At 33.5% G+C, this 121656-nt stretch overlaps 1 protein-coding gene across 7 annotated transcripts; it reads right to left on the reverse strand.

Moving 5' to 3' along the window:
* Positions 1 to 25092: 25092 nt before the first annotated feature.
* On the reverse strand, positions 25093 to 112143 carry LOC123564890 (pro-neuregulin-1, membrane-bound isoform-like). 7 transcript variants are annotated; one of them, XM_053537531.1, is made up of 11 exons: positions 112054 to 112143; positions 50458 to 50641; positions 48377 to 48495; positions 47813 to 47993; positions 46549 to 46667; positions 42929 to 42943; positions 40113 to 40212; positions 37992 to 38059; positions 33418 to 33520; positions 31048 to 31201; positions 25093 to 29638 (listed from the first exon to the last, which is right to left on the reverse strand). In XM_053537531.1, the coding sequence occupies exons 2-11, from the start codon at positions 50607 to 50609 to the stop codon at positions 28559 to 28561; spliced, it is 2091 nt and encodes a 696-aa protein (XP_053393506.1). In that variant the 5' UTR covers positions 50610 to 50641; positions 112054 to 112143; the 3' UTR covers positions 25093 to 28558. The 7 variants fall into 7 exon arrangements, with proteins under 7 accessions (XP_053393506.1, XP_045214734.2, XP_045214736.2 ...); XM_045358799.2 differs by lacking the exon at positions 112054 to 112143 and adding an exon at positions 81347 to 82137; XM_045358801.2 differs by lacking the exons at positions 37992 to 38059; positions 112054 to 112143 and adding exons at positions 36906 to 36961; positions 81347 to 82135.
* Between the last annotated feature and the right edge of the window lie 9513 nt (positions 112144 to 121656).

Below are 121656 nucleotides of genomic sequence, written 5' to 3' on the forward strand. Positions count from 1 at the left end.
CTTTAAGAAGATGAAATTTGTGGAACACCACTCTCAAACCCCAACCCCACCCTCCCCAGCATTGGCTTATGAAAGAAACTTTTTATTATACAGTTATAGGCCTACTGAATGACAAAGGGACAGAATCAGTTATTTTAACGGCCAACATCTGCCATACATATGAATCAAACATACTTCGGATATAATGAGAACTGTTTGCTCAAAGTAGTTAATACAACAGATATATTTATGATTTAAAATGTACTTGTAGATCTATTTATAGAAGAAAAACATGATGATTTGACAATATTTTCTGCGGAACGGACCAACGTCATTCTGTCCGAACTTTTGACTAAAATATATGACACATAGTTCGGATTTGCTCAGAACAATTTAACTCTCAGATGCAATTATAATTCAAAACTTATAACTTATTTACTGTATAGGAAAGAACATGACTGACTTTGACAATATTTCTCGTGAAACGGCAAAACGTATGCATTTTGTGGAACAGACCAGCATCATTTTCTTTGAACGCTGCGTAAATTGAAAGAATGTTCAAGTCAAAATGTTAGAAAGGACAGTTCCTGTCTCGCAAAAAAGAGTTTAAAGAGGAAAAAGGTCTGAGATACCAGTATTTCAAAACGTTGAACGCACGTCACATACATCTACGCACAAAGTATTACGTCACAATTATTACGTCATAGCATCAAACGTCGAAGCGGCGCCCACACAAAACATGCAAGCACAATAACCCTGATAACGTAGTGATCTGCTCCTGTATTAAATCATTGTCTTTCGTTTAGATGCGCCCATTCACATCTTAACTCCAAACAATGATTTATATAAACGACTAAACACAGTTTGGGATATACTATTTCTTAATTGGCCAATAATTTCTATCCCATAAATTTGCATAAAACAACATATGGCATCATCTTGAGCATGATTCCAACCATTTGCTATACTAGAAGAAGTATACAAAAGCAAACAAATTATAAACAAAACGAAAGAAAAATATTTGAAATTTCTCAAGTAAGAAAACCTGAATTCTTTCACGTATCCAAATGTTTCGACAGTTGATAAAGCTCACATTGCCACTTGTTCTCATGCAATATTTGAGTTTGAATTCTATACATTTTGCAGAATAGATTCAAAGTCCATGCGTTTAAATAATTAAGCAGTTACACTTCTAAATTTCTATAATGAACTTGTCCATCTTTCAATTTGGACAGTACCATAGTCTGTTGAAAGGGGTGCTTACCAAAAAGATACTGACTGAATGGCGAACAGTACAGATAGTATAGATCTACACTGGCCGCAAAGTCACGATCAATTGTGTCCAGCATGGTAAGGGTTAAGCAGTTACACTTTAGCAGAAACAATAAGTTATATAAAATATACGAATAATAGAGTCATACTCACAAGTTTATAAACAGAATAATTTATGAAATGGACTTAGTATTAATATAGTGATAATACACGTTTGTTTTGTGTATTAACGTCTGCCGCGGGAATGTTTGTGACCGAGAGCGAAGGTCGAGGTCACAAACATATCCCAAGGGCTTCTGATGACGTTAATACACAAAACAAACGTGTATTGTCGCTATTCTTGCATAAAAAAACATGACACGATGACTAGATTTATTGTTTTCATATGTGATGATTTAACGATTCCGGTACATTTTTTATTTACCATTCTGTTGTTCTTGGAAACGGTTAACGTGTTTTAAATATCCACAACCGGGACCCACATATCAACAACACTACCAAAAACATGATTTGAAGGTTTTTGAGCATTTTCTTTTATTTCTCGTTATTACAAACATGACATTACCCATAATTTTGCATATTACTTAAAAATTTGATAAACAGGAACACAATTTTAAATTCGAATTATTTTGAGTACGAACATATTTAGAGTACGAATGAGTACGAAGGTAGTGACGAGCTTTCAAGGTTTATTATATGAATTATGCGAAACATCAGAAAACATACCGACTGCATTAATATGATTCCTAAAAACGAACAGTCGCACAAGTTACACGCGATACTTATTCATTCACGGTTATTTACAACAACTGAACCGACGCTTTGTAAAGGGAGTAAACTCTAAAAGAAGCGAGGGGGCAGTACGTTTGAGGTTGGAAACTGATACAACGGATTACATTGTATCTTTAATGCTACAAGAAGAGGTAAGTATGGAAGAAACAAGATGCAGATGCCAAATATCAGTCTGCGCAGAAATACATATATTCGTCCCTGGCAAGCATTTAAAAAATTAAAAAACATGTATTAACAGCACGTGAATTGCCTTGTTTGCACACGATTGTTCTCCCGTTAATATATGGGCGGATCCAGGGAAAAAAATAGTTTTTATGAAAGAATGCTTAATTCTATAAGAGTATTTCAAAACATTAAATATGTTGGGTGATGGGTATGGAGGCAGCATGTTGAATCAGATTACCAAGTATCAGAGGTGCCAGGGTAAATTTGAAACGGAGCACCATGCTCGTTGAAGAACATCACAATAGCATTCTTAAAAAACACACAAAAATACGTCTGTTTCTCAAAATATGGGTTATATTCATTTGATGTTTAATTTCAGTGTAAGATCTAAAATGCAGCGGCATTGTTTCATTTGTTCAAACGCTGATGCCCGTTTCCGACAAAAACTGCACACAGGTTGAACTTAAGTTACGGAGTATATCCAGAACAACCGTCAGGGATGTTTTGTTGCCGTTGCTGGTACTCGCTATCGCTCTACAGTGAATAAAAACAGACAGTATTTGTCCCGACTATACAAACTTAATGAACAAAATATTATACATCAAAGATGTTTGAAATTACGATGTATATTGTATGCGTGTTTTTCTGTTGGTAATTGAATGATACTTTAAGACAACACAAAGACAAATATATTCCCCTTTATTCAATGATAATACTAAAATGAAAAGACTGTATGAAAGCAAATGTTGAGGCAAGAGTCTACTTTGTGAATGTGCTTGTAAACATATAACTGATTGCAAGTGCACTATTTAAAGCATTTCTGTCTGTTTTACAAAATAAGAATTTGCTTCTTATATTTAGTGCATTTTAAAGTACCCTCGGTATAAACAGGAAAAGGATCACAAAAAGTTGAAAACGGCTGATAACAAAATAAAGCTACATAGAAAAATAAAAGTGTTTTCATTTAAAATATGACAGTAAATTAAAACGCATATTCGTTGATTAATGCGGCCCATTATCCAGAAACTAGACTGCGGACCAAAGTGTTGGAATTCCGTCCCGGAATTCTGTCCCGAAATTATGTCCTCTTACAATAACTTAAGCACGGCCATTAGAAGCTGGAGCAAAGATGATGATTTTTACTGTCTCTGCAAAACATGTATTTTCTAAAACACGACAATTTGACGAACTGAGCAGATCAAATACTTAGATGGTTAAGAAGTTTTCTTTCCCGTGGTTGCAATACATTTCATACACATTTACTGTTACTAGAAAAGTAGAAAGATAGGGTATTGCTTTAATTCGTTGCAAGCTCGAAATATTTTTTCACGATGTGAATACCAGATGCAATAACTGAATTTGATTATTTTGTGTTCCCAAGTGAAATATATTTTCATATTACATGTTAAACAAACACATTTTCGTGACAGCGGGTACGTTCATTAAATAGGTCCGTATCTTTTCGAGCTATTTACATTTAATTATTACTATCGATGTTTTAATAATATTATTATCATCCTAAAATAAAAACATACTCAAAGATCCAATAGAAAATGTCTCTTTGCAACAACGCAGTCATTTCTATTCAAAAGCCCTGTGACAGGGTATGTATAATTGTTCGATTTACTCCCATGCACAATGTTCGATTTACTGACATGCACAAAATATATAGACAACGGTGAAACATATCACTCAGTGGGGCACCGCTTCTGAGCACTCAGCAGCAAAAACATAACTGAGATGTTCAAACCGATTTATGGTACACCAATCCTTATTATTAATCCCGAAAATGTTCTAAAATTACAGAACAGTGTAAAATTTAACTTATTCCCGCAAGGTGATTTATTAACATCGTTAAGTGCAGTGATAACGGTTAAACATATTAAATGCTTTCTAGAAACAGGATCATACAGAATTAAATAAAAAAAATACCTATGTGATTTATTACCTGTGGTTTTCGAAGAAATATGTGGGTGATCAACAAAGCTTTCAAGATTTCAAGATTTCAAGATTTTATTTTACAATAAATGCATAAGTCCCACTATAGCGGGAAACATCAGCAGTATGATATCATATATTTATATACATAATACATAATGGAAAACGGCTATATATTACATTTACAGACAATCTATAAAGTGCATATAAATTCGTACAAACGTATTTCAAACTTGAAACATATAAATGTATCATCTTAAGTATGTACAACATTTTACAGTAACAAAAACATGTTTACAATTTCACACTGGTCTAAGTAAAAAGGTTATCAAAGTTCTAAAGAAGAAAAAAAAGTCTTATTTGAAGTGTTGCATAATCTTGTCACAGAAAATACTTAGTTTTTCAAGTTTCTTCATATTATTAGATGTTAACAAATTAATAAATTTAAACATACTTGGTCTATACCTACAGTAATTATCTATATACTTTTTCCTTTCGGTTTCAAATGTTGGACAAACAAAAATATAATGAAATTCATCTCCTATATCTCTACAATAAATACATTTTCGGTCATGTGCCGGTATATTTTGCCATCGCCCCAGTTCAATCGGAAGCCGATGATTTCTTGTTAAAAATAGACACAACTTTTTAGATGAATAAAGAGGTAGTTTATCTATGTATTGACTTCTTGAGAAGTTACTCTTAATATATTTGTAGACATTTGAATCTGACGTATTGCTGATTTCGGATCTCCAGTTTTGTATATACATATCTTTTAGCTTTTGGTACGCTGCTTTTATAAGCCATTTACTACTGTTGAAACTTTGTATATACCAGATTCCAGAAAAACCAGTCTCAAATAGATATTGCTTTACATTTTCTATCCATAGTGACTTCACTATATTTTTAGATTGTAATTCCCTTAAAACAATATATACTTTTGATGAAAGTTTTGTTGTGTCCTCATTATTTATATTATCAATAAGTCTGGCCCAGTAAGCTATAACTCTACTTTTAATATCAATTTTGAGTGGTAAAACACCTGTTTCTCCATATACCATGTATGACGGAGTAGACTTTTTCATGTTAAAGATATATTTATAAAATTTAAGCTGGACTTTCTCTAAAACATCAACATTTCCAAATCCCCAAATTTCACTTCCGTACAATAAAATTGGTTTAATTGTCTTTTCAAATAGTTCAATTTGTAGATCAAATGGTAGAGCCAACGACTTGATCTTTCTTAGTAATGCAAACATTGCTTTATTTGCTTGTTCGGCAATATTTATTTTTGATTTATAAAATGAACCACTCTTATTAAAATATATACCTAGATATTTGTATTCATTTACAATTTCCAAAACATTTTCTCCAATTGAGAATGATCTGTTACATTTTGAACGGCCTTTACTGAAAACAATGACTTTAGTTTTGTTTACATTTATGCTTAACTTCCAATAATCGCAGTATTCTTTGAATTTGTTTAAGGCTTTTTGAAGATCCTCTTCACTTTCACCGAAAATTACTGTGTCATCAGCGTAGAGTAGAATAAAAAGTTTTAAATAAACATGTGCTCCTTCAGAAGCATAAGGTATGTCTGCTGAATGTAATTATAATTGATAATAAATTTATTACAGTGTGACAAACTCGAAGTATTAACTGGAAAAGAAATGGAAGGAAGATGAAAACACATATATAAAACTTAAAACTAGAGTAGACACAAGAAGTCAAATGGAAGACATGCCAATGTCCATTTTGAATGGAAAAATAGTAAAAACAACTAATTCTCAAACATATTATCTGTAAGTAACTACGTTTCAACGCCTTCTTAAGAAATATAGCAATACTTTTTTGATGCCTAAAGATAATTTTTTTTGTCTCTGTCGTATAATCGAGTTCAGTGCCTTAAATTAAATCATACAAAAGTACATACTGATGCGTTCCAATACTTTTTCTCTCTCTCTCTCTTCCCCCCCCCCTCTCTCTCTCTCTCTCTCTCTCTCTCTCAAAAAGTCGCTGCAACCTTTCTTATAAATTGAAATGTAAATATATTAATTGATTTTATTTCAAAATAAACCTTTGGATGAAACAATAAGTGTCTAACATGGCAATTTGCGATATTCACGTATTAAATGAGCCGCGCCATGAAAAAACCAACATAGTGGCTTTGCGACCAGCATGGATCTGGTCAGGATCCATGTTGTTCGCTAATGGTTTCTCTAATTGCAATAGGGTTTGAAAGCGAACAGCATGGATTCTGACCAGACTGGTCGCAAAACCACTATGTTGGTTTTCTCATGGCGCGGCTCAAATATTTAGCGTATATCCCTCAACTTTTGTTTATTTCATCACAAAATAAATATACTGTTACACAGTAAGACCGATTTTCATTATTACCGTTTATATACATCTTTGCGAAATTGTCATTTCGTATGTCAGAAATAAACTACTACAGATTTCATTGAGCATCCAAACCAATTTCATTTTAATGGCAAGTCCATAGGAATATGCAGTGCCACAGCACTTATGAGCTTTGGTATTTGCTCAATCATTGACAGAGCATGCAAGCATAAGGTAAGACATATTGGGATATATTGCTCTGTTTTAGAAATACTTATAATGGTTAAAAATATCAAGTGAGTTTTCTTTGAATCGTGCCCTAGGCTTAATTAATATTATCATGGGAGTTACGGTGATAAGTAAGGCAAACCAAAACCAACATTCTGTTAAGAAATAGTGTCTCTAATTTCCAACTGATACAAGATCAATACAATGCTATAACACTATTTGACGTTTAACGTACTCACGATGGACAAAGAATTGAAATGATTTAATGACTGAACAAACTGAATTGTTGATCTGGTTTCAAAATTTCCTAGTTTAAATAAATTGAAATGCTGGTTTATCATTAAATAGTTTTATTACTTAAAAAAGAACCTTTACTACGTTAAATAAAATGTCGGATATACTTTTCAAATCCATTTCTCAGCATTGTAACCTAATAAGACATGCCAAAACTGAGAAAGTCTTAATTTGTCATACATCTCCCATCGGTATAACTTTAATTAAGTATTAGCTTCGTACGATATTATAAAACGGAGTGAACAAATAAAATATGATATCAAAGTAACATTTTCAGACCAAGTAGTAGGAAAACAACTTCAGAGCTCTCAAATGATTCACACTTTATGAGTGGGTAGCCGATTTCAAATATGAGCTGAGTGTACCTAAAACAAACAAACAAACAAACAAACAAACAAACAAAAAATACTCGAACGCGTAGAACTACCTTAAACTCTCACGTATTTAAGATTTTTCCGAAAGTTTTGCTTCTCAAACTTTAGGCATTTTACATCATTTAAGAACAATTCATGATCAGCGTGAATTTATGAAACATTTAAACAGTTTTCAGTTTTAGTTCAAACTTACTTCAAACAGTGTTGAAAATGTTGTCCAGTAGTTGACATACATTTTGGAACAGCAACATAGCAGGAAAAACATCAGCATTAAGTAATTAATATAATTTATTCAAGGTTTGAAAATTTAATTAACGGTTTCAATACTAAATGTGTAACAGAGAGAATACTACCTTGTGGAATATCCCGTTCTCTACCAACAAATATATACGTATAGCGAAAACAATATGCACTGAATTCTTTACATTCTAAAGTATCATGTTCATCATTTTCATATAGAATATTATCTGTGTGTCATAACATGCTCTTACCAGTTCTTTGATGCACTGCATGTTTTAGAAGGAGGTATGATAAAACATACCATGCACTTCTTGAGCTTGAGGTACATATCCTCATGAATGCATTTTTTTCTACTGGTAGAATTTTCTAGAAAGGTCATTCACGCTACTTTAATCATGATTCCTTTAATTACTGGTGTACCTATTGCCATGCTCGATGACTGAGTACTCAAAAGCAGACAAAGAGTCAATTGGAAAAGTTAATAACTTAAGTGCATTCAATTCATCACCCGTTTAAGAGAATGTTCTTTCACGTGTGTTATTTATCAGAGTATTAAACTTTGGCTCTTGTGGTTTGTCCCGGATGCGCTGCTGTGCAGCTATGGGTGTTATTATGCGGAATAAACCAGTATTATGTGACCAGCTAGCTTAGATTACGCTGAAATCTTTTATTTGAAGAAAAATTAAAAAAAAAATCACTGGTTATCCCTGGAATAAGCAGCGTTAATTTCCGATCGTTATTGCTAAATGTATTTGTATTTTCAATACAATACAATACAATGCAATGCAATGCAATGCAATGAAATACAATACAATACAATACAATACAATACAATACAATGCAATACAATGCAATACAATACAATGCAATGCAATGCAATGCAATGCAATGCACAATACAATACAATACAATACAATACAATGTTATTAAAGTATTGCGCCACTCAATATGTTTTCACACAATATATTTAGAAACATATTCATAGAAACCTTCAGTTTGTAAAAGAAATATGAAAAATTATATGTCTAAAACACAAGAACAATTAAGATATAAAATAGTTCCTTTTAGAGGGCAATGCAATATAACTAAAGTCCTACATTTCAGAAACAAAAGCAAATGCTTCTTGGGACTGTTATTTTTACACAATGCGATAAATGGTTTTATATGACCTGGAAACTACAACATCAACAAACAGCACGAAACATATTGTTTCCAAGCCAGGTACCTTATAGGATAAACGATCTACATCCATTGTAATTGAATTTTAAATATTCTAAGAGTCACTGTGAGACACTATAACCACATTCAAATTTCCAGCTGGAGTTATTATAACGTAACACTGATCTACTCTCTTAGTGTTGTATCTGATCTTAACCAGATACAAAAAATAATGTTACAACCAAATATTGATTTCTATTCAAATTTTAGTACATGTTGACCTTGATCAAAACATCGTCAAAAGCAATTTAGATTGTCCCCGTTAAAATTACCTATATAACAAGTTTGGTCTCTATTCACGCAACATATGTTTCTAACAAATTATAGTTAAAATTAACTATAACAAGTTTGTGCTTTCGAGAAATCTACCCTTACCTATTATCTTTCTATGCACGCAACATATGTACTAAGTTTGGTCTATTCATTTAATTTCTATCAAATGTTATTTAGTAAAATCATTTATCTAATGAATATAATTTGACATAGACGTTAACTCAAACAGTCTAAAAAGCAAATTAGTTCGTCTAATGTATTATGTTTGATAGCAATAACTCATATCTAAATGTAAATGAAAACCAATTTTACGCTTAGCTAAGCAATTACAATGCAGATTTTACTGAAACTTGGTCTTCGCGAAGACAACGTATATATACCACGTTCAGTCGCATGCAGCAACTCAATCGAAGTTAGTGAATTACTAAAATCATGCACTGCTCCTCAAAGCAAGCTTGGAAGAAACAAACAATATGAGCTTGTCATATTACAATATTATAAAAAACTGTTCAGATATAATTTGATTGTGCAATAAGCAACTACAATGCAGATTTTATTGAAACTTGGTCTTCGCGAAGACAACGTATATATACCACGTTCAGTCGCATGCAGCAATTCAATCGAAGTTAGTGAATTACTAAAATCAATAAAAGCTTGGAAGAAACAAACAATGTAAGCTTGTCATATTACAACATTACAAAAACCTCAGTTCAGATATAATTTGATTGTGCAATAAGCTATCATTGTGCAATTTCGACTCATCGAAGTCATGTTACAAAGAGTCAATTGCATTAAGCTATGTATGGGAGACTTTACTTATAGCAGGTGAAACAGATAGCATAATGTAATACACGAGCGTACAAGAAACAATGTGACTGAAACCAAGAGCCTAATGGAGATTGTCCAAGTTTACTTTTCATACTTGAGCAGTAGTTATATTACAACGATATCATATAAACCATACTGAGCATGGTCATCACTTATCATTACATATTAATTATAACAACCCTTATTTAGGGAACCTGACATTTATTTTGATCTCTTTAGAATCATTTATATTAGATGTTGCTTGAATGTACGAATTGATATGAAAATGTGTACACCCCTTTTGATTCATTGTTAAATAATTATAAATTGCACGATAAATCTGTATTTTCTGGCATCACTCATCTACAAAAATGCACACCTCAAAAGAGAAATATTATTAACAGGTAAAATTGCATTAAAAAAAAACAACATATGGCTCACCTTTATCACGATTCTGCTGATATATAGCATGCCTGTTTCTAACTTGGATGAAATACCCGGAAGCAGACAAAGGGTAAACAAACAGTTAATCACAATTTCTCAATCACAAAATCAACTTCTTGCATTCTTTCACGTATTTTGATGATTTCGTATTTGACCAAAACGCACTTTTTACCGGTATTTATTAAAGTGCTAACAAAAGCTTTAACATTTATGACATTGACCAAATATTATAGTCGAAACAGTCGAATGAACTAGACAAGAATGGGGTCATTGCTATAAAGGGAAGTGAGAGGTTATTGTTATTGAAGCATTTACATAACGTGCATGATTTTAACCAAACTTAAATACACAAGAAAACGTCTATCTTTTGTTTAAAAAGGCGTAATTAAGTGTAATTACAGTGAGCTCAAAGATACATCTGAAAGCTTACATTGTTAATAAAATAAATTCCCAAAAGGTGATTTATCATCATTATTTATTACAGTCAGCACCGTGCACTGTTAATAAATATTATAATAAACTAAATGTTTTTTCACGAGCCGGATGCGTGATACATGTAAGTACAAATGCTTCTGAGTTGTTTTCCAAGAAATTGCGTGGGTGATCAACAATGAAAAAAGTGTAAATGGGATTTCAAAAGTATGATTTCTTTCAGCTTTATATGACTGCGGTTATTTCTTACAGTTTGAAGTACTCTCAATATTAACTGGAAAAGAGCAGGCTGATCTTGGTCTGCACTGGTCGTAAAGGCAGAATCACTTGCCGCCACATAATGCTACAGTTCCAGTTTTACTGACAATATTGTAACTTTAGTTGTTTGGTTTGCATGAAGCAACACAGACCTTAAAGTTACAATGCCTTGCTAGTTCCAATAATGCCTTCGTGCACATGGTACAAATGACATCTTTTGAGCTTTTTTCGATGGTAAGTGCAATCTGACTTAAGTACTTGATCTTCTAAACGAAGATCTGAGAACGACCCATTCACATTCGTCTTCTGTATATTTTGGGTTTCCAGTATTGCTATTTTTATTTTAACCAATCAGACGACTTGTTCGAATGTCAAAGAGTAAGAAAAATGTGCATTCATTCCAGGGTTCGAACCCTGGACCCCTCACTTACAAAGCAAGTGGCCTACCGACTGAGCTAACCGGCTATCTGACATATTACGACATAAGAATTATAAATATCAAAAGTCAAGGCTACAGGTAGATTTGCAAAATGTTGTAAGTTAAGCTCTGATTGGCAAGCGAAAGGGTCGTCAGAAAGAGGCTATGAATAGGTCGTTCTCAGATCCTATGCGTAGCGTAATAGGAGATGTACTTTAGTCAGATTGATGGTAAGTGTTACGTGAATGCGGCAGTCAGCTCTAGAATTTGCAGGGAATTTTCTGTAGCGAGTTGGAAATTGTTAAATTGAACTTTTTTTCCGACATCATACTTCGCAACTGGCAAAACCCAAGATTTAGCTAGACGTTTGGCCATATTGTTGAAATAGGACACATCAAGTCATGTCAAAATTGAATTGCAGTTGGTTTTGCCAAGTGTATGGTTACAAATGTTTTTAAAGGTGTGTGGTCAACAGCTGTCCGAGAAGCTTTTTATTCTATTTATCGCCAACTTTATGACTTGTTACTATTACATGATGTTAGGTTTATTAACATAACAATATTTTAGTCATATTTTAGCTCGACTGTTCGAAGAGTAGGTAGAGCCAGCCATTGGACTACCCATGATTGGAACTTCACACACTTACTCACTGTGAAGAACTGACTTACACTGCACAGGTTCCATAACTCTGTTTTCGTTTCTTTTTTTTTTACAAAATTATGCACCTTTTCGACTTATATTTATTAAATTGACAGAGCTGTTTAATAGTTAAGCGTTGTTATCCTCCGACAGCTTTTGTTTTTAAATGCATGCTGCATGAAGAGACATTACAAATCTAGATGACAAAGGTCAGTTTTCTTATTTATCAAGATACCATTGCACAAATAATTGTAATGCATCATATGTCTGTAACTTTGTAAATACGTGTTGAGTTCTTTACATGCTAAATGTATTTTATCTTTTTTTCATATATGATCTCATATTATTTCAGAGAACTATGAAGCGAACAAACAAGAAGGCGTAATAAATCAATTGTATCTCCCAGTGTTACTCATTTGCAGAGGTGCACTTCCTCACGCACATCATGCATTGTATTAATAACAGATAATTTCCACCGTTTCAATCTTCTTTTCATTAAAACAATTAACATCACTTTGAGCATCATTGCGATAATTAACAGCGTACCTGTTGCCAAGTTGGATGACTGAAAGGCCCGCAAGCAGACAAAGTGTAAACAGATAAAGTTAATAACTATAGTAAATTCAATTTCTCATCCTTGAAAAACAACATACTTCCACGTATGTTTAGTTTTGACTTCTGGTGAAAGTCCAGATTTATGCACTTTTTGAAAAATTCCCACCTACGTCAACAGTTAATTTTAATTCTGACTAAAGAAAGTGAAAATTAGGGGTTTTTTTTTTTATTCGACTCAAAGCATGCCATTTCAGGAGAGTAAGGCACGGGTTTTCCCCGGGAAAGGCAAGGCTAATTGCCAGTTTCCGTTTTTAGATGTATTTGAGCCGCGCCATGAGAAAACCAACATAGTGGCTTTACGACCAGCATGGATCCAGACCAGCCTGCGCATGCGCGCAGTCTGGTCAGGATCCATGTTGTTCGCTTTCAAAGCCTACTGCAATAAGAGAAACCGTTAGCGAACAGCATGGATCCTGACCAGACTGCACGGATGCGCAGGCTGGTCTGGATCTATCCTGGTGTTGGTTTTCTATAGGCGCGGCTCATTTTATTTATTGTGAAGTAAGCATAGGGATTATTTATACTTCCCGTAAATGATATGTTATAATGTACGTTATGTGTCGACAAAGTTATGTTAAAGTAGCAATGTTAACTTGGCAGGGGCGCGGGTTTTAGTAATTTTGAAGTACGTCCCGGATACTTAGAGATTTCCATTTGTTGTCAGATAGAAAGTAGCATAATTTGTGCTTTACTCTTTGATATGGCAATAATATAAATATAGTTGATATTTTCACTGTTTCAGACCGCAAACTGTAGTGGTGGTGTATGACTTAGGTTTCCACGACACATTCTGTTAATGCTATTACTTTAATGCTATTACTTTATGATGTAAATGCCCAATATATCTGTCATGTTATTTCAGCAAAATATTGCAATGAAAGTAAGGAAAATAGCTCTTCAAAGCATAATTTGAATCCGCAATATACGACCATCTTTTTTTCACGCCCTTTCCCTTTTTAGTGTCTATATACATGTAAAGTTTACAGAGACATATTCTAGTTTATTTAGAATTAAATCAGCGAGTTTGTTTTTGCAAAACAACTTTTGCACAAGTTTGTCTCTTTACTGACAAAGTTCAGTACACTTACTCCAGGACATTTGTATATGGTTAGCTGTTTTGTCTTTTTCAAACATGGATCTTTTACCTAATAACTGCTGTATTAAACTTTTTAAATTAAAGCTAGATTCTAGAGATTGTCGCTGTGATTTGGTGACAAGAGAACGTTTCTGGTTATCAGTAAGCAAATACGCTATCCACCTGGAACATTTCTTACCTAAGATTAAGTGGCGTGTTAGCAGGCTATGGGCAGCTACTTTTGTTATGTCAACCGTCGATATTGCACTGTGTGTTATATCTTCAAACTAACGACAAGATATCAGAGAAATGAAGACTTAATAATTTTAGGTTTTAGTCACCTCAAAACTGCTTATTAAATCAACTTTTGCAACTGAGAAAAAAAAACAGACTCAGTTTACTAGAATCCGTTCATGATAGGTATTAGAATATTCCCATTATTCACATATCACTGGCTTAACAAGAACTCTTTTATCAGACTCTATCATCCCAAAGTAAATGATGGCAACACCGACCTCGTGTACACAGGAACTAATTTAGTGCGTTTGCGACCAGCATGCATCCGCGCAGTCTGGTCAGGATCCATGCTGTTCGCTAACAGTTTCTCTAATTCCAATAGGCGTTAAAAGCGAACATTCTGGATCCATGCTGGTCGCATATGCACTATGTTAGTTTTCTCATGGCGCGGCTCAATTATCGGTTTCACCGTGTCTGTTTATGAGAGGTGAAGTAATGTCCAACACCCGTTACTCCCACAGCTTAAGCGGAACTCTATCGTCAGATACAAATGCAACACTGAATGGACTTCATAATACCAACTAACCAGAAATGATAAAGCTGCAAGGTTTCAAATAAACATCAGAAAGAATGTAGCAGAAAATTAGTTTATTGATAATAAGTCACAATTTAAAAATTCTAACATATTTTGAAAATGTAAAATTTATACATCAACCGCCACAATGATGTAGAACCAAAACATATGCACACGTACGACTAGTTTGTTTTCAATAAATACCTTTACATAAATACATGTATCATTCATATTTAAACACAAAGTCATGCAAATAGTTTTTCATACATTCAGGAACAGTTTCACTGAAAACAATCGCAATGCAACTTGTTAAAATTTCTGTCAATTTTACAAAACTTAACATCATTAGCTAGACGGAAAAAGAACTCAATGCATTTTATTGCAAGCATTTGCTTATGCTAGCAGAGAGTACATTTCAAAGTTATCTTAATATGATGTGGTTGAATACAAACTAATTACGGTTAGACGATTTTGAAGTGTCAATTTCAGTCATTCAAAACTATTATTCATCAATTAATATTGTGGATACAGTTAAGTTTCCAATATTTTCTATCAAAGCGCCGTGAAACCAACGTTTTCCATGCGTTACCCAAGTTACAAGTTTTGACAGGTGAATAAAATTGATAAAGTTGAAAATTTAATTAGAATGCAAATATATATAAAAACTGTTTACACACAATATTCACACACATATGCATAGAAACCTTTGTAAAAGAAATATGAAAGGTAATAAGACTTAAACACAGGAACAATTATAAGACAACAAAGATATTTAGAGGACAATGCAATATAACTAAACTCATACATTTCAGAAATCAAAACAAATGCTTTGAAACTGTCATCTAACACAATGGGATAAATGGTTTTATATGACCTGCAAAATACATCAACAAACAGCACAAAACATATTGTTTCCAAGCCAGTTACCGCCTAAGATAAACGATCCACATCCATAATAATTGAATTTTAAGTAATCTAAGAGTCACTGGGAGACACCCTAACCATATTCAAATTTGCCAGCTAGAGTTATTAAACTGTAACACTAATCTACTCTTTTAGTGCCAAATCTGATCTTAACCAGATACAAAAAACCCAAGTAGCAACCAAATATCGGTTTCTATTCAAATTTTGGTACATGTTTAAGTAATGTTGACCTTGATCAAAGTAGCCTCAAAAGCAACTTACATTTTCTCCATTAAAATTACCTATAACAATTTGTGCTTCCGAGAAATCTACCCTTACCTATTATCTTTCTAAGCACGCAACATATGTACTAAGTTTGGTCTACTCATTTAATTTCTATCAAATGTTATTTAGTAATATCATTTATCTCATGAATATAATTTGACATAGACGTTAACTCAAACAGACTAAAAAGCAAATCAGTTCGTCTGATGTATTATGTTTGACAGCAATAGCTCACCCTTATCTAAATGTAAATGAAAACCAATTTTACGCTTAGCTAAGCAACTACAATGCAGATTTTATTGAAACTTGGTCTTCGCGAAGACAACGTATATATACCACGTTCAGCCGCAGTACAGCAATTCAATTGGTTTTAGTGAATTACTAAAATCATGCACTGCTCCTCAAACAAAGCTTGGAAGAAACAACGTGAGCTTGTCATATTACAACATTATAAAAACCTCAGTTATAATTTGATTGTGCAATAAGCTATCAGTGTGCAATTTCGACTCATACATAGCTTAATGCAATTGACTCTTTGTAACATGACTTCGATGTGGGAGACTTTACATGTAGCAGGTGAAACAGATATCATAATGTAATACACGAGCGTACAAGAAACAATGTGACTGAAACCAAGAGCGTAATGGAGATTGTCCAAGTTTACTTTTCATACATGAGCAGTAGTATAATACATTACAACGATATCATATAAACCATACTGAGCATGGTCATCACTTATCATTACATATTAATTATAACAACCCTTATTTAGGGAACTTGACATTTATTTAGATCTCTTTAGAATCATTTATATTAGATGTTGCTTGAACGTACGAATTGATATGAAAATGTGTACACCCCTTTTGATTCATTGTTAAATAATTATAAATTGCATGATAATTCTGTATTTTCTGGCATCACTCATCTACAAAAATGCACACCTCAAAAGAGAAATATTAGTAACAGATAAAGTTGCATTAAAAAAACAACATATGGCTCACCTTTATCACGATTCTGCTGATATATTGCATGCCTGTTTCTAACTTGGATGAAATACCCGGAAGCAGACAAAGGGTAAACAAACAGTTAATCACAATTTCTCAATCACAAAATCAACTTCTTGCATTCTTTCACGTATTTTGATGATTTCGTATTTGACCAAAACGCACTTTTTACCGGTATTTAATAAAGTGCTAACAAAAGCTTTAACATTTATGACATTGACCAAATATTGTAGTCGAAACAGTCGAATGAACTAGACAAGAATTGGGTCATTGCTATAAAGGGAAGTGAGAGGTTATTGTTATTGAATCATTTACATAACGTGCATGCTTTTACCAAACTTTAATACACAAGAAAACGTCTATCGTTTGTTTAAAAAGGCGTAATTAAGTGTAATTACAATGAACTCAAAGATACATCTGAAAGCTTATATTGTTAATAAAATTAATTCCGAAAAGGTAATTTAATTATCATCATTATTTATTACAGTCATCACCGTGCACTGTTAATAAATATTATAATAAACTAAATTTTTTTTTCACGAACCGGATGCGTGATAAGTACAAATGCTTCTGAAAAGGTTTGAGTTGTTTTCCAAGACATTGCGTGGGTGATCAACAATGAAAAAAGTGTAAGTGGGATTTCAAAAGAATGATTTCTTTCAGCTTTATATGACTGCTGTTATTTCTTACAGTTTGAAGTACTCTCAATATTAATTGGAAAAGAGTAGGAAGAAGATAAAAAATACAGTTTTTAACCTTTAGGCTGCTAAATTTCTAAACTTGACTGTTCCATCATTCAATTTGGGCAGTACCATTTATCATACGAAGGGCTGTTCACTGAAAATGTCCTGACTGAATAGCGAACAGTGCAGACCATGATCGGGCTGCACGGATGTGCAGGCTGATCTTGGTCTGCACTGGTCGTAAAGGCAGAATCACTTGCCGCCACATAATGCTACATTTCCAGTTTTACTGACAATATTGTAACTTTAGTTGTTTGTTTTTCATGAAGCAACACAGACCTTAAAGTAACAGTGCCTTGCTAGTTCCAATAATGCCTTCGTGGACATGGTACAAATGACATCTTTTTGAGCTTTTTTCAATGGTAAGTGTTATGTGAATGCGGCAGTCAGCTCTAGAAATTGCAGGGAATTTTCTGTAGCGAGTTGGAAATTGTTAAATTGAACTTTTTTTTCGACATCATACTTCGCAACTGGCAAAACCCAAAATTTAAGTAGACGTTTGGCCATATTGTTGTAATAGGACCCATCTAGCCACAGCAGAATTGAAATGCATTTGGTTTTGCCAAGTGTATGGTTACAAATGTTTTTAAAGGTGTGTGGTCAACAGCTGTCCGAAAAGCTTTTTATTCTATTTATCGCCAACTTTATGACTTGTTACTATTACATGATGTTAGGTTTATTAACATAACAATATTTTAGTCATATTTTAGCTCGACTGTTCGAAGAGTAGGTAGAGCCAGTCATCGGACTACCCATGATTGGAACTTCACACACCTACTCACTGTGAAGAACTGACTTACATTGCACAGGTTCCATATCTCTGTTTTCGTTTCTTTTTTCTACAAAATTATGCACCTTTTACGACTTATATTTATTAAATTGACAGAGCTGTTTAATAGTTAAGCGTTGTTATCCTCCGACAGCTTTTGTTTTTAAATGCATGCTGCATGAAGAGACATTACAAATCTAGATGACAAAGGTCAGTTTTCTTATTTATCAAGATACCATTGCACAAATAATTGTAATGCATCATATGTCTGTAACTTTGTAAATACGTGTTGAGTTCTTTACATGCTAAATGTATTTTATCTTATTTTCATATATGATCTCATATTATTTCAGAGAACTATGAAGCGAACAGACAAGAAGGCGTAATTAAACAATTGTATCTCCCAGTATTACTCATTTGCAAAGGTGCACTTCCTCACGCACATCATACATTGTATTAATAACAGATAATTTCCACTGTTTCAATCTTCTTTTCATTAAAACAATTAACATCACTTTGAGCATCATTGCGTTAATTAACGGCGTACCTGTTGCCAAGTTGGATGACTGAAAGGCCCGCAGGCAGACAAAGTGTAAACAGATAAAGTTAATAACTAGAGTAAATTCAATTTCTCATCCATGAAAAACAACATACTTCCACGTATGTTTAGTTTTTGACTTCTGGTGAAGGTCCAAGTTATGTTCAAGTCCAGATTAGTGTACTTTTCGAAAAATTCCCACCTACGTCTACAGTTAATTTTAATTCTGACTAATAAAAAGTGAAAATTAGTTGGTTTTTTTTATTCGACTCAAAGCATGACATTTCAGGTGAGTAAGGCACGGGTTTTTCCCCGGGAAAGGCAAGGCTAATTGCCAGTTTCTGTTGTTAGATGACATTTCCGGTGAGTAAGGCACGGGGTTTTCCCCGGGATAGGCAAGGCTTAAATGACAGTTTCTGTTGTTTGATGTATTTGATTTATTGTGATGTAAGTCTAGCTATTAATTATACTTCCCGTAAGTGATATGTTACAATGTATATTATGTGTCGACAAAGTAAGTGTATGTTAAAGTAGCAATGTTAAGTTGGCAGGGGAGCTGGTTTTCGTAATTTTGAAGTACGTCCCGGATACCTAGAGATTTCCATTTGTAATCAGATAGAAAGTAGCAAAACTTGTGCTTTACACTTTAATATGGCAGTAATATGTACTCCAAAATGACACTATTAGTTTAAACCCGTAGAATTAATAGACATTTAAACCTATCCCAATCCACTCTTGAAATCAAATTATTTTTGCATTTTCCCTTATTTTCAACACATGACGAGACTCGTTTGCGTACTTAATTATGATCGGATCAAGTTTTTATATGAATCAATCCTCTCTTGCACAAAGTGTCTGCCCTACATTGAGTGTTATGAGAATGAAAAGCAGGTCAAAGATATTTACTGTCATTTTACTTCAGAAAACACACTGTCTCGTTCAGATCTGTACACATTGATTTAAGTTAAGACTTAACTTTCAATAATTAAAGCACTAACATTTTTACACTTTTAACAAAAGATGAAAGGTAAGGATAGATTTCCCGGAAGCACAGAGCACCCCAAACACAGCCATAAAGCCATGCATCGCACGGAAAACAAAAAACTAACGGGAAAATATAGTTGATATTTCCACTGTTCGAGACCGCAAATTGTAGACTTAGGTTTCCACGACAAATTCTGTTAATGCTATTACTTTATGATGTAAATGCTCAATAGATCTGTCATGTTATTTCAGCAAAATATTGCAATGAAAGTAAGGAAAATAGCTCTTCAAAGCATAATTTGAATCCGCAATATACGGCCATCATTTTTTCACACCCTTTCCCTTTTTAGTGTCTATATATCTGTAAATCATACAGAAATATTGAAAATGAATACCATTCTGTTGTCGATTGTTTTAATAAAAATAAAAATATGATGACAATTTCTTCTTAAATATTTTTTTAAAGATCGTATGAAAACTTGTAGAACAATGTAATTTTAAATAGGATGGCGAATACAAGTTTTTGCATGCTTGCACAAATGATTGCAAAATACTATCTTTGCAATGATCTGCACATATATCACTAAATTGTTTCAGGTGAAATTGTAGGTGTGCCAATTGGTTCAAAACTATTACTGTTATTACTAGATCTTTATTGTCTAAAACTTGCATTAATAATTATTAATTCCGGCTTTCTGTTAGTGCATATGAACGTAACGAGTGAAACTACGAGAGCAAATCGCGAAGCAATGATGGTAAAACCTTTGCGCTTCGCGTTTGCATAGGAATCATACGGTGGCCCTTACAGAATATGTAAGTACTACATAAAATGCTGTGAGATATATTAATTATCACATGTTCCGCCGACTTTATTCAAAATATCGCGTGGGTGAGAGTGATGACACTTAAACATGTTTTTTTCTGACATTTCTTCTTGTATTTATTGCATGTTAATGTGCTATGTTTGAAAATGTTTTGAGTAGCAAAACAAAATATCCTTCAAATATAAGATGTGGTGAGTACAAATATCACATGGGTAATGGTGCATAGATGGTTTAAGGACACTTACACATGACTTTTCTATAAAAGTGGCTCGTTCGCCTATAAGAGATGCTTGTTCGCAAATCCATCTAAAATGTACGTACCGTGAATGTTACCGATGTTACAAACTTATTGACATAGGATTTTTGCAAGATATCCTAATAAATAATGGAAAAAAAAAAAAAAAAAAAAAAAACTAGCTTGTGCAGAATTGAGTAAGCCGTTGCAATGAAATAATGGAGAAAATCAACATACTTCTTTATGTAATATGTAATGCTTATTTTCACTTGCATTATTATTTTTCAGCATCATGTATACATTCTAACTTGGTGGAAAAGAATATGTTGAAAAGAATCACCTCAACAGTTGACGAGTTGGATTAAATATATGAAACGTGTACTTGTATTTATTGCATGTTAATGTGCTCTACTGAAAACGTTTAGTGCAGCAAAAAGAAGCGAAGAAAAACAGAAGGACTTTTTAAATGTATGATGTGGTAAGTACAAAGAATGTGTGGGTGATGGACTGTTGCAGTGTAGTAAAACATATTTTTGCTGGTCTACTTGCATTACTTGCATGTTAAAATGTATTGTGTAATAAAACAAACAAAGAAATAAAGAATGATTCTTCAAATATAAGATGCGGTGAGCGCATTAACTTTGTAAATATGTTGCCAGTTATGGTAAACATGCATGTATTTGTGTGTGTAAATTGAAGCCTGCATGTAGATATACCTGATTTTAAATGGAAATATTTTTAGTTAGAATAATTATATTTTTCAATGACAGTTTACGTGAAAAAAATCTTTTTATTACATATGACGTTCTCATGACGGGTGTATTTAATGGATATGTTTTTAAGAATAACAGTTTACCGTTTTATTTGGCAAATCAGCAAATCAATGCCTTTGGTCAATTAACATAAACACAAATTGAATATGGCCAAGACATACATACACATACATAATATAGGCATATTTATATATATATTCAATATAACATGGAGTAGATGTCACAGGGTGAGAAAAATGTGCAGCCAGACCTGGACTCGAACCCGGGGCCTCGGAATACCGTTCCGATGCTCTACCGACTGAGCTACCCGGCCGCCTACACACTTTCTCCCTGTGTTAATATTCAAGTTCTATACCGTGACATATTTCCCCACCATTTTGAAATTCGTCCTCGAATTTCAGTGGGTACTTTATATATAAGCAATTACAGGCGTCGGAGACTAACCAGTGTAATGCCGTCACGGTCCCTCGTTGGGCGCCAAATGTCACAGGGTGAGAAAAATGTGCAGCCAGACCGGGACTCGAACCCGGGGCCTCGGAATACCGTTCCGATGCTCTACCGACTGAGCTACCCGGCCGCCTACACACTTTCTCCCCGTTTTAATATATTTCAAGTTCTATTACCGTGACATATTTCCCCACCATTTTGAAATTCGTCCTCGAATTTCAGCGGGTACTTTATATATAAGCAATTACAGGCGTCGGAGACTAACCAGTGTAATGTCGTCACGGTCCCATGTTGGGCGCCAATTGTCACAGGGTGAGAAAAATGTGCAGCCAGACCGGGACTCGAACCCGGGGCCTCGGAATACCGTTCCGATGCTCTACCGACTGAGCTACCCGGCCGCCTACACACTTTCTCCCTGTTTTAATATTCAAGTTCTATACCGTGACATATTTCCCCACCATTTTGAAATTCGTCCTCGAATTTCAGTGGGTACTTTATATATAAGCAATTACAGGCGTCGGAGACTAACCAGTGTAATGCCGTCACGGTCCCTCGTTGGGCGCCAAATGTCACAGGGTGAGAAAAATGTGCAGCCAGACCGGGACTCGAACCCGGGGCCTCGGAATACCGTTCCGATGCTCTACCGACTGAGCTACCCGGCCGCCTACACACTTTCTCCCCGTTTTAATATATTTCAAGTTCTATTACCGTGACATAGAGACTATCAGTAGAGACTATCGTGATAGTCTCCACGATACTTGCGATTAAAAAAGACATGATAAATCATTTTTGTCTACAAATTCAAAATGCCTAGTAAGCAAATACTGAACTGTACAAGTCTTTCATAACTGCAATTGATATATTTTGCTTTCTGTGCAGACCTAATGTACATTTAATCACAGCAAATAGCCATTTCCTTTTAAAAGACCTTGATGAATTGAGATATTGTATATTCTGTCGATATTCTGATTGATATTTAGGTCAACAAATATTGCCTAAAATATGTTTGGGCTTGTAAAAAGTAAAATAAAGAGTTGTATTTTTAACTTTTTGACAAGTTTTACTAATATTAGCGCTTCACTCGGAGGGAAGATTTATTCACATTGTTTTGTCTGGCAAGATGAATTTAGGGCAAGTATGATGTTGGCTAGACAATTATATTTTAAATTCCCTACTTGATTCGACAAAGGTTACTAATCGCCAAAAAGGTGGTGTTCCTATTTAATACCTTTTTTTGTAAACAACGTTTTATGTGTTACACATTTGTATCTCCACAATGTTCCTCCTTTTACATTGTTTAATTTGAAAATGTATATAGGTAATGGGTATTTCCAGCACAGTGGTTATTACTTCTTTAGACTCCTCTGTCAACTTGCAGTGGACCTACTTTGCATATGTTAGTTGCTATTACTGCTTTCGTTGTGCCCGATGTTTCTAGAGATTCAGATCTCTTTTATTATCATTTTACTGTTATAAAACTCACCTGGTCCCGAAACTTGACGTTTGTCCATTTTTGTTACTTTGTAATTACAACAACGAGTTGGTTTTTGCAAAACAACATTTGCCTAAAATTTTGATACAAGTTCGTCTTTATGTTGACAAAGTTCAGAACAGGAAACGCTACATCTAGTCCATGTCATTTGCATATGGTTTAACAATTTCCGCATTGATCTTTTAACTAATAACTGTTCTATCTTACATATGTCTTCTTCTGAATGACACTGTGATTTCGTGACAAGAGAAAATAAACCAATGCAGTATTCACCTTGAACATTTCTTACATACGTTTATGTGAAATTTTAAAAGGCTGCTTCATACCGTTATGTCAGCCGTCGATATTGTACTGTATCTTGAAACTGACAAGATATAAGCGAAATGAAGACTTCATAATTTTTGTAAGCGTTTTTGGGGAAAATGAAAAAAAAAAGACATAAAGAGTCAAGCGACGGTACTTCTCTCACGATTTTCCTTTGGCATTAATTTTGGATTTAAAATGTTTGACACATTGTTTAATTGAAGAATCGGACTTCAGTCATAACCCTATACAACGCTACCATATTTAGGGCATGTTCTGATCATCTTTTAAAATATAAACAGTGTATAACTAGCTACAGGTTATATGGTGATCGGATAAGTATAGTTTTTGTTATCAACAGACACATAAAATATGCAGTTACACATCGGTTTCTTCGCAAGAAATGAAGGTGAAGTAAATGTATCAGGCGTATTGTCTGTAACTAAATCATCACGCAGAATAAGTGCCTCTTCCACGTCACCTCGATACTGTTGATTTAAATCCAATCTTTAAGTAGTTCTTAATGCAATCAATAAAATATAAACAGACTTGGTTTACTAGAATCCGTTCATTAGAGGTAATATAATACGCAATACTGCTTCCGCCTCCCAGCACCGGCTTAACCAGAACACTGCTCCCGCCTCCCAGCACCGGCTTAACCAGAACACTGCTCCCGCCTCCCAGCACCGGCTTAACCAGAACACTGCTCCCGCCTCCCAGCACCGGCTTAACCAGAACACTGCTCCCGCCTCCCAGCACCGGCTTAACCAGAACACTGCTCCCGCCTCCCAGCACCGGCTTAACCAGAACTCTTTTATCAAATAACATTAAAAGGACTCTATGTTTCCAAGATGACTAAAATGATGGTAACACCGACTTCGTGTACACAGGTACAGGGCAACATTTTAGACCGCCGCAAAGTCCTTAAACACGGCTGTTGTGAAGGTTGACAAAATGTTTGTAAAAAGATCTTTTACAAAAGCATAGAATGCAACAAAGCAAAACAACAGCTGAATAATTATCGGTTTCACCGAGTCTGTTTATGAGAGGTTATGTAATGTCCAACACCCTTTACTCCAACAGCTTAGCGGACCTCTATTATTAGATACAAATGCCAATCATAATACCAAATGACCAGCAATGATGAAGCTGCAAGGTTTCATATAAACAGGAAAAAGAATGTAGCAGAAAATTAGTTTATTGATAATAAGTCACAATTTAAAAATTCTAACATATTTTGAAAATGTATAATTTATACATCAACCGCCACAATGATGTAGAACCAAAACATATGCACACTTACGACTAGTTTGTTTTCAATAAATACCTTTACATAAATACATGTATCATTCATATTTAAACACAAAGTCATGCAAATAATTTTTCATACATACATCAACAGTTTCACTGAAAACAATCGCAATGCAACTTGTTAAAAATTTATGTCAATTTTACAAAACTTAACATCATTTGCTAGACGGAAAACTATTCAATGCGTTTTGTTGCAAGCATTTGCATATGCTAGCAAAGAGTATATTTCAAAGTTAAATCTAACATGTATTGAAACTTTCAAATGTAGATACGGTTTCATAATAGATATCAAACAAAAATTAAGTATCTAGGTTCATTGAAATATTTACACGACTACATTTTTTTTAATAAGTTTGTATTTGATTCCAACTGGGCTGTCAAGGATAGACAAAACTATTGTTTTTAATTAGCATATGCCCTGCATTTTAGATAATTTACGAACCATATCACTGAAGTTAAAACAAAATAAAAAATAATATAATATATTGTTTCTTTCTCATAAAAAATATGTACTGTGGCTTAACAGAATTACTATGATTGAATACAGTTATTCTTCATATGATGCGGTTGAATACGAACTAATAACACATTAAAGAATGGTTAAAACAGGTAAAAGTTATTGAAGTGTCAATATCAGTTATTCAAAACTATTATCCATTAATTAATATCGTAGAAACTGTTCATTATCCAATTATGTCCATTAAAGCCCAGTGAAACCAATGTTTTCAATGTGTTACCCACTGGGCGGTACAAGTTTTCACAGATGAAGAAACTGATAAAGTTGGAAATTTACTAAGAAATGCAAATGTATATAACAAACAGTTTAAATGTATTCAGACATAACATACGGTACGCTTACAGTCAGCAGTAGTAGTGTCCCTTTGTCAGTAACATAACAAGTCTGTACAAAATTGCATAATAATTCGGCATAAATAAAACAGCTTTATATATACACATAGTAACGTTATAAAATCTTAATGATAAATATACATATCAAATGCTATATATACAGAATATACATTCTAATTGGCAGTGCTGTTTTACATATATTAAACGATATATTAACGAAAGTTGCATACAATGTACATATAAAGCGTTCACAATATACAAATATATTACATCTAAAAACATACAACATTGTTAAATATTACACTATTTGATTATTTTTTTATCAATATATTAAAATGAAAAGATTTAATGGAATCATTAAATTTAAGGCGGCGCATGACCTCAAACAGAAATCTAACTCTACCATACCGCTTTTATCAACAAAACGTAAACAGTTCAATGTTCTCTCACGTTTTCATATTCACGTTTTACAACTTCACCATAAACTGTTTCTATTACATCCTGTTCTGAAATTTGAATGTGTTTCTTTTCTTGTATGCAATTCAGGGTTTCCAGGATACTTAATAATTCTCAATTAGCTGTGTCAAAGTTTCCTTCTTATATTAAAGGCAAATATTTTCCTTATTTCTTTTGGCAAGACATCAAATTGTTTTTTTTAACCATTATGTTCAAATAAAGATTGTAGATGAATTGTTTACTTGACGAACAATTTTAGTTATATACGATCTTTGTCAATACGGATATTATATACACAAAAACATATTTTATGCGATTCCATTGTATTTACTTGCAGTTCAGATGTATGTTTTTATGTTTTACAAATATGAATACATCTAACATTATATTTGTGTGTTTCATGACTACGTACAGACAAAAGATTCTAGCTAACATGGATTTCAACCTAAATATCTGACATTCAAACAAGGTTTTTTTCTGCTTACATGCCTTCACGCTCCTATAATTATGCAACATGCGCGTCCTCTATCCCTCTTTACATTTTAATTGTCCGATTTAAACATATCACCGCAGCACCTTAAACATATGGAATGTATGAAACAGTGATAGTGAGCAGTATAAATGCTTATATTTAAGGTAGTGTTACACCGTTACACAAATGAACATTCAAATAGATGTCAGCCCGCACTGTCTAAAACACATCCGCCACAAATACGAAATGAAAATTGGAAGATTAACTTGTTACAAGAAAATGTACAAAGTGATTTTTTATAACTTATGACCGAAAGTATGTGTGTTAAATCTTAAACGTTTTTAATACTCTGAAACAATTATTGATGGAAACGTTATGCAAAGACTAAAAAAAAAAGAATTTTAAATATTCAAATACTGATAAATAATCAGTAACTATAATATATTCTTATTCCTTTATTCGTCTCAGAAAGGGCCGTCTTACCAATAATGAATGGCTTGAGTTACGAATTTGCATTTCTTTTCTTACTAAACTATTCTGTACCATCTTCTTCCATTTCACCATTCATCACTCTTGATATATGCCAATGCCATGATTTATCCTTTATTTAAAAAGGCTATTAATTGCTAATCAATAAACATTTTTGATCATATCACAAATTCGAAATTGCAACCACTGCAATTGGTATTTCTTTTGTTAACGAAAAAGTGTCTTTACAGTATTAACTGTGTAAATAAGTTATGTGTAAATTATAAAAATGAGCAGCCCCTTCTAAACCTTACAAATTATAGCATTTAACATAAATTACATAAATATTTAAGCAAATACAATATTTTGAAACGATATTTACAATACCAAAGACTGATCAACAGCCAACATAAATAGAAAATGTGTATTTACACGGAATGATTCAATATGGATAGAACACAATTCAAAAATATCAGCCTTTGAAAATCCCTGAAAACATTAAATTTTTATTAAACAATTCTCATCGTTCGTCGTATAATGTTTAAAAAAGGAGTTTGTTAGTTATTTAGCCTAATGCAGACTAATACTGTATCTTCTTTTGCAACTACTTTGTTGTAGAATGCATTACGTTTGTCGTCAATATTTGATTACTTTGTCTTGATTTATTAACGTCGTGATCATAGAAACAAAAAGTCAAAACTACTAATGGCTCGTATGGGTTTAATCAGGGGCAATATTCATCAGAAAAGGAAACAATAAGACAACGTATAATGTTTAAAGGGATGCAATCACTTTTCAGGGAACATTTCGCCTGATATTCTTGTAATGTGTGTGTATGTATGAATGCATAACAGATGAACTCAGACAATCTAACGAAAGCAATCTCTTTTTCAAGTTTCGAAATGCGAACGTTTACCGTAAAAGCACTTACTGTGCCACAGTTTTCACCCCTTCAGGAATTATTCAATCCATTTTGTTCAGTATAAATATATCCGAAATTGCTCCACTCCTCTCTCCATCTCGTGTCAATAGGCAACATGTGATACCATTAGGCATCTGACGATTTCAATCTTTTCTTGTCATTTCTTATTTAAATTGCTATAGAAAATTTGTCTTTTATGTTTGTTCTAAGTTTATTGTTTCTTCTGTCATCTTCCCTTGTATCTGGCGGGTATCTATGGCCTTTGTTCGCAAACGGTTTATGTACTTTATCTTGCATTATGTTAAAATACGCTGGTGACAATCTAGACGAATGTTCTGGCGAACCTCTCTCGTTCCAAGTCTTTGGTGGGGTAGGGGAAATGTCGGAAAATTCTTGCGAATTAGCCCAGGCTGTTCCCGGCGAATCACAACCTTCTGTTGTGCTTGAACTGCTATCACTGTCCTCATTGGCACTAGAAGTGGATTTAGATCGTTTACCTGGCGTATCAGTTTCGCCATTTGTTGATACAGCAGTATTATTCTCGGGCGAGTGTATCGGTAAAGTCATATTTGTTTCTTTGGAATTAGATTTGGGTATATTCTCTTGTTTCCTAACAGATTCAAACGCAGGTTTAGGTACATTGCCTTGCTTTCTAGGTCCAAACGCTTGAAGTGCTGTTGCTTTTAGCTTACACTTTTTAAAAAGTTCAGTGTTTTCTTCTTCCGTTCTCTTTGGCTTGCACTTCTTGAACAATTCAGAATTATCTTCCTCCTCACTTATATGTAAAGGAGTCAATGGCGTTCCATCAACGGGTATTTCATCATCACTGTCCGTATCCAGATTTAACGCAGGCGGCCTAGTGGATTTTGGACTTGGAATATTAGGATTATGATTAGCACCGACTGGTCTCTCTGACACTTTCTGTATTGGATTATGTCTTGGACTAAGATCATTCATCCTATCAGGGGCACCATCAACATTCAGATGCTTCCCAATACTGCCACTTTTGTTATCAAGATCGTTTCTATCATCTCTATTACCAGGATTGCTTTTTCTAATTTCGTTTCCATCATTTTGATCATTATTCTGACTTTTTCTTCTTCTAGGATCGTCTTCAAGAGAGACGGCAGTTTTCCTGGATCTTGAATTTCTATCACCGCCATCATTTCTAGTGTATCCTTCCAATGGATTAATGTAGAGATTTGTCTTATCAGAAGTAAGGAAACATGTCTCCATCGTTTGAGTCTCCTGAAATAAAAGTGTATAATAAAGTGCTTTGTCGACGAAAATACAGATTCCAATTTTAAATTTGTTTTGTAATGTTATTTTGAATCTAATTAGCATTGCAAAGTATGCATTTACATGATAGAATGCAATATATCTTCTCCCTCTTTCGACTTTCTCCAAAAGGTTTGATAAATAAGGTCTTCATCATAACGGCGACGGTCAATGACGACAGAAACTCTTAATGTCAATTTCCATTCATTATAACAATAGTCAATAGTTCAATAATTCATACTGGTGATATTACATTAGGTAGAATTAAATAGAAGTGTTTATTTGTACAGATTGAGAAAGATTGATCAGCAGCCTATTGTGCAGCACCGGAAGCTGCAGCTTTTTGCCTTACTATGTATATTGACTATTTGAAGCTGATATAGTATATTTTTTCCAGAAGGTTTCTCTAGAGCTTCGTGTTTTAGAACAAACCATGTATAATGGCATTAAAATGTGATAGACTTCCAGATGTTATCTGTCATATTTTGATCAAATTTGCATCTCATTCTGACAAGCAGACGACTGAAACACGTCTATACATTTATAACAGATGCTGAGAATAAACTTTACACAAAATTTTAATGAACAACTGAAATTTGTATTTCATTTTCCGAAATCTTTGAAAGTTAACTGATGCTACAATACTCTGTTGTAAGGATTTTAAAACTCCTGATAGCTCATAGAACAAAGCATACGACTGGGTGAGCAAATTATAAATTAACTGAGAAGAGTAATTTTTTAAAATGAAAGTATAATGTTATACGTATGTCTCAGATAACAAACGTTTATTTTGATACTAGAATGTACTACATGCATATACAATTTTTTCATCAGGTTTTTAAGCTTATCATGTATATTACGTATACTAGCCCTCTACGTAACTGTTAATTTCTCTCTTGGTCCATCAAAACGAGGTAAAAGTATTATATATACTTAATGGGAACCCCATAAAACTGGTGTTTACCAAATGTATAAAAACAAAAATCATTTTCCTTGTGACAAGGCAGATAATAAAAAAAGAGCATTTTAAACTGAAGTTTAGAGTATATAAGAACTAGTCACTTTCGTTTCCACTAGTCTAAAATGAAAACATTTAAAACTAACTTTTACCTTATGTATAAAAATGGAGATCATTTTCCTTGTGACTAGGCAGTTGATAGAAAAAAGACCCATTTAAAACTGACTTCTACCTAATGTGTAAAAACACTATTATTTCTGTGACTAGGCTGATAATGGGAAACAGTTAACTACATTTACCTTTATAAACATCATTCATTTTTTGTACTAGCATTAATGGAAAAAGTATAACTACATCACATTAAGATAAGAATCATTCATTCTGTGACTAGGCATATAAAGGGAAAACATGTTTAACTTACATTTACCTTATGCATAAGAACACCATTCATTTTCTTCGTGAGTCCATCTATATCATCACAGCCGATTAGTGGTCTATAAACCTGTGGAATGTTATCTTCTATATTGCCATTTGCCCTCTGACGCCGCCGGCGATGGAATTCGTCCCGACGTCGTCTGAAATACAGAAAACGTTCTCCTTTTTCATACTTTAAGCAATGAAAAGGAAGCAATATTTACATTCTTACTAATTAATAAGCGGTTAACAGTTTCTCTAATTGCAATAGGCTTTGAAAGCGAACAGCATGGATCCTGACCAGACTGCGCGGATGCGCAGGCTGGTCTGGATCCATGCTGGTCGCAAACCCACTATGTTGGTTTTGTCATGGCACGGCTCATTTGTGTTTGAGCTGCAATAAGCTTCGTTTGAACATTAATCACTCTAGGAGCTGCTATATTATCTGTTAAATGTGGACTGTTTTAATTATGCGCGAAATTTGGCCTTTTAAAGCAAAGTATTAGAAAACACACTAAAATATTACGTCACCATTAGGCGTTTCAAAGCGGTTTAATAGTCTCCCTGAATGCACATCAAATCTGTTGTCATCTTTGACAGAAGAAAAGGAAAAAAATACGCATAAAATATGCTGTCTGGGCAGCAGTGTTCTATGTCAGATATGGGTATTTAGTATTCTCCCCATTTGTTAAAAGACTTTCGTGCCAATTAACTGAATCATTTATGCGTTTCTGTGCTTGCCTGTCACCTTGTTATGCAAAAAAAGTGTCAAGTTGCACTCAGACTTACTTCCAGCACGGGTAAACTGTCGATATCAATTAGAAGGACATTGATATATCATGACAAGAACGCTTCATTTCCGTCTATGTTTTATTCATAACCTATTTCTTGCATAAGATATGAGCCGTGCCATGGGAAAACCAACATAGTGGCTTTGCGACCAGCATGGATCCTGACCAGCCTGCGCATTCGCTAACGGTTTCTCTAATTACAAAAGGCTTTGAAAGCAAACAGCATGGATCCTGACCAGACTGCGCGGATGCGCAGGCTGGTCTGGATCCATGCTGGTCGCAAACCCACTATGTTGGTTTTCCCATGGCACGGCTCATATGGTGTATATCCGGTTTTCAGACATTTATTCCACTGTTTTCAATCATTTCGTTGAAAAGGATAAGCTTGCAGTTACCAAATGAAACTTAGATGGTAACTGCAATTGTATTTTATTATTGTAGTTTTATTTTTTCAGCAAGGAAAGCCACATGCATTTTCTGTTATGCATGGCAAAGAGGCGGTCTGTGCTCCTGGAAATCTACCTGAACCTTTAATATTTATCTATAATTTTTTCACCGTAATTTTATGAGAACAAGTAGCTTATCGTCTAAAGGCATAAAATATTACTAAAAACATAAGCATTTTCCCGATGTTTTGCATAGTTGACGAGAATTTATTTATCAGTCAAACTGTACAAAGGTGGGTGGTAGAGCACATTTTTCTTGAAATCAGATTACAGTGTAAATGCGATTTTGTGATTTTTTTTATAATAAATAAATTGATTTCCAGGCTTCCTTGCTCTATGCACTGATTACCTTTGATATATTCGTAGATACACACGTCTGAACTAGAGGGTCTAGAGACTGACATTTCATGAATGTGGTAACGATATGATAAAAATGAGTTATATATATATATAGATAGCAGATGAATACTGTTATGAAAGTGATTTATGCTCGGCTTCATTTCGGCAGCTAGGCTGAAAAATTACAACTGGCCTAAATATTTGACACGTTTTAGTAAGTGCAATTTTCATCGGGAAATTGAAATATGTCTTTGAAGATGAACTGCTGCAGCAAAACTGGACTAAATTTGAACAACGCCGTTAAAGGCTGAATAAAATCAAACCAAATCTTGCAGACCGCAGCAAGAAACTGAGGCCAGTAGAAAAGTTAAATGTGACAATCGCTAAAACAGAAAATTTACTACAACTATGAGGCTCTGTGGTTATGACTGAGTGATTGAGACACGTTTCAAAAGTCAAGCTTCTAAGTGGTTGTTTCTGAGTGACAAGAGACTGAGCTCCGAGACACTGTAACCTGGGGACCTGGGGAGAACATCTTCTTAAGAAAAGATTGTAGTACAAGGATATGACTTTGGCGACCTTGATGCCCAATTATCGATTTATTATTAAAATGTTTTCTTCGCTTTAAAAGAAATAAGCAAATATATGAACAAAGAATCAAGACCTCTCTACGATGATAGAAACATTTATATAAACAGACACCTAATTTACCAAGAAACAAGAAATATGACACATTAACAAATACAGTTCAAAGACAATTGTTGTTTATTTTCATTATAAAAACGAAATACATATACTTACTTTGCGAGGAAGTATGAAGCAACACAGATACCAATGAAGAGTAAAATGCCACTAATGATTCCTACGACGATAAATGTCCGTTCCCGAGCAAGCTGCTCCTCCCCTAAAACATTCAGTATACATTGTTTTCTTAATGAGTCACGAGAATAACGTGCAAATATAAATAATTAGAACACTGTATCACTTAAACTGAAATGATAATGTTGAAACTGTATTATCAAAATAGAAGAATGAGTTATCAACAGTGCTTAAGTCTTTTGTGACAATAGTTTACTTCTAATACTCATTAGTAACAATTTTCAATTTAATAAGGTAAGATTTTGTCACAGTAATACAAAGTTAGTATACAATGTTAAATGAGTATGGTTTATAAATGAAATAAATTTTAATCACATTTGTCTGGCTTGGACGGGCACCTGGGTAGAACCACCTAACTTCCGTAAGCCACCTGGACAGTCGTCTCTTAGATACAAAATATTTTTATAAATCATATGAGGGTATAATTTTGATATTTATTTTGAATAACAGTGATATTTATTATGATGATGATAGAATGAATTAAAATAAAATAATTTATCAAATAAGCAAGTCAGTAATATAAGGTATGGTGGCAAGTAATTTGATTAGTACAAATATGAAAAAAATATATGTATGTTTTAGTTTTTAATATCCTGTTACACTGGAATTGGTTTTTAATGTTCAATAACTAAATCATTACACGTAACGGAACACGTGGTTGGGAATTCTTTAAACTGAATGAAAATTACCATGAATTTCTACGAATTTCACTATGCAGAAATAGTCATCGCTTTACAATTTCTTTTAACAAGCAAAATTCGTGTTGCTATGGTTATCTGAATGTTTGATATCAATGATAAGGGTGATATTCCCAACGTTTCTTAGAATGTCTTAGAATTCCTTCATCATTTCAGAGAAAATACATTAGAACATAACAAAGATGTCAGTTCGATAATGTTGTGTTATTTTCCAATGATACAACAGATATTTCTACAGATGGAATTGAAATCTGTAGATACAGCTTCAAAAATTTATAGGAAGATAATATATGCACTTTCATCAAGCTAGATATCGGTTCTTTATCATCATCCTCTTCAGATAAGACATCCATTAAGGTTATTCATGTGGAGCTAAATGTAGGTTACTTTATAAAGGTGTTCCCACAGGGCACATTTTTTCCTGCAATTTCATTTATACAAGTTTGGCTACAACCGTTTTTACTAAATTCGTATATAGCGCCTAGCATAATTAAAACGTGAAGATTTGGGCTGCAATGACCAATCGGGTGCTCGTATACATCAATATAAAATGGTTGCGCAAAATAACATTTACTTGAAATACTTTTGAACCATTAAGATGCCTTTCAGTTCTGTGCCAATCTGTTCCGGAGTTCCCGAGAGCTGCATCCGATCTTGTTAAATATGAAGACGGGGAACCCCATTTAGCCATTAACGTAATAACTATAAACTCTCTAAGACAATAAATATTGACCTTTGATATTTTGTCTGCAGCATTTTTTTTTATTCCAAGGAGACATTTTGCAAACAGTATATCGTAATCCTGAAGTAGTTTTGAAGAATATATTGGTTTTAAAACAAGACATAATGGATGTTTCACAGCATGTTTCCATTACGTTTCTTTTAGTCAAACTCTTTTGATTATATCCGGTTTTTTCCACGAATCGACAAATGGCTTACTTTATCATAAATTGAGTAATATATCATGCTTCCGTCTAGCCAATAAATCCTATAAATTAACATTAACTGGAAATATGATGCTGGTGCTGCGAAACGAAAGCTTTTTGCAAGTCGAATGTGCCAGAGTAGTATGCACTTAATGACTATGGAACAACAATACTGCGCAAAGCTAAAGTACATGTGCTCCAGAAACTTTTAAGGCATCTGTGAAAGTGTAACATCTCAAACGCTTCGTTTGATGACCTACTTTGGGGTAAGTCCAAGTGGAGCATCGCATGATCCCTCCACCTGACGTATCCTACATTGCGAACAGTAAGATTGATCGTCTCCGCCCCGTGATACTTGATAAGGAACGCGATACTGACGCTGCTTGTACAAATGAGAACATATCGCGTGAAATGCAGGAACAAGTGGCCCATTAAATTATATGGATGATATAACTATTAGATATTGAGGCTGGATCAAATAATGACTGGGATTCCACGAGTACAGTGTAGATAAACGTTTCCGTCAGATATTCGATCATAACTCTGACGTAAATGTTGATAAGACAAAGTCTGAATTTCTGAGCTATTCTAGAATTATTCTTATTATATTAAAACGGGAAAAATGTATTTAATTTCACGAAATACATTTCCTGAATTTGGCTTTAAATGTACGCGTGCATGATAGAAAAATGCAGTGTAAGCACATGGTAGTTATAGGGTTATGTGCAATTTGTAAAAACAATTTTGAAATGTAACTGCATTAAAAGTTTTATACATGTGTATTAATGTTTACTTCAATTATATGTTACAGTGCGAGATACTGGCTTGTTAGTTTTAAATTGTAAGCAAGACAATTTGAAATTATTAAAACATCTCTAGGATTTTCATTATTTGTAACTAATTCGATGAACATTTTCTGTTTTGCTTAAACCCGTAGCAAATTTTAACAGAGCATTCATGGCAGGTCTTAAGTTTTACACAGATCTACATGTGTCCCCCTTCCCCATCCACACACGTTATGATTATATAGATTTAAAAAGTCTGCAATTGGAGAACAAACATTACTTCGTGCATTAACCTTCCGTTTAATTACGACAGAAAATCACCCAAACTAAATGTAAATATAAATCGTTTGTATAAAGTTTGTAGCCCATTTCATCATGATTTTATTTATATCTACCTTACTTTTTTATCTACTCAAGCAAATGTTTATATATAATATTCTGTAAAATGTATTATACTATTAAAGTTCTAATGAAGACAAAAGTCTCAGTTTAATTCTAAATGTTTTAAACAAAGAGTAAAGAGAGGTCATATCTTGGGTAGTGGGGTACAGGTTACATAATATTTGAAAAATATGGAAAATGGATGACAGGTATAGATGGATGGAAAAGAATGTTTATAATACAGGTTATAAATAGCATATTGAAGCTTCTAAAAGCTGGCTTTTTATAAATATTTACGCTCTGTAATAAAATAAAATATATCCTAAGATTCCATTCAAGTAACCATCAAACACGAAAAAAATCGTGCACAATAAACCACGTGCAATATCAAACGCCAATACCACTTAACACCAGTCCTTTTTTAGATGACAAGCCGTTTTTATTGTATCAAAACATTTTGTTAAAAAGACGAAACAGAAATGTAAACATAAGAAAAACAAACACTTAAATAAATAACGAAAGAAAAAAAAACAGTCAACTAATTTATTAACATAAATTTTGATTCTGAACAAAAAACTACATTTTTGTACGACTGACAACATAACATTTAATATACATACTGGTTTTATCGAAGCTTAATTCCATACATCGTTGTCCTCGATAACCAGGCCGGCACCTAGCGCAGAGAGAGAGGAAAGAGGTGAGCAAATATAGATGGAATCAAAGGCTTTCCCAACATCACCAAAAATTATGTATAGTCTCCGAGCAAAGCATCAAAATCTGAACTCTTTTTTTTGTAATATTATTAGATAAATGAAAGCACATATTGTAAGAAAATGTATTTCAATAATATACTGGAGCATTATAATTGCTTATGATAGTTGTTTATTTCCATTTACTTTATAAACATTTGTAATAAACAATTAAAAACGAATTTCAAAATGCAGTTTTTTAAAATTTCATGCAATACATGCTTTTGTTATAACAATGTCTACATTTCCTTTTTTCATCTATCCACGAAGAGTTCAAATTAGAAGCAGCAAGGGCGACTACACAAGATATCCCAATACCAAGATACTGCAATTTCTGACGGTCATTATAGAACAAATAACCGACAGAACACTACAGGTACGTTGTTTTGTAAGTAGCCAGTGTGTCAAGTTTAGCAACAGGCTTTCTTTGTTAGTATGAGTTTCATTTTTGGCTTCTGTTTTTGTCTTTTTTATTACAATTTGTTCTTAATTGTTGTCTTTTATTAGATCATGCAGCTGCATTAGAATCTACACTCTGGCTACCTGTATAATGGTTATGCAATATACAAGAGGGTTAGTAATTAGAAGACACTATCCTTTGGAAACTCCTTCCAGCACCTAAAGCTTTCTCTAGAAAGAGTTCTACAACAGGGGCATCAATTACAAGCATTTTGCGCTACAAATAATTCTTCATGTCTGCTTAATTTCAATAGCAGCTTGTTTACATATTAATTAGCCATGCTGTTAGTGGGTTGTTCGCTAAGCACATGCAATTTATTATTTCAGCAAGTTATGTTTTTTTTTTTTTTATCTGATTACGTTTTACTCTGACCATTAATTCTGTCTTATTTCAGGGGAGCAAACTGACTGGTGAAAGTTTGCTTTAATTGCATGCCCATGCCGTAAACCACTTTCTAAGTTAGAGAATGCATGCCCAAAAAATGTGTATCGTACCCGATGATCTTTTGACATCTAATATGGAGAAAACTTCGCACCGTCTACCTTTATAATTCCTTGGACATCTGTTAAACCAGCACCAAACATAGTCAGGTTATATTATATATAAGCAAAAATCACAGCTTTACTCAAAATTAAAACAAGTAATGGTTTTGAAATTGCTTTGTACTCTTTCAGTAATCTCTTACCTTGCTAAATTTCTATAATGAACTTGTCCATCTTTCAATTTGGACAGTACCATTAACTGTTAAAAGGGGTGCTTACCAAAACGATACTGACTGAATAGCGAACAGTGCAGATCTTGATCAGAATGCATGGATGTGCAGGATAATCATGATATTTACTGGTCGCAAAGGCAGAACCAATCGTGTCAGGCATGGTAAGGGTTAAATACTTTAATTATCTATTTCAGAAGTTAAATTAACAAAAATCAACAAAATGGCAGTGTGATTAATGATGGACTGCCGAAAGAGTACAAGCATAGTTAATATGTGTCTTTAATTGTTACAAAGTGTTAAACAAAAAGCATATAGCAAACACATTAATTAATTTATTAATCAAAACGAGAAGAAAAAAATCACGCTACATATTCGCAAACCAAAGACTTGTAAAATTACTTATATATCATGTTAACATAGACTTTAATAGATTTTAATCATCAATTACTATAATCCATGACAGATACCCGTAATATCTTCGCCTTTTCATTAAAATCAAATTTCAAACGAGATTAAAGACAAATCTACAAACACTGCTACAATATCTAAGACATATCTAAATATCTGTTATCTAAGAAAAGCTAATGGCGGACCGCCGATTGATGAAACACATATCATATCACAAGAATTTCGTCTAAAGTTTTGCAGACAAATTAATACTTGAACAAATAAACAATTAAAGATACGAGCATAACAGTTATATCTACAAATGAAATAGGTAATAGATAATGCTGTTCTGCCATTTATTGCAGCCACAATCGATGTTTCAGGCATCTAGGTAGATAGAACATCAAATCTCCTGTGATTTTATCCTGGATTATCTATCAGCAATAAGTTCATATAGTTCTATTCAATCTATGAAAAAGTAGTAGGTAATTTGGACATAAAAATCTGCAAAAACAGTTACTTGATTGTGTTTATCAGGGTTTTTTTATGCAACATCTATTTTTATTGCGGAAACATTAATACATGTATCGCAATACAGGTACAAAAAAACGCGTATTAATGTCGCTTTGAAAAAAAAAGCATTGTCGGCATAAAAGATGTTTTTATTTCACCAGAAATAAATTGTAACAAATGACCAGGAAGTCAACTTTACGATAGTCGTAATTGAATTATGTATAGCAGTAGCAGTAGCCAAAGTTAAGCAATGTCTTAATTTTCTATAGGACTTTTGTTTTTAAAACAACGAATAAAATCGAACCTTTCGACTCACATATAAGTTTTTTACCTTGCTTTCTGTGCGATTCATTGAAAATGCATTATCAAGCTGAGAACCAGCTTTTGCAATATGTAAACCTAAAGATACTTTCTAAATAAAGATGTTTCCATCGTTATTTTTTTATTAATTAACCTTTAGCCTGCTGGCGGAATGCGATTCTGCCTTTGCGACCAGTGCAGACCAAAATCAGCCTGCACGTCCGTGCAGGCTGATCATGATCTGCACTGTTCGCTATTCAGTCAGTAAATTTTCAATGAACACCCCTTCGATTAATAAGTGGTATTGTCAAAACTGAATGATGGACCAGTCCATTTAAGAAATTTAGCAGGCTAAAGATTAATTAACTTACTTGGTTGTATAGCAACCTAAGAAGTCTCTAATAACCTGATAAGATAATTTCGATTTACTGTTGCTCGTAACAGTTTAAAAAAAACATATTCTACTTTTCTGCAACAGCTTTATTGTTACTATGTTTTTCATGGAAATCAATGACTTCTTTTAACTGTTTTACACTTTACAAGAACATTTCGTGCTGCACATAAAAAAATGCAATTTCCTCGAAATTACAAATTTGCGTGTACATTTATAAATACTGTGTAACGAAAACCCTTGAACGGTTTCCATATAAAAATAATATGGTGAGGTATATAATTTTATATTCTGTCTAATGATACATACGTGCAAAATGTTTCATTTAAATCTACGTATTTTGAGCAATTGCCGCCATTCAGACAATATTCTTTGAACTCTGGATCACAATCGACCGTCTTGACTGGACCTGCAATAAACAAAAGTTTATTTAGATGTTATAACATGCCTTTTGCATCTAAATTGTGTCTATAGCAGAAATTTACTCGACCACTCTGATTTAAGTAAAAATGTGATGAAAAATATTTCCTTTTATATATGCTCTTAAACAAGCGTTCTTTTAGTCCTATAAATTCAAGAACGCTTATATCAGCAAATGCAGCTTTTCAGCATTTTAGGGGATTTATCCTTTCTCTGCTAAATTTCTATAATGAACGTGTCCATCTTTCAATTTGGGCAGTATCATTAACTGTTAAAAGGGGTGCTTACCAAAATGATACTGACTGAATGGCGAACAGTGCAGATCTTGATCTGACTGCACGGATGTGCAGGCTGACCATGATCTACTCTGGTCGCAAAGGCAGAATATAATGTGCCCAGCATGATAAGAGGACGTAAATATCATCATGCGAAACAACTGCATTTGTTGTACTTATATTTTCTTTCAAAAACTCCATCAAAAACATCATTAAACTTAACCATTCTTGCAATTTTGTTTTCTTGTCAAAAGTGCGTATTAGAAAAGTTGGATTTTCGTATTTACATTTCAAACCCATTTTGGGTAGCTGTTTTCAAGTCGCTGGACAAAGTACATGGGTAAAAGAAAAATTCAGTTTACACATGAAAGTACAAGTAAAGTTTGAAAAGAAAATGTAGAATCGAAACACACGTTTCAATGCTTTTGTTTTCAAAGAATGTAAATACAGGGTACATATATTTAAATGAAAGCAGCCGAGATTAAACTGACACTCTATTATTAGCCAAACTACTAGCGAAAATAATAAAATTGAAATGTAAACAAAGCATAATGTTATCTCTCTCCAAAAGGAAAAGTGTGTTCCTATATTCTTAGATCACACCTCAACATAATCATTGCTGCGATGGAAAATCCTCAATCCGCAAATATACCCGACAGGGAAAATGCACTGGATTAACATTTTACAACTTTAAAAGAAGTATGGAAGGTCTGCTGAGACTTATTTTTGAAATGTAGTACATTATCCTCGTTTCTGTAAATTACTTCTATGCTAAAAAAATATATATTTCGGCTATCTTGTTTGACGTACAAAAATAAATTACAAAGAATTATGGATCAATCATAAACTAAACGTCGTTTTTATCTACTGGTCAGTTAAAAGTCTCAAACAATAAAGAAATAAAAAGATATTTTTATATTAAAAATCCACCTACGTCAAGTAATGCCGATTGTTCGTGCACATAGCATAATAAGTCTGGTATTCAAAACTTTTTTTTATTGCTGAATACGAAGAAGCCATAATATTAGGATCACGGCACAGCTTGCAGAGGCAAGTGAAACATGTGAAATAAGTAGCAAAAATTGACGCTGTGTCGGCTTTCCATAACTATCAGAATTTTGCCTATATCAGATAAAGCAACATAACTATAAAATGCCTGTTATCTTTGAAAACATTAGCATGTCTATTTTGTGGCACCTGTTCGTACTCTATACAATAAGTTGTAAACTTGTTAATCCAGTAAATTTTAGAATGATGTTATCTATGTCTTTAATACCAACAATTTCTCTTTTCTTCAGATAAATGCAAAAAAAAATGTAATGGGTAAAACCTACTGCCGACAGCTGTGTAATTTTGTTTAAAATTCAATAAATAAAGGTGCGTTAGCGGTTTAAAGGCAACCCATATATATATTCTACGATGTAACAAATTTTTATAAAAAAAATAGCATAAAAGTGTGACATGTCCTATCACAAAGTTATCACTTTGTAATAGTTCAAAGACAAACATTTTCTCAGCAATACAATAAAGCGGAAAAAACATCTCCCTCCCAAATGCAACACATTCTAAACATAGATTTATATAAAATTGAAAGTAGACTGTGAGAGCTAAGTTCACTCCAAATAACTAAGAAATGCTATTCCCTCACTAATGACTACTTGGTGCTTTATTATTTATTACAAACCCATCCTTTTAAAAACGTTGTGACAAAAAGCATTGATACATAAAATATATACCAATTCGCATTATCTGAGCTAACGAATTAAACCATTATTATGCCATAAGTAGCTAATTCAAGCAACGAATAGTTTCCGGGTACATATATGCTAAAAAGGCCTGATGATTATCAAAAAGTGCCAATAAATGCTTAAAAAAGAAAGGAAGAGTCGCAGAAATTACATGTAATTATTGAATGTGCCACATAGGGATACAATTTTTAGCCAGAGCGTCTCGTATGCGTGTCTGACACTACAATGCAATTAAAATCTGAAGGTTTAAAGCAAGGACTTAAATCAGGGGAGAATTTTGCGTTTATGGCAAATTTGGATAAAAAGTAAATATGGGTAAAAACAAAAGGATTTTTGTCAGTCTCTAAGTAGTGTTAGATAAATAAAAACGTGATGGTATGTTAAACACACGTATAATTTTATTACATAAACACACTATGTGGATACACACACTCTTGAAACGTTTTTAATAAGACTATTGTTGCTTTCAATTGTGTGGTCTGTTTTCGTCTGTTTGGCTGCTCCAGTTGAATCAAATATTTATAGTTTAAAGTTTATAGTTTAGACTTAATCGGGTTATTGCAAATATTAGTATTTACATGAAATTAGTATATATTCTAGGATAAATACGGTTGACAGTGCGGCGCTTAGACAAATAACACAAAATGAAGCAAAATAAAAACGCACTAATATGCGTTCTTACCTGGAGTATGCACAACTAAATATAACAAAAATAATTTCCAGGTCAGCATGCTAACGAACATAATGTTTCAAACAAAAGTTAAAACCACACACGAATAGGATTGTTTAAAATGGACAATAACAGTATTCAAAGAAGTCAAGATTCTCTGTTGAAAGTATACTGTGTATTTTTAAACGAAAATCGCCGATGATATTTTGAAATTGCATTGATATAAACAAAAAATATTTTTGCGTGTGCATTTTTACTTGAAAATGCTAAAATGAAACATTTCGAAAAAAAGCGACAACGTGTATCCATAGTAAGATACCTATTTACACTGATTGCGACAAAGTAAAGCTCGGTGGAAATGAAAGACTTATATAATATAGGAGTAAATATATCTCCTTTGCTAATACCTTTGCCTACTCTATAAGTGACTAAGATAAATTGTCCACGTTAAACTATTTGCAAGGTGTCTTGTAAGGTTACAAGTCTTACTAATCAATTATTATTATGTGTTTGTTTTAAACATTTTTATAATAATTAGTTACATAACATAATTATGTTACTTTACTTTTCAAGTGTAAACATTATTAATTTGAAATAATATAAAAAGTGGCAAGAAATTCTCTGAAAAATAAGTATCATTTATAAATAAGATCTGCATTTAACATTATATCAGGATATTTTTCAGCATGATTTTCACTTTCTTTGATAGCTATTTGATTGTAGTAGTAAAATGTTCGTCTCCAATTTCTACCTCCGTTATTTGATATGTAATTTGAAATGGTAAGCTATTTTCCGTACTGTACACAAGGTCAGCAATTAGATAGCTAAAATGACTCGTGAAAAAAAGGTTTAATGTCAAAGAGTACGGTTTTTCCTAATCGTGTTATTGATTCATATCATACCTTTTTAGATAATGCATGGGGTGCTTTAATCTCAAGACAATATACATAGTTCGCTGCGCGAAATATGTTAAAAATCTTGTTGGCATTTTTTAGTGGGATTCTTGGCAGGTGGTCTAAACATACGAAGCACATGGCCTCCTGCGTTGTAGGAACCAGTGTAACGCTCATAGCCTGTTAAAAAGGAACTAAGTTCGTTGTCAATTAAACAATTACATTAGCAATTACTTTTGTTAAAAGTGTGCTACCCCCACGAGGAAAAGAAGAAGAATACAATAGAAGAAGATATGAGATCTGTAGCGTTTGGTATTGAAAGGAAAGTAATTTGCAATATCAACTTGATAAATCAACATTTCACCCCTTTTGTTTATACTCTTGCATTAAGCAGAATGATTCCGAGATCACTAACGTTCTTTAAAAACTTTCTTTACCTCCTTTCCTACGTAAACGAAAATAAATTGAATACAAATAACTGAATCTCCGTTTGTCTAGTTAATTTTGTACAAGTTCACGGGAACATGAATTATCGAAAAATATTATCTTTTTTCCTAACGTTCTTTATCATCTTAACTGTTAGCCCCATTGGGCCTTGATATCGTTTAATCACATGGCGTGTTTCTTACTCCTAGGCCATGGCATTAAAAGCAACTTCAAAGGATGATCATTAAGGGCGTATATCTCAATAGTTATGCTTTACACGAGAGACAGAAAATTTTAAGCTCTCTAACATCTTTATCAACAGAACCACCATGCTAGTACTGCAACAACTGTCTCAGTTAAAGAAAATATATAAGATTAGTCAGGGAGAATGATGTAATAAATATTACAATTACTTGCATAGTTAAAGAAATATTTATGTCAATTCTAAGCGAATTATGCTCAAGTATAGGAATGCCTTGCTCAGTTAAGGAAACATTTATGTTAATTATAGGCGAATGCAGTATTAACATTGCAATTACTTGCTTAGTTAAAGAAATATTTATGTCTATTTTAGGCGAATTATGTACAAGCATAGGAATGGCTTGCTCAGTTAACCAAACGTTTATTTTTATGTTAGGCAAATGATGTATTAGCATTGCAATGACTTGCTTAGTTAAGGAAGCATTTGTGATTTTTTCTAAAATATAATGTACCAGTAATGCGATGACTTTCTGAGTTCATGAAACAGTTATGCTTGTTTGTATTAATATTACAATGGCATGTCAATTACAGAAACATTTGTGTTTGTTCTAAAATATAATGTACCAGTAATGCGATGACTTGCTGAGTACCATTCACTGAGAATGACTGTGTTCCAGAAGCAGTTAATGCTTATTCTAGGATGGGAACATGATGTACATTGTATTTGTATTGCACTGACTTGCTCAGTTAAAAAAAACATTATGTGTGTTCTAGGGAAGTGATATTTTATTACTGCAATGACCACATTTAAAGAATCAAATATTTTTTTTTGGAAATAGTAGACAGTACACTACAGTCTAATATGTCCTGCAATCAAGATAATACAGAATGTACCAGTTTTAGAACATGTAAATCAAAACCACAGATCATATCAAATCGCACAGAAGGTCTAATTGGTATAATTAATCAGTCCATATAATTTGGCTTAAACAATAACAAAGCCACAAGAGGTATGCCACACTTACAACTAGCTATTTAATACTCTATTACCCTCTTGTCGTTTACATTTTCGTATAATCAATACTGTTATTTTAATCTTGTGTATCAATTGTTAATTAATTTGTATATTTATAAATAAACTTTGTTTGATAAATGGACTAGAAAAGAATGTGTCCTTTCTAACTCGGATCTTGTTTTCCTCAAAGCGGGACCCCAGCCGATGTTCAATCTTTGGGTCTACATATATGCGTTATACAAGCGATTGTCACAAAAAAAATAATGTTCAAATTGATAAGTTATGATAAATTAACAGAATGTAATTGAAAATTGCCACAAAGACTATGGGAATTGAAAGGATTTTATGATTTATTTAGTAAAGAATTACTTCAGTGATACGTATACATACCACACAAGTAGATGTTAATGACAACATGACATGAATAAATGAACTATATATCTTTACATATAACTGTATGGGCATGCTGGTTTTGTTATTATTATTTCAGACGACTTCTAAAAGTCGTCTGCTTTTGTTGTTTTGTCACTTGTTAATAAGTCGCGAAAATATGTGGTTACTATGATATTGCGCAATTATGCACTTGTTATATGCTGAATATATAAATTATTATCAAGCCACAAGCTCAAACGAAAACAGTGCATTTTGATAGATGAAAAAAAGTACAATTAGTAGATTGCAAAATATTTAAAATGTCCTCAATACTGTGATAACAGTATTTGACTGGATTAATCCATTTTATATTTAGAATGATTTGGGTCAAAGGTTATAAAATCGAGTTTGGAGATCAGTCTAAAAACTGAAGTATCTGATTGGTTGATTTTTGGCTCAGGTTTCAAATTGGCCAATGAAAAGAATGGATACTGAGACCGGCTTCCAAAGTCAGTTTTATAACCTTTGAAACTTGGAGCATCGGTTCAATGATATAAACTATAGTTTGCAGACCGGTCACAATAGCACCTGATTGAATGATTATGAGCTCATTTATGAAATGGACCAATGGCAAGACTGCATTCTGAGACTGGTCTCTAAACTCAGTTTTATCATCTGCGAGTCAGGTCACTGGCTGAAACATATTCTAGTTATTCAATACTTACCATCGAAGACGGAGACATTGGAGTGTTGAATTGTTTCTCCATTATTTGTTGTCGCTATACATGTATATATACCCTCATCTGACAACAACGTTTTCGCAATTCGCAACTTCGACTCGTCACTGAAAAAGTGAAATTTAGTTTTTATAACATTGTCATTTTGAATATCGAGTACAGAAGACAAAACTGTAATGTAGTACATGAACATTTGTACAATGGTTTAATAACATATTTTCAAATTCCTGATTATCCATAAGAAAACTAAAAGCTGATTATTATATAGTTTAATTCTATTCTTCTAGATCTGGTGCAGCCAGGACGTTTTCCCCTTGAAAAAGGAGGCGATCCCAAAGCAAAAAGGTATTTTTACCTAATTTTGAAATTAAAATTTCCAAACCTATGTTATCACTAAGGTTATATTTTGCCTTTTCAACAACAGTTTTGCTATTATGTATTATGTTTAGTAAACAGTTCTTAAAAATTCCATCCCGCATTTCAAAATATGATTAAAGAGGGATAAATTATATCTTGTTTAGTTTCAGTTTTCCCACTGGAGACAATTTAAAGAGATAGATTTTCCCAATTCTACTCGTACTGGTGGCATTCCCAAAATGATGAAAAAAGGCCTGGTAGCATATATCTGTATAAAGGTATGTGCAGTTAACATCTAAGCGACTTATTTTGCGGGAAGTTTTACACCCTTCCTATCCATTTTATGCACATAACATATTTACTATATCAAAGAGGGAAGTGGTTACATATATTGTCTCGCAATGTCGTATCAATTTTAGATTTTTATCCGTCTATACAGTCTGTATCCTAAAGCAATATCTGTACAGATCTAACAAACATCATTTGATTTCGATGGCTACTGGTACAACGTCATGTTTCCTGAATTTGACAGTTTCATTTATTTATGTGGTGTTATTGATTTTAGGGTAGCTTTTTTATTTTGTGGCGTATAGCCCGACAAAATCTTTCTAATTTTAGATTGCATCATTTTATAATGTCTATTTCCCTATAGTCATTACAGTAAACATCTTACAAGCACGTTTGATTCAGTCGCCTTGATTTTATTGATTTTTTAGGTTTTTTTTTGTGGTATTTGTTTCTAAAATTGGTTGTTTAAATTTCCGTAATTGGTGGTGAGGAGAAAAGTGTAAACATGCATGGGGATATCCTATCAAAAAGTATGGATTATCACAAAAAAGTATGATAAAGGAAACGATGAAAACTGAAATATTTTAAAACTAAATGCTAGTCTTACTCTTTGGAACGGATGGTTAATCCTTCCTTATCACCGGTTTTAAGTTCCTTGCCATCTTTTTTCCAAGTAAACTTGGTGACTTGACTCGTTTTTGATTTAATTTTACAAGTCAATCTCATAGTCTCTCCAAACTTTTGTTTCTTATCTTTCATTTCTGGAATTGATGCTTCGGGTGGAGTGTCTGAAACAGAAGATACAAAGGAAGGCATACAAAACTTAGAAGTGTACATTTTAAAACTTTATCTAAATTCAATTGCATTTTTTTACTCTTTATATAATAATTTCAAATTCAGTTCGAAGCAGGCACAAGTTGTCTAGTAAAATGTCAAGTAGTTGATGGTGAAGCAGAATTTAAAAGGACCAACTGAAACCTTTACATAGTAACCAGCCTTGCTCAACAATGAAATAAATAATTGTTTGCATCATTTTAAAATGGTACCATTCTTTTGCCCCAAACTGGCCAATCAAAATGTATTAAACTCTGGTTCTGAAACATGATGCAAAGCACATACAAAGGATGTTTTAAATCTTCCTGAATATTTTCTAACATGTAAACAAACTAACCTCCTCCAATTTTTATCACAGCCTCTTGCTTCACAGCTCCTCCTACGTTTCTTGCAATACATTCGTAAATTCCCGAATCTCCGGCGACTGCCTTTCGGATAGTGAGACGAGAACCCTTCCTGTAAAAGCAATATTAATATTGTAATATAAATATAAACAATAACAAAAGAAATACTGCAGCGTGTTTTTGCAGAACTTTCAGTATAGTTGTGTCAGTTTGCCAACATCCTATGATACCGGCGCAAGTGGAGCGTCTTTGAACATTTCCAGAATATCCGTTGACAATACAATTCATACAGCATTGTGGAACTCTTTCATGTTTTATTTTCTGGTAAAACGACAAGGCCTTAAATCGTTTAATGAAAAAACAACATTACTTTGTTGTACAAAACAAACATAAATCATGCTGAAGACTTTATTTGAACTATAATGTTGGTTAAGCTAAATGACATGTCGCACTGCGTTCCGCGTTTAGTTACAAGTAAAATAAATTTACGAGTAGTTCTCCAAATACGATTGACATTTTTGCACTCAAACAACGCTATGATTATGTTTCTCCAAAACATACAATTTGGCAGCATCTCTCGGACTACGCCTTGTGTATGGCATGGCATGGTTGTTCAATGATAATTTGCAAACAAATCTTATCACGAATGTACTAAACAACGGATTGATGCCTTAAGCATGTTCGGATGTGCCACGTGGTGGGCCAAAACCTCTGATAATCCAGTGCCAGCACGAAGAATGTCGATTCACCATTTCAAAAACACTTGCCACGCATCATTTTAATCTCTTAAATCCTCAAAAATGAACTCTTTAGAAAAGACAATATGAGTTTGCTTATATGTAAGTATAGCTAAATGATGAATAAAAAGCACACATTGATCCAAAGGAGCAATAATTAACCCTCGTCAAAGTCAGTTAAAGCAACACCATCATCAAGACTGTGAGACATATTTGTAAACAGTTTACATATACTAAGTAGTACAACAAAGAAAATAAAAATAAAAACTTAGAAAAAGGTTTATTAGAAACTAATAAAAGTGATATGTTTCTGTAAATCATACCGATGGAAAAATGGACATGTGTAAATACTTCTACGGTTTCAAGAAGTAAATTTATGCATCATTCTATACTTCTTATCAAATTTTTCTAGTATTCTGTTTAATTTGAAATTTTGCTTTTTTTTTTACAGTAGGACAGCATTTACAAAGTCATCCTTCTGCCAGATAAGTTTTCACACTGTGAAATTGTGAAAATGTCTTAGATCATGTTTTCATTATAAATTCAAATTTTTCACAGTGACTATCAATTAAATTAAAAAGAAATGGTATCGCGTTGGTATTACAAAGAAGATTACACATACAGGTTGTCAAGTACTAAATACTGCTATAAAATCGCATTCTTCTAGGACCATAAATTACAAAACTTTGGAATAGACAAGTTAACGATAGATTTAAAATCCTTAAAAAGTCGACAATTTAACGACAGACACAGCATTTGAAAAGGTTGCTCTGCTATATATCTTGTTTTAAATATGATAATTTTCTGCACTTTTACGCGCAAAATGAGAATGTTTCGCTATACTTTTTAAACCGAACGTTCAAACCTTAGTAGCAGACTGGTTAAAGAACCACTTGCCTCTTATGAATATCATCCATCTTCTTCGCAGAGGACCGATGGTCCCTACCAAGATACCTATCCAGGAACAATACTTTGGCCCGAGGTCATCCGTATAAAGGTTGAAAGTGAGAATTTAAATAACTTATTGTTCTTTGTGTTCTGGCAGTTTTAAAAAGCGTAGAGGGCAATGAAACTTTGCGAGAACAACCATTCTGTAGGGACATACAACTTTGCACAATTTCATTAGTATAGATATGGAAAAACAAGTTATGACAACTTGAATATTTGGCAATATTTTCTATAGTCTAAGTCTTGAACACGGGTACTAGAGCGGCATCTGGGATTATTTCACTGCAAAAGCATTGCGAAATAACAAAACAAACAAACAACCAAACAACAACAACAGCAGTAACAGCAGCAGCTGCTGCAATAACAACAAACTAGATCTTCGTACTTACTTTGTGGTCCGTATTCGCACTTTTTTCTTAGGTAAAGTATTGATATCCTTTCCATCTTTTAACCATGTGAATACTGCATTAGGTAATGGCTTTCTTTTTAATCTACAGTTCAATTCCAATTTTTTCCCTTCTTCAATCGTTTGGTCTTTCATTATTCTTTTTGGATCGAAGTTGGGAAGTTTAACTGCAAAGACAAAAATAAATACATCAATTTACATTTTTCGCTTTTGCTGAAAAATACTATTTCATGCCCTTTAAATTATTCACAAACACTACGGCCATCAATTTCATCCTCATGATTATCACCATACTTACATACTGACTTTTATCGTAGTATATTTTTACTAACCAGTTATCTCCACAAAAAAATATTTTCACTATTGTAACAAAACGCTTTCTGAATATTCACTTAACCATATTATATTTTGTGAACTGTATTTTGCGATTTCCAAATAATTAATGCCTGGTAAGAGTCTCTATATCTTGTTTTTCAGCATTACTATGACAACAGAACAATTATGAAAATTAGTGTAATTACCATACAAATGGAGGAATTTAAAGTATTTACATACATATTGTTATTGACCATCTGGCTGGGTGTGGAATATGTTATTTTTTACATTATCTGTTAATATAATTACTCTTTCCGTGACCGACAAAAATATTGAAAATGAAAATGAAAATGGTATCTACGGTCAAATAGCGGAATTGAAAAATCATACTACACATGGAAAATACATGTGCACGATGTTCACGAATTTCAGAGAAACACAGATTTATTTTCTGCTATTTTTTTTCTTGGTCGCTGCAGATGCTATAAAAATATTAACAATATTAATAACGACGAAAACATACTTTATGAGGATGATTAACATCTTCTAGAATCAGAAATCGAGTAATTTATAGTCATTTAGGTGTTTATGGTAACAGATGGACTATATTTGAACGTCAATATGTCATCCGCAGTCCAGGAAAAAATTTATGAATGCGGATTGATTAATAATTTCCCGAAATATGATATGTTTGGCATTAAATACGATACGCAATCGACGACTATTATGAAAAACACTTAGCAAATAGATACCAACACAGACAAACGGCAGTTCTAAATAAGAAAATATCATCAGAATAGCACCTCGAACGAATAAACATGGAAATTCAGGAGATTAACCTTGTACCTTACGCTCGTGTTCAGGATCTAAGACTGCAGCGATATTGATTCGACTGCGTCTAAATCATACTAGAAGCAGTCTTCAGGGAGAAGTCGGTATAGTTGTTGGGTTGTGTGTACTATTGCTCATTGCTCACTATCATATATCAAGTTGTTTCAATTTCCCTTAAGATTTTAAGGGATTGTCTTAAATCTTGAGAAATATGAAAAAAATAATGAAGTACAAAACTTAAATGATTTTTTGCAATTAAATAATGATAAAACTATGAAACTGCATGCCTAATAAGAAGAACTCACATTTTATTATTGTTGCAATTTAGTGTCTCGCAATAATACTCTACATGTTTTACGAAAGTAATATACTAATTATAATAGAACTCAGGGGATTATTCTAATACTAACATTATATGGCTGATGACATTTTATCTGGATTTTGTTAATATTTGTAAAAGGTTAAATACTGGACCAGACTGATGAAATTACATAGTTATAATTGCAATTTACGTTTATGCTGTATTTTTATTCTAATTTTTGTTTACATTAAGATACTCAACATTTAACTTCTATAACCATTTCTTATTGGGGATACACGTCAAATATAAAGCTTTTATACTTCATCGTTTGTGTTCTGAATCATATATAAGATAACATTTTAAGATTATTTGCCGTGTAAACATAAAATAAACAAAAGTCACTCATGTTTCTAACACCGTGTTTATCTTTCAACAAACACATTTAACCAGCCGTATAAATTGACAAATCACAATTTAACCACATAGCACCTCGGTGTCATCAATGTTGAATGAAACGTCTTTTAAAGCCCTTCCGCCTACTCGATTTTCTTTAAGATTATTGCGCAGTCGTTTGCGCAACCGCTCTGATCTGTCATTCATTTTATGTAAATCGATCTTAATGTTTAAGCATTCCATAAATTCTTCATTGTATTATTTATAGCATGACTTATTGTAAATATATATTGCGGTTTTATATAAAAAAGACTTCATATCTATAATACGATATTATAATATGTAAATTTAAGTAACAATGCACTGTGCAATACAGTGATATAAATCCAGTGATAAAATTGACCATATATGACCAAAATGTGACTAATATTACCGTTTCATGATGATATAACATACAACCAGCCATTCATGGTTAAAGACCATTTGGTAAGGGGCTTTGTTACCGCAATAATGTGCGGTTTGTTTAAAAACGTCTTTGCAATAAAGGTATACATTTTAATGAAGCTATTTCATTCATGAGAATCGACATAAAACTGGCTGAAGATAAATGATTTCTTACAAGAATTGTACCTAATAGATCATTATCACACTTAAATAATTATTTGTGTTGTGATATATTTTTTCAATCTGTTTCCAAAAAAAAATGTTCTTAAACATTTTCCGAACCTATATGATCTGTTTGTTTTGGGTTTAACACCGTTTTTCAACAGTATTTCGCTTAGTAACGGCGGACAGTGTTCCTGGATTCTGCACCGGTACTAACCTGTTCTCCGTAAGTAACTGCCAACATTCCAAAATGAATCAGATGTGGGGGACGAATGATTTCAGACGCAGTGTCTTTTGTCAATCGTATAGGAGAACATACGCCTCGCCCGGGGATCGAACACACGACCTCGCGATCCGTAGATCTGCTCTCTCCATATTGAGCTAAGCGAGCGGACGGGGAACCTCTATAATATGATGAGCAACCTTATTGCCTAATGCTATTGATTAGAAATCGTTTAAGTAATTATAGTCATTTCTCTTATTTGCAGAAGAAATCAGATCAAATAACTCAAAATAATTGGAAATGAAATTAATGGTCGTTTCTGTTTAACTATGATTTTCAATATGTTACTTTCTCTAGACAAATCAAATGAGTTAATACAGTTACAATACATTTCCCCAAGCCAGATTATGAGGATACGATAGTATATGAAGTATGTACCAATCCAACAAATAGAATTTCGCCATATTTTACTATATAACCAATATACGGACAAATAGAATTTCACCATATTTTACTATATAACCAATATACGGACGAATAGAATTTCACCATATAATTTCACCATATTTTACTATATAACCAATATACAGACAAATAGAAAACTCTTGGCAAAAATGGACAAGTAAGTCACAATCATATTTCGCCGCCCTTGTAAATGATATAAAAGTAACACTTACACTTCTACCAGTTATAGTGAAATCCTTTTTTTGTATTCTATAATTCTCTTTGGTACCAAGCCTTAAGAATCTATCACTACGTAAATGTCAGTCCGACAATGAAACATATATTTCAAATCTGAACAAGCTACAATTACAGATATTTTAAATAATTTAGTCACATATACAAATGTATTTTAAAACAACTCCGGCGATTTTTTTTATCTAACTCCAAGACCGAAAATTTCTTTAAAAGACAGTAAAGTCACAATTTAATACTCAGTATTTCTGACTTCCATCTATAGGATGTTTTTCAAATCTGACAAAGCAACGATAGCAAATATTCAAAATATGTTGTTGAAATATATACGATTATATTTCTAAATTTCACGCCAACTGACTATGAAAAGTACTAGATATTTTAAAGGCTTTTTCAGTATCATCACGCAATAGTACCATTTTACACAATTCAACGCCTTCCTATGAATTTGCAAATTACATCTATAGATATTCAGGCAGCCTTGACTAACATTTCTTGTTTAATTGCTTATGAAATGGTTGACGTTTTGTCAAACGTAAACGGTGATTTATTAATACGCATGCAACCTGCAGTTTGAATGATCTAAAACATGTTCATATAACATTAAACTTCATCATAATAAATTATGTAACATGCACGAATCGGGCATGTGTCCTTTATATAAACGTTACTTCATTGCAGTAATAATTATGATGTTACCTTTTAATGAAGCAGTTTTCAAATCCATAGAATGTGCAGATAAGATGGACTGTTTGCAAAGATTTAAGCAAGTCCGTATTAAGAACTCCACTGGTTTAAAACTTTAATTTAATAGTTATATGTAGATTTGTACCAATACAACGAATCTGAAGTAACCTACTTGATGGGTATTATCTTTTAAACCTTTGGAAACACATCATTTAAGATGTCTGATGACTAATAAATCTATTGTAGGTGTCCAGTTTTGTCCTCGTTTTAAATTTCGTACAAAAGAAAAAAACAAGCAACACTCATATAAATACTTAGTCACACGTTTTTGAAATGATTGCATATTTTTGATGATGTAGCGATGAGAAGATGTTTTGATCAAAGCTGTTTGTAATATATCTATTTCTTACTTCAAGTTATTTCAATGTATGTGTTTTCAAGAGGGTATAGGATGGTGCATGTAGGCTATGACCGTTGCTATCTGGTTCAGTCCCAAGATCACAGTAACGCTTTAAACTGTGCAAAGTCTGTGGTCCCCTACTACCAAAAATAGAGTTGTTAGAATTCTGTTTTTATTCGGAACACACTATATTTGAAACTGAAACTTTAATCATAATGTAGCAAAAAGGGCAGGAAACGAATATTTTTCGCACTTCATGCACTCTTGTTGTTGTAGATTAATTAGATACATGGATCCTGGTACATTCATTACTCGTATATTTGGAAAGATAAATCTTTGATGTCGCCGATCCTTAGGTGGACAATGAGACTTTGATACAAGCGGATTAGTTTAAAAATCCACATTTAATCAGTACATTTCACTCTGATAAGCACGTCACATTTTATGCCTTTGATCTGGAAATAATCCGTTTAGTTACTGTACATTTGTTGGTTTACTTCATAAGATTAGGGCAATTAAGCTTACAGAAGGAATAACGCTACTTTCAAATGAGACAGTAAAGAGTGCCTACAAATGAATCAGTACGAATAAACAAGTAATAGCAGATAATTACAGTAAGGCAGCACATGCTATGGTCAGTACCCAATATGACACGGTTATAGTTTAAGTATGGTACACTAGGTTATTTTTGCGCGTCGTTTTATCTCTCGATTTGACAGGCACACACATTCGCGTTTTTTTAAATTAGCGCTTAGTAATTGGATATGAATTCGGAGAATATACCTTTTAACATCCACGAGCAATTTGAATTCGCGTGTACCCTGTTCGCGAATATTGGCGATTACAGAACGCTCGCGAATAATATCCAGTTTACAGTATATGAGAAAAAAGAACAATAGCCTTAAGAAAACAGTGATTATACCACCAAGCGGCAGCAAAGATAAATGTCTCCTATGGCGTACAAGTCACCTTAATGGCTAGCTTAGCTTGAACTAATTAGGAAGACAGCGGAATAGAATAAAGGCTTAATTATGAAGAGGGGAGAAAAGAATACAGATCATTAAGAATAAACAAAATCACGAAACTTTGATGTCATATAGGAGTGTATTTACGTATGTTAAAACACGACTTCAATAAATTAACAATAAAAAAATGTAAACGTCAGAAAAAAATCTGTGACCAACGACCTGTGTATATCCCTAAGGCCTGGATTCAGGATACATCCTTTTAATTTTTATAAAGCTTATCCCAACATTGTAGAAAACAGAATCTTTGTTGAAAAAAAAAAAGATCTTGCTCTTCATTCATGACTTGTACAATAAAGAATAAACAATGTATAAGCTATACTTTGATGATGATTGTTTTGAACGTACGTTTTGCGTGTTTATGGGCAACAAGAGCAATAGAAGACCATTTTTTTGTGTTACTCCGTATCATTTGTCATTCATATCTACGAAAACATCTATTGTAACTTAAATAGAAAGAATACTTTACAATGTTCAACAAATATGTGATAAACAGGGTAATAGTATGACAAATATCAAATTGTATGGTATAGGTTTTTGCTAGGTTTCTGAAAAAAAAAACCCATAATGAACTATATGTAACTCTACCTTGCTTCGCAAAGTTCATACTGACGAATGTAATAAACAAACTAGTGCACGAATGAAATGAAGGTAAGTGATTAATCAAATACTACTACACCTTCTTTCGGCTAATAAAGGTAACCACTGGACATATTTTGGAGTACCATATAATTTAAATCATCATCAAAATCTGATTCATAAATGAAGATTTATTTATCACGAAAGTGTACCAACAGCAAAATGTTCTATTGTAATTCCATATCTCAGACTAAACCCCATCTCATTCTCCAAACCCGTTACTTTCCTGATTTATCCATTACCGTTTTTATCGGATATAAATTTGAAATTTTATTACATCTCCGATAACTGACGAATTGTCAGGTACAACCGAATCTCTCGTTTTTTTCCAAACAGGTGAACCCACCCGCTGCATATTGTGGTTTACAGGAGATATCAGGCTGAAAGTTATCTAACATTATGTCAGTGTACCCTACGAGTTTAATTTCGGTGCATAGATTTGAACAAAATGATTCTGTATCCAGATATATCTGCAACTGAGACCAACTGAGTTGCCTGCGTTAACAGGTACAAGCATGATTTAACCCCTATGAAACTCAACAGTGTATGAACAAGTGTAAATTGTTAAATGACGCCGAAAGCAACGCTGACGATACTGCTACTTAAAATAATGGTAATGGTAAAGACATTGAAGATACATCTCATCTCATAAAACATTCACGATTATATTTTATTAACATTTTATTCAAGAAGTTATGTCAGTACATTTGCAGATCACCTGCACCACCCACAAGAAGTCAACCCCTTTTTATACAGACCATCACGTCATAAATAAAAATATAGACTTGAATGAATATTAAGTACCGCCTGTAAGTCTTATTCCAAAACCATGGTTTGTTTTCCATTGCATTTGCCAGGTGAAAAAAGAGAATAATTAATCAATCTCGACATTAAAAACAGTAATATATAGTACACTTTTAAATAAATCATTGTTTATATTGGATACCTTTATATAAAGCACCGCTCATCAATATGTACTTGTAGCAACATATGTACACAAGTTCTCTATTACAAAAAATAACCAGCTATCTATCGCGCAGACATGTGAAAGTTAAGGTCATTTAATACAGCATACTTATAATTATACACGATTCTCATCAAATTGGCAACATGTTCCAAAAATATTTATCGATAACAGCACCTATCTTATCACTTCATATAAATCTTTACCAATTTCTCATCCAAAGATCACGCCGTGTAAAAGTGAGAGAACCTCATTTGGGACAAAAATTCGGCAAATCTCGTCTGCTGCGAATTCAGCTGATATATCGATCACTTTAGCTTGTTTATTTCATAATATTTTTTTTTTTGCAATTTCAAGGCTATCCGAATGTTACTAAGAATCTTTTGCAACTGTTTTCACAGACTGGGAGAAGTGAGGCAATTCAAGATTAAACAATAAGTTACATTCCAATTCCTTTTGTGTGGAATCGTTTCTATTTGTGATTTAAAAATACACATTCTTTCAACTTATTTGTTTGACTGTGGAGTTGTTTTATGCTTATTTCTCTGTTTTGCTCCCAATTCTCAGCAGACGTTTTGGAACGCTTCACACGCTATACATTAATACATAATTTCTGCTTGCATATTACCGTATCTCGTGCGAGCATATAGCAGACGACACAGACTGTCACCGTAATGAAAATGTAATAAATGAGAAACAATCGTCTACAGATCTTTATAAAAACGCAATAATAGTTGACAATTATTCAAAACTGGGACAAATTGGTAAACGCGGCACCAAGACAATTTCATCAAATTCAGCATTTTTCTCTTGTTTTTCTAATTACACTCTTCCAATACTTAAAACAGACGAATCAAGTGTCTTTATTCAGAAACCACTTGTTCCAGTGAATTTCACGTGAGTTTGCATACACTTTTGGCTATTAGTCACCGAGCATCGATGTTTCCAATATTCCAGACAGGCGCTAGACAGGTAGACATAGTATCCGTAACTTTCTTCGTTTCTTCTACTATAATGTTCTTTACAGCCATATTTCATTTCAAAGGAAAATGTTAACCCAACGTACCAACAGCTCAGATTATGGCACTCTTATATTTTTAGGTAAACAAAGCACAGTTTTGAAGCGAGTTGTAATAAGAATAATACCATCTTGTACAAAAAAAAGAGAAAAAGTAACGAACACCTCCACAAATAAAAAAAAAAGTTGTTTTAATGGGTTTCAGTTATATAAAAATGATATTTCTTTCATTTCTATCTAACTATAATTGTTAAATAAAAATCTTATTAATATATTCTTTTTATACATTGTACCAAACTCTCAAAGAGAGATTTGCTAAAATAAAGGTCTTTCAATAGATATAAAAACGTCTGTGTTCTGTAACATATTTTTTCTTAAGCAGTTTTGTTGAGCTGTATATAAATGCTTTTTTTTTTTTTTACTATTTGCCATTAATCCCCGTTCTGGCTGCTCTCCAGTCCCTATGATGATACTCTCTTTAAGCTTAATAGGATTAACAGATAACCCTTCTAACGGTTCTTTTCTGTAATAATTCCAAGATACGATCTTCAAGAGATTTAACATATTTTTGGATTATCCTGACATGTTGTATATCATTAGCGCATGATATTTTTCCAGAAAAGTTATTCCTGTTTTTATTTATATGTGTATATCAATTCAAGAAATTATCACAGGGTTTGCAATCTGCGAGAGCTGAATTATTATTATTCAAAACAAAAAAGATTAAACAGAAATATATCTGCGATCATTTAAAGGACACCTGTTTAAAGATTATGTTAAGAAAACATGCCAAAAGTAAAGGTTATTCAAGGTCTTTTTGGCTTACCTATAGTAAAAGGAAGAAAGCAAAGCATTCCTAGGACAATTATTTCGCTTAAGCACTTCAGCAAGAGAAACAAAGTGAATTTATAGCAGTTTCATGTTTTGAGGATGTTAACCTTTAGCCTGCTGTCGGCAAGAGATTCTGCCTTTGCGACCAGTGCAGACCAAGATCAGCCTGCACATCCGTGCAGTCTGAGTTCGCTATTCAGTCAGTAAATTTTCAGTGACCCCCACTCTCGAATAATAAATGATTCTGTCCAAATTGAAAGATGGACCAGTTCATTATAGAAATTTAGCATGGTAAGGGTAAAAGTCTTCACTACCATGGTTCTTAGAGCTCCTGGTACACCAATAAGACTTCAGACTGGTCAGCAATGTTGAAAGAATAAGTTCTATATAAGTTTTCTTTCGTTCTAATCCCTTTCGTACTTGTAATATGTTCCTAATTGTGAAATGTAATTGTTATGTAATTTTCGAAATAAATACGTTTAAACTAAAGAATATGGAACCGTGGTATTCAGTTACATATTATCCGGTCATGCTACGCCTGTAACGCACTGTCCACCAATTCGACCATCTTGATAAAGGTGATAGACATAAAGTCACCTTTTAACATCTGATTCCCAATCTAAGATACGAATATTCGTGTAAGTCGTATACGGAATCAATTACGATATTATTTCACTATCTCGCCAAAAGATTAATTCCATATAAAAAGAATCAATTTCTATTCAAAACATGTTCTTTTACAGGATAAAAAATGTCTGACTAAATCAGAAATTCTGTGGAACCAATTCTCCAGGGAGTCTCCCGCTAAAAACCATCATACTTTTTACCGCGTATTTTGTGTTACTAATCTTACTGACTAACACCCTTGCTAGATTTCTAACACCCAAACGGGAAGCGACGGGAATAACGTGTCTGTCGTCAATCCCGGACCAGTATTATTATCTACAGCTCGTTTTTCCTGAAATAATAGTATCATGTTTAAACGTAATTGCCCATACTGGGGGAACCATTATTAAGGATGACGTTTTATTAATTTAGATCTAGGAGCAATATTGACCTTACAATTACACCGCTATTATTTTCGTATTAGGGTCATGTTTTGCCTCTAATGTTCATTATTGTAAGTTAGAGCACTAGCAGTTTAAAAACAAACAAATATTGCAGAAAACAAATGCAACAGAAACGTATACACATGCGGGTTAATTTCGTCAAGGAATTGGTGTTCTATCCCAGAACAAACCTCTGCACCGAGTTACCCGACTTGTCTGGCCGATAAACGGCGGTCGATGAACGAGGTACAGCATAGGTTTTAAGACATTTAACAGCCATAAAAAACGCTACCGTGAACAATACATCATTTATTTACTAGCGTACCTCACACTGGCAAAATTGCTTACAAGCATACCCAGCTGTTGATTTATGGCTCGTTGGAATACAAATCCTTTGTAAAGACGTGTTAAACAACAGTCAAAAGACATATAATAGACAGTGGTTATTAACTGAAAATATGCTCCCGTTCAACAGGTGATAAAGCAGAACTGAAATTGGTCGGTTCTAGAAAAGTGCATACACATAAACCATCATAATTATTAAAGCTTCCTCAGTTTTCATTTGCATGTAATGAGTACTTCTATCAAGATCTTGAATTCTTGCAAAGAAGTATTATAAGATATTCTCGACACTACTACAGAACCTGAGGCTACGCAGACCTTGCTTTGAAAATGTATTTGATTTGAAAAAAATAATGTTTCACTATACGTCTGTATAAAACTAACCACATTAAAAGGTTGAATACTGTATAAACACGATTGTCTCATGTGGTAGCTGATCAGACTACAAAGGTTTTGCAAGTCTGAACATTTACCATAAACTACAACAAATATCACGTCATATGTTATAAAATATAAAGAAGCCTGCGTAATCTAAGAGTTGACATTGAGAGTCAACTCAAAAAAATCTAACTAAAATCAGACAGGCAAAACGGACTGCAATCCACGCCACTGGATAAAACTCGTTACTGCAATCACAGTTTACCGCCCCCCCCCCCCCCCCCCCTGCAACTTATGACCCATGCATTTCATAGTTCGCCGTCACAGGTGCCACAAAAAACTAAATGTACAGGTTATTTACAATTTTTTCTCCGTCTTGTTAGAGAAAACCGAAAATATCCAGTTGGCATATTGTCCTTGATTACGAGATTTAGTCAGAATCTATCGCCTAGATATTATGACCCTGTTTTATGAAACAGTTTCATTAAGCTTCAAGATGTGATTTCTTGGAACAGTAATGAAATTTCGTGTTTTAGTGTCAATAAACATTGGAGCAGTGTAATACGTCAAATATCACATCAGTTCTCATGTGAGAAAATATAATTGCTCGTACAATATACTACAAATATCAATATGTCCTTCTGTATTATGTAACCGAATAAAAGGTCCATAACATCTCAAAGTTATTAAGGCACTTATAGCACTATAATAAGCATGTACTTAAGAGCTACTTTAACATTGCTATGAAAGTTATAGCCTTTTATACTATCGAATATCACGTTTTTTACTCTATAAAATCATATAAAGGAACCGATCGCTCTGGAAGTAAATGAATACGCGACTATCAGTTACCCCTGCCAGACTACAATATTGATCAGACAGCGTTTTCCCCAATCTGCCCAGATATATATAACGGTATTGTTGATTGTTGTATATGAAAGCAAAATCTCCTACTTATCATAAAGATCATCTCCTTACAGTCGTCTGAAGATATGTCAATATTAAAGCTCTTTTTATGCTTCCTGTTTTATTATAGACGACCACATAAAACTATATTGTGTAAGCCCATGTACAAGATATCATAGCGGTTTTTATGAAAGCATACATGTATAAAGCAATATATTCGCGCTTTCCGTCAGGAGTTTTTCAATTCCTGTAAATCTAAACTTCACGAAATCCTCGTGGGTTCTTCAGTTCATTGTAAATACCAGACTGTTCAAGGAATTGTATCATATTTTCATTATTTCAATGGTATACGAGATATTCTATATCAGTGACGAGACGGTGTATATTATACAATTATTGACTATTTCATAGGTTGATATCAGGATTTATCAACCCGAAAAGAGTTATATTCACCGAGCCGAAGGCGAGGTGAATATAACTTTTTGAGGGTTGATAAATCTTGATATCAACCTATGAAAAAGTCAATAATTGTTTTATTACATGAATAAATGTAAAGTCGGTCTTGTTATTACAATTGTAACTTTAATAAAGAAATAAGGAATAAATTTAGACCAAATCAGGTTGATATTGGTTTTCCAAGCACCTACTTTGATCTATTTTTATTTTCGTTCTATTTATAACCCATGATAAGTTGATACGATATGTACTCATTACTTTTCAAACCGTTTTCAGCCAATCAGAGAAACAATAGAGTACAGTCATGTAATAACATCTTTTATCAAATTCTTCGAACTTTGAAGCATTCTTGTTCATACCGCGTATTTGACACATATTAATATATAAAAATAAAGTTTGCAAGATAAAAAATACCCTAAAACCCAGTCACTAAATTTAAAAGAGACTTTGATTTGTTTAAGATTAAAGGAATTAAACTTCCGGAAAGATCTCACAGAGGTATAGGAACAAAAGTTATTAACAAAAAATAAAGACTTCATTAAGAGAAACCTGATTGCAGCTGAGAACCATGCCAGATGCATCATTATTATCTACAGAGAATATCAAGTCTGGATTCCATCATTGTTCGGTCAATACTGAATCAGACAGCACATTCTGGAAAGCAGTGTGTTTGCCAAAGTTCAAATGCTTTTCCCAAACAGCACTAAATAAGGTATTAATGTAGAATGGATAATATCCGCGATTCTTTTATTATCGCGAAAATTTAATTCACGAACAGAGAGGCACGCGAGTTCATTTTTTTCTCAAAAATATATCAAAATTTACGAAGCGCGAGTTCTCAAAACCGCGAATATGTTTAACGGCGATTACACTGTATTTAATAGCGATTACAAATGTAGTTAATAGCGATTATATTGTAGTTCACAGCGATGACACTGCAGTTAACAGCGATTACACAGTAGTTAAATGTGACGAATGTCAATTCAGAGAAATATTCTACATCCACAAAATTCTTATAATCATGAAATTAGGGTACAAAAATGAATAAACGAATTGGTACGTTTTTATATTTAAAAATGCACATTAACATTAAGACTTGTGGTCGAGATACACCTAAGATTATATTTAATGTGTTGTTGGATGTACAGCATTAGTTGAGAAGAATTATTACCGTTTCTGAAAGCAAGTAAACGATTAGAAATATATAGAATAAACTAAAAAGGCAGTCTATTTTGTAGCCAAGAACATCAGTGGATATAACGTTTATTACAGACATTTCATAGCCTCTCTGATAGCGATGTTTTGGTAACGTATTACCTTGAAAGAACTGGGTTATTCGCTTACTATTTAGTCTAGAATTCGCAAGAATATTTACACTATTCGGCTCCAGAGCATCTTGTCTGTCTTAAGAAAACATTGAATCGCTACAGGAATTAAACAGACTGTAACCAACGGGGTACCCGAGATAGAAGGAAACATATTGTATATTCGGACTTTTTTTTGCATCTGGTAAAACAAGTTCGATCTTAACTCAATGATAGTTGGAAGCGGACTATTTTAGTTTTATTGACGATTCAGCTACATAATATCACCACGAAACTGAAAAATCCGTGTATAAAGTTTAGATAAATCAATTTTCATTGACCAGTTTATCCTACTTTTTTTGACTATCCAATCAGAACTTTATTCATTGAAATGAAACCTTACATCCCTTTTACAAGTGATGTTTGTAATTGTTTAAAAAATTACATGCCATCATCTCGTGAATTTTACGGTCAAGCTTAATGTACTAACATATTTAACCTTAGTAAATGCATGAAAGAAATACTGATATACTTGCATATTTTAACAGCGAAGCAATTATTAAAGAGTGAATTAAGCTGAACATGCATTTTGTTTTACTGATATACTGTGAATGATATAAGCGGTGAATGTCAAACAACTATGCGGGATACTTGCGTATTTCAACAGCACATATGTTTTATGTGGTACTGTTTATTTCAAATGCAACGATAGTAATTTCACCTAATTATGTTACGGTACCAGTTATCGTATCATTTAGTCAGTGCAAATATACTTCTACACTTTTGGTTGCAGTTTACTTACAGCATAGAATAAAAGAAAAAAAAACAACAACAACAAAAACACCAATTATCGTCCTTTGTAATTTAACTATCAATGTTGGTACTTGAATATAAGTGCAGTTTTATTACACGTAAAAAGGGTATGTGCAACTTCATATATTTAGAGCACAAAAAGAGAAAAAAGGATTCTTTAGAAAAAAAGCTTTCATCCGTCAAAAGGTACTCAAACATATTTAAGTCAAAAATTTATCTGTTATTGCAAAATGTCGCGCAAACGGTAAGAAAAAAAATGCGGATAGAAAAATTCTGCAGTGGTATTTTTTTTATCTATGGTAGCAGGCACTGCGCTTAATGAATATGCACTTGCTAGAGTAAAAAAAATGACAAGCTTGTGGGTACTTTGTATGTTATAAACATTAAAATCATATCATAAACGCTGAGGGCACGAAAGGTGATTGTGCGGATGAGAGATAAGTAACATGCGGCTATATATAACTAGTTTTTAATAAGGAACTGCTGGCCGTACTGAGAAAATGCATTCAGTACGCTCCAGCGGAATAACATCTAGAAGAAAGAGAAACCACGACGGTTGCGCCGTAATTACATAATATTTGCGGTGTGCTGTAACGATTATTTTGCCATAAACATTGAAACTGTCGTCATTTCCTTTACTATAAAACGTGCTAATTTTATTACCCTTAACATCAAATTTATCTTGCATAAATCCGCAAAAAAATGTGTCAGGATAAAATTTAATATAACATACTTGTGAATAATTCATGTGTAATATAACACACTTTCCCGTCCGTAGATTAATGTTTATTAAATATTAGTAATATTTATCATTTCATTTCGTAAATGTGAAACTTCAGTAGAACTAATCCCTAGATGAAAATGAAATCTATAAACTGTTATTTTCAAATGAGAGTGAAATCTAAATCGATGACGGTATGGCGCAACGTGCTGAAACGCTGGCATGGTGTTTAAATAAGTCTCCACAGAAAAGTAAAGTTTAGAAACGTTTAGTGCAAGGTGTTAATGATCAGTATAATTGAACAGGCAAAATGGTAGTCACGGGGGCAACATTGTCATCTAAACTGACACTTTGTAGTGTTTCATTTACGAAGAAATTCGTTTGTTATATTTAACTCTAAGTTACTATGTAACTGCGGTCACTTGACCCAGTACTTACAGAGCTATGACCTATATTGTATACAGGTATGCGGTTAACCGAGGACCTACTTTTAGGAGGTACTGACTCATTTCTACACTAGAAACTGATCACTTCCTTAAATAAAAAAGCCAAAGATGTTACATGGTCAGTGACGTTAATGGACCGAGACTACATATTGTATGTGTCATCATACACTTTAAACAACGTTACAAAGTGTAACCAATGACGGGTTTAACACAGCCTTACTTATGCAAGCAAAATTTTTTTTCTTTGAAAATTGAATCAGTTTGAATAACGCTATGACAAATGCAGTTGTTAAACAGTAGTACTGTATACTTTTATATTTCATTTTAAATTTAAAAAGTATAAAAACATATTATAACAAGTACATTTTGTATAGTTACTACAGAAATTCGAGCCCGCTAAAATCCGCCTACATTAAAATCACCAATAACACAAATTAATCTCAAAATTGAAAACACTTTACAAACCGGTTGATAGCTTTAATTGACTTATTTATTGATGGTGGAGAAAATAAAGTAGGTATTCCTTATATCTAATCTATCTCTTTTCAGGCTGGAACCCTATATATCAAGCGAATATCATAGACAACACACGTAATTCATCAATGAGTTAGATAAATCTGTCTTCATTTATTTTAAGTCTGAAGATGTTAAAGCGAAACCTGGGAACCCCATAGAGACAATTAGTGTTTTAAGTACATCTCGTTCCCAATGCATTCCATTAAGAATATTGAAATTTTCTAACAGTTTGGAGGTTAGTTTCACGTATGATATCTTTCTTATAAATACATTTCGATTATTTTAAGTAAATGAAAACGGGGAAAATTTAGAAGTTAAAATGTGCAGAAACGATAAAAACCAAAATTCAAACTGTTGGAAGATTAATCAAACATTAAACGGGAAACGAGCAGGTTAATTTTGCATGTCTTCTAAAGTAAAGAAAAATATTTGCAAAATCATCGGGCCAGTTTCTCAATAAATGCACAATGCGGCTAATACGACACGTTAAGATGGTATCGCATGAAGATTTAGCGCTACTATCAGAAAGAAAATCTACAAATATGCCAACTTGTATGATACTTCTTCAGAATGATTGACAATGTATTTAACCAACAATAATTCAAAAATATTTCACAAAATGAGTTCCTAGTTTTTGATAACGCAATTTTGTGTACTAGTGTTCATACTGTTATAACGGATAATAAAGGATTTAAAATACGTCTTTGTGGAACTCCAGGTTGACAATCAAAGCGTTTCGTTAACTGTAAGGCAAAGACATTTCAAAATCTGATTGAGATAGTTAACTACAAAAATGACAGGTGCTTGAGTGTCAGGTGTTAAATAATTTACAGATCGATTTTAAGGGTCAATGTCTTTGGAAATGCATGCTAAAATATGACAGTATTACATTTCAACTTGTTTCCATAATACAAAACAATTACCGCTGTTTGAAATGCGTACCTAGTACGTTTCTACTTTTTAAAATCTATTTGAGCTAAGAGCTATATAGAAAACGTCACTCCAGTTGTTTTTTCTCGAATATCTAAGGCATAGTATTAATTAATTTTCAAATATCAATAAAACAATGCCTAAAGAGGATAAGTATTTACGACAAAAGCGTATTAAGAAGCAGCGGGCCCTATGTCAAAGACATGGGTAATTTTCCAATAGGTCCATAAAACCATTTACAAGACAATAAATGTCAAAGATGCCGTGTAAGCAATGCGTCATTTGCAATTACTTATCTGTAAAAGAAAGGTGGTTAAAGACGTAGTGTAGTATAGGAAAGTCCCATTGTGGTAATAGATATTGATAAGTCCACAAGCCGAGTCCTTAATTGGAATGAGCAGAAAATACACCGTCTAGTCTGACGGAGACTGGTTACCGGAATTTGCTTTATCAACTGTGACCGTTTTAGGAGCGGTCAGGACCTGGTACTGGTAATGAATCGTCATGCATTGTCAGTTGTAAGTATAATAATCTTTTAACCGCCAATTGTCCATCCAGAAACACATAGTTTGGTAATTACACATTTTACGTATTTTTGAGGTCTTGTGAAACATTGACTGGGCAAGATATCACTTGACTTTTTAAATGAAAATATTAGGGTGAAGTCTAATATTGCTGGATAAATATCACGCAGTGCTACTTTATTAAGTAAACAATTGCACAAACTGGATGTTCCAGAATATTTGCCCAAAATACAGTCTCGTGTACCTTTGGAATGTATGTTATACTTTGAAGTAAAGTATTACAGAAACCCTTCGTTTTTTTTTTATTTCCCAATCATAGAAATTCGAAATTAAATTGTATAAATCAAATTATATTTAAGAGATAGATGATTCTAATTTAAGGTAATTTAAGGAATTTAACCATAGAGATAAGATCTTTGCTAAAGAAAATTTTCCTAAACACATTCCTATTAAATTGTTTCAAATTGCTACCTGTCACTGTTAATTCTAAGGGACAAATACCACTCGACAAAAACAGAATAATGATAACTACTGGTTGATCCAACTACTAGTATTGCGAGATTGCAATTCTTGCAGATCTTATTTTTCGTAACATATTTTCATATAAAAATTTGAAAGAACTCAATGGCACTGAGTTCATTAAACATGATTGTGATAATAAGAAATTATTTTGATAAGTGGATTTTACTCCTGAATATTTTTATGTTCTGTCTTTTTGTCAACGAAAAAAGTATATTAATTGTTTAAAACTTGAAAGCTGATCATGTCATTTACAATGCTTTTAGCACAAACCCTTATATGTATATCACTAAAATGTTTCTATTCCTCTTGCAAAGATGTGTTTAAAAAATGATAGTTACGGAATTCTGAAACCGAACAGTTGATCTTGACAACTTCTGTGGAATTGCAATGCAAATATTTGACTGAATTCCTAATCGAATCAATTCATGATATAGAAGCAAATCTACACGAGATTACACGAGATAGAAAACGAGAATTAATAGCGTTAGGAGCCAAAAGAAAGGAAATCGATTTCTCCTGTCCAGAATTATAACGTATCCAATTAGGAACAGAATAGATCTCCAAGTGGGTGCCGGTTAAAGTATATATTAATAGGATGGTTGTGGCGACAAGTGAGGGAAATTGTGTGCAAATAATTGTTTTTATCACGCTTAATCAGTCCCATTTTGTTCGGCACAATCGCATAGTGTAAAAAGTGCACGAGATTTCGCGTAACTTTTTTATTCTAAAAATGAAACTACTGTTAGTTAGAACAGACTCACGACGTTATGTTCACTTCTACATGTGTAAGTATACCGATACTGTGATCATAAAACAAGCTGTTTTTACAAAGGTCGTATAAAGGTCAAAGATTGATGCGGACACTCACATTCACGCAATAGATAATGAAATGAAAGAACTTTAGATGAGAAAGTAACTGTCATAAAGTTAATTTGATTAAATGTACATTATTTATCAAAAGCCATTTGATCATATCGGCATCATCAAACGACAAAACGAAAATAAAACCACCAATGATGGTCTAGATACACAATGAGGTAAACAATCACTGGAAAATAATCAAAGAACGGGCCTGAAAACACAGGAGGCATGGCCATCCACTCCGCTAGTTGGAAATCTAGACATAGATACTGGGATGTGATTAATGTGTTAGGACTTTGCAAACTATTTTCAAAAATGCAGACCTTGCTCCTCCCCACATTTCGGGTTCCCGGAAAAAATAGATTCGCTACAGGTCAAAATCAGTATGTGGAAGTGTTTTGCATTCTGGCGGTCTCATGGCTACAGAGCGTAATGGTTCCACTAACAAAAAGCGATCTACAGACAGAAACTTAAGAACAATAAATTAAAGGAGTATTGTAAATTTTGGAGAAATCAGCGTCATGGTTGTTAAGCAACAGGTCAATGACACGATATTGCAACTGATATAGCTTGTAGAAAATCAGTCGGAGGCCCAATATCAGATCAACAGTACAGTTCATTTCCAGGAGGCATCGGTTTGGGTTGCATAGATTCAGAGAAAACACTCTTCTTCCGACACATCCTAATCATATACATTATGCCATGCACGTGTGGTCAATGTTTTAAAAGACAGCCGAGGTTTGTTTCGGTTCAAAGATAATTAAATCTTTCACGCAGGTTCAAATTTTATTACGCTTGGAAATTTAATCCGGTTTTCTTCTGGTTCTATCAAAATCCCCCGGTGAGATTCTAAATAGATATTTTTTCCATGAGACATTATGGAATCGTTTGCATATTTTGAATTTGGCCATCTGTATTGGATCACATTTAGAAATGAAACATTCTAAAATAGAATCCAACGATTCACGAGAAGCTCTGTGAATTAAACGAAACATTTACACTGAACATATCTCCCACTAATTATATAGAAACAGACGCTCTGCATCATGTCCATAACACTTATGCAGAACATATAGGAAATGCAGAACATTTTAATAGGATTTAATAGGATTTTAAAGGCCAGATTCTTTATCATTTCAGTTTGCAAATTTTATTATTTCTCGAAAATTTGAAACACTGATATCTAAATTATCAAGACTGGATTATTTTTAGATCACCTGAGTAAAAAATGTGTACGATGTATTCACTAGGAAACAATTAAAAAAGATTACTCGCAGACGCAGCGGGAATTGAAAGCTTTTAAAAGCTTATTCTGAATATAACTGACGAATGAACTGCAGAAGCTATTACGCATAATTAATTTCTTGCGCTTTTATCGTTTATCAATAATTTCATAAAATTTAATGGTGATACCGAGCCTCGTTTCTAGTCGATTTTTTTTTTCAAATTTCAGCAGTCATATTGTGTAGAACGAATAACATTAGTACATTTTGATACAGTACTGCATTTACTTAAACGAAAATAAATGTGCATAGAGAAATTTTTAGAAGTTTCTAAAATCGTTTTTACATGATCCTATTGCACCATCAATATTGCATTATCAATATGATGTGTTGCATTCATTATATTTTCCGTAACAATTCTGTTTTGAGTCTATTTTGTTCTGACAAAGCAGTCTAATCGTGTTGGATATGCTTCTCCCAAAGGATTTCTTCACAGGCATATTCAGAGACGTTGCAATAAAATTGTTTCAATTTAATCCACGAAGTTACCCAATGCACCTTTGGTAAGAGCCAATATCAACTATAGGTAATATAGACAAGGGGGATGTTAAACCATTCATGATTGGAAAGATAGTGGTTTAATTTCGATTTTGTTTAAAGCTGTTTAATTATTTATAAAGCATGTCTCTAAAAAAAGCTTGCAATTTGAGATGTGGGATTGAAGTTGATGCAGTAAGGGAAACGAATCGTTGAATTATGTATTATTTAGTACAGCTCATGTAGCCTAAAGGAGACAGTTCGACGAAGCAAACTTTTGATATATGCGGAAAAGAATTGAAATATAAATGAGTTGGTATTGATAGAAGTTTTGTTTAAGTACTTATATTCTCATTAGAGAAATGTGCGTGGGGAAAACGAGTCAATAGCCTTCAAGATAGCTAGCAGAATTCAATTGCAATAACCCATTGTCGCCAATTGAGTAACTAGACTCTTCAATGTGGAGGCGGCTTTGGTATGCAGTTATTTATAACCACAAAGATTTTGCTGATAACGCCATATTTTTCTAAATAGATGGTGAATGGCAAATAGAGTCGTGCGTATATTTAATTCAAAAGAGGGTAATTTAGGTATTGGTATATTGATTAACAGAGAATGTTATTCCAGATTCTAAGTGCCCGAAATAAGGTACCACCCAAAACCCATTTCCGTACGATCCCAATATATTGTAGATTTTTCACAGCTCGTAAAATCTTACTACAGTTAAGAGCGGAAATGCAAACACTTCATACCTTAAATGTAAACAGGCGAGTAGCTTTAATTTTGAATGTAAAATGCAGAGTCAACATACCACAAACGCCTGAAATATAATCAACCCACTCGTTTTTGATAAAAGTATTCTATCGTATGTATATACACACAAATCATACGATATATAACCTTACTTTAAAAGTAAAAAAATAGCATCCGATTTCTCTTAATCTCCTACATAATGTGGGAAGAAATACAAATACCCTACTTTTATTTTATCAAGGTGATATTTTACAAAATCATGTCGTATTAAATTTGTTAATTTTGTAATTCATGATAAAATGAATGTTAAATCTGAAACAAGGTCTAAACCTATTTTACTTCAACAGGAAAAAAATATCACTTTATTATAATAATCTAAACTATTTAACTTCGGATTAACGGCCGTAAGCTTAATCTTTTATAAATTAATGTAATCTATAAGTCGTTAAGTCCTGGAATTGCAAGATTTAAATTTTATGAACCAAAGTATTTACTTATTCTTAAACGAAACAAAACACACGCAACAGTGTCTGACTTTAAAACACGCCTTTCCTCAAGTCATATTATAAATATGTTACCAGTCAAAGACATTCAATACCAGAAAATATTTGATTAGGGAGATATAATTATGTAAAGAATCACAAAGAAAATGACGCACGATGTGATAAATAAAAATGCAGACAAACATTCTCAGAGTTCAACCATTCAGACAGGCATTCTCAAGAGTTCAACCATTCAGACAGGCATTCTCAGAGTTCAAACATTACTACACGATATGTACATATTCCAACAACACAAAAAAAAACCGAAGTCACTAATTTCTGAAATATTTGTATAATTACTTTGCCACTGCATAGTCATTTAGAGATGATATAGGGACAGACAGACTGACTATTTTAATACATATGAATCAAGTTGCACTAACATAACGTTAAAGATATACTTCAAGATACTCTCATTGTTACCATTAGTCATGTAGAAGGGCAACTCAATGAACAAAAAGAACGCAGTCTTAACACCAAACAGTAAACCGCATGCGGTCAAGAGAACTGGAATTAGACTTTTTGTCTCACTGTCATTATCTTTACCGACAGAAAAATATTTCTGTTCCGAAACAATGATGAAACAATAAAAGGTTAAAAGGAATGACTAAATACATCGTGTAAGAATTCAGTACACTTGAAAATGAACTGCTATCAAACACTACGTGTTTAGAATTCCAAATTAACATTTACGATAATGCAGCACATTCATTATGTAGTCTCATTCATATGTCACACGCTTCCTTACAAACATATCCGCACTTACATCTACAGGTAAGCTCATATGATTTAGAATAATCTGTTTTATGTACATGCAAAAATATATACCATTAAATTTACTTCATATTTTACCAACGTTTACATAATTACAAAAGAAGATGGTGTAAGGTCCTCCCGCAGTGTTGTTCAGTGAACTGAGTTTTGACGTAAAGATCCATTATCATATAACAGTCCGAAAATTTGGTTATGCTAATTTTTAAAAATACACATATAAAACATGTCCTGCGTATAAAAACCAAGACCTAAGAATTTTCATTTTCCTCAAAGTATAACTGAAGTAACACCTATGAGAAAACGTCATTCTTGTCTGATGGGTGTCTTTTAACGTGTCAAATTTCAGTCTTATTTTGCATGATGTATGACTGTCCATAATTAACTTACTTTCCATTTTATCTTCCATTATGACAGACCATAAGCACGAGAATGTTTCCAGTTATATCCACCTAAATGAAATAGAAACCTCTAGCAAAGAGTTCCACAATAAAACTGACATAATATTATGAGGCGATTATTTTAAAAATTAAACTTCAAAGGCACGGCCTTAAGTTGGAATTAAATTTGGTCTATGCAATATAATAATATTTGTGTCATAACGTATTTATTAAAATACTTGATGAGATTAGAAACAGTTCTGTTTTTGGTGGTTAGGGGGTCAGCTAAGTTCTTTATTTATTTGCTGAGTAACAGTGATAATGTATCTTTACGAATCGGTTGCAAATAATATAAAAAATATAATTAAAGTTGCGGATAATGTCAAACAAAATACAATACTAAAGAATGACTTATTTATCCTTAAATATTGTAACAATGTTCTGTTATTTCAACATGGAGAAATTATCCTCCAATTACGTCACTACTATGGTAATATGTGCGAAAAAATGTTACTTTACACCGTAACAGGAAGCTCGTCATTTTCCCTTTCTCTTTTTGAATGTACTCAAGGTGATTTCATGCACACTTCGTTATTCTTTTTAACTATTACAAGTTCACGTTCTAAAATTTGTAATAGAAATAATACCAATAGAATCGTGGAGCACTTTGCGAAATTACGTCACTAAAACTGATGCGTGCTTTAATAGGACCAATGAATATTAATGATCATGCTTCCCTCTGATTTGAAACTTTTATGATTTATTCAGTCATTTAGTCCAGACGAAGAGTGCAATAAAAATACTACAGCGGAAAAAACTACATTAAAATGCCGTGAACAACGTGAAATTTGTAACAGTGGCCGCAGAGTATATGGTTCACTCAAAAAGCCGGAACTTTTATCTGATAAAACCTGTCATAGAGAATTACAGTAAGATATTAATGTAGAAAATGCATATCGTTTTCAAGATGAGATTAGAACATCAAATATCAATTATGAAGAGGACAGAGAATTAGATGTCTGGTAAGATATCAAAACTTAAACATACTGAGTGACACACTTCTCAAGGAATGTAGACAAGTTCATGCGCTACGCTTGTAATTTTGTAAAATTAAACACAAAATACAACGTGTGTACACACAAACATGAAATACCTTGCGAATAGATACAAACAAAACATACCTAAACAAAACGGTTTCACATTAAACGTCACCTTCTTGAATAACGGGCATTAAAACATTATACGATTTGGTAACATTACAGTCATATAACGTGATTTGACAAATAAACGAATATATAAAATTTGTACTAGACTGAATCAGTCATCCCGCTTGAGTTCTTATTAGCCAGACCAATCTTAATAACACCAGTACATCTGCCAGATTTAATCAACATATAAAACAAGCAGCTTTCTTCTTCGGAGAATTATTAGCAATTACAACAAATTTATATGTTTTGTATTTTAAAATCTCGGCTTGTCAAGAATACGGTGCCTGCAATCACATAAATAACCATGACAACAAGCGTCACATATAAGCAAATAATCAAGCAAGATAGATTTAATGCAGTTTACTTTTATCTGAGAATGTAATTTTGCCTTTATTGCATATGAGACGTAGAACTAATTATCTCTCTAAGGAATTACTTTATGAATTCAAAGAGTCACTCGCATTCTGTGAAGTTTGACTCACAATGTTCCACCAGTAATGTTTCAATATTCGGATAACTTGCATGCCATGCTATAGGCAGTACTGAAGCACATAAAACAAAGCAGAGCATAATTATCAATCATAAAAATACCACCTTTGAAGGAGGGAAACTGTATACTAATGATGAAAACAGAGACACTACAAATGAGTCTCGTGTAGCTCGTTATAACGGGGAGGTAGCAGACAGGTTGGTAAGACAAAGCCAAGTTCTAAACTCAACGCTATCCTGCTTACACATATAAACTACTCGTCCCTTTTAATCAAGTGTCTGAAAATGCAAAGGCAATTCGGGGCCTTCACGGGTCGAATACTTGGCAAAAGGCCATTCCGCTGGCGTATAAAACAGGTGCCTATAAACACGGGCTTTATCCCGTCATTAAACTTTAGGGGAATTTGTCCAAAATTTAGAATAAAATTTCCGCTTTCGTCTAAACAAACGATGATGGTTAACTGTTTGTTAATGACGATAATAGCTTAGAAAATGGCTATACAGTGTGTCAGTATTTTGACAGAAATTGTTGAAACGACAGAAATTAATATCTTAGATTACCGGCTTCCTGGTAGAGTACAGCCTCAATTCATTTAAAAAGGAAATGAATTTCAAATTTTCAAATTGCAGGATGGCAATACACCCTTTTGTGCTGGGTCGAAATTTTGACAAAAACTTTTTCCGCTCCTTTGGATTGACAAAGGGCAGTACATTTTTTAAATCGTTGTTGTACGGACTTTCGGACAATCGTACAAAATACAGTATTTATCGAAGTAGAGACCTAGTCTAGACATATGCAATATAAGCAAATCTCTCTAGACATCTAAATATGACCCTACTTCACCACTGAGATCAGTATACAAATATTTATTTTGCCGAGAAAGAAAGTTCTTCGTGACTTGCCAATGCAGTTGACAGCTTACCAATAACTTTGATGAAAAGAATTGATTTGTTGGATGGAAAGTAATGGCTAAGTGTTGTAGAACATGTAATCAATTGCTTGTAAAATAGCCTTTGTAATAAAACAATTATGTCAAGGCGGACAATTAGCTCAATATCGCTCTTCTATATTTCAAAGCAGTTATTAGCTAATCTCTGAAAGTAACGTTTCGCTTTTCTACTGGAACAACGGTGAAGGACGAATGGCAATTGGTGTCCTTTCAAAAATCGATATGAAAAAAGGAAAATGATAGAAATCTTCTTCCAGAAGGACTGTGGCGGCCTGAAACCACCTCTAGTTGCTCTAAGTTTCAGGCAGAATGAGGAAAAACAGGTGTCAAGGACTTAGTCAAATTCAATTAAATGCGACATATTTCGTAGACATTTGTTTCGGCATGTAATTAATCTCTATTGAGGCAAGGACACTTCTCAGAAAAGTAGCAATTAAGATGCCTTCTCAGATATTTCCTTATCAGACAAGCTATTTTAAACAAGTTTTACTTGAAACTATCCATTGACGCCCTGAACAAATTCAAAATATCTTTTTTTCTGGAAGTCAAGCTCGAGCTCTCATACTGAGTCGCTTTACTTCCCGAAAAAAAAAAATGAAACTCTGATCATATTAGTAATAAATGCCAGGGGTAGAATTATTTTTCCAGTGGGAATCAAATAAAGAATTCTGAATTGATTTTAGATGGTATATCAATGCAATTCATTCTTTCTAGGTTCCGATTATGGAGATTTCATCGCCAACAATCAATACACAATGAGTTTAGATAGATGCAAATGGAATACGAAGATCATTTATTCCTCTTGGACTAAAATTAACCCAATCCGCCAAAATAGCCGAATGTGCAATTTTGACTGCGCCTATGGTTATCGACCAAAATGTTTGTTGTGTATCGACTGATTGCGCATTTTAGTGTGATCTAATATGCAGCATGCTTGCGCCGAGACGGACGGAGAATAATGGCATTTTTATTTCATTTGTGAAGCACCAAGGCACGGTGCATTGGTTAATCGCGCGTTAAATAGCTCTTGTTTTTCTTCAGACACAGACTTGCTTTTTTGTCAGCTATATGAAGCAGAAGAAATGTTATTAAACGGCGTAAAAGCCACTGCAAAATCACAGAATATAAACAAAGTTGGAGTACGTGACATGTCGCTTATTTGAATAGGAATAATTCCTTCCCTCCCGGGGTTTCAGTATATAGTACGTACGGTAGCTGATGCTCCAAACGAATTGATCATTGTTGAACCATTATAGCATAGTATGGAAAAGGCGTGTCTTTTTTTAGTTTGTACATTGAGGCAATATAGCATTTTCATTCACTATTCATTTCCAACTTTGTAAAAATCTCAGGTAAAAGCGACTATTTGGTGAAGTTATGAATGGCGTTACCATTGCATGTGATAGATGGGACTTTTAGCTTATTTCTTGTTCAAAATGATTCCCATTGACTCTTTATAGTTTTTTCGAATAGAGTGAAACTTACATTTGTTATGTAGTTAACAAATTTTCAATAAAAACTTATATAAATCTCTCTATATATATATGTTTTAAAACGAAGTTCAGATTTTAGCCATCTCCTATAGCTGACAAGGGCACGCTCATGTACAATCACATATTTCGGCAAGTACAATGTTTTAGGCAGACTCTTCGTTCTAATATGTTTTCGTACTACATTGTTTTTTCTTTATTCTCGTATGGGAGTCTTTTCTTTAAATAACTATTTCCGCTGTTTTCCTTTGATTTGATCAATACAGAGACGTCCATGTACACATTATCAAAGCTTGTTACAGAAAAATATAAAGAGACAGTGCAAGTAACTATGTTGGTACCTAAGAGAATTGATAATGCAAATATGTAGAGAAATCATGATCAGCAGATTCTCTCGAGGATGAACGTCTCTTATAACTTTGATGTTGTATTATATCGATAAAGATATGTAGCTTCCTAAATTGATTAGACAAAACTGTACTCGGCTTGAAGACCTCATAGATGCATTTCACACTGAAGAGTAAAATTAAGGCGACTATTCATTGAAGTTATGTATGCCATTTCAATTTTATGTGACAAATGGGACTTAGAGCTAATGTAGCGGACCTGTAATGACCTGTAATGGCACTCGGCAATGTCCGTGTGATTACGTAACCTCGTTCGGCAATTCGCTGTTCTTTGACCGTAAATGAAGCTTAACACGCGTATGACTTTCGTAAAAGACGGAGAAATGTGGAATTTGCCGATTTGTCATTACGGATCCGAAACCTTAATTCAGTTACATAACCTCTTTCATTTTTGCAAATACTATACAAACGAGCACGAACTACTTTATAATTCAGGTTAGCTTAATATGATATTAAGCTGCATTCATGTATGCTCATTTGAATAAACATCAAAATGCAAATTCACTTTGTATTCAAATATTCTACGCTGATCCTTAAGCGGAAATAATTGTTAGGAAGTTTAATGATTATCTATTTTACTGTATTACTACTGAACCTATCTTGTTTACAATTTTCATTCTGAGCGCAGGAAAAAGGATTGCGCTGTGTCTCCAGTTTCTTTTGTAAACAATCCTACATTTTAAGAAGTCGAGAAAAATACGCTATCCCTCAGTCCTTGACAAATTAATAATTTTGATGGGGTATGAATATCACAAATATATTTTAAGCCATCCTTAAAGGCATTCTTTCGTTAAAACTAGTTAAGTGAATAAAATTAAAAACCGCTGTATTTTGCGTTGAACTCTACATCAATTAAAAGTTGTGTTTTACCGGCGTTTTATTATTAATATAAAAGTGAGGAAAAAATAAAACGGATCATATATTTTCTCATACATTTCTGCTACGTTGCACTGTTTGCAAACCTTGTTTGTTTATACGAGTTTTAACTTCAGTAGGATGGTCGCTTTCTTCAACTGGCGTCACATAATTTTCTGAATCACTATACGGACTTTCTGGTTTTAGATTTGCACTGGCCGATCCCAGATTTGCAGTTTATTCTGTAATTATATACAGGTCATTAACCTTATAAGTGGATTTCATTTGTTTATATATTCGCCTTTTAATCCATAAATGGATTTTGAACTAAAAGTTCTGACTACCAATTCTATCGTGTTTTTTTTTTCATTTTTCATTTATCACTATCTAACCAGACTTTGGTTATCAATGTTTTGTCAAGTAAATGGAAATACTTGGGCGGATATTTGAATACGTCTGAAAAAGGTACTTCTTGCACTAAAACAAACAACTTTAGTGGTAAGTGATATGATGTTGAAATTTATAATGACTTATTGACCTATTAATCAGCAGGATCCTAAAATCATTTTTTCCTTTTATACACGTTTTATTCCTTATCATGCTGGACACGACTGATTCTGCTTTGCGACAGTAATCATGATCAGCTGACGATCATGAGTGTGATCAAGATCTGCACTATCGCACATTAGTCTGTATCTTTTTGGTATGCACTTTTTTGACAGATAATGGTACTGTCCAAACTGAAAGATGGACAAGTTCATTACAGAAATTCAGCAGGACAGGGGTTAAGCATCAGCATCAATAACAAAAACACAGAATGGAAAATAATATTTCTCTCACAGTATACCAACAAATTGACAATCAATGAAAAAAGCATGGATCGTTATGTCCTGGGAGAACAATCCCCATTGGCTAATTAGGACATATATGAATGATCAATAGGACAAGGAAAATGTATAATTATTGATGGTCAAAATGCATGCGAACCAATTAAAAATGATGGGTCTATTTACTGACTGTTATGGACATTGTAAGTAACTGGTATCATTCACGGCTTGAGCTTTTCACGGTTTGTTTTCTAGACTATACATTATTGTGTATCTTTTTGGAAGTACAGGTTATCTGCCTAGCATGCACGAGGTCATTGAGTGATCATATTTATTATAAAATTCTTCAAATTTAACTATATGAAATGATGGAAATAAATCTGAACATTAATGAAAAACACTACATTCACAATAAATGTAAACATACAATTTTATACATGTTTGCAATTAACCTCACAAGGACAGGAGGAAAAGCGCTGTTTATTGATCATTCATTACCTGGTAATGAAATAAAAGTTGGCCTAATGTTTTTGCGTAGAATGACGGCGAGAATATTAAAATGTCAAGGTAGTCTGTTGTAATGATTACGAACATCTCTTAACATTATCTGTTATCAGGCAAAAACTGGTTAATCAATTACATCTCGAGTTTTTTGTCATAATGAAAATTGCAGTTTTAATTTACAGCGGCAAAAAACACGTGCAGTTATACCGTAGCAGTATAGATCTGTTTAAACGTATGCGCTAGTGCAGAAACTTATATACATTTTGCGCATTTCAATATTTTCTCGTGACCTTCAATATATCGATTCATATTTTTTGTGTGTTAACTTTTTTTGTTACCAAACATTACGTTTAATACGATTCGTTAAGACTTGGTGTGTTTTATTTAAAAACGGGATATTTACTAGACTGTATGAAATAATAACTGTCTATCTGGTAATCAGTTTTTGTAAGTCGGTACACATTTGAATGAAATAGCTATACCAACTTGAAGTCGTGGTTTTAGCGTTTAAAATAGAGATCTGCGCGAGATAACAAACTTTTAATCTGCAAAGGCATATTTTGGAGTGACACTGAACTCAAGACATTTGATATATTTACGTTTAACTGGGTTATCTCCTTTTAAATTTGTGATGTTATTAATTTTTTTTACAGAATTCAGATTATATCTGTCATATTTTCAAGCTATTGTGTAATTAACGCGTTGCCCTGTGAGCACGAGTGTTTTATTATCTCAACAATCCATAAATAGGGATGAGCAGCGATTAAATTATTCAAATGACTTTAAGTAATGGCAAAAATTTAATACAACCTTAGATTCATTGACTTCACGTGACATATTATACCACCTACAGGCTAGATTTTGATTTAACAAGTTACGAAAAATACGTTTATCACGCAATATAGCGTTTTATACACACGGGGAAAAACATCTCATATTGTCAAGTATTATAACATAACGATTAAGAAAACACCTCAGATTTAATTGGCAACATTTCCGGATTTAAAAATCACCGAAATTTTGTGAAGTAAAATGATTCAGATAACGGCAACCACTTCTGTAAAGTTACAAATTTGAAAGTGGACAAAAAAAAAACCTTGAAATTTTATAACTTTCCGGGTGTAAAAGTCGTATTTCATTCTTTCAATCCAACTGACGTTCTTTGCTCTTTAAGATATATTCTAAGATGAGAACCCGGTCTAGTAACACGATATATAAATAAGGAAAACTTATACTTACCACAGGGTGGGTTATTGCACAGAATTTTCTTTATATTCTTTTTTGCTCTTCTTGTAAGCTTTTTATTACTTGTCGACAATGGCATTGCCGAAAGTTTAAAATATTTTCTATCGTTAGTTCTATTTAAGAAGAATATATATTCCTCGTCCCTTTTGATATCTGCAATGCAGTATTCTGGGCTACGTTTTCCAAATTTCCCTATGGTCAGGAGACGTGAACCCCTTCTGTTTAAGAGTCTCTTACTTTCTAATAAAGATTTACCTTTAAGTACATTACGATTTTTACTTATTGTAACCGTAGCATTATATATGTTGTCAGTTGGAGGTAATAACTGTGTAAGAGCGCCTATTATAACAATGTCTGCGGTATAAGCACTGGAAGCGGTGTCATCAAAGTCAGTTCCACAAGTTAAGCACCAAACATGATATAAACACAACAATAATCCAAGTAAAATGAATCTCAATCTGAACAACTTCATTTTGTCCTAATAAATTATGTCTCCTACTATCGTTTAAAACGACATTGACTTAATCCTCGTTACTCTATACTCCTAACTGTACACCACATCTAAGATTGTAAAATAAAATCCATATAAAAATCCTCTCGTATTTGATGGCTCCGTTTCTGTTTAAACATTAAACAACACTGACTTTGTACGTTTACTCGATTGGAACAGAGTCACTCAATATCAGTTTATAGTTATTTAGCTTAAGCCGAATTGATATATAAGACCCGACATGCTTTACTACCAACCACTATACGTCAGTCGCGCATGCTCAGTCAGTTTTAAAATATTATCTTAACGAAAGATAAAAATAACGATCTACCTGTACGATATACCTGAGGCGGCAATGTCTTAAATACCAGCGATATTTATCGGTTTTACAAAACGGAAAATATTAATTTCTAAGTACTTTTAAGTGTTTCAAACACATTATGATAGTCTTAATGGAATATAACCCACTTTTTCTACACTTGGCAAAATGTTTACTAAAGAGGAACCACAATTGCTGAAATTGCATATCATTTTATTTATAATATTTTTACGTATATTCCACAGAAAACGCGAATGTAAACTAAAAGCTCTTCAAAATTGCAAGATCTACAAATATATCGGTTCCGTCTGGCTATGGATAAATTGATCCAGTGGGGGCTCGTGGAGAGAAAAACATACAGCGTTTCAGTGCATTGATTTAGTTCTTTTATGCTCAATATTCGCGTTAGATTTGAATTCGCTCTTCATCGTTTTGCCGAATCGATAGAGCATAACAGCTCTCACAGTTCTGCTATACTTCCCGTTCAACACAACAAGTGGTTTCCTAGTTTTGCTGTTACAATGCATCATGCTGTATGATTTGTATGAATTTAATGAGTTTACGTAAGATGGGGGATAAAAAGGTAAAGTGGTCTGTCTTTGTGTAAACAGAAAAGACGTCCAATTTTCCAAATGTCCGCAATATCAAAGTCTTTATGTACGAAAAGATATCTTAATTAATCTAAAGACATTTGCATCAATATTAGGCGCTTGGGCTTACTTTTTTTTGTAACTGATCATTTAAATTTCTGTTGAAGCTATTTGTTAACCTGAGCCTGAGTCTTTATATCGAAACTCCAATCTACGTTGATTCTGAGCACCTGAGGTTTGGACTTTCATCGTTCTTGCTGCAACTGAATAGAAAGTCTAGTAAATCTAAGATATCTATACATGCAATAAACTCTAGCTATAGACTTTAGTATAAATTGAGACACTCTAACACGTGCGTTATAAACATGTTATTTGTTCTGCCTTGTTAAAGTCATACCTAGTCCATTAATACATGTTATACGTTTTTACATGACAGGGCACATAAAAACAGCATTCTTGCTTTGTGCGACCAGAACTCGGAATGTAGGCAAATTTTGAAAGCAGGACGGCTAAAGGTCTAAATAATTAGTGAAAGTCTTGAAGTCAAAGTAAATAACTACATCAGTGTAGTGTTTGTATACTCGGTGATGTGTATGTTATAAAATCTTAAAGTTAGCTTAACCAGGAATAATCAAAGTTTAATCCAAAGTTCATTTCCTTAAATCTGTATTTTTTTTTGCATTATTCATAATTCTAAATATTTTCAGAATGACGAAATGCGAAATTCCATTGTTTTAACAGAAATGCAAATAATTTCTGATTCAATTCAGCTGATTACAATTAAATCCGCGGGTGTCTGCCACGTGGTTTTTCCTAGTGCCATTATTGCGTGAATTACTGAAATCATTAGGAACAATCATTGCTATTTAATTTCGCGCAGTACGATAACAGTTTGGCGAATGTTTCTGTAGCATTCATTTGAACAGATCATTCATTTACGACTTTGAATATTTTTTTTTGGTATTATTTCATATTAGTATTTCGAAATGTACAACAGTCAAAACAAAATAATTTGTATGTATTTTTTTTTTCGTTTAATGTTTAGTAAACTTTGTTTAAGAATATGCTGAGAATTTTAGTTTCCTCCATGCGATTGTATTACGTCCTCTATTCAGACAGGAATATGTACATGCGCACACATTGTAAAATGAAAATCATGAATTTCGAACGAACTATTCATAAAATGGAAATGATATTTAATATAACAAGAATTTATTATCAGATTGATAAAGATCATCGTGAAGGAATGGTACTTACAGAAGGCGCCTGGTGCATTGTACAATAAGTCATGGAGTTCTTTTATTGAATTTCGAGTATGGTTTGTGGTCAGGTTGTGTGCTTCGTATCTGTCTGATGGACACAATCGGATACATTTCGATAGAGGCCATTATTATTTGTGGTGTACCTCAAGGGTCAATTCTATGATCTTTGCTGTTTTCTATTTATGTGAATGACATATCAGCAGTAGTAAATCAAATTGTTTGGTCTCTGGTACAGAAGGTATTTAATGATTACTGTAACTGAGTGACATACTTTCAACAAGTTTTCTTTGCATCTTTGTATTAGATGATTTATGCAAAAGTTAAAGTCTCAGCATAAAACTTGACATCAGGGACATTGCTTCGAACAAAAAACTTATTTAAAGAAATGTTTTGACTCATTGACCACAGTTTGTCTGTTTTGTGCCATGTCTGTTTTAAAGAAAATCAAATTTAGACTCAAGTGTTTACAGAAAACATGAGATTTTTAAACGGCCTATTAAGATATCAGTGTAATTCATCGGCTATGCAGCTACAACATAGTTTCATAGAACTCTTAAACAAAATAAAGATCACTCGAAATAAGCTAATTGTTTTTTTGAACTTAGATTACAACACCAAAACTGATAAAGAGAACTTTTTTGCTTACATTGGGCATCATTTTCAAGTAGTGTTGACTGTATAATTCCTTTCGACTCTAAATCCAACCTCACTATACTTTGAAGGTAATTTCATTTTAGTTAGAACAATCCGTAAGCATTGTACTAAATTCACAAATTATCTGCCAGTATTGTTACAAGTACAATATTTTATAAAATGGTCTTGTTTCATCACCAAAGGTTTTCGGTTTCGGTTCAAAATCATTTGTTTTACCTTCATTCTGCTAAATTTCTAAAATGGACTAGTATATCATTCAATTTGGGCAGTACCATTTATTATTCGCAGGAGCGTTTACTGAAAATTTACAGACTGAAACGCGAACAGTGCAGACCATGCCTGATCTTGGTCTGCACTGGTCGCAAAGGCAGAATCACTTGCCGGAAGCAGGCTAAAGGTTAACGTGTCTCGTTGAGGAATATTTACTAACTGAACATTTATTACCATTTTCCAGTCTATAACAATTTTGAGGAAGCAGTGGTCTAGTGGATAAGGTATCGGCCGCTCAATCCAGGGGTCGTGGGTTCGAGCCACACTGGGGTCACGGCCATGACTTCTCATATGACACCAGTACTGGTTTTTTCCAGAAAGCGGACTCGAGAGCGGTTCCTATAAGCTTAAACCTTTCATCACAATCGAACTAAAACAAATTAGTATAAACTAACAATTTTGAACTTCTTTTTTATAGTTCATATAATCGCATATTTTATATTCATACTCAATTTGTCATTTCAAATGAGTTACTTTTTAAATATAGACTAGTTTTTTTACCTGTGAGATTACAATATTCATCTTTTTCTACGTCAGCTTATTGTTATAGACGGATCCAGGTGGAACCTAGAAGGTTTTTTATTTATCCTCTTTGAGCTATCCTTTGTATATAATGTTGTTGCCTTATTATTGTAATGTTAAATTTATACAAAAATCTACCTACCTACCTACCTGCTTACCAAGCTAGCTAGAAATCTACATATCTACCTACCCACCTGCTTACCTGCTTACCAAGATAGCTAGAAATCTACATATCTACCTACCTACCTACCTACCTGCTTACCAAGCTAGCTAGAAATCTACATATCTACCTACCTACCTACCTACCTGCTTACCAAGCTAGCTAGAAATCTACATATCTACCTACCTACTTACCTACCTGCTTACCAAGCTAGCTAGAAATCTACATATCTACCTACCTACCTACCTACCTGCTTACCAAGCTAGCTAGAAATCTACATATCTACCTACCTACCTACCTACCTGCTTACCAAGCTAGCTAGAAATCTACATATCTACCTACCTACCTACCTACCTGCTTACCAAGCCAGCTAGAAATCTACATATCTACCTACCTACCTACCTACCTGCTTACCAAGCCAGCTAGAAATCTACCTACCTACCTACCTGCTTACCAAGCTAGCTAGAAATCTACATATCTACCTACCTACCTACCTACCTGCTTACCAAGCTAGCTAGAAATCTACATATCTACCTACCTACCTGCTTACCAAGCTAGCTAGAAATCTACATATCTACCTACCTACCTGCTTACCAAGCTAGCTAGAAATCTACATATCTACCTACCTACCTACCTGCGTATCATGCTAGCTAGAAATCTACATATCTACCTACCTACCTACCTGCTTACCAAGCTAGATAGAAATCTACATATCTACCTACCTACTTACATATCTAGGAAGTCTTTACACATTAAATTCAAATGTAAACATTCGTACAATACAGTTAATTATAACTTACAATTCATAACTTTTGCATGGTAGAGTACAAAAGCAAAAAGAAACAAATGCGAAAATCATGTAAGTTAGATTCTAAACCTTGACTGCCAAATTAGATATAATATTTGTTAATGACATTTAAGGTGTTACTAACTATCCATCATTTTATAATCATGTAAATTACATATTATTTAATGACTGAAGGCGATAATATCAATGTTGTTTATTTTCACTGTGAATAAAATCTTAGGACCGGGAAATGAGTAGACAGTAGTTAAACGAAATGTGTTGGTGGTATTGCGTTAATTCTTATTCAAAGGGGTAATGAGTTACATTGCGAAACGTGTCGAGTATTTTAAGAAATGCAAATAGTGCCACCTCCCCCCTCCCATTAATGTAAACATAACATGCATTCCACATATTCGCATTAGTCAAAGTTGATGAAATTTATTCATCCATCAGTCCATCTTAACAATCCAAACATCCGTTTCACCCCAAACCCGATCGGAGTCAGGTATTAACATAACATGCACTATATCGAAGGTCATTTGTCAATACAGTAAATATGCAATTTGTTTTGGTGTTTCAGACAAATTATACGGCTTCTGCGTACATGACAATTGCTAAACAATGATTACTCATCGACTAATACCGGGTTAAAATACTTGAAACTTTATAGTTATGAAATGCTCACTTTGTAAAGATATAAAGACGGATGTTGTGAAAACGGTAAACAATAGCCCAACAGTGATTGGACAAGAACAACTAGATACTAATCATACAAAATACAACAATTAATTTTGAGTCATATTCTTTCTGAGTAATTATTGTATCTGTTGATTTCATGCATATTTGTTATGTTTGATGATTTTCCACTCTGTATTGCAGTATTTGTTTTTACGGTAAACTTTAATGAGCCCTTGTTCCATTATACCCGCATTTGTACGTTATAATGACATGAAACAGGCATACTATTAAGTAAACACGCTGGGTTTGTTTGGGATGAATTAAATTCTTATAGAGGCGGGAATATTACCAAGTCACTTCTAAAACGTGATTTTCCCGCATGCATATCGTGGATGGTTGATATATTTCACACTTACTCATGGGGCGTAACTTTGCGCTCATTCAATGTGTAGGATAAACTTGTTAAAATTCAAATTGTAAACTTAAAGCTAATATTCATTGAAAAATACACTGTCTGGATCAATACGCTTTTAATCTATGAAATGAGGTCCACAAATCTGAATGAAATATTGACAAGTGTTATCAATGAACTAAAATGTATTTACACCGCTCATTCATAAAAAGTAGGTCTAAAGCTTGTATATGATATACATTATAATCTCCCTTGTCATGTCATAGTCGGCTATTAAAACATACATTGATCCGCTACAGTATATCTGCACAGGGGTGTATTTTGACTTGTATAATTTATTTCACGGGCTATCCATCCATGGAACTATTTAAGTTTTCCTAGTTGTTCCTATTGGAATAATTAGGCCAAAGGTAAAACACAGTGAAATTGATTGCATGTCTGATGTACTTAGCTAAATTAAAACACTCCAATACTAAGTGATGCAAGAGAAGGTCAAAATCTGGCACTGTAGGCAGTTGTTCCAGAGCACCAGATGACATTTCCTAAAAGTAGAGTTCGACAAGTGGGTGTTATGCATATTGAAAAGCTTGACTGTTTAGCTTGAATTATACATAAGTCACTTTTCCACAGACTGTGTCAATTCAACGTAAATTATGTGTTTTTAAAATAAAAGACAGATAAAACGTCTGGTAATCCACACTTTCCGAACTTCATGTGTTTGTAACACACACAAGAAGTCGAGAAGATTATGTTCAGTGTTCAAAGTTACACAATAAAACTAGAGATAATGATTGAAAGTATTCAAAATATGAAATCATACAATTGATTTATTCAATCTATAAATCACTTTGAACATTCCTGTTGCATAAACACACTTCGCGTACCTATGAATTAAAACGACTCTAGACACACCTGTCACAATATCTGTTCAAACCAGATATTTTGAAGGATAGCTCGTGCAAATAAATTATATATAAACCATTTGTGGAATTTAGCGTGTACACTGAGAAACGGACGACTGGAATAGGCTAGTATTTTCCCGTTCGTGATCATGGTTTGTACTAAAATATGTATGCAACGCCATATTTTAATTTTCATTTTGGTCTCAGCGGAATGGGACTAGTTGATATTCAGTTCCAATCAGAATTAGTGCAAAAATGGAAATTTCCAGAAAATGGCAATTAATTTCTGTATTTTTAGGCCACAGGAGGGAGTTTATGGTTTGCAAATCTCGTTCGTCCATCAGTCAGTTCGTCTATACGTCCGTTTGTCAGTTAGTCAATCGGTCACATTAAATAGGATCCTACGATAATTTAAAAAGTACAAGATACTGTTCATGAATCTTGGTACTAGGATACATGACAAAAAGAACAATATGCAAATTGTTTTAATTGTTGTTGTGGAAAAATGTTGTTGCTTTGACAAAAAATAATTCCAAAATATGACAGACAATTGACAAAGTGGGATCCTGCATTTTACTTCTAAAGCACAGGATATGTTATACGAAACATATTTCAAAGATAAATGGTAATATAGAGGGACAATTTTCACGTTCTTTTTTCCTTTTCTATGGCAACAAATGTTAATGCTATAACAGCAAATACTTACAAAATGTGACAATCAAAATTGGGCTCTGCTATTATTTTAAAAGCACAAGATATTTGTCATGAAGCTTGGCTTATTGATAGATACAAATTATAGAGAATACGCATGCTGTTTCTTGTTTTGTACCCTTTAGAACAAATATGTTTGCACAAATATCCAAAAATATGACAAAATGGATCTTGTAATAGTAGAAGAGATTCTTTGATAACACTTTACCAGAAAGAGCCTGCACGTTACTTAATTTTCTACGTTTGTCTGTCCGTTTTAGTCACAACAAGTTGATCCAGGCATACTTTTAAAGTACAAGAGTTTTAAAGTACAAAAAAATAATTTCATGCCTAAAACATAGATAGAATGAAAAATATAGAATAGGCAAATCACTTTATTTTGTCGGTTCTTTCATCCGTATGTCCGCCTGTCTGCCCATCAGTCATTAATATAAATTTAATAAATGAAAATATTTTATGAAACCTAGTTCAAAAATTGTTGGTTATTTGGAGAATATCCAGGTTTTTCATTTAAGCTTCAATACAAAAAGATGTGGTCCATAAAGCAGTAATTCCTTAGTACCTTTTGGAACAATACCGTTATCTAAAACGCCCTTCAATTCAATGTTCTTCTCTCCAACAACACTATAAAATAATAAAACCACAAAGAATGTCCTAAGTTTGTGAACAATCAAAATTTGACGAGATCAGGATACGTAGAATAGCCAGACTTAAAAGAGGTAACGACACAACTGTTTTGAGACATATCGCATGTTTAGTGTTCAACCCGTTTACAGTTGGACACTACGCTTCCCAGACAGAAGAGGGGAAGGACTCTCTGATAAGCAGTTTTTAAATCCCACCAGGACTGACCTGTTTTGATATCTGTCTTCTGGCCTGTTTTGTCGGACCCTTAATCAAGGGTGTTTCTCTCTGCAAAGGCATTGAGTACATACGTTTTTGGTTCTTAAGGTTTGCTTTTTACATATTTATACAAAAACATTTGTGTGTTTTACATGCAATGCCTTTTTGTTTCCATCACGTGTGTTAGAGATTCACCTGGCGAGATTCACACTGTCCCGTGTCTTTGGAACACGGTGGGGGTAAGAGTGAGGTTGGGTGCGCACCATAAACCGGTTTAAGCTCCCCAGTGGTGTTTTTGCCACTGAACGTTCCAAGCCCAGTTCCCCACTGACCGTTCCCCACTGTGTTCCTTTATTTTTCGTTTAGTCCTCGTGTGTTTGCTTTGTATGCGCGCGCGCGTGTGTATGTGTGTGTATCTGTGTCTGTGTCTGCGTGTGTGTCTGAGTCTTCGTAGTGTGCACGTCTGCGTGCTGTGGGTTTCATTTTTTTTTTTGGGGGGGGGGGGGGGGGGGTGGGGAAGGCTGCGTTTCTGGAACATGGTATTCCCTGTTTGATATTTGTCCTTGTTTTTTAAGCGAAAAGTTTGGTGCATCAGTTATGGGTCTTTTCTGCATATTTAAATACCAGTAACATGAAGTACACATTCTCCTTGATTTTTGAAACTCATTAAACAAAAATGTATTGAATCTATTCCTAAATATATCATAGTATTTTGGTGCTTAGTTATTGTTTTAACAAAACAATTTTGCCAGCAATTTTTCGTGACCCTCGGCTGAAAATGAGATATTTCAGTATTTTTCAACCATGGCTATACTTCATACAAGCAAAACTATATTAAACTTGGAACCAGTATAAATGTTATATTTACTTATTATTGTATGGGCGTTTGCTTGTTCGGTGGCACTACCTGATAGATTCAATCATCTAAATGAGACGGGGCAAATGATAATTTAAGATTTAAGAATATCAACACAACTGCGACTGAAATAAATGCTATCTACTGGAATCAAAAGTACAAGAATATGACCATTTTTATACATTTAAAGAAAAAGCAATCTCTTATTTCATTTTCTCTAAGTATGCGTGTAACACGCATCCCTTCAGAAAGATGAGAACAAGATTTTAGCGAAAATAGACAAATGGAGTTCAGCTCTATCACATTATTTCGTAACACAAATCGAACTCATGAACGTTCTTAATCTGGCTTGCACGTAAGCAACAATCTATGTACCAGAGAACTATTATGATGAAAAACTATTGTTAAATATACTGTAAACATGTAATAAAGCTATATGCTGAAAGCCAGAGAAATCGAGCTGAAAGAAGGGACTCATGCCGGCCATTAGTTAACATGGCATGAGTTGATATGAAAAGGTATAAATATATATATCATATTACGCAAGAAGAAAAGATATTTGCATATAAGCAAAAAGAGATTGTCAGACATCAGGCATAAACTTTGTTAGGCGTTAATACACGTTCGTTCAAATAGTTTCGGTTTAAAAAGCGCAGTTCCATTATTATAACAGAACATCTAATACAATGATTCAATTTAGCCGCGGTTACAATCAAAACAGCGAATGTCTTCTGTGATGTTTTCCCTGTGTCATTATTGCGTGAATTACTGAGATCGTTTGGCGTAACCATTGCCATTTAATTTGATGCGACACTGTAACAATTCTATGCATGTGTCTGTAGCAAGATTAGAAGTATTTTATTATTGATTCGTTCACCATCTTGCAGCGAAACTAAATAACTTGCTTTCCAAAGAGATCATACAATAAACTAGTATTTCGAAGTGTTTTAATTTTGCGATGATTTATAACAGTCGAATTAGTGTGTTTGTATCTGTTTACATTTATTGATTAGTTACAAAGGAAACATCATGGTACTTCTTGGTGTATTCCCTTTTTTATTTCAAATATATTACACAGATACATGAGACAATACATATACTACAAAAAATTCCATTAAAAACAGGTTAGGGTAGATTGTTCTTTATCTTTAGATTTTCCGAAGCACAGAGCATCCCATACGAAACAAAAATTTGACACAAAGACTGGATCTGATTTGTCTCCTACTTTTCCATGTGTTTTCATGAAAATGCTCTATTAGATCTAGACAAAATGTTTATATATGTATAGAGCTGAAAACTCATTTAGGACCCCGGAAATCTCGCCACAAATTCAATGATTGTTTGCTCTGTTTGTTTGTGTGTCGTGTGTGTGTCTTGGACGGTGTCACACTGTATTGTTTCTCCTGCTTGTCTGTTTGTTTGCTCTGTGTGTGTATGTTTGTGTCTGTTGAGTGGTTGTGTGTGTGTGTGTTTATGTGTGTACGTGCGTGTTTACGCTGCTGTGGTTTGCAGTGTAGGCAGACTGCGTTTTTGGAGCGTGGCTTTCCCTGTTGATTAGTCATCCTTGCTTTTATCCACTTCCCCCAACACTCTCCCTCCCTTTCATCAACCCCTTAACAATTTTTATATTTTGCATATGACTGAAATGTACTTGTTGTTGGATTTTGAAGCAACCCGTCTGCTTATTTTTTCCGTTACAGTTTTTTTTGTAGCGGGCCTACTTTGTGATACATGGCTCTATGGCTGTGTTTGGAGTGCTCTGTGCTTCAATGAAATCTACCCGTACCTTTTACCTTTTTATATAGAATGAAAAATAAAGTTCAAATTTTGACTTGTAAAATCTATGTTTGTACCAATGCCCATGTACCCTTTTCCCAAAAAACATTCCCATTATGATCTTTTCGACATTAACAGTAATAGTACAATAGTTATAAATAGATTTAATTCCGAGAGTTAATTTCATGACATATTTACTAATCGTATCCCCGGTCTAGACGTGTATTTAACTGTAAAACACGAGACTATTTGATCATAGTTAATGGGTTATACTGGAATGCAGCGTATAATTAATGTTGATAAAAGTGATAGTGTTAATTGTTGTGTATTTAGGAAACTTAGATGTTTTTTAAAACGTATTGGTGTGCCAGATTAAATAAATTACAGGTAAATCTTATTCTTGGAATGGGGTTTACATGAAGACATGTAACTTGAATCTAACTGAGGCAGACAGTATTTTTTCACTATTGCTAATGCAGAACTTTCAAAATTTTACGCCCCATGTGGTTCTGGAACGATCTGTGTATGAAAAAGAATTGGAACCACTATCTTACCTTTGCATGGTCGTAAGAGGCAACAAATAGGGTCTGAACACTTGGTTTTGCTGCATCTCTGTGATTCCAACAGGTGTAAAAGTTTTGATTTTATACCTTATGTTTTTCTTTCGATGTAAATGAGATGTGAAATCAAAATATTTAGTCCTGTTTGGCGCCATATAACATATCAAAATTTTACAGTGTCTGATCATTTCTGATGGAGACTTTTATTGGCTGTTACATTCTACAAGAACTATACAACCGTACATCTTGTAGTGTTACAGCCATTTTATATTCAAATATGATGACATATACACTCCTGTCTATTGATAAGTCATAAGTGCATGTCTGGAATAAATCCAAGTATTACAACATTTGTAATGACGTAGGGCCCTGCGTGTTAAATGATGAATTATTCTATTTACAATATATAGTATACATGATATATACATGTATTATTATTATTAGTTTTGTTCTTATACCAGATTTATATAGCGCCCTTTTCATGATAAACACATTCAAAAGCGCTTTACATATAACAAACGCAGCCACACAGGACGCAAAATTCATCCTCTACTAGCACAGACACAGAGCGATCTGACCAGAGAGACAGAGTGAGATCAAACCCACAGACGAGATAAGAGAAATCCTTTTAGATACAGATACCTATCCGGCTAACTTAGCCCTTTAACGTGCCAGGATACAAGCGAAACCGTCTTTCCTGGGAGGAACCAGTACAGGTCTCTTAGTTAGGTGGGAGACACTCAAGAGCATCTCAGAAATTTCGGGATTCGACCCCGGACCTCTGAATTGACAGTCAAGGGTGTTACCACCAGACCACCGGTCCAGCTGTATCACAACGCATTACTAGAATATTTTTAAGTCATCTAAATAAGGTTTGGCATGCAGTGCCTTCTATATTTAAAATGTACTAGTATTTTGAAATAGTTTTGGCATATCGAAAAACTATAACAAAACATTAGTAGTCTCTACTATGGTGGCCGATTTCTGCCATCTCGTTCTGGCGTGTTGGCGCGTTTGCAGGACGCCAGAACGCCAGGACGACAATTATACGCGCCAAGACGACAAACAAGGCATTTGTCGTTCTGGCGTTCTGGCGTCTTGGCGCGTTTGCAGGGCGCCAAGACGCCAACACGCCAGGATGACAATTATACGCGCCAAGACGCCAACACGACAAGTGAACGCGCCAAAACGACAAATATGGATTTTGTCGTCTTGGCGCGTATAATTGTCGTCCTGTCGTGTTGGCGTCTTGGCGCCCTGCAAACGCGCCAAGACGCCAGAACGCCAGGACGACAACTTCCCAATTTAGCGTGTTGGCGCCCACAAATGCCTTGTTTGTCGTCTTGGCGCGTATAATTGTCGTCCTGGCGTCCTGGCGTTCTGGCGCCCTGCAAACGCGCCAACACACCAGAACGAGATGGCAGAAATCAGCCACCATACTCTACGGATTATTATTGCACAACATATTGATCAGCATTGTTAATTTACAAACATTTAATTTCCATATTGCCAAATTTGAAATGTATGCAGTAAATGAAATAGATTAAAATGGGTAGACTGGTGCCATATGTACTACTATGATCGGGTTTACCCAGTTCAAAGAGCACGACACTGGATCCATAATGAATGAAAATGAATGTATGAGAAGCAAGCTAAGTGTACTGTTTAGGGCAATCTTACAGATGCTTGCATGGTAATTTATTTAAGAGGGCACCAATAATTACTCATACTAACAAAAAACAAGGATGAATATCAAACAGGGAATGCCACGTTCCAAAAACGCAAAACACAAAGTCACATTTGCAGAAACATAAAACAATAAAATGTATATGTATGTATTGATTTTAATATACAATTATCTAAACATGTCCGTATAAGCTACAGAATTATATGTCGGCTATTCAAGTGTTACATACTATCAGTCACAATGACAAATAAGTCACTGAATCAAAGACAGTGTTATTAAATTTTAAGGGTTATGTGTTTTGTTTTCATGATAATATCCAAAAAAGTTACATTGTCTGTTTTTTTATTTTCGCTTATCAAAAGCTGAGAAAAATTGTAATATTCGTGTTCTCACAGTAAAATTGTTAAAAAATAATTTCTTTACTCTCTCTAAAACATTGACAGCATAGCAAATAATGTTATTCATTTCCAACTTCAAGAAATCAACATTTCTTTTCAGTAATTGGCATATCTGTCAATCTACCAATTTCCACTGATATTCTACGGGTTCTAGTTTCAAAATGTAAAAATATGCAAACACTCTAAAAACGTAAGTTGGAAGTTATTAAAAATATTTATTTATTCCAAAACGTTCTTAACCTATAATGTTTGACTTGCATGAGGGAATGCAGATACAATGTTGACATGTTATGACATTTCATTCCATGGTGTAATTCATCATTTACACAATATCAGTTGCTGAAATATCATGAAACTAAAAGGTATTGAAACTTATCAGTACCAGAAAGAACCAGTTTTTAATGCATACATTTTACTCGGCTTACAATTTAGGATATCTTGCTTCAGAAATACAGCTCATTTTGAGTCATATTCTTTCTGTATATATTGTGTATTTCGTACGATTGGTATTTGCAGGCCAGTAGTTCAATAGTTAAGTTTACCCAATACAATCACCATGTTTTTAAAACAGTTATCGGTTATTAGGTTTCCATTATACAAGAAAATTATGCTATTACAAAACGAAAAGAAATACTATAATTTCAACACTCCTTATGTTTAAGTAAGGTTGAAATTATATTGTTTAAATGTTTATAGTGTCGGGGATGTCGTCCAGCCATGAGATGAATCTCATTTCCTTACTTATCAGTTGATTCTTGCACATGTATATTACGATTTGAATCGTGCATACCCCGCCTCCAATAATAGTTTGACACTTACTCATGGGGTGTAACTTTGCGCCCATATACTTGTTTAGATTCAAATTATAAACTTAAAGCTATAATGCTTTAATAGGTGCTGGTGGGATAAACATCTATTTAACATATGAGTTTAGGTCCAGAAATCAAAATGAAGTATTGACAAGCGTTATCAATTTACACTGTTCTTTCAAACAGTAGTTTTATAGCTTGCATATGATAAACAGTTTAATCTCCCTTGCTAAGTCAAAGTCGTTTATTTTAAAGGAACATGCATCCCACCATTACAAGCCAAGCCCTAGATCCAGATGGAACCCATCCTACGCAATATATATATTTTTTTAACAAACGTTCAATTTACTGCACACGTTTCTTGTTTTGTCTATGCCATTTTGTTTAATGAAGGAATTAAAGTCTAATTTTATGGACTATCTTGTAATTTAAGATTATGAAATCTTAATTGTTGAATCTATTTATGGTTTGCTAGATGCCTCTATTGGAAGACTGCTGCTAAAGGCGAAAAGACAGTGAAATTGCCTGCCCGATGTAATTAGAAATTATGTCCTAATTAGTTAACGTTCTGTGATAGAGGGCTGAATTGCCGTTTTTATTTCTGAGATCACTTTCGCTCAAACAAATGTTTGGAACAACTAGATATTACAACAAATGTTTGGAACAACTAAATGGTTAAATGGAATGAGACATGGTGGTATCCAATTTCAAATAAATTAATTGCGAAAATGGAAGATCCCGAAACAAGCAGTGGATTTCAATATCTTTGATAAATAGCTTTACTAGATATTATGGCGAAATTGACATTTAAGATTACTTGTTTTTAATATAGAACATATGAATTTCATAAATTCTAAAGCAACTGCATTCATAAGCATACACTTTATAAACCAGGTTAAACATTCGATCAGCTAGCAGACACTATTTGGAGTTTTTTCCTGTGACTTATCTTTAGGATTTAAATTAAGATGGAGGAGATAACATAAGAAAGTGAGGCATACTACATGTTCATCAAGTCACGATTCTTCGAAAACTTGCGCTTTAAATTCTCTTGATTTCAATAATTGCAAAATTTATTAAGTTACCAGACTTATAGAAGTAAGCTCTGTCCCATTATTTTGTGATATATCATTTAATAAAAAGGTTGTTACACCAATTAAGACGTACCATCTTACTTGCATGTAAGCACCAGCCTAGTTATCATGATTTGGGGACTAGTTTCTTGCAAAGAATTGCTCTATTCGGGTTCGCCACTAGTTAACTAGAACATGGCAAAGGTAACCTATAATGGAAGGAGGGAAGGGAGAAGGACACTAATAACACATAAGCAGCTGTTTATGTATGAACTTTCCTTTGGCGTTGCTCACAGTCTTTAGATATATGAGCCGTGCCATGAGAAAACCAACATAGTGGGTTTGCGACCAGCATGGATCCAGACCAGCCTGCGCATCCGCGCAGTCTGGTCAGGATCCATGCTGTTCGCTAACAGTTTCTCCAATTCCAATAGGTTTTAAAAGCGAACAGCATGGAGCCTGACCAGACTGCGCGGATGCGCAGGCTGGTCTGGATCCATGCTGGTCGCAAACCCACTATGTTGGTTTTCCCATGGCACGGCTCATATATATTGAATTATTTTCAGTAGGATGAAATGCAAGAATAATTTCTAATTCATTTCAGTTAATTATAATTAAAACAGCGTATACCTGCAGCAAGGTTTTCTCAGTGCCGCCATTATTGCATGAATAACGGAAATACATAGGAACAACTATTACCGTCTAATTTGACGCAGCATGAAAACATTTCGGTACATAATTTATGTTTGTAGTATAATTTAGAAATTTATTATATGCTTTATCAACTTTCTTACACCAAAGCACCTATGGAAATATTTTGATATACATGTATTTGCATTTTCCTACACAATAAGTTAATATTTCGGAATGATTAGATATTGTGTTGGTTAATAAGTCAAGTATTGTTTCGTTTATTGGTCAAACCTACTAAGGATAAATAATTTTACAACAATGCACAGAACATTAAAAAAACAATAACAACAAAAAAAAAAAAAAAAAAAAAAACAACAACAATAAAACGTTATATACATTTTGTAAAACGGAGGTCATATCATTAAATACATATCGATAAATTGTCTGTGACCACCTCTGATTCAAACTGCATGTGTTATTCTTAATTTTCGTCAACGTTTTTTGCAACCTAAAGATGTTTTTATCCTGTCTAGGCATTCGTGGATATCCTGGGGAGCACAATAAAATTTTGATAGATGAATTATTTTTAAATCGATATGGAAAGCCTTTTATACAAAGTGAGAACAAGGTCGCTGACAAAACACTCATTTGGCTTAAATTACGTCTTAGCCTGTCTGCAGCGGTAAATTATCTAAATGCAAAATAGATAACTTAAAGTAAATTTTATACATTTTACATGATAGTATACGTTATTTATGATGAAAAACAATTTTTATGAGTTTATCACGATACCCTGCTGTTTCAAAGCAACATGACTTAAATATTTGTCACGTCACATAGTAACGGGAGATTTTATAAAAAAAGAAAGAAATCTTATATGTGATGAGCATAGCTGTGTTGATAAGTACAAAAGGAAACTATATATGTGTTACAGTAGAAGATTCTGGCAAAAAAAAAAACACAGACTAATCCATCGACTTTGATTATACGCTCTCCAAACATTCTATCACTTGACGCATTTAGATTAATGTAATTTACCTTAAAAGGTATTTTGCTAGTTGCAGTATTGAATGACCCAAAAAATAATAATAAACATAATGATAACGAAGCAATAGTTAAAAGAGGATAAAAGGTAAAACGTAAGGGAGATTTCCCGGAAGCACAGAGCACCCTAAGCACAGCCATAGAGCCATGCATCGCAAAGTAGGCCCACAAGAAAAAGAAGCTGTAACGGAGAAATATTGATAAGTCGATGTAAAAAAAAACAAAGACAAATATCAAACAGGGAATGCCACGTACTAAAAACGCAGCCTCCCCAAAACGAAACCCACAGCACGCAGACGCGCACACCACAAACACACACACGCATACACACACACGCGCACACACACAAAGCCAACGCAGTAGGACAAAACGAACAAACAAAGGAACACAGTGGGGCACCGCCTTGGAACGGTCAGTGGCAAAAACACCACTGGGGAGCTTAAACCGGTTTATAGTGCGCACCCAACCAATACATGCATGATCATTAACCCTTAAACAAAAAATACAAAGATATAAAATGAAGCTAGTCAATGTATAATAAATATACACACAAACTGTACCCATACTTATTAAATCCAAGAGCCACTTCATATGTACATATGCATATAGTACAGTAAAAGATGAAATATAATTCTTGTCACAATTTTGCATTATAAAAGCAATCTGAGCTTGTCAATTTGATGTGTAAATTGCGTAAGTATTACATTGTTATATTTGGCATTTAAGGTGTTGTTTGCTATCCATCATTATACCATTATTATGTAAATTTACATAATATTCATCTACTGCATGCGAGAACAGGAATGTTAACTACTCTTTTGTAAATAAAAGCTGAAATATACAAAGTGTCAAGTTCAGAATGTAGCTGTGGCATTGTGTTATTTTTATTCCGCGCGTAGAGCGTACTTTAGCGTAACATTGAGAATATCTTCAAGAAGTGCTTACAATTTCACCGCTGTAGATATAAACACTTTCTTCTATACTCCCGTGTCATTTAATTGATAACACAGTCCAATTTTAGCTACCAAACCAATCAAGCACATCCCTGGCTTGAATCGTCATATACTTGTCATATACTTATAGGTCCCGAGTTTAATACTGACTATATTGTAAACTTGAATGCTGATAATATACGATGAAAAGTATTTTAAACAAGTATGTCTCAACTGGAAACTAATCAAAACTTTTCATTTTGACTCTTATTTTTGGTTGCGGGTTTATCTCGCTACCAAAGTTAAGTGTATTCTGACAATCATGTAGCATCTTTATTTGATTCCAAATCACAACCAAAGGAATTTGTTCATGTGCTACACAGAGTAGTCCCATTCATGAACAATGCGGATGAATTATCAATGATCAAATAGTTCTTATTCATCCTCTATCCATTCACACTGGCCATTTAGATTATATAAGATCTGTCAATGATTAGGTATTCCAGCCCATGGTTACATCACTGACTTGCAGCTGTTCATGTAAGGTCAGGCAGAGTTAATCTTAGATATGAGGCACATTAGTATTTGTTTCTTATACATGTATATTTATAGATTGGCATTTAAAATGAAAATAATTCTAACAAAACCCGCAACCACCAGACATCTCAAGGCTTTGATTTTTTTTGAGTAACCTAAATTCTCCCTTAGATATATGTTATTATGATATGACACAGAAATATTTTAGCTAATGGATACTGCTAAAAGCCTCACATTTGCTGGCATGTCTTCCAATCATTAGATGTACAAAAACTTGCTTTTATAACTAACAACCAATCAAATGATTTCTCTGCATGCATATTACTTACTGAATCATTCTTACACACTTTCGTATTTCAAATGACATGGTTTTAAACAGAAAATCTGAATTTAGTAATTTTAAAAACCATGTCCATTCTTTGCATACAGTTAAGAGCAATTCCACTGGAAAGATACTGTCGATTTTTGCTACATATCGTTAATGCTTTTTAGGAATAAATCGTCACCTCAGTGCAAAAAGTTGATACCTCCATTGACTTAAAGAAGGACTTATTCACTTTTTGCGCTAAGTTAACGAAATACTGTTTGATAATAATATCACCTCACAGAATTACAAAATATATTTCATGTACCATATTTGTACTGCACTGCAACTCGTCTATTGGATGTAATCAACGATCTTGTGGAGAAAGTCAGCTGAGAAAGTGGAATGCATACTATGAGTGAAACAAACCAAGAAGAGCAACGATAATAAAATCACGACATAAATAGAGGCAAGCGTACAGTATAACAATATTGTTCAGTACCATAATATATGTAGTTATTGAGTTCTCTGAGAATCTTCTAATTTAAAATCACAGTTCTGACCAGAATTTTATGTTCAACCTAAGTACATGTATACATCCAATAGGAAAACATGCATTTTATAGAACGCATCCCTTACCCGTTAACGGGCTCTAAAACAATTTGTACGTACTCTTCAAATGAAGTGTCATTATTTACACTAACAGAAACATAAAATAACAGACTTTGAAATTCCAGTTACAAAAACATATATAATCTTATTGAAATTTCTGTAAGTAAACTAGTTGAAGTTTAAAGTAAACTTTAGCTCTAGTGATGTAGTTACTTAATAACATATGTATATCTGTGTCAACACATTTTAAGTCTCTTGTGGAAATTTAAAGTAAAAAAGGAAGAGAATACGTGATTTTTATAACCCCTTAATTTGATTTCATATCTTAAATTAGCCTTGTAAAACCTATTGTCTCCCTACCCACCCATCAAAAGAAAACACAACAACCATTCAGCAACAGGAAACAAATACAACAGTTTAACGCTTTTCTAGCAAACTACAAAACAGACTAACAGAATAGCATTTTATCACATTATTTCGCCATATAAGTAATTTAAAGCAGTCACTATGTAATATCCATAGTTACTCTTGAACATGGTGGATCTAGCTTGCTTGCAACAATCTAGATTCCATTAATTGAAAGAGATTCTCATATAGTTAAGAAAAGTTTGTAAGGAAGGAGGCATAAACTTTCAAGTGAGAATATTTTGTAAGTTCCTTTTGTATGTAAAAATAGTTTGTAAACAAGACTGTCTCAATAGATGTAACATGCCCTCTCGTAAGGCATCACTTGAATGATAGTTATGCCGTATGTTAGAGTTTAGGACCTTTGACCTATGTTAGAGCTGGTCTTGCGCACGACGTCGTTCTTACTGTGTCACACACAATTCATACTAGTTATTTTAAAATTCCATGCAATGAATGACAGTGATTGGACCGGACACGTCTATCAATGCACTATCATATACATGAAAAAGACCCTTTAATGTCTAAGTGTGACTTGAACCTTTGTGTAGCTAACGGACCTGGGTCTGCGTGCGAACGTCATCTACTGTGGTTAACACATTCATGACCAGATTATTTGAAACTCATCATCGATGACAAAGATATGGACACTAGAACGATCCTTACAATGCACTATACTTTTATTGTCTAAGTGTGCTTGACCTTCGAACTACGACCTGGGTCTTGCGCGCGACAAATCGTTCGTATACTAGTGGTATACATTATGCCAAGTTTATTTGAAAATCCATCATCGATGACAAAGATAAGGTCCGGACACGCGAGAATGCACTAATCTTTTAACGTTCTAAGTGTGAACCTTGACCTTTGAGCTACGGACCCTGGGTCACTTGGCGCGCAACAACACGTCGTCTTACTGTGGATACACTTTATGCCAAGTTTATTTGCAAAATCCATCCATCGATTGACAAAGATATGGACGGACAACGCCATCAATGCACTATCCTTAATGTCTAGAATGTGAAGTTGAAACTTTTTGTTTAGGACTGGGTCTGTTTGCCGAGGCAACGTCGTTCTTACTGTGGTTTTCACATATTGCATTGCCAAGTTATTTGAAAATCCATCCATCGATGACAAAGATATGGACCGGACACGAAAATTGCTTGACTAGACATGACAGACCGACGGACGCCAGACCGACGGTAGAGGACAGACGGTTCATAAGAACATATGCTCCTCGGGGCATAAAAGAGTGACATAAGATTCTTTTTTATGTTGTTTCCATTGTTCTATAATAAATGTAAAATATTTTCTGGATGACGGATTGTAATCCCACTGTTTTATCCAAAAAAATAAATAAATGCAAAAAACGTTTAACTCAATTCAACTGGTTACAGTTCCAATAGCAGGTGCTTGCCACGAGTTTTTAGTGTCTTAATTGCGTGAGTGAATGAAATCGCTTAGACTAATCTGTGTCAGTCAATTTGACGCAGTGCATTACAAAAATTCGGTGCACGTATGTACAGCAGATTTAAATTTATGTTTCCGTTTTGCTGCTGTGATTTGTAGCCAATGATACGTATGTTGTGCAATTAAACATTACATTACCAATGAAGTTAAAAAGTGATATTAACTATCCGTCATTATATTGTTATAATGTCATCTAAATTACGTAATAAGTAATCATGACTAAGCGAGAATATTAATAACGCGTCGCCTCTACCACAGCTGTATATCATACAGAATAGTTTACCCTGTCCTGACACAATGAACGAAGCCAGAAAACGAAAGAAAGACCGCAAGAGTATTTATTCCAAACAGAAGTAACATGAAAAGTGATGGTGATATTGTGTAATTATTTTACAACAGCACAAGGTGGTGAGTATCTTTAAAGGGTGAAAAACTACCAATGTAAATGTAAGCATAATTATGTCCGCTCCAGTACCCGTACCTAAGCCCGACCGGAGAACAATGTCATACATGCCTTAAGATGAAAAGCTACTTAATGAAACAAATTAATCACATATAATTTTTTTTTACTGTGACTACTTTTTAATGTTTAAAGTCAAGCCTTAGTATGTTTAAAGTCAAGCCTTTGTAAGTAGAATAAATATTTAAGAATTACGCAGCCATTTTAAAGTTTTCTATATGTTCTAATTGAAAAAAAAATGCTGCAAAATGTGAAAGACAGCTACTAGTTACTTGATTGCCTGATCTACTTAGTTTCATTATGAAAATTTAATATGCTTTCCTTATTCGGTAACGAACTGATTGTGTTTTCTAAATAATTCAAGAAAGGCTAAAATGTGGAAGTACGGATATCAGTTTTTATTAGTGAAAATCAGATTACAAAATAAGTTTGCTACAATAGACTTATAAGTCAACATACCGTTTAAACTGAATGGGACATGATGGTATTCAATTTCAAATAGAATTTGTACAGAAGTGGAAAGTTTAGAGAGAAGCTAATTATCTTTACTGGGTATATGCCAAAATGATATTTCAGGTGGCATGTTAATGACACGAAAATCTGAGTTTAACTTCCAATGCCGTTTTTATAACGGGTGCAAACGAGAATATATGCATTATTTTGAAAATTCAGGAAGTACACTGTGTGTTAATTCAGCCATCATTCTTGTTAGAAAACATAGCTTTCAAGAATGTCCTAAATCTGTCTTGACACTACTTGTTCAGAAAAGGATATAATATTATTTTATTGACAATTTAAGTGTATGTAACACTAAAATGACGTGCAAGCACAGTTTCTACGGGCAGTCATTTTTTCTCCTATTGTTTGACAGGGCCAACATAGGTAAAATTAAAATCACTTGGAAATTGAGTAACAATTATACATTGTATTGCTATGATCCAAATTACATTTGGTTCACTTTTTAAATGCCTGTTGCTGGGAGCGTGCTGTTTTCCCAAGAGGTTTTTGTCAATTGTTCTCGTATTCCTCCAATTAACTGAAAAGGCTAATAGCATTTCTGGCACATAGTATGTCTATTTACTCCATTTTGTCCCAGATATTGTCAACGAAAAAATCGAGATGTGACTGTTTTTTTCATATTAAAATAATAACTATGGACTGAAACCAAAGCAACGTCCGTGTAACACTGAAAGGGACTCTTTGTAAAGAAACGGTTTAATTCTAGTGCCAAAGTGTTTATTTAGTCAATATTTTATAAATTTTTCAACACGATTTTTGTCTGTGCCTTATATGTACTGGTTCATTTAAATATTTTCGGTCATCTTAGTCTCTTACTTCACTTTCACTCAGTAAGCTCGTAGAAATTAATTGTCTTTTGTATTCCTCTAGAAAGTATTTTAGCAACCTAGATTTGAGCTTGTTCACATATTTCACACCTCAAAAAAGAAAATAAAAACCTAACGCAAACGAGAAACGTAGACGAACGCTTGAACGTTCTGAATTTTGCATGTATGCAAGCAAACAATGTACTTTTCATCTATGATGCAAAACCCGTGTAAAATGAACACAGCTTCAAAGTGTACTTGCAAAACCCGTGTAGAATGAACACAACTTCAAAGTGTATTTGCAAAACCCGTGTAGAATGAACACAACTTAAAAGTGTACTTGCAAAACCCGTGTAGAATGAACACAACTTCAAAGTGTACTAGCAAAACCCGTGTAGAATGAACACAACTTCAAAGTGTACTTGCAAAAGTACTGCTCTCAACTGATCGAATAATTATGAATGCCTTTTTCTATTATTCCCGTAAATGCGTTCTATTTATGTTTTTAAACAAACGAAAGAGGGAGAAAAAAAATACATACAACCACACAAAATGGCCTCAAAAGAAAAAAAACAATAATACGATTTTTATTCAAATAATACCAACATGGAAAACTTTGTATACTCTTTGTAGCATAGATATCAACTAACCATTTGATATTAAATACAATAAAAGTGAGATGACTTCTCAACATACATATCACACATTGAAAAGCGCGCATAATTTATATATTCAAAATCTTCTCATGGGGCGTACCTTTGCGTTCAGACACTTGTTAAACTTGAAAACTTTCTGCCCCGTTCAATAGTTTGTAATTTATGAAATGAGGTCCACAAATCGGAATAAAATATTGACAAGTGTTATGAATGAGTGAACTAAAGCTTATTTACACTGCTAATTCATAAAATGTAGGTCTCACGCCTACATATAATATACATTATAATATCCCTAGTCATTTAAAAGGAAACACAACTCTTTCCATTATAGATCCAGGTACAACCCCCCAAGAGCATATACTTGCTCTTATTCACAGGCCGAAAGCGTTTATTTTCTATTTCAGTGACTACGTATCAATAAAATAGTCAATTTGAGTTGTCCCAATTAGAAGAAAGTCCCTGACGGAGGAAGACAGTGTAATTGTCTGTCTGGTGCACTAAGCTGAACGAGAAGACTACGATTCACTATCTTAACTCTGATTAGTATTTTTATTTATAAAACTTACGCATTAAATACGAGTAGTATTCTCGTAGCATTCCGTGACAAGCGAAATATGATTTTTTTTTCCCACAATTTTGAGTGTAATTCAAATATATTGTCTTCAATGAGCCTAGAAAATGACGTGCATATGCGGACTAAATAATCAATCATTACCTTTTCTAGTGCTAGACGGGATTGGGGTTGTTAAATTAATTATATTTTGAATTCATTAAACAAAATATATCTGATCTATTCGTTACTTTTCTCATTATTTTCATTAAATTACTTCAATTAAAAGGTTGATCATATTTTTGGCACTTATTACTGGTAATTGTTTCGGTAAATGATATTGGTCTATATATACTATCACCATATAAAATGAGACGTGACTTTATTCTCCAACCCTATAAAACCATACTTTAGAAACGCAGACACATAATTTAACTTGACAACAACTCATTGGAACCAAAATAATGGATACATATGTGTTGCCCTAAGAGCGAAATGTACAATAAGCTCAAAAGATAATTTTATTAGACATACATCAAGAGAGACAAAAGTTCTGAAATTTAGTAAAATGAAGGGTGCTGTTTGTCTAATTTTCACGTAAGTAATAATCTAGCTAAGACATATAAAAGGTATGGTGTAAAATCAATGTAAATGCACTAATGTCACAGTTTGAAGGGGAACACTCGATAGCATTCTAGTCGCAGAGAATCGATAAAGTGTGCTTAAATATTCACAGAAATGTTACTGTACTCATTGTTATTCAAAGAACGAACTTTTTACCTATTTCAAAATCGGTAAACCAGCTAGATGGCAGCGGCAATGGGATTTGCCATTTTGTCTAAATCCGTGTCTTCACTGACGGTCAAATGGCGAAAGCGAAAGAAAATACAAAGTTGACCTATTAAGTCAGTAATATTTATCTGACAAAAACAAAGAACACACATCAATTAAAGGGATACAGAGGCGTAAAATTAAAATCCTTTTAATTTTTGTAAAATCGGAGTTTCTTATATTTTACTGACATGCAACAGATCGATTATTTTTTTACTTTGGTGATATAACGGCGCAACCTTCATTAATTTTACTAACCTGAACGAACAGGTCAGGAAAATACATGAAAAGTACTATAAAATGTCATATTTACCTTTTGACTGACGGTATGTTATATTAAATATTTCTATGGACAAGGTAAGATAAATAGCTTCCTGTTATTATTATTGATCAGCCATTTTGTCATATGTTTTCGCGACTTCACATAAAACGATGTAGTGACTGACATGGCAAGAATGAATTTGATCGATAAAACAACCTCTTTTATTTAATTGGCTAGATTAAACATGGACCTATGTCTTCAATATCCGAGTATGAATTTTAACGCTGATTTATTCATAAATACAAGTTTATTAGTAAGCATGTTATCGGTTTTGAAAGAAGTTACACTAGGGTTACCGCTAGCACGAACTATGGAAGGCTACTAATTTTACCAAAGATAGTCCAAACGTTTAAACCTTTAAACACTTCTTAAACTAGACCTTACACACCTCATATACTATCGAGATATAGCTTTTACACTACGGGAAATAACACATAGTGCTTTTTATTAACATATATTTGTAAAATCTGTTAGAAAATTTATCAAAACAGGATACAATGCAAAACTTTTAAAGCATGATCTATTCTTAATAACTGCCCCCTCTGCTATTTGATGTTGCGATGTCTACACAAGTGTATGACTCTGTGGTGCTTTCTCCTGAATCCTTCCAGACTGAAATGCCAACTTGTGGCGGTTTCTAGAATTTTGCTCTTCGCAACTAATTAGTTAGTGGTGCTCTATGCCCTGATCACGAGACCTTGCTATTATAGTCCATGAACTCCTAGAAGCTGTCGCGTTACTCCTCGCTGTACGTTCAGACAACGTTCATATAAGTAATTTTGGTGTACTGTATACCCTCGAGTTGAGCCCATTGTATATTTTTTTGTCACTAAGTGTAAGCAATGCTTACCTTAGATGGGGATTTATTCATAATACACTGTTTTGTCTAACTTGTTGAATATAGGGTTATGTAGGCTGACATGTCCCCAAAACGGCGTTAAACTCCACAATCGTCTCTTTTATAGATGGTTACTGATTTGTTCAAAGTGTGTGTAACCCAATTTCAACCTGGTCTATTTTGTTTCTTCTGTCATGTTATGTAATCTGTAAAAAAATTTTTTGGTGTTTCTTTTTACCTTGACATCCCTCTCAGTTTTATACTAACTTTTTTAATCCCTCTTTTGTCACTTTACGCTTCATTATTTTTCTCACATTTGCCCAAAAATCCCATATAAATTGATAGAAGCAATTAACAGTTTTTCTATGTATCTTTCAATACTACAGTTTCCTATTTGTCCGTTTGGCAAATTAGCAATGTGAGTGAATGGCTTAATACTATTCAACAAGTCCATTCTCTTACATGTAAAAGTTTGTATAAGGCCCCTCCTATTTAGATATAAGCAAGTAATCCAATGGAAGAACAATTTATATACAAGCAACAGACAGGATTGTGAGGCCATCAGACATTAACTATTTTTAGGTGTTATTCATAGTAGTAAAACAAACGGTCAAATATTTTCAGTATGGCGGAATACGATCCAATTGTTTTAACAGAAATGCAGATTATTTCTAATTAAATACAGCTTATTATAATTAAACCAGAGGGTGTCTGCCACATGGCTTTCCCAGTGCCATTATTTTGCGAATTACTGAAATCGTTAAGCACAATCTTTGCCATTTAATTCGGCGCAGCACGATAAATATTCGGTGCGTGTTTCTGTAACAGCTTATTGATTAACGCACTATCTTACAATTTATCTGGCGATATGAATATTCATCAGTAAATAAGTGTTTTCAAAAATATTTTTTTTTGCAATTCCAAATCATTAAATATTTTGATAATAAGTAACAGTTTAAATGATATTCTTTTCATTTATTAGGTAGCAACTAAGGAAAATATCCAAGTATCACCCCTCGTATGCAAAAATGGACTAGAAAGTTTAGTTTCCAAGATGCTAAAAATAACTAAAATAATCCATCAAAATGTGTTATTACAGAAACCTGTTCGTTTTAATGAAAACCAGGGTGTGAGATAGCTTTTACTACATTCAGATTTATAAGTCAACTAACGAAAATTAGAACAGACATTGCAACGTACCTAAACAATGTTGACTTAAGACCAACCAAATGACCAGTAAGCTAAAATCAAAATATTAATGTAGATAAGAAGCAATACGTTATCTGTAATTGTTTTAGAAGCAGAATTTTGATTCGATGAAGGTTAAAATTGCAGTGTCAATATGCTGATAATGGAGTGATATAACTCAGGATTTAGCAGATGATTTCCCACATACATTACATCGATCCCGATCATTGGTAATTGCATAGAATATACATATTTTACAATTACTAATTACGAAATACAATTTTGCGCCCACTTATGTGTTGAAATTACAAAAAAAAATCGTATTTAATGGGAAATTCTAAAATGACCACGATTTTTTCCACTTTATCAAACAAACGATAGCACGACACCAAACTGTGTGTTATTCAATTAAAACAGCAAGTGCGAAGGCTCAAATGATATCCAAAGTAAATTTACAATCCTTTGCATTCATAAACAAGTAATGTGATTTTTTAGCTTGCGTACAGAGCCGAAAGCATAATTATACTTTCTTCGTGTATGCAAGTTTGTTTCAGCATGATCTTTGTTGCCAAAATGAAGCTTATTTGCGAGGGTCAAAAACAGCATAACGTAGACAAAATGCTAAGAATTTCCTTGAAAAATGGGGATTGTTTGAGACTGTCTCGAATTTTACTTTCAATCAGTAAGCCCATTGGCCTTCAGCATCGTTTTGTTTCTTTAAAAATATTAGAAATGTTTTAGCAAACATCAAAAACAGACAAATTGAATGGAGCTGTCATATTATTCCGCCATATTAGTAAATCAAAAATGTAAACACAACAAACGCAGACGCGCTCTTGAACATCCTAGATCGGCGGAAGATAGTATTATGCAAAGCTAATGCAAACAAATATAGATATTTATAAAGACACGACGTTTAAGCAACATGTACCTTATAAAGCGCGAAGAGCTGAATAAAGTTAATGTACCTGATCTAATGGTTAAGTACTAAATGACTAGGCCAAAATAACCGGGAAATATTGATCAGAACGTCATACTAAAGAGCAAATACCCTTTCTTTGAAAGAGCCGTTAGTTTTACTACCCTTACATGGATACCTACATTTATGATATGAAGCTGAACTGATATAAAACATAAACGACTGTTTACTGCGATAAGGTTGAACTGCCTAAACTGGAGGAAATATTACTGGACCAGTATATATTTTTAACTTGTTTTTAATCACTCAGATGATACTACACATTCAGTCGTGCTTACCCACCTTCTGGATCAAAATGAAATTCCTCTTGCTCAGCATTGTACTTACTCACTGTGTTTTATTTTAACTTTAAACGTTTCTTGTTTTGTCTGCGCCATTTTCTTTAATAAAGGAATAAAACTTTATGGGCTATCATTTAAACATAGAAAAGTTATCTCAGAAGTCTGAATTGATGAATCAATTTAAGGTTTTCTTGATGTCACAATTGAACGAATGCCGCCAAAGGCAAAAGACAGCGAAATTGCCTGTCTAATATACTTAGCCAAATTAGAAAATTCCGATACGCTATCCTAATTCGGTAACGTTTTTTATTGTGTTTTCTAGGTAATGCAAGAGATGACTAAAAGATGGAACTGTTGGCAAAGGTTTTAATAAATGAGACCCAGTGAACGAGATGACTTTTGCAGACTTAAAGACAGACTTATAAGTAACTAGTAAATTGAGTGATAATTCAATTTCAAACAGTATATTTAAGTAAAAAATGGAAAATGTCGGAAAATGCAAAGGATGCCCGTATTTTCAATAAATACTTTTATATGGTATATGCCAAAATGATATTTTAAGTTGCACGTTTAAATACAGAATTTTTTTTACAGTTCACGACTTAGAGGTCAGCTGCATAATTATATCTGAGAATTTGCTTCGGTTTTATCCTAACCGCTGAAATATATAAATAGATAGTGCAATGGTAAGGTAAAATAAAAAATGAAATAATCTTTTCTGTCATGGGCAGACTCTCACTGGAGTCACTACCGTATATAACCGTTTGAATTTTGCGTGGATATTGTCTCCTTCGTTTTTATGACAAGGAAGCAAGCAATATAGTTACATTAATCAAAACATCGTACGGCAAGGAGAGCAGGCAAACACACAAGCACACATCTTGTGAGTTTTTCCTTTCGCGTTTGTATTCGTTCAGTTATTTCCAATATGACGGAACCTAATCCTTTTTATTTAACAAAAATGAAAACAAATACTAGCAATGCATGAGGCAATTCAGCAATTCAACTGATAACAATTAACATCAGGTACCACGAGATTTTCTCAGTGCAAGTGTTGCACGAATTCCTAAGATCGTTAAGGTTAAAAACAATTATTGCCATTCAATTTGATCCAGCACGATATCAATTCGGTGCATGTTCCTGAAGACGACCTAAAGTATCTTATTATTGATTAATGTAATATCTTACTGCACACGAAACTTTATAAATACGAGTATTTAAATACATTTGCGTTTCTCTAATTTCGATATGCTGATCTTTAATCACAGTTGAAATAATCTTTGTCTGTTTTTTTGTTTATTCATTAAAACTGCACAGAACAAATATCTATAAAAAATTCACAAGATACATTAGTATCCCGGATGCGCCGTCCATATTATGAGATATGATTACCCGTAAAATTACCAATATAATGCTTATTTACATACATGTATATGAGATATTACAACGCTATTCAGCTTAAATTTAAACAAGCAAATAACACTGTAAAACAATCTTTGATTCCTTGTCATATCTATGCAGTATACATAAAACAATTAAAATACCAAAAGAAGGCGAAAATATAACATATTTGCTTACTTGAAGTAGAAGTTGTCCTTTAAAGCCAGTTTCACTGCGAGATGATCGTGAAAGTTGCGCATTCAAACATTACACTGTCAATGACATTTTAAGTGATAAACATCTTTAAATTATCACGTGAATTACATAAAATTAAGCGACTGTATGCGATAAAATAACATGATAAATGCATATCAAATAAAATAGAAGATACAGCAATTTTACCAAAAGCGGACATAATGAACGTACATATAGACTTGAAAATCGCATTTGTACGAAGGACAGATAGTACTAAAACAAAACAATATTGTGGGGACATTTTGCCATGTATGTTTCCACGTCTTATGCATATTTCAACGTTCCATTTCGAATATCTCTAAGAGATGAAAATGTGGCATTCTCCTCGTCTTGGAAGTCAAAGTTGAATAAATACTAGTGATGTACCTATCAATCTACACGTCCAAATCCAACCATCTACCTTAACAATACCTTCCCCGGTCACATTTGGGGTATACATAAACTTAATAAACATGTCATATACTTGCAAGTTATCTTTATAGGCATTTTCAAGTACTTTTAAAAGTTGTCATTCTGCTTAATAAAGTGCTATTTTACTGCCTAGTGTTACTGTGTCGTGTTATACATACCTGACAGTGCCAGTAGATAATAAATGGTTAAGAATTGTTTAGTTAATACTAATCTATTTTAGCTCGATTGTGATGAAAGTTTTAAACTTTTTTGAACCACTCTCGAGTCCGCTTCCTGGAAAAGCCAGTGCTGGTGTCTTTTGAGAAGGTGTGATGGCGTGATAGGACACCATGATGCTGATGGTAATTTTATAAAGAATAAAGACGGATAATATACTGCTTCTGTGCAAGATGCTGAAAAACGTAGCCAACATAATAATTGTGATACAGGTGATTTTGACACAAATTTCATTTTTGTTTGACTGTCAATAGATGTCAAGTTTAATGTTTTTCCTGTTTGTTTACTTTTCTTTATATTGCACTAGCTTTGTCAGCAGTAACCTATAATATGTAATGAATTACTGTTCAGTTCTTCCTTTTCCATTGTACCCGCAAATGTGTGTTATTTATATATGAATAAAGAATAATAGTTTGCAGTTTTTGTCCTACTAACGTCACAATGGTACTGTTCAAATACTTTTGGTGACGGAGATGCCACCGAGCCACTAGATATATTTAACTTTAAAACCTTGCAAATAACCACATGAAGTCTCCACATGTATATTAATTCGTTCGTACACACCTAGTGGTTAATATATTTTATGCTAAATCAGGGGGCGTAAGTTTTCGCCCATTTAATGAATAGTTTAAATTTGTTAAACTTCAGGTTGTAAACTTAGAGCAAATATTTATTTAAAAAAAAAATGCCTGGGTCAATGTTCTTAAAATCATTTAAATAAGATCCGCAAAACTGAATGACATAGTGACAAGTGTTATCAATGACCTAAAGCATTTTTTCTGCATCATAAAGGCATTTCTGGTAGTTTTTTTTCTGAAAATGTCATTTGCTTTTTATTTCAGGAAGGCATTATAAAAACAGTTTTTGTCATATTTGGAAGGTCCTATATTTTCCATTTTTTTGCAATGATAGCTGCAATTATAACCAAAAGCAAGTTTTTTCTTCCAAAATGAGTACCATGATCAGCAATGTTCTAGATTTAGGAATTTGTTTTAAACTAATCGTCCAAACGTTTCTTTGAAAAGTATTTTAATATGTAAAATTAGGAATGTTTATACAAAAATATGGAATTTCGAATTTCTTATCACGTCAGCTTTAGGTTTGAGATTATTTCTGTTAGCAACTTAAGGAAGCTCAGCCAGCTTAAAAAGTTTAGGGATGTTTGCATATATAGTTCTGGGTCTTTATACAATATATACTTTCTTTTGGTTATCTTTAATATATTTGTCGATTCCAGCGGATGAGCAAAATGTCAGAAAAAACTGTCAGATGTACCTTTAATGTCATACATTATAATCTCCCTTGTCAAGTTTAAAAGAAAACATACATCTCTCTTCTACAGATCCTCGTACCAGCCACCATGAGCAAATGAAACTTGATTCTGATTCACATAGATATTATTTGACTGAAAAACTTTCTTTTGTGTCTATGAGATTTTGTGTAACAAAGATTTATGGGTTATTTTAAACCATATTGTAACGAATATATTAACTCTGGATTTCTAGATGTTAAAGGAAGTAAATTTACCCGTTTTGTGTGTAAGTTAGAAAACTCCTATACACTATCCTAGTGTGCTAACGTTTTGTATTGTGACATGATTGATCACCAGGTAAATAATTCGAGGTGTTTATGCAAAAAGGTACCAAGTGCTGATGATTAAGTATGCGGCATGCTTATATTAATTTATTAGGTAATGGGTGTTTTAGGTTTTTGCATAATTATTTAATAATTTGTAGTCTTCTGTGTACTTTTTTGTTTTCAGTAATCAGTAATCTAGCTGAAATAGGAAAGAAAGCTTTCTCTTGAGAATCCAAATAAGCGCTGTTACAACTTAGACAAAATGCTATGAATTTCTGTAAAAACAAAACGGGAATTCTTGTGCCTTTGAATCAATGCCAGTGTTTTTAGATTTAACTCAATCAATGCCAGTCCCTTATATTAGTCTGTCCAGTTCCACGAAGACTAAAACTACTAAGCTTCTCTTTTATTCAGAAAAGTGAGAAAAATTTAAAACAGATTAATGGAATTTAGCTTTACTCCCATTATTAAGCGATGCAAGTAAATCAAAAACGTCAAAACAAAAGTACAGACGAACGATAGAACATTTAAGATATTGCCTATACATAAGAACCACAATGAAGGAGAAATGTTGTTCAAATTACACATATTTTGCAGAAATAGTTACTTAACATGCATTTTTTTAGATGAAAACAAAAGACATTCGAGTACACTAAGAGACTTGGGTGGGGTGGGGGTTATAAAATTGCTCTAAGAGGATTCAACGCTAGTTGAATGACAATAGACCATCCTATGATGTAAGCTGCGAAAGGAAATAGATACCTCCACGCAAAAATAGCTGGTTACTCAAAAGGTATAATCAATCTGGTGTTATTCACGCTTGTTTTAACCAAATTTCATTATTACGGAACGTAATCGCATTGTTTTAGCAGAAATGCAAATATTTGCTGATTGAATCCAAACGAAATCAATTAAAACAGCGAATGTGCTGTAAGTTTTTCCCAGTGCTATTATTGCGTGATTTACTGAAATCTTAGGAACAGTCATTGTTATCATATTTTTTGCAGCTCTGTATATGCATGAGTCTGTTGCAAGTATGTTGTTATTGATTTATTTACTTACGATACTATATAAATAGTCTTTCTGTAAATTTACGTTATCTTGCCAACTTGGTGTAAATAAAAAGTAACAATGGAGGAAATAACGAGAGGAAGTGAGGCATTATTTGTGTTAAACATGTCATTTTACGATATATGACGTTAGAATACGCTACGTTCATACTGTTATCTATTTCGTAGAGAATAAATAATATTGTCACAAGTAGGATATATTTTATTACACATTTTATTTAAGATTATATGTGCGATGTAAGTATATATATCCATTTTTGAACCCCCAAAATAGTGTATGCAAATACTAAATGTCCCATAATATTTGATTAGACCAGGATGTGGAAAAACAAATAAACTTTGAAAGTCATTAAACGAATATATAATTATACAGGATGTTTTATTTGTATTGTTTGATTTCTAATGATAAATTTCATAATTGTTTATGTTTGGTACGATATGGTGAAAATTGTTGGAAACACATTGTTACCACAAAAGAATTTTGCCATTTAGTGACCTGTTACTTTCTACGGCTAAATGATCCGGCAAAAGATAATTGGCAGCATGTTTTCTTTGCTTTGGGCAAACCAAATCGATATATGACGGTCTTTTTCAATGCCTGCTCTAACCTTACTCGTTTGCTCTCAAAAGCAGAAAAGATGTTAAAACGTTATTATGCAACACTAAAATGACGAGGAAACTTTAAAGAAAACAGTTATGTACAATGTGTGACATTTTTATATTTCTGATAAAAAAGTAACGAGGGTAACCATAAACTTATTATAAAAATATCGAAAGCGTATAGATACTTCGAAATGTATTTGTGCACAATCGGTTCGGCACAATTTGTTATTGTACCTTATTTGTATTCTAAACTGGTGTCAATCATTGAAATATGAAAGCAAGCTTATTCGCGAAAATGCAAAACAGATAAAACCCAGACAATACTTGAAATCTGCGTAAAAAGTACAAATCCTTTAAGGCGATGGCAATCTCTAATGTTACTTTCACTCACCGAACCCAGAATCATTAAGCTTCTCATTATTTTTCAGAAAAAATAGACAAAAGCCGCGTTAGCTAACTTCAAACAAACACTAATAGAATTGCGTTTTATCCCATTATTCCGCAGTATAAGTAAATCAAAACTGCAGGCGATCTCTTGCACGTTCTAGATCGAACTTGTACGTTCTAGATTGGGCTTGCTCGTTAGTAATAATCTAATTACCACGAATTTAATTACAAGTGTTGTGCATAGCTCATGTAAAAAAAGCATACATAGTCGCACAATTTAACAAGCTTAAGGTCTTAGAAGGTCGAGCTCAAACAGGCTAACAGTTGACTTGAACATGCCACATTTAAGCGAAAAAAATGTTTGAGCGTTTCTGTGATGTAAAGAGCGAAGGAAAAGAGTACGGTATGACTTTTGGCATTATTCCTAGTCTTAAAGTATTCGTACAAATATTTCCTGTAATTAAATATTTTCAGAATACAACCATATTGTTTATTAAAAACATCTATCAATATAGGACCCAATTTAGATTATTACAATTAAACATCGATAAGCGGTCCTGATGTTTTCCCAATATTATCATAACATGAATTACTGAAATCGTTAGGAACAATCATTGCCATTTGACGTCGGAAGATGACAATCTGATGTTTGTTTATGATGCAGTTTTTAAAGCACCCCACAAATATATATGAATGATATTATACTGAATATTGTTTTACGAATGTTATATGTATATACAACACAGTTCAAGATTCACATGCTTATGTTTTACAATGCAATAGTAACATAAAAAGTTTCTAATTGATACGTTGAAATATATGTAATTTTGCTTACTTGGTTTTATGCAGACGCTAGCCTTACTTAGATAATATGTGTTCTTTGTAATATGTGATGAAGCATTAACTTCGCTGTCAAACATTATATTGCTAAGGACATTTAAAGTTATATAAGCTATCCATCATTCTATTAACATGTAAATTACAAATGATTAATGACTCTAGGCGAGATTATTAATTTTGTTATGATATCATAATAAGTCTGTCAGATTTTTTATTAGATACAATAGTCTCACTCAGTGTCCACGCCAGGAATGTACATTGACACTTCATAATGAACACCATAACTTTCATTTGCAAGTAACAATCATATTTTGGCCTGTTTTCTTCTATAAGACGGAGTATCACACGCAAACCTAAGGACCATATCTCACTGGCCAATGTCACACTAAAGGATCAAAGGTCATATCAGATCTTTTCTAGGCCATAACTCTGACATGCATTTAGTAATCGGAGCTAATTACCTCAATGAAACATGTATTGCCAACGGACACAGGTTCCCATCTCAAAGGTCAAGGTCACACTAACAGGTCAAAAGTCATGTTAGATCTTGTTTATGCTATATATTTGACTTGTATGGAGCTTTTGTTTTTTAATTGACATGTTTGAGTTACTGTGCCAATGTGTCAACAAATAACGACTTTGCATTGTTAGCTCGACTATTCGAAGAATAAGTAGAGCTATCCTACTCACTACGGCGTCGGCGTCGGCGTCTGCGTCGGCGTCACACCTTAGTTAAGTTTTTCGTACCAGACCACATTTTGACAAAGTCTTTTGAGATAAAGCTTTGAAACTTTCAACACTTGTTTACCATCACCATGACCAGTTATAGGCAAGAGAAAATAACTCCATCAAGGAGTTTGGCTGAATTATGGCCCTTTTTGACTTTTAGAAATCTTGATTAAATTTTTCGTACCAGTTCATATTTGGACAGTCTTTTGAGATAAAGCTTTGAAACTTTCAACACCAGTTTACCATCACCATGTCCAGTTATAGGCAAGAGTACATAACTCCATCAAGGATTTTGGCTGAATGATGGCCTCTTTTGACTTAGAAATCATGGTTAAGGTTTTCGTACCAGTTAATATTTTGTGTAAAGTGTTTGACATATGGCTTTGAAACTTTTATCACTTGTTCAGTATAATAGTCTCTATCTGTAGGAAAGAGTACATACCTCTGTCATCTATTTTGGCTGAATTATGGCCCTTTTTGGACTTGGAAGTTTGTTCTGTTTTCATACACTTGGAAATTTGTTCTGTTTTCATAACTATTTGACATATTGCTTTTAAACTTTGAACTCTTGTTTATCATCATGATTTCAATCAGTAGACAAGAGTACATAACTCTGACAACTATTTTAGCTGAAGTATGGCCTTTTCTGGACTTTGAAATTGGTTCACACATTGCCATTTAGTGCAAGACTTATCGAAATCCACAAATACAGGAACATTGTTTGTCTAATCTTGTTTTTTCTTTTGTTTGAATATCTGTGGTAATATTTTGATCCCATTCTTCAACCAATTCTTTGAATAGCCGAGCGCGCTGGCATCCGACAGCTCTTGTTGCTTTTTTGCCGTTAATATAATAGTTATATAATTTAAAAGAACTTAAAAGCTTACTCAACGGGCTACCATTATTCAAGATGACATATATCTGAACTTCTGAATCGGCATAAATTCTCTAGAATGTCCCAAATGTAAATATCTATAAGTGAAATGTCAAACAGATATAATTAGTTTAATTAGAGATCCTAATGCGGTAACATTTTATTTATTTTTCTACCAATATAACACAGGTCCGAAAAAAAGAAGATCTGCAAACTGCCATATTTTGCCGAGAGCCAGATTTCTCTAAAGTTAGATTTATCAGTCCGCTATCTGGGTCAGGGAAGTTGGGTAAATGGACTTGGATTTCGATAGTGTTTTATTTAATGGAATCACTACAAAATTAATCAAAAAAGAAACCTAATTGATGACTGGTTTGTAAGGTCAAATTAGATTCTGGTTTTAGCAAATTATTTCCCAATTCAAGATAATTGCTTGTCTAATTAAAGCAATCATGGTTGTATTAAATGGGACAGAATATGATGCTTTTGACTATTTTTGTGTGATTGAAGTGTCCCGTTTTGAGACCCATTGCACTTCGTTCGTGCGAGAAGAGGCCATGATAGGAAAAATATGAATTGTGTTCAAAATCAACCAGATTATATTGTAAAACTTGGATCCAAATATTACAAATTCTATTGCAGAGAGCTTATATTTGTACTTCAAAGTTATTCCAAATTAGTCGACCTTAAGCCTTTCATTTGCAATATCTTTTTGACACTCATTTGTTTCGGATAAAGTTATTTTGAATCAGTTTTAAGTCGCTTTGGTCTCACAAGTACATTAAGCTACATGGATAAGTGGAAGTCATGCGTGCTTTAATGCGTCTAACCTTTAACTTTCCATCGTTCTAACACAAAGCATATCACAACATCATTAAACATGGTACCATTGGACGCGTTGAGAAAAAAATATTTGTTTTAGTTTCACAGTGCATTAGTTTTAGATAAAAATAACCGATGCCTTTGAAGGAAAGACAAGATTTACATGTGTATAGGGCATATTATTACTAAATGTAGCAATATTCGTACATTTGAAATTGTCTAAAAATCATGTTTTCGTTTTATATTTCATAATGTTTTTCCAACACTAGTTTTATATATCTATAGATCTTATACATATATAGATTTCCCTGATACTAACATTCTAAAGAATTGCACAAAAGAACAAATACAAGGATTCTCTAAGTATTTATTGGAATGACAGTCTCTTAGTTAACTTTCACTCAGTAAGCCCATAACAATTAGGCGTCTCTTTCAATTCTTCAAAAAGATGAGAGAAAGCTTTTAGGAAACGTCAAAAACAGCCTAATAGAATAGAGCTCACCGAATTTTTCGATGTAAGTAAATCAAAGAAGGAGTGCATACAACAAAGTTTAGAGCTGCCTTGCAAGTGAATAACAATTTATAAATTCTATCGGTTCAAGGACTTGTAGTGCCCAAAGCTTATGTAAAGTTAATAGAAACTGTGCTGTAAGGCCGTATATGGCACACTTGGCATACATCCCGCCAGTGAGCTATATCCGCGACTTTTCATTTTTATTCCCCACCCCCGATTTAAAATCTAGTACTAGTAATGGTTAGAGGGTACTGAGTGAAAAATATTTAAAAAGTCGCGTGTTTAGACACACATCCGCACATGTCTTTGTCGTGATTTCTAGGTGTTCGACTGCCGATGATACGTTACAGAATCATATTCAGCCGCATGTCTGATTACACCTATGGGATAGGGATAAGGGGTTCTTACAATTATTAGATAAATTATACATTTAAACTGTGATCACTTATGCAATAAGAAATACACAAACCCTTTACATATTACCACAATTTTCACTAAAACTATAAATGTGCTCTGTGGTCATGTCTCCTGTTTGTAGTAAGCGTTAATTTAATGGTATTAAAATTAAAATCAGTCTATGCAGATATACACGTTATGAATGAAAAACAGTGAAAGGAAAACCTGATAAATGGAGCAACCCTGAAACTTGCAAGGTAGTGAAACGAGGGAATACTATTCTCTGCACTTTTGTGGTCGTTATAAGAAATACAGGTTTTTAAATGTAATATTGCAAGTACAGTTACAGAGCTGTATGCGAACATATGGCATATACTATTCACTTTAGCTCACCGTGACTTTTATGTGAAATGCACCTTTGCATATTTCTGTCTATGACCTATTCTCGAACGAGTGTTTAGCTTAAAGCTCTCTAATGCAAAATGTGCTACTGCTCTCTTACGGTTGACTTGAATACAACAAATGTTTTGACATGGATAAGGGAGATAATTTCATAGAAATAAAAATGGTTAGTAAAGTTGTCTCTTTACCCGTACATTCAATACCTAATCCTGAAGTTTCGTACTTTTTATTCATTACAGAAATATTTTCTCTTTACAATCTTAACTTTAAAAACATTCAAAAATAGGGTTTATACATTGTGTGTATGCTTTAAATAGGCAATGGTATTGCTTGTCGTACATGAAGAACGTTAGGTATACTATGCTGTAACTGAAAAGTTTTTTCAGATAATGAAAAATACATCATTTGGTTGGAATCGTTTTGATCAATTATCTAAAATAATATAGACTCACTCGTTACAACTTAGTCCGCTTTAAGATAAAGCTAGAGATAATATGCGTTGTAACAGATATTGCAACAATTTTAGTAGATGTTACTGTATTCACAATTGTATTCATATTTTAAGGACATATCATCATGTATGACATCTATAAAAAAACGCTTCACACTATTTCATGTCGATATACGTGCCAAGAGAAATTATCCACATAACTGTCTGATTTTTTAATGAAAAAAGAAAACGTTAATACAAAATTAAGTCTTTT

The sequence above is a fragment of the Mercenaria mercenaria genome, chromosome 2 (assembly GCF_021730395.1).
Source record: "Mercenaria mercenaria strain notata chromosome 2, MADL_Memer_1, whole genome shotgun sequence".
Lineage (NCBI taxonomy): Eukaryota > Metazoa > Mollusca > Bivalvia > Venerida > Veneridae > Mercenaria > Mercenaria mercenaria.

What these genes read in the sequence shown, in the direction of transcription:
- LOC123564890 (XM_045358799.2), bottom strand. Translation starts at nt 81,824, where the DNA reads ATGAAGTTGTTCAGATTGAGATTCATTTTACTTGGATTATTGTTGTGT. An exon ending in TTAACCATCCGTTCCAAAGA is followed by an intron (nt 46,668 to 47,812) that starts GTAAGACTAGCA and finishes TCACTTTTTCAG; the next exon opens with TGACGAGTCGAAGTTGCGAA. An exon ending in TTAAATGAAACATTTTGCAC is followed by an intron (nt 38,060 to 40,112) that starts GTATGTATCATT and finishes CTGGTTTAACAG; the next exon opens with ATGTCCAAGGAATTATAAAG.